General features: G+C 39.8%; 1 protein-coding gene across 6 annotated transcripts; it reads left to right on the top strand.

Annotated features, from left to right (window-relative positions):
* The first annotated feature begins 13,965 nt into the window (after nt 1-13,965).
* Nucleotides 13,966-110,916, top strand: LOC149307288 (dmX-like protein 2). Of its 6 annotated transcripts, none has more exons than XM_089538814.1 (45): nt 13,966-14,211; nt 31,813-31,935; nt 34,097-34,168; nt 35,516-35,594; nt 36,305-36,461; nt 37,915-37,981; nt 42,822-43,000; nt 43,992-44,181; nt 46,365-46,539; nt 48,459-48,686; nt 50,347-50,624; nt 52,105-52,798; nt 54,565-54,686; nt 55,387-55,476; nt 57,369-57,486; nt 58,323-58,442; nt 60,433-60,660; nt 62,546-64,222; nt 65,737-65,847; nt 66,380-66,549; nt 67,441-67,538; nt 67,718-67,883; nt 69,030-69,294; nt 69,773-70,842; nt 72,055-72,246; nt 75,096-75,172; nt 76,854-76,984; nt 77,412-77,660; nt 81,196-81,237; nt 82,549-82,730; nt 84,123-84,253; nt 85,369-85,454; nt 88,089-88,290; nt 89,210-89,327; nt 90,747-90,806; nt 91,194-91,280; nt 92,029-92,150; nt 94,057-94,198; nt 96,186-96,246; nt 96,382-96,509; nt 99,798-99,875; nt 103,468-103,559; nt 103,664-103,716; nt 108,127-108,344; nt 109,085-110,916. In XM_089538814.1, the coding sequence occupies exons 1-45, from the start codon at nt 14,125-14,127 to the stop codon at nt 109,292-109,294; spliced, it is 9,225 nt and encodes a 3,074-aa protein (XP_089394940.1). In that variant the 5' UTR covers nt 13,966-14,124; the 3' UTR covers nt 109,295-110,916. The 6 variants fall into 6 exon arrangements, with proteins under 6 accessions (XP_089394940.1, XP_089394942.1, XP_089394944.1 ...); XM_089538816.1 differs by having other exon boundaries at nt 50,359-50,624; XM_089538818.1 differs by lacking the exon at nt 90,747-90,806.
* The last annotated feature ends 1,422 nt before the right edge of the window (nt 110,917-112,338 follow it).

The raw sequence follows: 112,338 nt of genomic DNA on the forward strand, positions 1-112,338 counted from the left end.
ATAATGCTAATAAAGCAGCAATGAGGCTGAATTTGGCACTATCACTTCATTCCAAGATGGGAAGCAGAACCATTCTATCAGCCCCATTGAAAGGCCACCTCCCTGTGCTCTTCCCTCAGAAATCACTAGTATCAGCCAACTATCAGACTTCAGCAGAGAAAGTGGAAAGCAACGTCATTCCATCAGCTTTGTTAAAAATGCCACCTCTTGTTGTTGTTCTTGTTAACTGTCCTCGAATCAGCCTTGACTCATGGCATCCCTGTGGATGAGACATCTCCAAGACTCCCTGGCTTCTGTTTTGCAGACTCATGCCTGTGACCTCTTTAATGCTATCTAGTGTGTGGTCTTCCTTTCTTTCTTCTACCCTCAACCTTGCCCAGCATTATTGTCTTTTCTAATGAGTCATGCCTTCTCGTGATGTGGGCAAAATACAACAGCTTCCTGGTGTGAACCAATGTTTTATACAGATATGCTGGACCTTGATTGCTGGGAATAAACATTTTGAGATCTGTGCAAAATGTTAAATATGGTTTCAGTGGCATCACAAGGGGCGTGGTGTGTGTGCATCTCACGGGGTGACACCAAAATGACTGTCTAAAACAGAAGGGTGACAAGTCGCATGCCCAGAAGCCATCTATGCATCTGTCAGGATCGGAGGACCCAGATCCCTATAACCAAGACAAGCACCTTAGTGTAGTAGAAACTAGAGATTCATTCTGGATATCAAGACAGAAAGATCCCCGTCCCAGGTTCAGTGTCAGAACTGAAAAATTTCCCCCCTCAGACCATCACAAATACATTCCCATCCTCCAGCTCCCCTTTCCAACTCCAATTGTTACTCTTTGATCCATATCAAAAGTTGCTTCATGTTTCCCTCCTTCTCCTCCTGTGTTATCATTTCATCTCCCTTCAGAAAGAAGATCATCCCTGTTTCAAAGTTCAGATCCATGGGAGGAAGATTGGGGTCATAAAACTGCAACTCCTTTCCACCATTGGCCATTTGTCCCTCGTGTTTGTTTCCCAGGCTTGGATTTAACATAATTGATATCCCCTTCTCAATAGCCAACATACTATACAGCATTAAATTCCATATCACCATGCCCTCATATCTTCATCCCCTAATATCATCATATCATCATGCCAACCTGACAGAACCATGCATATGGATTCTGACAGCCTCCCTCTGTTCAGACACCATCAAGAGCCTTCCTATTCTGCAGCCTGAAAGAGAAAAAAGACCAGCATGATCCCACTCCTATCCAGTGCATTGGATAATGTAGCTGAATTGAAAGATTGCAGCATGACTGTCAGAACCAGTGCTTCCCTGCTTTGGGGCAAATGAGCAGGGAGGAGGCGGTCCATGAGGGTGACACCATGAGTTACCATTCTGGGTGACACCATTGTATGGTTTGGCTGCAAAAGGAATGGTTGCAATTCTTTGTTGCTTGTTGTTAACCATCTTCAAGTCAATCCCAACACATGGTGACCCTGCGAATGAGACTCCCTATTGTTACCATGGCCGGTTACAGACCGGCACTTTAGTGCGTGACGAGCACGCACTAGGGTTACAAAAGGGCGGTGCTTCCGCACCGCCCTAACCCTAGTGCATGCTCGTCACGCACTAAACGGCGGCGGCCCTTCCATACGGCCGCCGCCGTGAGGACGTCACGGCCGCGCCACCTCTAGACGGGGCGGCGCGGACGTGACGTCCTTGCTCCGCGCCAGGGCGCTTAGTGCGCCCTGAACACGGAGCAGGAAGGAGCTCCGTTTCGGAGCTCCTTCCTGGTTTAGTCTGCTGGGCGCAGCCTTCAGACAGCTGCGCCCAGCGGACTAAAAGAGAAAGGGGCCAAGCGGCCCCTTTCTCTTCTCCCCACCGCCGCGGGGTGTCCTTGGGGCTTGAAGCCCCAAGGACACCCCTTTTCAGGCTGCGGGGAAGCGGCGTTTTGCTGCTTCCCCTCAGCCTGAAAAGCAGTGGATCGGGGCCGATACTCCGGGGAAAGGGGCGGGTCCAGACCGCCCCAAATGGGCGGTCTATAACCCGCCCAAGACTATACTTACCATGCCTCAGTGCCACCTGTTTAATATCAGGAAATAGGGCGAGATTCACTCCTCCATAACCCTAAATGTATCCGCCATGGATTCCTAGCAAGGGGGTCACGTCAGGTAGCTTGGGAGTCACCAGGGGGCTGTGACTCACCTACACACCTCAGGGAAGGTAACAAGAATCCCATCAAGGAACAATAAACAATTCCCTGTGCAATGTTTGTTCCTGTCTATCAGATCCTGCGGACTATCCAAAGCAGAAATATGTTTATTTGCATCCCATTTCTCTCCTTGGAAGTCCCCACCCCTGAGAGTTACCTCATATAATTCGGATTAATTGGTCATGAGACCCCGGTCAACACTTTACCTATTGAAACCCCAACTTTCCATTGTTCAGTGGACTATCTGGTTTGTGGGCAGCCACTCTGTCGCTCACCTCTCCGTTAATCCTGACTCATTGCTTGCCACCCCAAGTGCTCTGGGAGCAATTGAGTCCCACTACCCATCAGGAGCCCTGGTGCCGCAGTGGTTAATGCTTGTACTGCAGCCACTTAGGGAGTGCTTAAGTGCACTGATAAGCGGCATAGAAACGTTATTGCTATTGCTACTGTCCAAGCAGCATCGACAGGAGCATCATTGTTACTGGTAAATATCTCCATTCGTGAATCCTCAATTCTATTCCAGTCTAACTCCTTTGATTCTCAGCTTCTTGTATGCTTGTGTGCGAGTGTGCGACTTCCATATGTGTGCTTAAATCCCTTAATAAAACATAATTCTTGAGAATTGCTCCTCTACAGTTCTTTGCCTCCCTCTTCCATAAACATGTAGATAAGATCCCAAGGTTGTTGTTACTCAGTAATTATTTTAAATTCCCCTTAGAGTTCTTGGCTACTCTATCTTCTGCTGCTCTTCTTAGGTCCTGTAACTTCATGCGCATGACTTCCTTAATACAATCCATCCATCTAGCATGCGGTCTTCCTCTCTTTCTACATCCGTCCACATCCTTTCCTAGCATTATTGTCTTTTCCAGTGAGTCATGGCTTCTCATGACATGGCCTAAGTACAGCAACCTCTACTCTATTTTCTTGGCTTCCAGGGAGATTCCAGGGTTAATCTGTTCTACTACCCATTTTTTGTCTTTTTAGCTGACTACAGTGTCCTTAGCACTCTGCTCCAGACCCATTCCTAGACCTCTTCTGATCTCTTGACTTCAGTCCCCGTTCTGATCAATATTTGATCCAAGGTATAGGAACTCTTTTACTATTTCAATTTCTTCATTGTCTAGGTTGAATTTATGTAGATTTTCTATGGTCATTATTTTTGTTTTCTTTCTGTTTAGCTAAAACCCTGCCTTTACACTTTCTTCTTTGATCTTTCTTGTTCCAGGTCAGTGATATTTTCTGCTAGTAGTACAGCCTTGTCTGCATATCTTAGATTGTTGGTATTTCTTCTTGCTATATTCATTCCTCCTTCTTCTGTGTCCAAGCCTGCGCTTTGTATATTTTCTGCATACAAGTTGAACAGATGGAGTGAAAGGATACAGCCTTGTCTGACCCCTTTGCCTTTTGGGAACCATTCTGTTTCTCCATATTCCATTCTAACAGTAGTAGCCTCTTGTCCTAAATGCACATTTCTCATCAAAACTTCCAATTGTGGTGCAGTGGTATCAGTTGCAATTCTACATATAGAGAAATGCTATCCAGCTTTCCAATTAGTACATCTAGTCAGATTCATAAGAACAGATAACCATATTGCTTGAGTTCAGATAGAGAAGGAAAAAGGTTCCCAAATGTATGATCAGAAATTAAGAAAATAAATAATTCATATGCCGCTTAAATACTAAGGATCTGATGTTTGCATGGCAAATTATTTACTCTGGTTGTTTCTCCCCTTCATCCATGTTTGGATCATTTAAAATTTTAAAAATGAAGATCAGTTTTCTCAGTTCACAGCTTGCAAACTGGGTCATGTGGGGGAAGTGCACACTATCAGAGATTTGGTTGATGGAGGAAAACCTAAACAATTTGTATTTTAATGTCAGGACGTGTTTAAATGTATTTTGAGGTATATAATTTATTGTGCGTCTCTCACACTCCACAGGAGTTACTTTTAATAATGTTGGATCTCAGCTCTGAAAGAAAGGCAGGATGCATATGCCTAATAAATATTATTCCTTTTGTTTTATTGGCAGGAATGACAAGATACTTCATAAAGAACTTGTCACCTTAAGGCTCATAGGTGACACCAGGTCTACAGACAAGGATGGTGGAACACTAAGTGTGGTCTCAGAGTCCAAGCTTAGTCAGACAAAATTTGATTAATAGCATTGCTGAAGATAAAGGCATAAGAACTGTGAAAGGAGACAATTCTCGCTGGTTTGGTTTCTGTTTATTATGTTTGCAAAGACAGCAGGATACTTGGTACACTAACAACTCATATACTTTTTTGGAAAATGCACTTAGTTGGGGAAATGGTTACCTTGGCTTTCAGAGGGTAAAGTAACTATGGTGCTATACAGACCACCCAAAAAGGGCGGTCTGCTGGCATCTTGCTTTGCTGCGTGAGGGAGCCACAGTGGACAAACCACGCGGCTCCCTCGCGTAGCAAAAGGGACCCACAAAAAGCGGGTCCTTTTCCTATGCCATAAAGATGTTGCAGTGCCCCAATGGTGCACTTGTGACATCCTTATGACACCGGGACGTGCGGAGGCTAAGCGTCCATCGTGTCAAAATGGCTGCGCCCATGTAGACAGGGTGCCACCCTTTTGCCACCGCCAGTACATACTAGGCTAACTCTAGTACGTACTAGGGTTAGGGAGCGTCTGAATGGTGTGAGCTCCTTAACCCTACTGCTGCCGCCGCCATGCTACATTTTGTATCCCACCTATGTCCCAATATGCAGATTGTTTAGTAATATAGATTGTTTTTAGGCACAATTCAAAGTGCTGGTAATGACCTGTAAAGCCCTATATGCTTAGGTCCAAGCTATTTGGCAGACCAAATCCATGTACGAACTGGCCCAGGTGAAAGGTAAGAACCCATCCCAGGATAATATAAAAGAAACACAAATCCCCTTTACTGTCTTTGGGGAAATGTCAAAGAGCTGCTACTGGTGCAAGAAAAAGTGCTGTTGGTTTGGTCTATTTTGCACACATATATTCAGATTCACATTCATATAAATATGTGAACAACAACCATGAATGTGATTCTTGGCTGATCTCGTCTTCAAAGGAAACAACATGTCATTTTAGCATTTCCCCCCATCTGCAAGACAAATCTTTGAATGGGACAATTTCTGAAGACTATTTGCAGTTCAAATCTTATTCATTACAAGATAGGCATGTGGTTTTCATGTACAGAAAAGAACATTTCAGCACAGGAAACAGCATTTTCTGTGCAGAAGATAATATGCTCTCTTCAGAAAACTATGCAATCCAAGACAAAACATGCACAGAGAACCATAATTTTTTGCACAAAAATAGCATGTCCTGTGCAGAAAGTGCTATTTGCTATGCAAATATATCTCTATGTGCACACACAAATTGTATGCAGAAAAAAGCCCTGAACTGTAAAGATTCTCATCACTCCATAATTCTCCTTATCAGAGTTTCCTGACATTTGAAACACCTACCCCCTTTTTTGGCCATTTTTCAAATATGTTTGAATATTTTTTTTCATCTCTAATAAAGATAGTTCACAGCAGTGATAGCAATACTTCCTCCTATTCCTTTCTCACAACAACAATAAGAAGCAGATCATAGGTAATGACTGGCACCATAGAAAGCATTGCAGATGAATGCCCCTTTTGAAACCTAGGTCTCTCTAACCTCTCCATTACCAAATTCCACAGCAGGAGAGGCAAGCTATACGCGCCTGATTAGATAAAAGTGAGAAATCTGTCTTTTCCTCGTTGACAGCAACTAATAAATCCCATTTTCTTCCCTGTAAAACATTCTTGGATTTTAAAAAGTAACCAATTACATGGATACGTATAAGCATTCACAGCTGCATAAAGAGGGCCATGTTCTGATATTTTCTTTTAGTATTATAAATCTGCTAGAGTCTATAATAGGATTACTCCACAATGATATGGATATAAGGGAAGGAACATCTAATTCCATAGCAGGTTTGAAGTTGTAAGGACCTGCTGTGAAGGTTGCTGTTGTCATTGTTTTGGAGAGAAACAGGAGAGAGAGGAAAACGAGGTCAAAATGTTAGCTTTGCTTTAAAAAGAGAGAGATTGAGAGAGAGGGGTAAATTTAGCAGGGCAAAAAAAGCCTGTCTGTAATGCAAGCGCTCTAACAGCTGTGCACTGGGAGCAGCTGCACAGCAACATACAAAAACAGCTTGAATAAGGAAATTACTTGCAAAACTATAAGCTTCAGAGTTATGTCATCAGAAACTGACAGCAGGAAATGTCACTTGGTCTCTTCACTTTCCTGGAGGACAGCGGAGCTATAAATACACCTTTGCAACAGCATTCTTTTATATCCTTAATTTTTTTTTAGCTATCCTTCAAAACAAATCTCCAGCATAGGGCCCACACAGACAGGCCCAAACAAATCTGCTTCAGGTCACTTTGGAGGTATACTGTTTAAAACTTTAAATGATGCATGCATCCTAAGGGTATGGAAGCTGCACCAAAGCCACACTCCAGTCCTTAGGTCTAGAGCATGGCTTTGGCGTGGCTTCCGGACTCTTTAGGACGCATGCATCATTTAAATAGTATACCTCTAAAGTGACCCGAAGTAGCTTTATTTTGGCCTGTCTGTATGGGGCCATAGTCTACAAAAAGGAGGTGAGGGGGACAATTAAAGCTGCTAGAACCACATGTTAAAGTGTCCAGGTTTTCCTGCATTTTGAAGCAAACCAGTCTCATTTACACTTTTCAGATTAATATCTGGATTAGAATACAAATGTTCAGCAAATCTGTTTCACTCAATTCAGAACTGGGGGGGGGGGGGGGATGCCTATGACTGTGAGAGCCCAGGGTTCGAATCCATGCTCAAGGTATGGAAACCCACTGGGCGAGTCACAATCTCTCATCCTCAGAGGAAGGCAAACAGAAATACCCGCTGAACAAGTCTTGCAACAACAAAAAACGTTATAAAACACCTTAAGAGTCTACATAAGTTGGAAATAACTTGAAGATACACAACAACAATAAAAACAACAAAAATGTGGGACTCGGATAATCCTTCAGTGAACAAGACCACTGTAGGTTCTGTAAAAAAAAACTGCATGTGAACATGTGTACTGTAAAGTTGTATACATATAAAACATATATTGGGGGAATATATGCATCTTCATGAAAAGTAGAGAACCTCAAAGGGGTCCTCTTCTGGCCTATAATTTAGCGTTCTGCTAGCTATCAACCATCTCCTACCTTGTCTGTTGCTTGTGCTGTAAGGGGGTAATTTTTCAGAACAATCAGACTCACTAAGCAATATTCTTTAAGAGTCCCCATTCATAACTCCAAGTGTCTTCTGTCTAACAGATTCTGGCTTTGTGCCTAGTTCTGTGCTCAATGATGCCATGACTTTCAAGTCTAAATGGTTCCACTTCTATGTCCAGCTCCAGGCTACAGTTCAGGAGATGGATTGTGACTGCTGAGATGACTCTGTATTTTACCTTAAGCGCTGTACAGACCGATGCTTTGCGCCAGCCTGCATGCGTACTAGGGTCGCCTCGGGGCGTCCTTTCCAGACACCCTGCAACCCTAGTACGTTGTAATGGTGGCGCCCATTCTACATGGGCGCCACCATTACGATGTCACGGCCATGCCGCCTCCAAATGAGGTGGCACGGACATGACGTCTTGGCACCGCGGAAGGGCACCTGTGGCGTCTCCATTTTGGAGCTCCTTCCTGGGTTTGTGTCACTGGCACAGCCTTTACACGGCTGCGCCAGCAACACAAAAGAGAAAGGGGCTGAGTGGCCCCTTTCTCACTTTCCCTGCCACTGTTGGGGTGTCCTTGGGGCATGAAGCCCCAAGGACACTCCTTTCCAGGCCGCGGGGAAGCAGCCTTTTGCCGCTTCCCCACGGCCTGTAAAAGCAGCAGATCAGGGCCTCAGGGCTGCCGCTGTGGCAGCTGAGGACCTGATCCATCGGGCAAAGAGGCGGGTGCAGGCCGCCCCAAAGGGGCAATCTGTACACCGCCATAGTTAGCTAAAAATTGTTGGCTTACCATTTTTGAACAAAGATATAGCCGTATTAGTCTGTAGAGAGATCTTGTAGCACCTTTGAGACTAACTGAAAGAAAGGAAAAAAAGTCTACGAAAGCTCATGCTGCCAATTTCTTTCTTTCAGTTAGTCTCAAAGATGCTACAAGATCTCTCTATGTACCATTTTTGAACAAGTTACATTTTGTACTACAGCCCCCAGGACCCCCCAGTCAGCCTATGTGGGGGATCCTTGAAGTTGTGGTACAAAAAGTATCTTCCTCAAGCTTTGATGGACTCCTGCCTGAAAAACAAAGTTTTCAGAGAGTTCTTTTCACAGAGAGTTTGCCAACTCCACAAGTTGTGATGATGGTCTTCAACTTAACACAAGAATGATATTTACTGGTGACTTCAAGCATAATCTAGTAATAGAAGACTGGGCTCGATACCAAGGTCTTTACTGTACACAGTATACAAGAAAATGTGACTAAATCCTTGGGTACTCTCACTAATGGAAAGCTTCTGTGCCAAAAATAAGAAAACAATCCAGTTCAATATTAAGAAAACGTTTTGCTAACTATGTAGAAAACTGTGTTTTTCTTTAGGTGACATGTTTGCATATTATTTATATTTTGCTCCATCTATTCAAACTCCTAGCCCTAAAGGAACACAGTCCTTCAGACTGTGATGACTCTCTTGTCTGTTCTCAAAAGCATCTCAAGTACACAAGAAGGTTCAGATGAACTTGGCTCCCCTTTCAAGCCTGACAAAAACTACCTTTTGAACAGTACTGTAATTCCAAGAATCCCCCAGTCAGTATTGTCACACACAGAATATGCTCAACAATCGCAGAATGCTGACTAAAGAGAGGCAAAAACCATAATCAGGGAGAGAAAATGGAATGGAGTTGCTGGCATTCTGAATAGGGACCTTCCATACGGCAAAATTCTGTTGCAGACCCCACACATAGCATCTAAAGAAGGGATGCAGAATACGTCGTCTCTCAGAGTAGCTGGACTGCAACTTTTGCCATCCTTCACAATTGAGTATGTTGGCTATGACTGATGGGAACTGTGATCCAACAATATTTTGACTTTAACATCTTCCTTCCTTCTGATATGAGGCCTGAACCCCACATGCATGTCTTCTTTCTTGACAATGCTCACTTGGATGTTTGAATTGTCTCTTGTTAGACTGTACTGCAGTTTAGGTAATTCTCTCTCTGGTAGCTCATCATAGCATTTGGAAAATTTACTTTTTGGACTACAACTCACATCATTCTGGTACAACTCTCACTGCCCGTGCTTTATAGGGGCTCCAGGGTCAACTCAGCCAGGCATATATACTAGCAGTACTATACCAGTCTGCCACCCAACGTTGGTGCACAGACCAAGGAAGCTCTGGATCTACTCCATGAATAAATCCTTCAGAGGTTACCAAAATGAGTACCCAGCTCATTGGGGGCAATTAGCTTACATGTTGTAAACTGCTTAAAGACTGCTTAGTTCAGTACGAAGCAGTATAGAAATGTAGCTGCTTTAGGGGATTTGTAGTCCAAAAGGTAACTTTCCCAAGTTCTGAATAGTTAGCATAATTAAACACAAACTCATTAGGGGCCCAAACCTACATGGCAGTACTAATCTAGAAAACCTGTTAGAAGCCCAGTGTCCAGCATCAGTCTGCCACCCAGCCTTGGTGCACAGACCAAGGAAGCTCTGGACCTACTCCATGAATACTCTGTTCAGGATTTGCTGTAGGTGTTTTAAGATTTTGCAGTTGTTCTGTGGCAGGTTGGTGCCAAATTGGGAGTGTTAGTTCTCTCCTGCAAGGTAGGAAAGGCTGCTATCGATTTCCAGACTGTGCAGAGATACCATATATACTCGACTATACATCGACCTCATATATAAATCGAGGGCGAGTTTTGGGGCCAAAATTATGGATTTTGATATTACCCATGGATAAGTCAAGTTTAAAACTTGACTTGTAATGAAAGGTGTAAAGCACGAAGTAAAGGAACTTACAAAATTCCAGCAGTCATAACTATTTGTGTACATACTAAAGGCTAGATGGCTGAGAGAGTAGAATGGAAGCAGTGCTTCCAGGGCAAATTAACTCTTGCCTTTCACCAGATATACATACATATATATGCATTAAAATACAGTACTTACATTGACCCATGGATAAACCAACTCAGGTTTTTTGTGTCAATTTTTTAACCTAAATTTCTAGACTTATATATGAGTATATACAGTAAAGCCACCGTTTATTATTATTATTATTATTATTATTATTATTATTATTATTATTATTATCATCTTCCATGTCCTGGATGTGCAGGTAAATGGGTTTACATACGTATGGAGAAGGAGCAGCCCATTTTCCAGAGCTTCCATGTCACTTTTTAAGCTGCTTAGCTTGTTTCTGCTAAGCAGTCTAACCCATGCATATGGCCAAATCATACGTTAGGTACAACGTGTGGTTTAAGATCTGAGCAGGAGGACATTTCTGAATGTCAGTAGGATTTTTGTTTTGTTTTTAATATTCTGACTAAAATGTCTTTCCAATATAGAGCGCAGTGCTAGGTACACATAACCCAATCATTCTAGTTGTCAATTCAGAATATTAAAGAACAAATCCGTCTGACTTTCAGAAATAGTCACTTCTAAACAGAATGAAGAAATCAATTATTTTGCAGGAAAGCACCTCCAGGACTCTTTGAAGGCATTATACTGGAAAGACAGCCCTGGAGTTTAGGAACATTGGCAACATCACACTTAGGAGAACAGTATTTTGGAACTCAGATTATGCATTTCCTACTGCAATCAGGAACACAACTCCCAAGGTTTTGTTGTTGTTGTTGTTTCTTTATTCTGTTTTTTAAAGCACACACTGTATTGGAAAGCCATTTTCCAGTCAGGCACCCTCCTTGTTGACTCAACCTTATCTGATGTTCATCCTGATGGCTTTATTATTTGCTGTGGTTGTTAAACTATGGAGGTCACCAAAGGTCCTCTGATATTTTAAATCCCTTTATAAACAAGCTGACTCTTTGTTTTGTCTTTTAATGGTTAACTTAGGCCCTGTACAAATCGGCCCTTTAGCACGTATTGGCGACATGGTAGGGTTGCCTCGGGGTGCCATTTCCAGATGCCCTGCAACCCCAGCATGTCACCGGGATGTCATAGCTGTGCAGTACTGTATACATGGCGCACACAGCTGTGACTTCACTGCTGTGCACTGTCCAGATGGGCGTGCGTGGGAGCGATGTGCTCGCGCCACTGCAGGCAGTTTGTGGCAGTGCTAAAAGGAGCCATTTTAGCGCTCCTTTTCTTTCCACGTAGCCGTGGCGCGCAATTTGGTTGCTGCGGCGCCGTTACGCAGAATAGAGAGGTGGCGCCCGGCCGCCTCTTTTTGGTGGTGTGTATCCCGCCTTAACATCTGATATTCAAAAGTCTTTCAGATCGCTTCACTGACTTTCTTGCTTCATCAAGGCGTCAGAAGAAAACAAATAGCCTTCGGTCTTCTAATACAATCACAGAGACAAAAGTGGCAAAGAGGTCTACATCTCTAAAGTGTCCGCTGCCAGCCAGCAATAGGACTGCAACATCTCCTCACTATTAAAACGTGTAATCCAGGTCAAGAAAAATATGAGTCAAGAGTCCACATCCGCCAGCACAATCCAGACTTTAAATTCTACATCATAACCTAGAAAAACCAAGTCACACACTAGGAAATCCTCCCATCCAGAGCTGGGGAATCCAGACCGCCAAATATTCTGGACTTCAACTTCCCTTTAGCTGTGATGGGTGGGCCAAAGATTCCCTATACCTTCTTCAAACAATAGTTGTGTTAGGGGCATTATGATGCTCTTATGGTAGTATAAGAGTATGCTGTGGTGTTTATCACACAGGGACCTATGTGCTTGCACCCTGTGTTGGCATCCCAGAAAAGTATTCGCTATCGATTATCACACACAGAGCACAGCGATGCGTTAAAAGTGCATTACTTATGTGAGAAAGTGAGTAGAAAGTGCATTTAGTTTTCATGCAGATGCGGACAAATCCCAGTGATCGTTTGGTAATAACGTTTTTGGGCATGCACACAGAAGCAATAGTGACACTCAAAACTTTCATTTCCAAGCACATACATACACACATGCTCCAGAGAGGGAAGGGAAATGGGGGAGTACTCCTTTGTCCCCATCCAGCTCAACTGGGACAAGGAGGAGAAGCGTGACCCTTTGCCCTCCTCTTTCCCCTCCCCTTGGACTGCAAGTCCCATCATCCCTTTGACTCTGGAGGAGGGCAGGCGCTGCAACTCCAGCCTCAACCGGACCTACATCGTCTCCTCCTCCCTTGCCACCATCACTACACCAGGATCTACTGGATCACCCAGGTCCAGATCCGACGACGGATTGCCTTCTTAGAGAGGGCTGCCTTGCACACCCAAAGCAGTTCCACTCTATTCTGCTCTGGTCAGCCCCCCCCCCTGGAATATTGTGTCCAGTTCTGGGCACAATTCAAAAAGGATGTGGAGAAACTGGAGCGTGTCCAAAGGAGGGCGACTAAAATGGAGAAAGGTCTGGAAACCATAAAGCCCTATGAGGAACAACTTAGGGAGCTGGGGACGTTTAGCCTGGAGAAGAGAAGAGGTGATATGATAGCCCTGTTTAAATATTTGAAGGGATGTCATATTGAGGAGGGAGGAAGCTTGTTTTCTGCTGCTCCAGAGAATAGGACCTGGAGCAATGGATGCAAGCTTCAGGAAAAGAGATTTCACTTCAACATTAGGAGGAACTTCCTGACAGTAAGGGCTGTTTGACAGTGGACCACACTCCTTCCTCGGAGTGTAGTGGAGTCTCGCTCCTTGGAGGTCTTTAAGCGGAGGCTGGATGGCCATCTGTCGGTGATGCTTTGATTGAGATTTCCTGCATGGCAGAATAGGGTTGAACTGGATGCCCTTGGGGTCTCTTCCAACTCTACGATTCTATGAAACGGTGCTTGGCTTCCTCCCCTCCTCTCCATCATACCCAGCACTGCTGCTCCCAATATCCCCCATCGTCCTCCTCCTCCTCCTCTTCTTTCTGGAGGGAGGCTTCTCAGTAGGCAAAACGTTTAGGAAAGCGTCCCTGCTTCTCCTCATCAACTAATGGGAAAGGCTTAAGGAGGGAACCAAGGAAGCCGTTTCTTTGTGTGCGTCTGTGTTGCCTCTCTCTCGGCACAACAAAGGAACCCTGGGAATCCCGCAAGACGACAATTGTGCAAAGACTGTGAATCCGTGAATGAAATGGAAACGAAAAGACAGCATCTGTCTGAAAATGGCTATTCTCCATGTCGCTTTCTGTTCCCATTCTGAGCGGATTGTGTGCAGCGTCATCTGAAAACCAATGGCGGATTTGTGGCTAATACTAGACAGAATAGCCCCAGGTTCTATGCAGTTTAAGCTTTCCCTGGGATAAACCCTTAGGCCACTCTATCCTTCTCTACCAGGATTCTTCTAATCCTAGTCTAAACTAAGGCTATCACAACACAAATCCCCCTTTTGGTCCAGTCTGGATAATCTGAATGCGTCACTTCCGGAGCTTCCATCCTTTTCCTTCTTGGCCCCGCCCCCTTCCGCGCTCACGAAGGTCTTCTCCTCCTTCACAACCGGAAGCAGCGCTTGAGGCGCGCGCATGCGCGGAGCACCTCTTCTCTCCTTCACCTTCCCTCCCTCCCTCCTCACTCCGCGCATGCGCACACCTGCTTTCCCTCGGCCTTCTTCCAATTGCGGCTGCAGTGGCGGCGGCTGGAGCCCTTCAGGAGAGGCTTCTTCCAGTTCTTCGAGGGAAGCCACCCGGGTCTCGTCTCTCGGCGGAGAAGCGGGGCCCAGGCCTGCCTTCTGGGCGGGAGGCAGGGAAGCAAGGAAGGAGGGAGGCCGCCATGCATCTGCACCAGGTGCTCACGGGCGCCGTCAACCCGGGCGACAACTGCTACTCGGTGGGCAGCGTCGAGGAGACCCCCTTCACGGTGAGCAGCAGCAGTGGTCGGGGTGCTGCAGCCACACTGGAGGGATAACCCGCTTTGGCGCCGCTTTAACTGCCTCCCTGGCTCAAGGCTATGGGATTCTGGGAGTTGGAGTTGGTTGTGGGGCCCAGAGTTCCCAGAATTCCATAGCCTTCGACAAGAAAATTAGTTAAAGCGGTGCCAAGCCGGGTTATTTCTCCAGTGGGTTTGGAGACCAAGGTTTTAAAGGGGGTGGGATATCTATTTATCTGTCTGGCTGTTTGTCTGTCTATCTGTTTATTTATCTACCTATCTATTTATCTATCTATGTATCTATTTATCTATTTATTTATTTATCTATTTATCTATCTATGTATTTATCTATCTATTTATCCATCTATCTATTTATCTATCTATTTATTTATCTATCTATGTATCTATTTATCTATCTATTTATTTATCTATTTATTTATCTATTTATTTATCCATCTATCTGTCTATCTGTCTATTTATTTATCTATCTTTATTTATTTATTTATCTATTTATTTATCCATCTATCTATCTATTTATCTATCTATCAATGTATCTATTAATTTATCTATTTATTTATCTATTTATTTATCCATCTATCTATGTATCTATCTGTCTATTTATTTAAGAGGCTGGGGTAGGGCAGTTAAAAATGTTTGGAAGCCATATGTGTACGAAAGCAATGCTGTCACGTTTTATATGTATTATTATTGTTGTTGTGATTATTATTGTTATATAACCTGCACAGAAAAGCTCATCCATGGTGGTTTGTGACATACGTTTTATACGCACAGGTATGTATTTTTATTATTATTATTATTATTATTATTATTAAATTTATGTATATCCCACTCTTTTCCCAGGACTGGGACTCAGAGCAGCATCACAGCATTAAAACAGTACAATTAAAAACGCAATAAAACAATTATTGTCATCGTTATTGGGTGTCTTCAGGTCGTTTCCAAACTGGTGGAGGCCGCCACCTGAAGGCAAAGGTGTTAGTTGGCTGGTTTTCTTGGCAAGGTTTGTGTCGGAGGGGCTTTTTTGCCATGGATTTCCCATGGAGGCTGAGAGAGTGTGACTCAGCCAAGGTCACCCAGTGGGTTTCTATGGCCGAGCCAGGGTTTGGCCAACACTCGAGCCGCTACGTCACACTGGCTCTGCATGCTGTTGTTGTGTCTCACCGAGTCATTTGTTACTTAACGGCAACCCTAAGGTGTGCCAGAGTGGCGTAGTGGTTTGCATGTTGGGCTATACTGTATTCTGCTTTGGTCAGGCCCCACCTGGAATATTGTGTCCAATTCTGGGCACCACAATTGAAAAAGGATATTGAGAAACTAGAGCGTGTCCAGAGGACAGTGACCAAAATGGTGAAGGGTCTGGAAACCATAAAGCCCTATGAGGAACGACTTAGGAAGCTGGGGACGTTTAGCCTGGAGAAGAGAAGGTTAAGAGGTGATATGATAGCCCTGTTTAAATATTTGAAGGGATGTTACTTTGAGGATGGAGCAAGCTTGTTTTCTGCTGCTCCGGAGACTAGGACCTGGAGCTATGGATGCAAGCTCCAGGAAAAGAGATTCCAGCTCAACATTAGGAGGAACTTCCTGATAGTAAGGGCTGTTTGACAGTGGAACACACTTCTTTGAAGAGTGGAGGAGTCTCCTTCCTTGGAGGTCTTTAAACAGAGGCTGGATAGCCATCTGTTGGGGATGCTTTGATTGAGATTTCCTGCATGGCAGAATGGGGTTGGACTGGATAGCCCTTGTGGTCTCTTCCAACTCTATGATTCTGTGATTCTGTGACTCTGGATAACAGGGTTCGATTTCCAGCTCAGCCATGAAACCTATTGGGTGACCATGGGCAAGTCACACTCTCCCAGCCTCAAGGGAAGGCAATAGCAGAGCCCCCTCTGAAGAAACCTGCCAAGAATCCCCCATGATAGAGGTCACCTAAGGGGTCGACATATGTCAAGACTGACTTGAAGGCACACAAAAACAACAAACCCTAAGGCTTGTTCATGAAGTTTTCTTGGAAAGTTTCTTCAGAGAGGGTTTGCCATTGCCTTCCTCTGAGGCTGAGAGAGTGTGACTTGCCCAAGGTCATGGCCGAACTGGGAATCGAACCCTGATCTCCAGAGTCTAGGTCCAGCGCTCAAACCACTACACCACACTGGCTTTCATGGCTCTATATTTATAAATGCAGTTAATTTGGTTGCTTCAGCAGTAACGACTAGAAATGGTTTCTGGGGGACAATAAGAGTAGACAGTGCTATTTAGGCATGTCATCTTGCTGCTTTTGGTGTGTGTGATTGGGGATATGTATATGCAGACATATAGTTACATATAGAATGCTACCTATGTTGGTGTCAGGCTACATATTAGATCCCAAATTTAAGGTATTTTGGGAATGTGTCTATTTATGCTTTGTGTCTTTCTGTATAAAATCCCATCTGTGCTTGCCTTTTTTCTGTCTCATTCAGTAGCTGAGGAACTGGTTCAGCGTTAAAGATTCCTATTTATGTGGTTAATTTGGGCAAGTCACATGCTCTCAGCCTCGGGGGATTGCAATAACAAACCTCTGAACAAATCTTGTCAAGATAAGCCTATGATAGGGTCGTCTTAAATCAGAAATGACTTCAAGGTGCACAACAACAACAGCAAGCCAGTGGAGAAGGGATTTTTGCCTCAGGGTGTCCCAGAAGTGATCCTGCAGGGCATCTTAAGAAAGCGTAGGCGTATGTAGTTGTGGGGAGGTTGGCACTAGGGCTGCCAGTTGGCCACATATGCACACATACAGACACACACAGCCTGGGCTCTTTTTGTGCCTTTAAGTCAGATCTTACAGAAATCAGCTAGCAAAGCTTTTTGATACATGGAGCTAAAAGTGATGGTCAAATGCATGGCTGAAAGGTTGGTAATCCTACCTGGGTGGGAGATTGGGTTTGGCCTGGTGTTGCCGATTACCATTTCTTCTTCTTAGACTCTCCCAGTGGTGAAGAAAACCTATCTTTAGGTAGGGAAAAGGCAATTATTCATGAAGACAGAGAGCATGCTGGGCTTTCCTTGTTAGGTGATTATTTATAGATGGGGATGTAGGGATTCTGGCTTTAAGGTGTGTTAGTAAAGGCGTGTTGAAATAGGGAGGCAAAAGTAGTTAGGTTAGGTTGGGTTGGATAGTTCCTGAGATGAGATGTCAGCTCAACTCTGGCCTTTCCTCCTAAACTGCATCCACACTGCAGAAAAAAATCCAGTTTGGACCCATTTTAACTGCCATGGTTCAGTACTAGGGGATTCTGGAAAGTATAGTTTCTTGAGGCATCAGCGCCTCAGCAAATTGTAATTCCCAGAATTCCATAGCAGTTAAAATGGTGGTCAAACCGGGTTGTTTCTGCAGTGTGGATGCAGTGCTATTGTGTTTCCTCTGTATAGTAAGGTGTACTTTTTGTTCTTGTAGTACCGTAATGAATTTAGGCACGAAGTAAAGGTTTGGGATGCTTTTCTTACCCAGAAATATTTCTGCTTCCCACAGAACTTTGAGAAATATGTGTTTCTAATTTCTTGAGGTGACATTAAGGCTTTCTTGATATACAGATATTTTGATATTCTTCCCAATGAGATATAATGTCAATTGGTCTGTGTTCTAATGAAAAGAGAGTTTTGGTTGCAGCCGTCTTCTATTTCTAGTCATTGATGAGCTTTGTCATTGAGTGCCATTGAATGGAATATAAATATTTCTTTGCTAAATATAAAATGAAAGGGGGGGGGGGGAAGATGCAACAGCTTGCAGAAAGCTTGCCCCTTGGCTGTTTATTATCTTATTCATAGCTATACCTATAAAATAATGGTTTTTATAGTTTGGGAAAGTATGCAGGATGTGCTAACCTATCTGACAGTTATACAAACCTCTGATAATTTTTGCTATATTATACTGAATTATGCCTAAAATAACTTTGGGACATGCTGACAAACCTTTATATGCAGAAGTTATCTTATGGCTAACTACATTTTTAATTATTAGTTTAAACAGTATAATACAAAAGAATGGGTTGTGGAGTATTTCTCTTTTCTGCTACTATGCCGCTTTACTGATGTCTAAGGGATTGATTTCATGACCATTGCTACTTATGACATTTGTAAAAAACATAGTATTTCTTTCAACACAGAGATCCAAGTTCATTCAATAATTTGCTATCTATATTATATGACAATTTTTGCTGGATTACTTTCTCCAAATTGTGATCATATGCACTGTTTTGTGGATCTACTAGATTTTTTTAAATATTCTACTTTGCTAGGAGTACCAAAGCTGGCCTGAAAACCAGGAGTTGAGAGAAGCATTAAACAGATTCTGTTTCATAGAACATTATTGGCTCTAATGTGCTTCATGTATGAACACTGTGGATAAGAAAGTGTCTGCCTTAAAATCATGATTAAAGAAATAGCAAGCATTTTAATGCTCCAATAATCTACCTCAGCCCAAGACGTAAATGGCAGTATACCTTAGGACGATCTTTCATTGCTGTGATGTTTCCTTCAGCAACAATATGATCTTTTTAATTGCCCATTTTCACTTGCACTCTGGATTTTATTGTTGTTTAATGTCAAGTACTTACAGAAAGGATAAATACACTGATGATTTGACTTATTAGAATAAATCCGCATGATTGAAGGATTATCTGTTTTCATTATACAGTAATCACAAATTAAAGTAGCAGAACAATATTCTATCCTTTTCCTAACATGAGATGCAGCTCTGCTTCCATGCTGTTGAAAATAATTCCTATGGCTTCATCACTACTGAAATAGTTTAATATTTTCCCCAAATTCTTTCCCTCCAGGATGGACATTTTTAAACAAAAATGTGTTCATTCGTGTAGACTGCTTTATGTATTTGCTGCCTATTAAGTCTGGATAGTACTTGCTGGGTGTCTAGTGTAAGGTAAAGATTGTCTAGTCGTACGTGGCTGTAGTGGGCAGTGCTCATCTCCATTACTAAGCTAAAGAGCCAGCATTGTTCAAAGACGTATCCAGTGGAAATGTGGCCAGCATGACTGCACTGAACACTGTTACCTTCCCACTGAAATGGTACCTATTTTATCTACTTCCTCTTCCTTGCAAGAGGAAAGGCTGGTTCTCTGTGGCCATTTTGGTTGGGTGAGTTCTTAAACTTTTTGAACTGTGAGCTACTTCTGTGGGTCACTGGAGCGGGGCAGAGCTAGAAGCATAATACTATATAGCTGCTCTCAGAGGCACCTAACAGTGCACATTCTTTTCCCCAGTTAAACAGTGTGGACAAGATGATGTTTGGTAATTTGGGGCTGTTAATTTCTGGGTGAACGTTGCAAATGATCCAAGGTGGGCTGGAGTTCCCAGTCCTGTCATTCACCAGTTGCTTGACAATTGTGATTGTGCAAATTTTGTACCATCAATTTTGCAGAACAGGTTTTAACATCTAGTCATGCGCTATGACAAAGTCCTTAACAGACACCATTCTTATACAGTACTCTATAATATGGGCAGAAGTGAGACTGGTCAAATTTTAATGTAATGATCCGAATATGATGAAAATAAAGGGCTTATGAAACATTGGAAGTTGACTTAATGTCATGCCAGGCCATTGGTTCATCTAGCTGTTTCGTCCCCCAGATGTTTTGGGCTTTACCTCCTGGGCTGCAAGGACAGTAACCAATGATTGGAGGGGTGGGGTTAAAGTGAAAAAATAGTTAGTAGTCCTCTAGGACCTCACTTAGAAATCTTTCTTTGTCTTATAACAATGCTATTAATGCTTATAATAATGTCTTATAATAAACCTGAAAGGTTTAGTGTGGAAAGCATGTGTTCTATCACTGAACTATGATATTTTCCTGTGTGGTTGAAAATAGTGCAAAACAAACAATAGCATGTGTAAAACTGGTGGTCATTTCTAAATTAGAGCTCATTAGTCTGGCTTTTAACTACTTGATTTGTGCTAACTGTATTTCAGTGTTCTACTGAATATTGTAGACAAATAGCTTAGGACTACATTATTATACACAGAATACAGGAACTGTTGTACTCTGAGAACATCTTATTCAATCTCTTGCCAACTGTAGTTCATCACCTACATAAGCAACAGGTGTTTTCTGTAGCATTTCATCAAAAGGTTCAAACACCACAGATTCAGGCATTGCCAACGAGGTGTCATTCAAAACCTAAAGTGTTCAGGAAGTGCCGACACCAGTTAATTTTATTGGAAACTGGTGATGGACTTTCAAATTCTATTATCCCGAGTTATGTAGCACTCAGCCTCTTGGCTCATGGATTACCAGATCCTACTGGGATGTCAAAATAGCTAAGTCAGTGGCAACCAGAGAAACAGGCATCTTTGTCTGAAAATTAGTAAGACCATTTTGCATGCTGTTACATGATGAATGCCTTCTGTTCATAATCCATTTGGCTTCTGTAAATATTTTGCATGCATGCACACACAAGACACTACACACCATTCCCAAGAGCACATTCAGACGCTTTACACTGTAGTGTAGATCATTGCTACTTGGCCTCTCTTTGAATCAGAAGCAGGTACACACACTGTGAGCCTTCTGTTTGTGGCTAGTTCATCATAGCATGTACATCAAGAACTCTCTTTTGTCTCATCCTCGACAAGCCAAAGCAATAAACTATGATTTTTCTTTATGATGCTGAAATGCTGTGAAAAGGACAAGCCAGTGTTCCTAGTTTTGTACATCATGATAAACAAAACCTGCGCAGAAGCCTGGTTTAACATTATGTGTGAACCAGGTCCATGTATTTTTGTCATGAAATTGTTATCTTTTTGAATAAATAAGGCATTTATTTATCTTTTTTAAGAGGAAAACTTTGTTGCCATATACTTGCCAATAACACTGTATGGGATAACAACTTATCTACATTATTGGGGGGGGAGAGGTCTTGCATTTGAACAACTGCAGCGCTGAAGATTATCTGAGAAAATTGGGTTAATGGCAAAGAAAGAAGATTAATTGAGAGGTGGTATTGTGAATTGCACTGGAGGTTTGTTATCTTGTTGGATGATGGGCTAGTGGTAAGTTACGTTGTTATATGTAATTTTAGTAATACAATGTTCTGTTGGATAGAATTAAAAAAAACAAGCGGGACATCATACCTAAATTGTTCAAAAATATTTCTTTAGGTCAATTCAATTTGTAATTAGTCTGATAGGATTCTTTCAGAGTACTTTTTAAAGTTCTGAGCATGGCCCTTTTTTAGTCTCAGGAGAGTTTAAGGAATATATAGACAGAGGGCCAAAACACACTGCAGAAACAATTCAGTTTGACACCACTTTAACTACCCTGGCTCAATACTAGGGAATTTTAGGAACTGTAGACACTTTACAGACCGCCCAAAAAGGGCGGTCTGCCAGCACCTCTGTTTCCACCGCGGGGAAGCCTCAGCCTCCAAACGGCGAGGCTTCCCAGTGGCGGAAAAAGAAGCCGCAAAAAGCGGCTTCTTTTTGCGGCGTGCTTATGACTCCCCATGTGTATAGGGCGCCGCCATTTTGTACATGCTCGGCACGTACTAGGGTTAGGACGTCTAGAAGGGACGCCCTTTTCTAACCCTAGTACGTGCCGAGCACATACTTTTTTCCCATGGGGAATGGGCTGTAGTTTTGTGACACATTTAGCCTTTTCTGTCAGAGAGCTCTGGTGCCACAAGAAACTACAGTTCCCAGAAGCCCATGAAAAAAAATTGGGCACAACTTATTCAGGCAGTCAAAGCCAACAACTCAGCTTTATTTTTGCCATATTACATCAAGTTCCCAAAGAAATGCAGCAGCTACATTGGATTGTAACATCCCCCCAGGGATCTGGGAGGAACACTTCCAAGCACTTTTTAAGGACACTCATGTTGAAAGTGGATCTGCAAGCTGAAATATAGAGAATCTCCCAAAGTGGGCACCGGTAACTGAGTCAGAGATCAAAAAACTTGTAGCTCAGCTGTGAATGGGGAAGGCTCCAGGGGAAGATTTAATACCTTCTTCAGAGGCCATTAAATAATTTGGAGTTCTGGGCCCCTATTCTGACACCTCTTTTCACTTGCATTGACAACTGTGGTTGAGCACCTGAGGGCTGGGGGCTTGCTATCATCATCCCCATATTTTAAAAAGGAAAGAACAATGATCTTGGCAACTACAGACCAATTAGCCTCCTCAATACAATCGGCAAGCTATATGCAAGATGCTTACAATGGAAACTTGAGGACTGGCTGGAACAAGAAAACATATAATGTTGCCAGATTCTGTGCAGTTGCGATTAAAATCTGTCAGGCAGTGACCTCTACAGTAGGCTAATACCATTCTTGCCCTGCCACACTGGATTTTAAAAGGATATTTTGAATACTGTTTTTAACCTGTGTTTTTACCTTGCTTTTAGCTTCTTTTATTCTGTATCTCCTTTTTACCTGTGCTGGTCTATGAGTGTAATAAAGATGAGCTGAACTGAACTGCATCAACTAAAAACATGTCTGTCTTTTAAAGTTTTTGGGGCCTAACTGATATTCTCCTAAATATTTGTACAGTTGCCCCTCTGTTTTCGTGGGGGATGTATTCTGGCTCCCTCCTCCCCACAAAAACAAAATCACTGATATTGGAGTCCCTATTGACTCCAATGATGGTGCACTCTGGCGCACGCCCAATTATGCCACCCTCCATTTGCCTCTCACGTATTTTCAGGGACATGGACTCCAAGTCGACAAAAACACAGGAGCGGCTGTACACATATTTTAAAACTGTTTTAACTCTTATGAATGTTATTAAACAAGTAAACATATCAAAATGTTTCAGTGTGTTTACATTTATTTGCATTGCTTTGAATTTAATCTGATTTATTTGATTTTACTTGAACACTGTCCTGAGATCTCACTGTGATTCTGTGATATAGGACGGGATATAATTATTAGAGCCATTGTGGGGTGATAGTTTCCTGGATTCTAGAGACTAGGGCTCAAACCCAACTTGGACACGGAAACCCAATGGGTGACCTTGAGTAAGTCACCCTCTTGGAATAAGAGGAGGGCAGTAGCAACTGCCCATGAACAAATCTTGTCAAGAAAACCTTGTGATAGGGTTGCCTTCGGGTCACCATGAGTCAGAAATAACTTAAAACTACGAAACACATAATTATTTAAATCAGTCAGTCATGTTTTGGAGAGTTCCTATTGTGAATGAACCATGCACAACCCATTTGTGCGTTCAATGGTCTTCTCCAGTAGCATGAATACTAAACAAACAAAATTGGAACCAGGGAGTCCTAGCTTGTTGCTTTGAAAACTCTGGCTTGTGATGCTGGTTTGTAAAAAAAAGAAAGCAACAGGCCAGGAACCTCAACTATTCTCCAGAATATTGATTGCAAATGTGGTCATGAAATATAACTTGTTCTTAATTTCCCCCCAACTCATTTTCCAAATGAGAGACGTGCCACTGCTACCTTTTTACAATCAAGGTGGATGTGGGAGACAGTGACAGTAGTAGATTTTTTAAGTCAGTCTGCCACACAGAAGACAGTCATATGAAGACAGTGGCAGTAGTCCATTGTAATACTGACCTGGAGGCTATGCATATTGCATTCTTGACAGCTGGTGGGACTGTGGCTATGGCTTGCAAGGAGATAGCTGTCCATGTGCATACACCTCTGGAACATAGACCAATTTGTCACTTGTGGATTTACCAGAAGGGAGTTCCAACCTGTTTCTGGCAAATGGAAAAATACATGTTCATATGCTACTTCAGATGCAAAACTTCTGGACTTCTATATTTATTGAAAGATTCTCTCACTGCTTGCACTTATTTGATGCTGACTACTTAATGCAACTAGATCTTCATCATTGAGTGGAATAGAGCTGAGAGGGTTGGCTTTTAATGCAAGCTTTTGTAAAATGAAATTTATCTCACATTTGAGGATTCTGCAAGTCATTCTGACTCCTCTGGCAGCTTGCAAACTCCATCTAGCTTTCTCTTGCAGGTAGCAAGCAATGTGATTAAAAGCCAAGCAGACTTTTTGTGTGGGTGGTACTTATGCTTGCTTCGTGCTTCTGTCAAGCTATTTAATCTGCAGAGCTTGCACACTACTATCATAACTGCTTCAAGAGACAGCTTAGCTTAGTATTTCCGTGTTTTGGGAATTCTCCCAAATGCCCTTCTTTTCTTCCCCTCTCCAGCTACTCCAAAATACCGTATATACTCGACTATAAGTTGACCTCATGTATAAGTAGAGGGCAGATTTTGGGGTCAAAATTATGGGTTTTGATATGACCCATGGATAAGTCAAGGTGCTCACTGTTTTCCATTTCTTATACATGTTCTGTTTAAAACTTTGCTCAGTTGAAAGTTCATTAGTCGTCCATCCTGATTTCTTGAGACATCTCCCATTTTTCTTCCTCATTGGGATTATTTTAAATTGTGCCTTCAGTATCTCCCTTTTAAGAAACTACCATCCATCCTGAACTCCCTTCTCTTTTACTATTCCTGAGCACAGGCTCACCACCAATATTTCGCTATGTTTAGTGAAATCAGCTCTCCTAAAGTCCAGAATGCGTGTCTGAATATGCCTGGCTTCTCCTTTCCACTGTATAACAAACTCCAAGAGAACATGATCACTCCCACCTATGGATCCCACCACTTTCACCCCATTAACCAGATCATCCCTGTTAGTTAGGATCATATCTAAAATAGTTGGTCCTCTTGTTGCCTCTTCCACCTTTTGAACAATGAAATTGTCTTTGAGGCAAGTGAGGAATTTGCTAGACCTTTGGAAGAGTTTGATTCCAGCAAATATCAGGTTAGTTGAAGTCATCCATCACTACTACATCTCTCCTTTCTGAATGTGTGGTCTTCTGTTCTAGAAAGGCATCATCCAATTCTTCCATCTGACTTGGAGGTCTGTAGTAGACTCCCATAATAACATCCCTGTTGTTTCCCTCCCCTTTAATTTTTACCCAGATGCTCTCCACCTGGTTTCCAGGATTGATGTCCTGGATCTCTTCAATGGTGTAAATATCCCTGATGTATAATGCTGTACCTCCTCTTTTCCTGTTTGGCCTATTTCTCTTTAAAAGTTTATACCCCTTTATTACTACAATGATGAGATTCATCCAACTAGGCTTCAGTGATGCCTATTATATTATATTTCCGTTGTCGTGTTAGGAATTAGGAATGTAAGTTCATCTTGCCTATTTCCCCTGCTCTGGGTATTAGTGTAGAGACATCTAAGACCATGTGTTCCCCCCTACTTGCTGTCTGTACAATTCTTTTTGCCTCCCATTGTTGGGTCCTTACATTGTTTGCCTTATATAGAGCCTTAGTGGTGCAGTGGTTAAATGCCTGTACTGCAGCCACTCACTCAAAACCATAAGGTTGCGAGTTCAATACCAGCAAAGGGCTCAAGCTCGACTCAGGCTTGCATCCTTCCGAGGTTGCTCAAATGAGTACCCAGATTGTTGGGGGCAATTAGCTTACACTTTGTAAACCGCTTAGGGAGTGCTTAAGTGCACTCATAAGTGGTATATAAATGTACTTGCCATTGCTATTGTTCTCTCTTTGACAGTTTGACTATTTTCTCCAGCTCTTTTGCAGTCCAGAATACTGTCTCTCTCCCCCACACAGAACTCAGTTTAAAAGCCTCAGGATCAAATTTTTGAGACTATTGGCAAACATATTTCTGCCAACTGGTGTGAGATGTTACCCATCTCTTGTCAGAAGTCTACTCTCTTGCAACCACAGCCCATGAACCAAGAATCCAAATTATTCTTGGTGGCACCATATGCAGATCCAGTTGTTTATGTCTGCTATTTTCTTCTCCCTTCCTGGACTGTGCCCTTCAACTGGGAGAAGAGATGAGATGACAACTTGTGCATCCGGCTCTTTCAGCTTCCTACCCAAAGCCTCATAATCCCTTCTGATATTCTGAAGGCTATGCCTTGCAGTATCATTGGTGCCCACATGGACCAAAAGGAAGAGGTAATGGTCAGTAGGCTTGACCAGATCAGACAGATATTTTGTATTGGTCACAGGTGGTCAGGCTTCATCTCCTGTTGTGTTATCTGTTGGAGTTCCACAGGGCTCTATTAGAGTCGCCTATTGCTCTCTCTTTATACACTGTCCTTAGGCAAGCTCATTTGTTCTTTTGGCTTTTCTTATCACCTGTACGCCGACGATACTCAGCTGTATCTTTCCATCCTGATCTTTCTCTATGTCTCGAACAGAAGTTTAATCTTGTCTTACAGTTGTTTCTCAGTGGATGCAGCACCGGCGTTTGAAGCTTAATATGTCCGAAACCGACCTTGTTTTTCCACTGAAGCCTACTGTGCAATATTCCTGTAATATTCTTGTTGATGATATCTGTGTTTGACCTGTGCAGGAAGCCTGCAGTCTTGGTTTCATTTTTGATCTTTCCTTATCCCCCAGATTCATATCATAGCCAAGGCATGTAGATTCTTTATAATATTGCTAAAATCCAACTGTTTCTTTCGGCCTCTATTGCCAAAATTCTGGTCTGTGCCCTTGTGGCCTCGTGACTGGATTGTTGTAACCTCCTTATGCTGGGGCTTCCTCTTTTTAATCTTTGTCCTTTAATTTCTGTCTAGCATTCAGCTGTGCACGCATTATCATGTCTGCTCACCACTTTGATCACATTTCTCCTTTATTATCTTCCCTCCATTGACTCCCCCTCCCTTTCCATATTCATTTAAAACTTCTGTTGATTACTTTTAAAGCCCTACATGTGCTGGCCCTTACTTATTTATCAGAGCTTCTTTCTCTTTACCTTCCCACTTGTACCCTCCATTCTGGTAGTCAAGGACTGCTGTCCCACCCAAGGATTTTCATTGCTCCATCTTGGATCCGTCCCTTTTCATTTGCTGCCCCTCACTCCTGGAACCTCCTTCCCCCACAAGATACCAAACGACGTCCGAATAGAATAAGCCACAAGCCTGTCCAAAGTTCAGGATTACAGAGAGCAATACTGCCAGTCCAGTCCGAGGTCAGTGAGTCCGGTCTGAGGTCAAGGATTCAAAAGCAGTCAAAGGTCTAGGAAGCAAGGAGTCAGATCTAGCAGCGTTCACTAAGGAGAGAGACAAAGAGACTGACAAAAGAGCTCAGTGTCTGCCAGGTGTCTTATATCTAGCTTCCTTATCACAGCTGCTGAGTGGCTAATGAGCATTTCTCACCAAGCCTCTTGGAATGCCAAAGGCACACCCTTTCTGATTTCCTCTGGTTGAAGGTAGGAACTTCAATGCCCTGCTGCTCTATGTCTCCCAAGTCAGGCACTTCTTGAGCCCCAGGATCCACTGAAGAAGATCCCACAGAGCTAGGTTGTGGCTGAGCCAAATCCACTGGGGCTGGGAGAGCAGAGCTGGGACCTGGCAGGGCAGAACTGGGGCATGGCACAGCCTCAGGTTCCTCCTGTACCTGAGGAGCCGAGTCCTCCTCATCCTCCAAGTCCTCCTCATGGCAGGCCATGACATCCCTAACCCTAGTGAATATGGAAGAACAAGTGTATTATGTTTAATTATTTTCGTAGAATGTACGCCATAGACAGGTTTATTTTATCAATTTTAATTGATTGTATGTACAGCATTGTGTAAATTTACAGAGCTTTATAAATAAAGCTTAATAATAATAATAATAATAATACGTCTTGTCATCCTGACTGTCATATCATGTTTTTTGCCCTAGGGAGACAACACTTCTCCTGAGATAACTTGTCAGGCCCACAAACCACTGTACCCTTCAGCAAGGAGTCCACCACCACCCGCCTCCTCCAAGGCTTAGCAGTGGCTGTTCCCTTTGGTGCCCTGCACTATCCCTGAAGTCTGTCCCTGCTGCTCTTCCCCATCATCCCTGATAAGTGAAAGAACTGCAAATCGATTTTGTAGCTACAGGCTCCCACAATGATCTCTGGTTTCTCTACTTCTGTGTGTGACATTCATCCAACCATCTACCTCCTGTGTCTGTGCAGTGACCTCCTCCCCAGCAACTTCCTCTGTGTTTCTCATCCAAGACCGTCCGGTCCATTCTGTCCATGAAAACCTCTTTCTCCCTAAGATGAAGTGTAGATACTTGGGCCTCCAGCTGCTGGACCTTCTCTTCCAACAGGGCTACCAACTTGCACTTGGTGCAGGTGAAGTTCTCCACATCCAATAGGCAAGAAGACAAACATTCCACAAGTGTTGCAGGTGACTACAGCAGGTCCCTCAGTCTCCATACTAAGAAGTCTTAAGGAGGCGTTGCAACTAGAGAGGTTTATAGCAGCTAGCAGTGTTTTTTAACTTCTAAACTGGCTCATTAATGTAGTTGAGGTTCACAAGCTGTACGCAGCGATAACCTGCTGCGACTCCATTACATCCTGGAAGTCTCAAAAACAGTGTTAATGAGGTTCTCATGTTAATCAGGTCATGGCACAGTTGGGTCTTCATGTCAAATGTCTTTCTAGAAAGTTTGATGTTGTGGTGAAGGTCATATCTGATGCAAATTGTTGATGTACTCTAGGAAAAGAAACCATATTTCAGTAAATGATGTTTTTCCAATTTATCCTTTTGACTTTCTTGTATTATCTGTGAAGTTTCTCAATCAGCCATATGTCCCAGGTCTTCCTCCACCTATTTTTTATTAAAAGTTCACCTGCTTTCCATTTCTTCGCTGTTTCCAATCTAGCTATTGCTATAAGGAAGATGATCAATAATGTGTTAAGTGTATTACCATCCTGAGACCGCTTATGTGAGTGTGTTAGCATAGTAAGTTTACTCATCAGAGATGTTCTTTTGGCTTCTCTTATTTTCTTCTACTTTTCTCCCTCCTGATTAAAGAGGTCCCTCAGAACAGGTTTTAGTATATCCCAAAGTAAGGCTTCAGAGGTGTCGGAAGTTTCTGAAGGGTTGTTTTAAAAGGTTCATTTAACAGTAAGTGGGGTTAAATTGCCATATTGTGGAGGGCAGCATGCCTTTATCTAGGGTCCAGTCTACAATCTGGGGGGGGGGGGGGAGTAGTCAGAGCAGAGTATGGGCTTTATGGCCATGTCTTTCATTTGGGGGAAAGTGTCTTACTTGATGAAAAAGTGATCAATTCTTGATTAGGAGTTATGCATGGATGAGTAAAATGTGTAGTCTCTGTCTCTGGGGTGGAAGATTCTCCAAGGGTCTACTAGCCCCACCTTGTTAATGTGTTTTAAAATTAACCCCTGCCCACTCTCTTATTTTACTCTTGGGTACCAAAGATACATGTTCAAATATGTGGTCATCTGTATTTCTAAAGAGAAAAACAAATTATAATGTTAAAGATAATGACTTGAGAAAGGACATAATACTGTAATGGCAATAGAAAAAAAAGTTTTCATGTTCTAAAAGGGTCCTTGTTATAGTTTAATATGATTGAGATGGTATCCCAGCATATTTTATTAACTTCCATAGAATAATTCTACTTCTATGTCATTACATTTTGATACATTTTGATACATTTGACATTTTCATCTGTTCCACTGAGTTACAGAATATCAGTTTGTTTTGAAATTTTCCAGCCCATTCTTCATCTGACAGCTCACATCACTGCATATTTCCTGTAGGTAGTACACACCCACAACTCATGTTTTCATGCTCCCTAAATACCCTAAAAGCAGATCCGTTCCGATCTTGGAAGCTAAGCAGAGTCAGCCCTGCTTAGTACTTGGATGAAAGACTGCCAACAAATACCAGGTGCTGTGGGCTATATTTCAGAGGAAGGAACTGGCAAAGCTATCTCTTGAATATTCTTTGCCTAAGAAAACACTATCAAATTAATGAGGCCACCATAAATCGACAGGCAACTTGAAAGCACATATAGACACACAGGTGAACTGTGGAGCAAAGGGAAAAAATCTGTTCTAATGTTATTATTAGCAGTGCCAGGACAGCAGCCTCAGTCAGGATTTGTCTGTGTGGAGTGAGTGAATGAGTGAGTGAGCCAGAGAAAGTAATAAAAACTTCCCCAGGCTTCTATTCATTTATTAAAATATTTATATCCTGCCTTATATCCAAAGATCTCAGGGTGGCTCACAATTAAAAAAAATGTAAAACAATGAATACCTGTAATAATAATCTAAAAGGCATACATATATAGATATAGATAGATAGAATCATTTATAACTTTAAGACCAGGCAATTTAAAACCAGTTTAAAGGTGTGCCAACCATAGCACATGTGAAACTTGGATACAATCAATTAGGTCTGAAGTCTTTAATAAAAAGCTAAGTTTTGACTTGGAACCCAAATGATACCAAAATTGCCGCCAGTTGGACGTCCAAGGGGAGGGTATTCCATAACTGGGATGCCAGTGCAGAGAAGACCCTCTCTAGTGATAACAGTTGCTCTGATCTGTATTCCTTCACACAAAGTTCTCTCAGACCCTGATGATCCATCTTCTAAGGTCATTATTTCATATTTTTCAGTGTTCCCAATTTTCCAGGGATCATCTCATGGAATTCAGCTTATTACTGGCTTACTTTTCAACATGGGAGAATCCCAGATCAAGTAATCAAATGCAAAGTGTTGCCTGTGGAGGGGAAACCTGTACTTTTGAGAAGAGGCTGAGTTTCAGTTCTGCTTACTTTCTCATTCCCTCCTTTCTTGGGCTCAGATGTTCAGAAGCTTTTACTCTAGGAGCCATGAGATGCTAAAGGTGGGCATGAGGAGAAAAAGAAGGGGGAAGCATTGAATTGGTTCAGTGGGAAGAAGAGAAAAAGAACAGTACATGATAACCACTGTGAAGAATCAATGAGAAGACACGAAAGAGCAGTAGAATGAGCTTGAACCAAACTGTGCCCTAAAACTGTGCATGTAGTTTTATAACAGGACTGAAAACTCTGTAAAATATTTCTCCTCTGCTAGTTCTCAGAATTGATTGTGGGAGATTCTACAAACATATGTGTGGTCTTGTTGCACTGTTAGATGCACTTTTCATGTTGGTTTACTGATCTCCTGTATTAGTTTGACAGGAGGAAGAGTGATACCTTCATGGGAAAACTGATGACTCTATTCTTAATTTTAACAACATTCAAAATAATTTTCTAACAGTAGGTGTTTAGGTTTGTAGTTTGCTTAGTGAAGAGGTTTACTAATACACAGAGAGGGAAAGGGCTGATTTCTTGTACACACAGAGAAGTGGCTTTTAGGTGGGCAGAGCAACCTTCAGTTGCAAGGCAGAGGGTGACATTCAAAGCTGCAGCTAGCCTTTTCCTGAAGCTCATATCCAAAGCTAGCTCTGTTTTATTCTGTGATTCATTTAAAAAACAAACACCATAGTCTTTTACAACTCTAGTGGGCATGGTATTTTTGGCATTGCTGCTACCTCTGGGTATGTATATGTAGTGTTATTGTTATGTTTTAAATGATTTTACATTTTTAAAAATTTCATGCCAAAATTTCATAACTTGTTTAATTGTGTTTTAACTTTTTATTATTAGGTATTTAGCTTTTCCCTGTTAAAGCATTGTAAGCTGCATTGAGTTCTATGCTGCCAGGATGTAACACAAAGAAATAAAATAAAATTCTTTCCTAAAAACAATTATCATGAAATGTTGGTTTTTTTTTTAGGCGTATGGCTCTGGATGTGATATTGTTATCCTGGCAAACGACTTTGAATGTGTGCAAATTATTCCTGGTGCTAAGCATGGAAACATCCAAGTCAGCTGTGTAGAGTGCTCACAACAAGGAAGGGTAAGGAATTTAAAGCCTTTAAAGGAATTATTGTACTCCTGCTCAGATAATGAGCCACCCTTACTGAAGGCTTCCTTATTGATGGGAAGCAGATATATGTGTGTATGATATCTACCTGCACATAAAATGAGATAACTGTGCTCTCTGGGTATTTTGTGCATGATTTGGATCAACAGTGTTGTTCTGGATTAGATTAACAGTTAACTAATTCAATTAAGTCTTAAAAAGAAAAGAATTTGACCTTTGATTGAATGCTACATGGAAATTATGTGTGTCAGAAATAGCTTCTTTTTTCTATTTTGCAATATCTTCTCTTAATAACCAAAGCGTATGGTTTGTGCACACTTTGAAATCTAGCATGTGGTAGCACAGTTGAATGATCTTTGTTTAAATTTACTTTCTTCTTCATGGTCTTAGTGACCTATACACATGGGGTATAATGCGCCTGCTCGGAATTTTCAAGGTACTTCTAGAAGAGTTTATTCCTGACATTTTGCCAGCATCTGTGGCTGGCATCTTCAGAGAATGCTGGTATGGAAGTGAGTGGGGTGTACTGTGTGACTCTAGGTTGAGAGGAGTGGTTTGCATGTTAATATGTTGTGTTGTTGAATGGCAAGGCTTCAGGGTGGAAGGATATGCAAGGAGGATTTGTGTCTGTTTAATTAGTGATCCATTGTCTTCTGGGAAAAACCTATAGAAGTAGCATCAGTAAGAGCTTTCAGAGTATTTTCTTCCCTTGGATTTTGGTGTTTTTGGCTAAATCCTTGGAGTTCGTATGGCATCCACATCCTTCAAGCAATGTGTTGAGTGCAGGGGTAAGACCCCTGAAAAAGATGGCCATTCCGAGTGCCTCTTTTGTTTGGGAGAAGCCCATAACAGAGGCTTATGCCACCATTGCCAGGGCTTCATGCAACCGCACTGCTAGGCTTAAAGCACTCCTTTGGGAACAAGTTCTCCGTGCCCTGACTCCGTGGACTGAGCACGTGGCTTGAGCAATGACTCTGCCAGAGATCACTATTGGGCAAAGGCCTCTCAGGTCCTCCGTTCGACTTGCCCATCGACAGTTGACTGTGGATTTCCCTTCAACCTCATCTCTTGCTCAACCGACCTTAGTATTGCTACTAGGCCCCTCACATGAAAAGCAGCCTTTTTTGTGTCAATAACCTCAGCCGGGTGGGTCAGTGAACTCTGTGCCCTCCGTTCTGACTCTTCTTTGATCAGGTTCGATAAGGACAAGGCCATCCTTTGCCCCAATTATTAACTTCCTAAATAAGGTGGTCTTGGACTTCCACCTCAGCCAAGACATTATCCTCCCTGCCTTCATGCAAGAACTGTCATCTGGACTTGAGAGGTCACTTCACTCCCTGGACATTTGCAGGGCATTAGCCTTCCATGTCGATCCAGAATCTCTTTGTGTGTTATCTTGCTTGGGCCATATCTCGCTTCTGTCAACAAGTCACCCCTCAAGTGGGTGATGACTGCCATTCATCTGGCTCACATGCTGGTGGGCAGTTCCCCCCACCATCTCCATGTCCAATGCCTTCCTCTCAGGCATTCCCCTCCAAGATATTTGCTGTGCGGTGATGTGGTCTCAATGATCCACCTTTATATCACACTACAGGATTGATAACAGCTCTCAGAGAAGAGATCTTGGGAAGATCTGTCCTTTTCACTTATATTGTGTGACATTCCCTCATTCATTGAGGTAAGACAGCTTGCTAAACTCCCATGTGTGTAAGCCAAAGAGACCATGAAGAAGAACAGGTTGCTTACCTGTAACCGTGTTTCTTTAAGTGATTATCTGTGAATTTGCACAATCCGCCCTTCCTGCCCTCAGTTGTCACTTCACTCCTTTTATTGTCCTGCTGCTGTGGACTCCAAACTAGGGCATGGACCCCAAAGGGGGCTTATATAGGGAGATGTGAAGATCTACCCCAAAAACACCCACTGCTTTGAAAGTTCAGAACAGTTCTGCATAGGTGCATTATAGCCCATGTGTGTAAGTTCACAGATGACCACTCACAGAAACACAGTTACAGGTAAGCAACATGTCCTTCTCTCAGAATCTATACAATACTCTGTAGGAGAGGAATAAACAGAAATAGAAAAAATATTTCACTTACTTTCTCAGACAGCTTTTTGTTCACTTGCTTTGCTCTAGATTGCAGCCTCGTATGGAAACGCTGTGTGTATTTTTGAACCCCTTGGGGTAAATTCTCACAAGAGAAATTGTGTAAGTATTGTATTTCCCTACTCCCTTGGATTTGTAACAGTATTGCTAGTATTAATTTCTTTCAATTGTCAGTATTAAATCATCACATTCCATAGCCAACTAGTTCACTCAGTTTGCACTGTTTCTCTTCTGCAAAGTAATGCCCTAGGAGGTGATTTGCAGGGAAGAAATGGCAGAGATAAGAAGGGCGCTTCATTCTTCCTCCTGCAATTTTCTTCTGGTAATTTCTTCTTTTATAACTTCCCCAGTAATGTAAGTTTGCCATCAGAGGCATTACCAGCTTCGGAAATGGTTACTAGGGAAAAGCCTTGGGCATAAACATTCCCTCTCCTACCAACCACTTTTCACCCTGCCATTACATAGCTTTGCAGTGGAGCAGTTCAGCTTCTGAGGTAGTGTTAAGTGAATTCTCCTGCAACTATAGCATAGCAACGCTTGGAGATGATAGTACAGGTGTGCATCTTGCAGTTGGCACCATATGGTTGCTGAATAGATGAGTGTTCTGACATGCTATCTGTTCAACAGCCTTGTGCTTTCTACTGCTTCCTTCTGGCACAAGTAGGTAAGCCTTGCTGAATCTTTGCACTGCATCACTACACTGTCCCATAGTCAGTGTTTCCTGATGAACCATGCTCTTTCTGCCACTGCACTGGCCAAGCAGTGGCATGTGCTATCCATTGTCGGTTTGCTGTGACAGATAGAGTTCTCTTGAAGAGTTTTTTAATTGAAAATTTTATTTGTTTTATAACAATAATATAAAGCAACAATACAAAAATAATAAAAGGCCTTGAAGAGTCATATAAAAGCTTTGCAGAATAACAATGTGAGTAGAGGTAGCATCAGGAACCAAAAGATCCTAAAATTGTCACTCAAGATTTTTGAATTTTTCAGACACTTTACTTAAAAAGACAGGTCTGAGCAGGAGAAGGATTTTTCAGTCAGAGTTCTTTGAATAAATAATTTTTAAAAAGGATCCTGTTTTCTATGGAAATCTTTGATGTTTTCCCCCAAAGAACTAATGGAAAATAAACTAATTTCCCCCACCTGTTTCATGATGTAGAGAAAATAGCTACTCATGAAGAACAGCAGGAGTGCAAGCACGCTTTTGGGTTGTGTTCATTCTAGAGCCGTGACTATGTTCTAGGTGGTTACTTTGACTATGTTATTGGCTTTAATTATTGTCACTGAAGAATTCTGTTTGACAGCAGTATACTTGCTTACTCTTGTTGAAAGAAGTCATAGAAAATAATAAAATCTGAAGTGCAAGTTTGTAACTTTGTGTAAAAATAAACATTTTACCTCTCTAGTTGTTGTCTCCTAAAATAATTCTTAATATTTACATTACAGCAACTAAAGTGTCAGTGGCTGAAAACAGGACAGTTTTTCCTCAGTTCTATGACCTTCAACTTAGCATGGGATCCTCAAGGTAATTTGATGTGAAGTCAGTTCTCAGTATTTATATTTATGCAGCCTGCTACAGTGCAAATCTCCATCATGGGATAACTTTTTATTCTAACAATCTGAACAAGGTGCAGCTGGAAAATATTTAGTAATTTTGTCCAGCACTCTAGCATGAATATATCTTAGCATTTTTAGGATAATTATGAGAATAAGCAAGGATAAAATGTTGTGACATCCCAAATGGCTTTGAATATAATTATATGACAAAAAACTATTTGTGTTAACTGTAATTTTATTTTTTTACATATTTAAGTAAATACACTTTCCCAATATAATAATAATAATAATAATAATAATAATAGTAATAATAATAATTTATTTATAGCCCGCCCAATCACAAGGAATCCAGGCGGGTTACAACAGTAAAAATAAAGATAATAAAATAAAATACAATAAATAAATAAAATACAATAAAATAGTGTTATTTGAAAGTGTTATCAGATGAGCATATAGTTGTGAATAATATGAAGATATATTTAAAAATTCTCTGTCCTTCACTGTTTCACTTATGCAAAGAAATCATGTAGTACCTTTGAGACTGAGTGAAAAAAGTTATGCTTCAACATTATTCACTCAGGCTCAAGGGTGCTACAAGATTCCTTTGCATACTGATATTCCACACTAATACAGCTATGTCTCTAAATTGTATTTCACTTAAATATTCTTTGTTTTCAGGTAACCGGTTGTTGACAGCAACAGATTATTTGCAGTTGTGGGCCCCTCCATCTAATGATATCCTGGAAGAGGAGGAAGAAGATGATCCTGACACAGTGGTCAAAGAGGATAAAGTCCATCCTGTTCTAAATGACTGGAAATGTGTCTGGCAGTGCAAGTATGTTGTCTATTTGGGGAAGAGAAAAAATAGCAACATTTTGCATTTCCCTCAGTAATAGTTTTAAAGAATTTTAATTCATTTAGTATGTGGCATTCAGTATAAATTCCTATAACTTACCATTGCATTCCAGTTACATTACTGGAAAACATAGTTAGAAAAATGTAAGTACAGTGGGACCTTGGTATCTGTAAACTTGGGGTTACTGTGATGCCTATTTCTTTTGAATATAACTCTCTCTGTATGTATGTATGTATGTATGAGAGATAAAGTATGTAATTTATCCCTGTTGAATATAACAAAACTCTGGCTGGTTCAGACAACTGAGAGTTGGAAATGGCTTATAGCAATAGCAATAGCAGTAACAAGTTCATTTCTCTACCACTTAGTGAATTAACATTCCCTAAATGATTTACAATCTATAAGACAAGCTGGGTATTCATTTTACTGACCTAGAAAAGCATGGAAGGCTGAGTGGATCCCGGAGCCCTGCCTGGGATCGAACTCACAACTCTGTGGCTGCAGTACAAGCTTTTAACCACTGCAACACCAGGGCTTCCATGATCCCCCTTCTCTCTCATTGATCTGGGTTCCCTTCCATGTTCCTATTTACCGTAAGCAGAAAATAACAGTAACATATAAATTAACAGGCTATGGTTTATGCTAATCCTCCAAATCAGACATGGAACCCACTCTTTGGTATGGCTTTCAGTTTCTGGTTTGAAAGTGGAAAAGTGAAAACACAGATCTCAGTTTGCCATTGAATGTCCAATTACAACTATATCACATACTGTAGGTGGGCATTACCCTCTTGGTATTGACAAGTCCAGTGTGCAAATCACATTTGGTTTGCATACTAAATGTTAACATGAAATTCCCCTTTCCCCACAGTAACAGATACATACTCCTTTTTCCCAGCCTGAGCATCTCAGCATGGGCAATGAGATCTTTGTGTTCCTAAAGAGAGAGAAGGAGAAAAAGCACAATTTCAGCATTTTGCCAGGGTTGCCAATATAGTTAATGATGCTCCTGGATCACAAAATAACTCCTTTTAAAATTTTGTTAACATCTTGCAGCAATTAAATAATAATAATCATAATAATAATAATAATAATAATAATAATAATAAATTATTTTATTTATATACCGCCCTGTGGCGAACCAATCTGGGCAGTTTACAACATTAAAATAACATACAGCATAAAAACAATATATTTCCCTCCCCCCTTAAAAAGTTATTAAACTACATATCTAATTTAAAACCACAATAACCACAAAAATTAAGTTGTTGTATCTAGTTCTATGTGCTTTAACAAGATTGTTTGTGATAATAACCTTAGTTTACCATAGCTGATCCATCCTGATATTGTAAATGTTTTTACATTTGCACTAATCGTTACTTAAAATAGTATTATCTCCTTAAATTGAGACTTGCATTCTCTTTCTGTTTTAGGACTGCAGTGTCTGTCCATTTGATGGAATGGTCACCAGATGGTGAATATTTTGCAACAGCTGGGAAGGTAGGGATAAGCGAGAGGGAATGAATTATTCTTTGAGGTGTGTGACAAAGGCTACTGCTTTATATATATATCAACTCTGTGGCTAGTGATGTTTTCTAGAACTCCTAGAACAGAAGTAGTAATATCTGTGTGTGTGTGTGTGTGTGTGTGTGTGTGTGTGTGTGTGTGTGTGTGTGAGAGAGAGAGAGAGAGAGAGAGAGAGAGATTGACATTGAGGGTAGTGGGCTGTACTATTAATAATAAAAGTAGTAAGTAATGCTATTATTAACACAGGAAATGGAATTATTTGTGATTAACTATAAATATGACATCAGAGTGGTCTTTAGCTAGTGAAGGGACAGAAAGCCTTTGGTCCTCCATATGTTTCAGCCATTTAACATTTCTCCCTCCTTCCTTGCTTCTTTCTTTGGTATTGTTGTCTTTTTAAGAGAAGGAAGCAAGGGAAACATAGAAATACAGTTGGCCCTTCTTATATGCGGATTTTTTATACACAGATTAAAGTATCCATGGTTTGAAAATGTTCTTAAAAAGTATAAATTTCAAATATCAAACCTTGATTTTCCATTTTTTATAAGGGACAACATTTTGCTATGTCATTATATTTAATGGGACTTGAGCATCCACGGATTTTGTTATCCACAGGGGATCTTGGAACCAAACCCCATCGTATAACAAGGGTCCGCTATATTTCTTTTGCAGGTTAGATGATTCACCCATCTAACCCAGGATTACTAGCTCTGGTCTCTGATTGACGGTGGCTGTCGTGCCTTTTGGGCAAAGGCCTTTTCCATGACCTGTTACTGACTGAAATATAGTGATAATAACTGACCAACCTTTGGGAGTTGTTGTAAGGTCATGAGTGTAAAGCATTTTAAATATTCGTAGCCATGTAAATGCTAGGTTTTAAGATTCAAAGTTGTTTTAAAGCAGCTGCTTAAATTTATAGTGGTTTATATTTTTATGGCTGGTTTATTGTTATTATTTAACCGCCTTTGAGTCAATCTCAACTGATAGCATGGGCAGGGGATGAGACATCCCCAAGACTCCTTATCCTCCATTACTCAGCTTAGTTCCTGTAAATTCATACTCGTGACCTCCTTAATAGAGTCCATCCATCTAGCATACACTCTTCCTCTCTTTTCTACTCACCTCCACCTTTCCTAGCATTATTGTCTTTTCCATTGAGTTGTGCCTTCTCATGATGTGGCCAGTGGACAACAGCCTCGGTTTAATCATCTTGGCTTCTAGGGAAATTTCAGGCTTGATCTGTTACACACTGTTTTTGGTTTTTAAATATTCCTGCTCTTCATTTAAGGTGGTAATTCTAAAGATGTTAAAATCTGGAAGTGGAATATCCCTCTAAAATAATGAAGTAGTTCCAGAATTATTGGGAACAAGTTATTGTGTACTGCCCAATTGCTCTTGTTTTGTTGTTTCTGGCAGTGGAAACAGCTAAACAAATCAGAAGGGACCTTCGCCTATTACTTGTTAGCATTATGTCAAAGCCAGGATCTTTGGCTTGTTGCACTCCTAACATGCTAGACTTGAAAGCTAAGATCTAACATTTCAACTGTGACTGTTTATATCAATGTAACATATCATTATTTTCACTTATAATCTTCCCTTAATATTACATTTGACCAGAGTTATTCTTACCAGTTACTAGCCTAAAGGAAGATATTCAGAGACTCTTTTTTCATCTGTCTCCATCTGTTGTAAATGTTCATGTGTAGCACTAGAGTTCTGTGAGTAAATAACTGAAGCAGATGGTCTTAGAAGCCATTTTCTCTCTTTGGCAGGGAAGGTTTCCATTTCAGTTACTGCATGGAACTCAGTTAGGTTTACATTAGTGATTGCAATTTTAGTATGTTTGAAACTTACGTTTTTAATTGGCTTTATTTTCTTCTGCTTTATTCAGAAATTATCCTTTTCGCGCGTTTTTTTTATATATATATATTCTTCAGGATCTATTAGTTTTAGATAATACATTGAAATTGTTATAATCTCATCTAATTACAGTTGGCCCTTCTTATACACGGATTTTTTTTATACACGGATTCAAGCATCCAAGGTTTGAAAATGTTCAAAAAAAGTATAAATTTCAAATATCAAACCTTGATTTTCCATTTTTTTTAAATAAGGGACACCATTTTGCTATGTCATTATATTTAATGGGACTTGAGCATCCACAGATTTCATTATCCACGGGGGATCTTGGAATCAAACCCCAGTGTTTAACAAGGGTCCACTGTATTTTCCTAACTTCATACCCCAGTCATGTTTTCAGTATAGGCTGTGTGACCACTTCTTGGCCATTGGCTAAAATCGGGATAAGAGAATGATATTGTGGTACACTCCAAGGTATTAAAAGAGAATAGCTAAGTTTGGAAAATATACAGTACTTCCTAAGCTATCTGATATGAGGACTGACAGGATTTTTTCTTTTCATAGCATGCCAGAGGAACTGGCACCATATTTGTGCCAATTAACTACAACTGTTTCTTTCTTTTTGGAAACTTGCTGTGAACTGGCAGCCCATAGGTTGCAGACTGGCACACCACCACAGACCACCACTTTGAGTAACACTGCTATAGCAGATTCATGTCTTGCTGAGTAAAAATAATGAATGGGAAACCCAAAAAGAGAAGGAGCAGGGCAATTCTCAGTGAGGCTGAAGGAACAATCCACAGTGGGTTTATGCCTCTTGCCAACAAGATCAGGCAAGATTCTCAGAATTTCAACATATTATAGCTGTTGCTTTCAACTTCCCTGTCCTCACTTTTAATTTTCTTGCCTTGCCAGCCAGTTGGACAATGTGACATCTCTGTTGAAAATTAAAATATTAGGGCAAGAAAGGCATCAGCTTTAGGAAATGAGAGAAAGCAAAAGTAATTAGAGGGTGCCTCTGAAAGTGACAACTTACCTTCCAAGAAGCAAAGGTGTCAGACAGAAGTTATCCACTATATCCAAAATCCACTATCTTCACATCCATCTGTTAATTTCCTAGAGATGCAGTTTTAAGTGCTCCACCGACACTACATAGATTTCTCTCTTGGAGCTTAAATTGAAGACTCCTTTGAGCCTTCATGGGTATTTTATATTTAAAGTGTTTTAAGGTATTTTATATTTAAAGTGTTCTTTTTAGCGGCCACTTCATAGGAATGTTGTATTTCAAAACTGACTCTTACCTATTTATCCAAATCTATGTAGACAGGATGAGGATAAGTTGACCTTGGTTATAGTTCCAACTTTCATGCCAAAGTCATTGTTAGTAAAAGTCAGGTGGGAGTCAGGTGGTGGTTTTGCCAACATTTTATCCAGATTCAAGACATTCAGTAGAAATAAAGAGGCATTCATAGTACCGTGCACCTGCACCATAAGCGGGTGCACTATATACGGCTTCCAGCTTAGGTGGAAGCCACACAGTGGTAAAAACAATGATGTGCATGCCCATGGTGCGTGCGCCGCCGCATGAATGCGCCCCATTATTTCTAATGGGATGTGAGCATACATAGATTTCCCCTTATACGGGGGGATCCGGAACGGATCCTCCTGCGTAAGGGGAAGGCCCCACTGTATGTGAAAAGAGCTGTAAGAATCTACATGAAAAGAACAAAATGCTGATCTCTTTCTCTGCTTCCTCTTTTGTCAGCTCATGTTTCAATTGTAAGACACCTGGAGAAACAAGCCACAGTTGTGGGTTCAGTTGTGGGTTCAGACATGTTTAAAGTAAGCCAGAGTTCATAAGCCAAAAATAAATGGCTGTTTTTCATTGTGGTTTACAACTAGCTAACAAACCAAACCAGAGTTTGGACACAAGAACAAAGCAGGATTTTGTTTATTCATTCATTTGTTCATTCATTTTTTCAACAAACTGCAGTGTTGTTTACCATTATATGCAGAACCAGAGAAAATGGCTGAGGAGTTTTGCTTGTTAAATAGCAGCCACAGGAGGGACAGTGCTACTCAGGATTAGGAGTACATTAAGCATAGGTTTTACACTTCCCTCTGCCCCTCTGCGTTCCACTGCTCCTGATGCCAATAGAAGTTTTATTTTTGTAGACCACTTGTGTGGGGGGATTAATTACCCCCCCCCCCCCCATGCACCAGAGTCCCAGTCCTTATCCATCTGGCACTTCAACAAGCAAAGCAACAACACAAACCATGATGCTGACAGGTAATCATGCATTTAACTTAGTTTGACGCTGGTTTTTGCTGCCTACCAGCCATCATTCATATGTTCTGCCTTTCTGTGCAAAGAAAGAAAGAAAGGGAAGAAAACACAGACACTGTGTCTGTTGTGTTACTGTTATGCTATATGATTTAATATATACTTGTGCTCTCACTCCAGAAAATACTTAACTATTCAGTATTTTATTTTAATATGTCTGTCACATATTAGAATTACTTAATTTAATTTACCATCCAAATACATTAAATGAAACATTGAGAAACTCATTACTGTGGATGCCTTACTGGTTAAAATATATCCCACAGCTAACAATGATAGATTAATTCTCTAGCTGAGAATTCTAAGTTCTTCTTAAAACTGCAGAATCCAGGATTCCATAGGATGTTGCCATTAAAATTAAAATGGCATATAACACTATAGCAGTGTAATATGATAAGGATCTATGCCTTTTTAAAATCCTTCATAATAACATATTCCTACTGCAAGATTGAACATAAACTGATGGTGTTGTTTCATATTCATCCTCCACTTTCCTGAAAGACTCATAACTATGTTGGAGTGGATTTGGGATTTTGATTGAGACAGTAAAATTGGAAAGAAGGATTGCTCTATTTTATCTGCCAATTTGCTCTGTGTTGATTTGTCTAGGATGATTGTCTCTTAAAAGTCTGGTATCCAATGACTGGCTGGAAGTCCTCTCTTTGCCCCCAAGAGAGTGATGAACCAAGGAAAAGCTCCACACCGGTCCACTTTGCATTTGTGTATCTGGCACATCCTCGAGCAGTGACAGGATTTTCATGGCGAAAAACTAGCAAGTTTATGCCCAGGTTAGAATAATCTTGGGGGGAAAAGTTACAGCAGTAACAACAAGACTTTCAGTCTTAATTAAAAAAACACAACAACCCAGAGATGCTACAAGTTTATCCACTTCTATTAATATATGCTAGTATTTTGTGGATCCATGAAAGATTGTAAGTCCATGTTACACTGGTCACTCTGACCAACAATTCTACTTTTCATACTAAAGTCACACAAGTTTGGCATGTAGCGTAGAATTGCAGGGCTGAATCCTAAGAGCTGCTAACAGATCCTTTTCAAATTTGCTGAGAAATAAGCTTTGCTTTGCTCAGTACAGGGGTCTTATACTCACTCAATGGAAATTTGGACACCTGGCCTAGTTCCTAAATCAAAAACTTATTATGAAACTTGTTTCCACTTAAAAATAGCTTTCTGTGTGGCTTAAGTAGGCTGTTGTTTGAGAAGCAGGGGAGAGCCAGGTGATGCAATTAATTTCATGGTTCTTTCAGTGTTGGTCATAATTTATTAATGGTTGGGCTTAGCAGGTTGGGACAATGTAAAGAAGGCACGCCAAAGTGACTATTATGAACTGTCACTCTTACTAGTGAACACATCTTGTGAGTACAAACAGGATCAAAGCCAAAAGAGTGTAAATAAGAAACCAGAGGAAGTATTTGTGGGGTTGGGAACAAACCCAAGGAGTGAAATGTATTTCAGAATGAACAACATAATAGCAAGGGGGAAAGTCAAATGGGAATTTAACATGCTCAGCAGATACTGCATGTAAAGCAGCACTTGGAAATGAAAAATAGAACAAAAAGAGAATGGAATGCCCTGCTTGCAGGGACTGGATGGGTGGAACCTGAATGGAAGTGCTTCTTTCTTTAGAAAAGAGGATACTCTAACACATGGTGGCAGACTCAATTTGTTGTTACTGATAACTATAGAAATTGTTGACTCTGCTTAGGTCTGCCCCACTTCCATTAAGCTGCAAATGCTAATCCTTGTGTTTCTCTTTAGGGGATCTGTCTGCAATGTACTACTTACTTCATGCCATGATGGTATTTGCCGGCTATGGGCAGAGACATTATTACCTGAAGATACTCTTCTGGGGGAGCAAATCTGTGAAACTAGCACATCCAGCATTAGCAGCAGCAGCAGTTTTTCTCATTCTAGGAGGCACAAAGATAATATTCAGAATGCTTTAGAGGTATGATGAAATAAATAATAAGACACTGAGGCTCATTTTGATTTCTGTGCAGTTTTGGAGGGAATTTGGGAATAGTAGTCCAATTGTTTTTTTGTGGGTTTTTCAGGCTATGAGGCTGTGTTCTAGAAGAGTTTTTTCCTGAAGTTTTGCCAGCAGCTGTGGCTGTCATCTTCAGAGAACGCTGGCATGGAAGAGAGTGGGTTATATATACTATTGGTTGAGGGGAAGTGATTTGCATGTTAATCTGTGTATTGTTCTGTTGTTGAATGGCAAGGCCTCAGGGTGTCTATTTAATTAATGATACATTGTCTGCTGGGAAACCCCCCTCACCCTGGGTGGTTTTCATATGCATGGGCTGGGTCTTGATTTTGGTGGTTTTTCAGGACTGGTAGCCAAACTTTGTTTACTTTAAGGGTTTCTTCTTTCCTGTTGAAGTTGCCCAGGTGTTTATGGATTTCAATGGCTTCCCTGTGCATTCTGACCTGACAGCTGTTGGCATGGTCCAGAATTTCAGTGTTGTCAAACAGCATTTTATGCCTGAGATGGTTTACGATGTGTTCTACTACTGCTGATTTTTTTGACTGACCCAGTCTGCAGTGTCTCTCCTGTTCCTTGATTCGTGTTTGAACATTGCGTTTGGTGGTCCCTATGTAGACATGTCCACAGCTGCACAGTGTGCAGTAAACCCCTGGGACCATAAGAGGGTCTCTCCTGTCTTTTGTTGAGCGTAGCACTTGCTGGATTTTCTTGGTTGCACAATTGCAAACACACATAGGACAAACCCCCCCACTACATCAAGGACTCAGCTCACTTCATAGAAAAACTCAACAACCTCAAACTCAAACCCAGAGACATAGTAATCAGCTTTGATATTGTCTCCTTGTTCACCAAACTCCCCATAATGGACAACATGGCACTCATCAGACAAATTGTTCTGAAAGACATCACATCCCTGTTTGAACATTGCTTCACCACAAGCTACTTCCAGTGGGACAATGGATTCTACAAGCAGAGAGATGAGAGAGAGAGATTCTACAAGCAGAGGAAGCCCTCTGAGCCCCGTGATAGCAAACTTCTACACGGAACACTTCAAAATGCAAGCCCTGGAAACAGCACCAAAAAACCCACAACATGGTTCCAATATGTGGACGACACTTTCACCATCTGAAGCCACAGAAAACCTGACTGTGTTTTTGAACAATCTGAACAACATCCACCCAAACACCCAATTCACAAAGGAAAAATAAAAGGAACGAACATTGCCATTTTTGGATGTCCTGGTCATCCCTCAAACCGAGGCAACAGTTGGGCCACACAGTATACAGAAAACCTACACACACGGACAGATATTTACACAAGAACTCCAACCATCACCCAGGACAAAAAAGAAGCACAATAAAAACACTGGTAGACATCTGTGAACCCCACTTCCTGGAAGATGAATTGAAGCATCTGGATTGGGCTCTACAGACTAATGGTTATTCCAGCTCAAACATTAGAAGGGCTGTCAGACCCAGAAAAACCCAGAGGAATGAAGACAAACAACCACCCAAAGGGAAGGTATTTTTACCATACATCAAAGGAGTCACAGACAGAATAGGGAAAGTGGTGAGGAAACATAACCTGCAAATGGTCTACAAACCAACCAAGAAAATCCAGCAAATGCTGCGCTCAGCGAAGGACAAGAGAGACCCTCTCACGGCCACAGGAGTTTACTGCATACCTACAGCTGTGGGCAAGTCTACATAGGGACCACCAAATGCTTCAAACTCAAATCAAGGAATGCGAGAGACATTGCATATTGAGTCAGTCAGAAAAATCAGCAGTAGCAGAACACATTTGAAACCATCCTGGGCATAAAATGCTTTTTGAAAACACTGAAATTCTGGACCATGCCAACACAGTATCTCAGGTGAGCTCTGACCAAAGCAGAATAGAGTGGTACTATTACTTTCCTCTATCTAGACACTGTATTTTTGTTGATGCAGTCGAGGATCATATTGGCTTTTTTAGCTTCTGCATCACATTGTTGACTCATGCTCAGCTTGTGGTGTACTAAGGCTTCTAGATCCCTTTCTCGTGTACTGTTGTCAAGCCAGATTTCATCTATCCTGTATCTGAGCCTTTCAATTTATTTTCTGCCTAAAAATGTTCTCTCTCCTTCCCTCTTTCAACTGTTACAGACAATCCATCATTTAAAAAATCTGAGGAAAGGTCAGCGAAGATCTTCAGTACTTATAACACGCACAGAAGATTTGCCTAATCAGCTGGGAACACATGAAGTTCAGCGACACATTTCTCACCATGCTAATGCTCTCTGTCATTTCCATATAGCAGCAAGCATTAACCCCAATACAGGTGAGATAAACAATTTTTTCCCTCAGAACAGTTCGTCCTAAGAATGTTTAAGCAATTCTGTCTTTGTGCATTCCAATCCTAAGTGACCTGATCTGCACCATATGTATTCATGTGCAGATGAAAATAGAGTTCTTCATTTAGCTTTACACTTCTCTGAGAATTGCAGGTTCTTAGCAGAAAAAAAACACATTTATAAAGGGAATATAGAATCACACATTCTGCAAAAAGATACTTTAGAGATGTGTAGTTTGTCAGAAAATACAATTAAATTATGCATTTAAATACAAATTTTCATTGAGTGAAGTTCTTTGAAGTGTGAGACTGGTGAAGAAAAAGAACAGAACCAACTTGAAAGTGAACAGATGAGAAAGTAGCACAGACCAGAAGTAGCTGATTCCTGATTTCGATTAGCCAGGGAAAATGTATTTATTCTCCACACTCATTACTGCTTTATGACATCTGTACATGTTTAAAGGTAAAAGCTCATTCTCTGATTACTGTAGAGAATAAACTCACTTGCTTCAGGTTATCCCTTCATCACACAGAATGAGTCAGATGGTATTAACTTCTTTCTGCTGGCTCAAAATAGATTTTATAAAGCTTGTTTCATTTTATATTTTTCACATGAAAGCATTCTATATTTTTCACATGATAGTTGCTAGTCCTAGCTAGAGTACATCCAATGAATCAATAAAATTTACAAAAATTATGTACCATCCAGCAGTATATTCAGTAGATCTACTTTAGTTAGATTTGCTAATTGGATTTGGGGCCGGTTTCTAGGTCCATTTTTAAAAACAAACAGAACACTATTTGAAATGTTTAATCTATGTACATTTGGATTTCATCCCTCCATTACATATTAGAAATATTGTTCCATTTCTATGTATTTGTGCACTTAAAAAGAACTCTCTTCTCTTTCAAAATACAGGGCCAGTTCAGAATACTGTGCTTTTAAAAACAGGTGTAAGGAAAGTACAGCCCTCCAGATGCATACCCTCCAGCATTTCACAGCTGAAATGTGTGAAAAGCTGCATGGGATGCATGCAGCCAAACAATATAAGAGTGTGGTTAAGATGGTAAAAGTTACATAATAAGGAAGAACACACAAGGCTGTGCAGCAATTTGCTTTTGTCTGAGTCTGCTGGGAAGGATATGATTCCTCCCCTTCCTTTCCTCCTCTCACTGAGTTAATTTAGTGAAAACTAATTTTGCACTTTTAATTCATTTTGCAGCAATTGAAATAAACAGAAGACAGTAGGAGGTGGGAGAGAAAGTGGGACATTTTAAAAAGCAATTGAAGAAGTGGGACAACAGAGGATTAATTGGGACTTTCTGTACCATAGGAGAGTTTGGGGGTATGGAGATGTTGTTGGACTGTAATTCCCATCAGCCCTAGCCAGTATAATAACTGGTGAGGAATGCTGAGAGTTAAAATCCAGCAGTAGCCAGTGTGGTTTGAGCATTGGGCTATGACTCTGGAGACCAGGGTTTGAATCTCTGTTCAGCCAGGGAAATCCAGTGGGTGACCTTGGGTAAGTCACACTCTCTCACTTCAGAAGAAGGCAATAGGTGTAAGGTGTAAACATGCCCAGCTCCCTAAGTCTTTCTTCATAAGGCATGGTTTCCAGACCCTTCACCATTTTGGTGGCCCTCCTTTGGATATGCTCCAGTTTGTCAACATCCTTTTTGAATTGTGGTGCCCAGAACTGGGCACAGTATTCCAGGTGAGGTCTGACCAAGGCAGAATAGATGCTTCCCTTTGTTTATTATTATTACTTATTATTTATTTATTATTTATTATTCCCTTGGTTTAGACACTATACTTCTATTGATGCAGCCTAGCTATCTCTATCAGATATCTCTTAAGTATCTTATTCAAGACCAATCTTTTGGTTTTTTTATAATTTTTTTCTCAGACATTCCAGCAGCTTTGGTTAAGACAGCTTTTAATTTAGATGACGGAAATGACGGCTTTGTTGTTCATTGGCTGAATAATAAAGAATTCCATTTTACATCCTCCACTGAAATTTTTATGCAACATCTTCGAGAACTTACTGATCAACATATGGAAAAAGCAGAAGAGGATTTTGATGCAGAGAAAGAAGAAGAGAAAGAGAGAGGTTTACTCATGAAACTTGATCACGGTTAGCAATGTGTTGTTTTTTTCTTGGTGGCTGCAATTGAATATCTAGAATAGAGAAAAATGAATAATGATGATGATGATGATAAATAGTTTATATTTCCTACCTCTTCCTGTGGATCGAGGCGGGATTACATCCAATAAAAATACAATGCAAATACAATATATAAAATACCAAATTGCATAGAATCATAGCAGCATACCAGTCATAGTCAAGGAAGTGTAGCATTTCGTTTAATGAAACTTTTATACAAAGTCAGGTGGGTAAGCTCTCCAGAAGAGATCCAGCTTAAGTGCCTTCTTAAAAGCATCCAAGGTGGTAATAAGATGGATCTCTTCCAGTAGGCGGTAAAAGCTCTATGGGAAGTCATTGTTAGTTTAACCTTTTGATATTCTAATAGGTTTTTCCCAGATGTTCTGAGTGTGCAGGACGGATTATGTAGGGAGAGGCGTTCCCTCAAGTAACTCGGGCCCAAGCCATGTAGGGCTTTAAAGGTAATAACCAACACCTTATACAGTGCTCGGAAGCTGATCAGCAGGCAATGAAGAGATTTTAACACAGGTGTTATGTGGTCAAACCTTGATGTACCGGTGACCACTCTGGCTGCCGCATTTTGAACCAGTGAAGCTTCCGAACTTGGTATAAGCCCCATGTAGAGCGCATTACAGAAATCTAAACGAGAGATTACCAGTGCATGTACCACTTCTTCAAGATCCTTTTGGTCCAGGTAGGGTCGCAGTTGGCATATCAACCGAAGTTGGTACCAAGCACTCCTGGCTATCGCATCTATTTGAGATGACAGCTGTAAAGATGAATCCAAGAGTACTCCCAAGCTGAAAGCTTCATCCTTTAGGGGAAGTGTGACCCCATCTAGGACTGGTTGGCAAATCTCCTTCCCCGGACTTGGGGTACCTATCACGAGTGCCTCCGTTTTCTCTGGATTCAACTTGAGTTTGTTTTCCCTCATCCAGCCCATTACCGGCCCAAGGCAGGCATCCAGAGGAGAGATGCCATCCTTAGTCACTGCAGCAGTCGAAGACCTAAAGAAATGGATTTGGGTGTCATCAGCGTACTGATAAAACTGTGCCCCATATCTCTGGGTGATCTCTTCCAGCGGCTTCATATAAACGTTAAACAGCATGGGGGACAGAGTGGCGCCCTTGGGGACACCAGATGTCAGCTCTCTTTTAGAAGAGCAGCTGTCCCCCAGCATCACCATCTGGAATCTGCCCGAGAGGTAGGAACTGAGCCACTGTAGCGCAGTGTCTCCAATTCCCTCAGGCATTCCAAAAGGATACCATGGTCTATGGTATCGAAGGCCACTGAGATGTCCAAGAGCACCCACAGGGTCACACTTCCCCTGTCGATGCCCAGACGGACATCATCAACTAAGGCAACCATGGCAGTCTCAATTCTGTAACCCGCCCTGAAGCCGGTTTGAAATGGGTCCAAATAATCAGCTTCCTCCAAGACAGCTTGGATCTGCTTTAAATTAATTGTAATATTTATTTTAGGAGCAATATCTTTCCCCAATAAATCTGCTATTTATTATCTGCAATTAGCCATAATTATTTAAATTAATTTTATCCTAATTTTTAGCTGGAAACATAGTTGGGAAAATGCATAACTCAGTGCAACTTTTTCTTATATGTTTTAATTTTAGAATTGTCTTTAGATAGAGAATCTGAGACTGGAACAGGAACAGGTTCCTCAGAACATGAAGATGGAGAAAGAGAAGGGAGCCCTAAGATTGTTTCACCAGCTGCCTCACACATGCCACTTCCTACCGTCTTATTAGATCGGAAAATTGAATGGCTGCTTAAAGAATGGAACAAGAATCCAGACATGCTCTTCACCATTCATCCAGTGGATGGTACTTTTTTAGTGTGGCATGTGAAGTATTTGGATGAGTACAACCCAGGAATCTTTCGACAAGTTCAGGTATAGTGTATTTAAAAAGAAAAACCTGTGCCATGTTTTAAAAATGGATTTTTGTTATTGCTGTAAACAGTGCAATAAAAGTTGATGTGGGAAGGAATGGGATTCTACTCTAGGCAATTCTACTTTAGCAGTGTGTGCTTATCCACAATGAGCAAGGTAAATGTTTGACACCAGAATCACTTACTGAGCATGCGTGAAAAGCAAAACAAAGAGAAGGGGAAAACATTAGCTTACCTTGCCAGCTTACCCTGGAATGTTGAAAAAACATAGACTTCTACATTTTGCCACTAAGATGGAAATCAAAAAGCGAAGAAGGCTGTTAAAGGGGGAAAAAGACCTCATGATGCATTTTGGAAGAAGCTTTTAAGTAGTCTCTTCTAGATTTAAAACGTGATTTGTTTTCTTAGGTAAGGCTTCCCTGACATGGTTGTATAATTTGACATGTGTGTAATGTTAAGTTTTGAATAAAAAGTTTGCTGAAACACATTGAATTCCTCTTCTTTTTCGGAGAGGAAATATATCCCTATTCTTTCCGTATACTTTCTACCTCTGTTACCAGAGTTTCTCTTAAAGATGTAAAGCCCAGGAACGCATCTGCTTTGTTTACTGAGGTATATCTGTATTTATTATATATTCAGCCACCTTGAGAATCCAAAAGGTGTAGTTTAGTGGCTGCTTAAAGGAAAGCATATAAAGTAAAGAAGAGCTACTCCATTTGTTCTACAAATGTTGTTGTTACAAGATTTTTAAATATATATTTGTTTTATATCTTGCCCTCCTCCCAAACTGGGAATCTGATTTAACACAAATGTAATAATCTCATTTTCCAGCAATGGAGGTGGAAACATTAGAAAGAGCTTTTTTACTGCAAGAACTGTTTAGCAGTGGAATAGATTCTCTCAGAGGGATGGTTGACTCTGCTTCTTTGGAGGTCTTAAACTGAGGTTGTATAAGCATCTTTCAGGAGTGTTTTAGTTTTGTATACCAGCTTGGCATGGAGTTAATCTAGATCAGTGATCCCCAAACCGTGCCCTTTAAGAGATTTTGGACTTCAGTTCCCAGAAGCCCCAGCTATGCTGGCCAATAGTCTGGGGTTCTGGGAGCTGAAGTCCAAAATCACTTAAAGAGCACAGTTTGAGGACCACTGATGTAGATGATCCTTCTGGTCCTTTCCAGCTCTGTTTCTTCCTCACTCTCTTTTCCTTTCAGTCTTTCTCTTTCACTTTGTCTTTCCCTCTCTTCCCCCTTTTCTCTTGATAATCTGTCAACTCCTTTTCCTGCTCTCTGAACTGATTACTTGGATTTTGAAATTAGACTGAGAGGCACATGCAATAAGTTGCGTATCCCTATTTTAACATCAGATTCTAGTTTGGCCCTAGTAGTTTCTGATTTAAGATAAATTTTCTGTGTGTAGAGGCCTGTAAAAATAATGATACTGTTATTTCTAACATACTCTCAATATTTCCTTCCCCTCTTATAGGTTACATTTTCTTCTCAGATACCAGTTGCATTTCCATCAGGTGATGCAAGCTCACTTAGTAAAAACATCTTGATGTATGCCTGCACTACCTCTGCGAAAGAAGTCAGCAGTGCATCCCTGCAAAAGAGAAGTAGCATTTCTGATAGCATGTCTGAATGGAGACCAAGTTGTACCCAGGACATTTCCAATGTGAACATTACTGCTGCTACAGTCATGATGATTTCCAAACACATAGATGGCTCCCTAAACCAGTGGGCAGTTTCTTTTGCAGATAAATCTGCCTTTACTACTGTGCATACTGTAACTCACAAGTTTAGGTACTGTGGGCACCGATTTCACCTTAATGATCTTGCCTGCCATTCGGTGCTGCCACTCCTGTTAACATCTTCCCATCACAATGCCCTCCTAACCCCTGAATCCAACCAGCTATGGGATTCTGATGGGTTAAATAAAATGATGGATCCTATGAGAAACTTGAAAGGTTCTTCCAGACAGCAGCTTAGAAATGCAGCAACTCGTACATTCCACGATCCCAATGCAATCTACAGTGAACTGATTTTATGGCGCGTAGACCCCATTGGACCTTTGTCATACACTGGAGGAGTATCAGAACTGGCTCGCATTAATTCTCTCCATACCTCAGCTTTCTCTAATGTAGCCTGGCTCCCAACCCTTATTCCTAGCTATTGTCTTGGTGAGTGCTGTTGTACAAAATATCCTGTAAAGAAAGTAGGAACACCTTAGGTGTTCTTCCTTTGCCCTACCTCCATGAATGTTTTTACTGCTTTTTTATTTGAGATAGCTTGGGGATATTCTACCATTTTTCTGTTAGAGAGTTAAATGAAAAAGTGAATCCTTCAAGAGAAAAGTTATTTATAGATGTGCTGGAACTGAATAGGCTGAGAATAAAGACTTACTATAATTAAAAAAATAAAAATAAAGACTTGGCATATTGAGCTTCCATGCCTAACAAACTAGGGGAAAACCACGTAGGCACCAAATATAATAGGAAAAAATGAATAAAAAATAACAAGAGAACATGCAGAGAGTAACTACAAATAATATAATGAATTGAAATTGCACTAACCAAAGAATAAAATTAAAGTAACTAACAATTATATATTCATATGCAAATTTCAGTTCATTATATTATTTGTAGTTGCTCTGTACGTTCTCCAGTTATTTTTTTTCTTCATTTTTTCTATTATATTTGGTACCTACATGGCTTTCCCCTAGTTTGTTAGGCATAGTTCTCTGTTTTAGACCCTCCTGTGTTTCTGTGGTGTTAATATTGAGCTTCAAGTCATCATTAGGCACCATTTGCTGACTCTATAAGGTCATTTGGTCCTCATTCTCACTGTTTTAGATCAATTTAAAGTTTTAGAAAGCAAACAGAACAACCATAGAATACATAATGTGTTGACCACTGTTGCTGATGCTCCTCAAGTCTTACAGAAAGTCAGCACACTGACTTAGTGGAACGCTAATCTCTATGTTAAAATGTACCAATTATTAACTCTATGGCAAAAGTACATGTTTTGCATGAAATAGGTCCCCGATTCAATCCCTAATATCAACACCAGTAATAATCCTGGTGTCCTATCAATTATGATAGCAGTCATGGAGTTTTTCATGGAAAGAAGAACACTTGTACATTTCAGACTTAGCAACTTCCATCCTTCCCACTAAAACATATTGCCAAAATTGAAGAGAAGTTATTTTTTTCCTAACTATATTAACAGAATTTCCAGGATTATTTGTTGGTTGAATGCAATACTTCTATTTGAAGGATACATTACCTCCACCATTAACAAAATTATAAAAGTATTATCATAAAAGTGTAATAAGTACATTTTCCTTGTTTTCCTAAGGCTTATATAGATACGCTTTAAGTGTTTTGAATAAATTCATGAGGAAAGAAACTTTGTCATGCCCAATGTCCTGTTATTTCTTTTGTCCTCTGTACCCAAAGGGTAATAGTCTCAAGAGGACAGCTACTGCTGTCCCTGGAGACTCTCTATGCAGTTGGAAATTCTGACTTTACAGGGTTCCATATTATCTGCAGAGACTGGAGTGCTCTGGTTTTTGCCCTCTGCTTTTAGAGAGCTATAAAAATGATGATGGGGGCAGTAGGGCTTATTACTCCCCTTTTGGCATATATATGCCTGTGCCTGGCTTCCACTCCATCAAATGCATCTGAGGAAGTAGACTGAAGTCTACAAAAGCTCATGCTGCCAATGTCTTTCTTTCAGTTAGTCTCAAAGGTGCTACAAGATTTCTCTACATACGGTACTAATTCCACAGACTAACACGGCTATATCTTTGAATTCTAGCACTATAGGAATAATTTGTTGCTCGTACTGCATGGTGGTGCTTAATGACATAAGTTAATATCTTTCCAGCAATAATTATTCAAGCATATAAATTTCAAACTGGTTCTTTTTTTAAAAAAAATAATAGGTACATACTGCAATTCTGCCAGTGCTTGCTTTGTAGCATCAGATGGGAAAAATCTGAGGTTATACCAAGCAGTGGTGGACGCCCGGAAACTTTTGGATGAACTGAGTGATCCTGGATCCTCGGTAAGCCTATTATGATTTATGACTTATGAAGCATGGATACCAAAATGTTTTGAGAGAATCTCACTTAAATCAAAATATGGTCTTTATTTATGTATTTATTTATGTATTTAACATGGAAAGCAATTTATTTAAGTACAATCCTAGAGTGCTACTGAAAAATGAAATATTTCTGTTTTAAGGCAACTTTGTATTTTGCCCTATCTTGTTGAGTATCTCCTTCCAAGCATCACCAATCTGTAAGAAAACACTCACACAACAAATGGAATACATACATTATTTTCCTTATTTTGTTTTCAGTGAAACTGTTGACGTATGGTAAAATGTAGCATTGTTCTTTGGTCACAGACCTGTTTTTTGCATGATTACAGACTTGTTAATATAAATACTGGAATAAAAAGTAATTATTAAAAATATAATAATCAAATCATTAAGCAAAAAAGATAAAAATATAATAATTAAAATAAAACAATATTTAGAACACATACACATACTGAAAGTAGGATATGATACAAACAGCAAAAATATTGCAGTTGAGGGAGAGGATCGAGAACCTCAAAAAGCAGATATTTAAATGTTTTAAATAGATAAAGCATTATTTAAATAGAATCACAAGGTGCTAGAAAGTAAAGATGCCAATTGAGAAGCAGCTTTATCAGTTAACCTAAAAGACAAGTGATCTAACTTTTTCCTCCTCTTTTAGAAACTTATTGGGGAAGTCTTTAACATTGTGAGTCAGCAATCAACAGCTCGGCCAGGATGCATTATTGAACTAGATGCCATAACTGACCAGGTGTGATAGTTCATCATTATTTGGATCTGTGTATGATTTTTTGCTTTTTAGTTAATGACCCAGAGAGGAGGGACTTAGTAGTTTAATACACATGCACACACACATTCACACACTTATGATTAGTTACAAGATTATGGGCATAGGTTAGGTGTTACACTGGGACTTACTTCTAAGTAAACATGCATGGAATTCAACCTTTATGTTTGGTGGGGAAAATGTTCAAATTGGTAAGAATTATAACTAGTTCTTCCCACTTAAGTTTGTCCATACCTATATTTATCTTGACCCCTTCCTGTGTCCTTACCTTCACCCAGTGCAAGCCCTGTAACCCTTTACTGATTGAAATCTGACATCCCCAAAACATTTCATCCTTCTGTTTTAGAGTATATGTATGCATGTCCCTGGTTTTACATTGCCAAGAAATATATGCCTTTAAGTTTGGTTCTGTGCTTTGTCTACTTCAGCAGGAAGCAACTTGTGGCCCTTCATATGTTGTTGTACTGGAACTCCCATTGTCCTTCACCATTGGCTATATTGAATAGGCGGATGGAAGTCACCTTTAGCAACCTGAGCACCATTTGCTGCCTATTTCTGGTTCAGGGTCTCCATGTTTTCAAGGCACTCATGAGCTTGTGGGCTTCCCAAAGGCATCTATCTGGTTGGCCAGTCTTGCCAAGAGACTCCTAGTTTAAATATTTTTGAGGGGGTTAAACGTTTCAAACTTTTTACCCTTGAATGACTCCTTTATTTCTACTTATGGATGTCATCCCCTCCCCCCAATGTAGTATATGAATTTTTAAAAATTGTTTATTTAGTGTGCCTATTTTAATTCACACACACAGCTATATTCATATTTTGACATTTTATGAGGAAATAATTCAAGATTAGAACAGTTTTATTTAAGTAAATTCAATGTATGTGCAAATTTTACGCATAATTTTTTGGGGGAAGAGGACAAGGAGGAAGAGGGATCAGGACATCTGTCTCACACACCCTTTGAACATGCTCCACCATTTGAGAACCACTGGTCTAAACAATGTGGTTCTCCTTATGTCCTCACAATTAATATACATGACAGTGTGGGTAAGAATTATTTAGGAGTTCTTCAAGGATTTTAGTTCCAATACAGCAGGCTTACAAGTAATAGGCCTTTTTGATGTAGTGTTTTGCTCTTTTTTTAATCTGAAAATGAAATCCTTTGAAAGAAAGTCCCTTATGCATTATGTAATTCAACTGACTCCTCTGGGAGTTAGCATAATTTTGTTCCCCACTGTGGTAAATTAATCAACTGAATAGTTCCTTTGTAATTAAATTAAAGAAAACCTTGCTCACTGTCTGCTTCTGTAGCAAGCCTGTTGCATAGGGTTTAGCAATTGATTTTAAAATACACATGTTGGGTTCCCTATTGGAAATGGAAGACATTCCTTTACAGATCTTTTTCTAATGTTTAATCAAACCATGAGAAGAGTCTGGAACTATACAATCCTCCCACTGTTGTTTGATTGCAGCTGCAATCATCCTTCATGGTTGATGGGAGTTGCAGTTCAACAAGGTCTCAGAAGCCACACTTCTGTACTCCTAGTACGTCCCTTCAGGGATCAATGTTTGCTCTGGAAATAAGGAAAGGGAAGTTACATTTTTTAGTTTGCCTGATTTACATGACAACAGAACCTTATCATTGGGGCATTTTTTGTGGCTTTGGGATTGCATTTTTTTATATTTAAACTTAAAAAGCTAAGCATTCAGGAAGATTCTTGAAATACCACTGTTGGGACTTTTGATTGCAGCTGTGAATGCAGAGAATAAAAGTAATATGGAAGAATATAAAATACCTTGAATGTTATCATGTGTAACTAGAAATTTTCCTGATTTCTTTCTAATGTTATTTCTAGTGTGGGTCAAACACACAGCTGCTCCATGTCTTCCAAGAGGACTTCATTTTGGGATACAAACCACATAAGGATGATATCGAGCAAAAGGAGAGCGAGATATTTTTCCAGCCATCTAAAGGTATAGTGAAGCAGTTTATGGTTCATGAGTTCTAAATAACCAAGGATTCAGAAGCCAAGTTTAAATTATGGCTCCATTATCAAAGGTTGTTTGTTTGTTTATCATTAATCACAATTACCTAGTTAACTATGATTTATCATGGTCTCTGTGCATCACACATGTGGGTTTTGTGCCTGTGCAGAGACCCTGTTCAGAACTCTCAAAGCTGAGCAGATTGGCAGGTAGCCCCACCCACTCTCGTGTATTGAGCATGCTCGATCCCACCATTCTAGCCACACCTTCATTCTCTCTCGATTTAGAGTTCCTGAATGGCAGGGGGTTGGACTGGATGGCCCTTGTGGTCTCTTCCAACTATATGATTCTATGAATCACAGACACCACGATGAAGAACAGATTGCTTGGTGGGACGGTGTTTCTTTGAGTGGTCATCCGTGCTCTCAAACATACCCACCCTACCTACCCGGAAATTTGATCAGCTTTGAGTTTTCTGAACAGGGTCTCTGTGCAGGCACAAAACCCACATGTGTGAGGACATAGATGACCACTCGAAGAATCAAAGTTACAGAAAATCAACCTGTTCTTCCCCACTTGCACAAAGTTTAGAACAAAGTGGGAATGAAGGTGCTGGATGTATGTGCATGAGGTTTGTGTATATCATGGTATAATAAGTGAAGATTTGACCATTTGAACTAAGCTTTAGTTTGGTTTTCTACCATTAATAATTTTTAATGACTTACCATTTTTAATATGCAGCAGAATTTAGAAAGGCCTTATGTGGTTGTGTTCTTGTAGAATGCCATTAAAATTTATTTGTACTCTATTTGATTTTTGAACAGGCTACAGACCACCACCCTTCTCTGAAAAGTTTTATCTAATTGTAATTGAAAAAGGCACCAATGGCTGCTCAATACTTCACATGTGGCATCTGCATCTAAAATCTGTGCAAGCATTTTTGGGTAAGTGTAGCTTTTCCAGATGAACATATATTTTTACCATAAATATTATTTTTTATTTGTTTTCTTTATTTAAGATATTTCTAGCCTACTGTTCTAATTAAGAAATAATAATTTTTGAGAACTCCTGGAGAACAAGAGACATCCCAGCAGACTGGAAGAGGGCAAATGTTGTGAAGATCCCAACAATTCTCACCCAGTTAGTCTGACATCAGTACCAGGAAAGATTCTAGAGCAGATCATTAAACAGTCTGTGAACATTTAGAAGGGAATGCCATAATCATAAAAAGTCAACATGGGTTACTCAAAAACAAGTCATGCCAGACTAATCTGATCTCTTTTTTCGGTAAAAATTATCAGCTTGGTAGATGTAGGGAATGCGGTAGAGATAGCACATCTTGATTTCAGTAAGACCTTTGACAAGGTCCTCCATGATATTCTTGCAAACAAACTAGTAAAATGTGGGCTAGACAATACAACTGTTAGGTAGATTAATAACTACTTGACTGGCCAACCCAAAGGGTGCTCAGCAATGGCTCCTCTTCATCCTGGAGAGAATGACCAGTGGGGTGCCACAGGATTCTGTCCTGGACCCAGTTCTAATTAACATTTTTATCAATGACTTGGAAGAAAGATTAGGGGCATGCTTATCAAATTTGCAGATGACACCAAATTAGGCGGAACAGCTAATACCCCAGAGGATGGGATCAAAATTCAAAATGACCTAAATAGATTAGAAAGCTGGGCCAAAGCTAACAAAATGAATTTCAACACAGAGAAATGTAAGGTACTGCACTTAGGGCAAAAAAATGAAATGCATAGATATAGGATGAGGAATACCTGACTTAACAAGACTACATGTGAAAGAGATGTAGGACTTTTTTATAAATAGGAGCTCCCAGAATCTTGGTTGTTAAAATATATGTGTTGCCAAAGATGTTGTTTCTTTTTCAAACTGTTCCTGTTATAATCAGTGATGCTCCATTCAGAGACTGGCAGAAAGAGATCACAAACTTTATATGGGCAGGAAGAAAACCCAGAATTAAGGTATAATCATTACAGGATCACATCTCTAGAGGTGGACTTGGTTTACCAAATCTAAAAATATATATTTTATGTATGCTGCCTAGATTGGGTAAGGGACTGGTTGACATTAAAGAACAGATACTTATTAAGCTTGGAAGGAATAGGAAATATCTATGGATGACATGCATATTTATTTTATGAGAAAGTTAATGTGAACTAGAATTTTAATAACCATTTTGTGAGAAGAGTCCTGCTAAGAGAATGGGGAAAATTTAGCAACAGAATAAATAAAAAAACTCCCAGGCAATGTATCTCTGAATGAAGCATTCCATAATAGAAATGAAATGAAAAAAGGTGGAAGGCTCATCTATCATGATCTCCTAAAAATAGAGAACGATAAACAAATATTGAAAACAGTGGAGGAATTAACTAAAGAGGGGTTTAAGTGTAACTGGTTCTGATATAGACAATTAAAGGAAAAATTTATGATAGATCAAAAAATATATGGAATGACAAAAGAAGAATCAGAACTAGAAAAGATGTTATGGAAAGAAATGGGTCATGTGATTGCAAAAATATGTAAGGTGTTACTAAAAAAAGAATTTGGAAAAAGAACAAATAAAAGAGATCATGGGCCCAAGAGCTGAATAGCCCAATTCAGTTAGAAGAATGGGAAAGTATATGGATTAAAAAATTGAAATACACCTTAAATTATGGTGTGACGGGAAATTTCTAAACTCCAATTTGGATGGTATACAACAGCAGTAAAATTATCAAAAACAAAAAAAAAAAAGTAACAGGTGTTGGAAATGCAAAAAGGAGAAAGAAACATTCCTCCATATGTGGTGGACCTGTAGAGATGCATGAAAATATTGGACACAGATCCATGAGGAAATTACTGTTACTGAAAATCAAAATTTGTCCTTATTGCATACTGACACTGTTTGTTCACTGTGGTTCTTTACAGCAAAACCTACTGAAGTTCCCTCATCAGGCCACCAGCTTGGTGTACCTGGGCAACAGACTGCAGATTCATCTCCAGATATCTCACCTGGCACAGCTCCGATGCCACGTTCTTCATCCGTTGCTAATCTTCAGACAGCCAGTAAACTTATTTTGAGTTCTAAACTGGTCTATAGTTATCCCTTGGATCTTCCACTTGGTGTAGAAGTTGTTCGAGCTACTCCCTCTGCAGGTAAAACAGTACAAAAAACTTAGTTGATACTTAGAAAACATTGAGGGGACAGCTTCCATGGGCTTTGAAATGATCAACTGTTTATTTAGTTGTTTTTTTTTAAGCCCAATGCATTTCGACCTTATTCAGGGGCCATCAGAATGAATGACTGGAGTTGAAATCATTCCAAAACACAGGATTATTGGGTATGTGTTTTGGAGAGTTGTCTTCTCACCTTTTTCTGATCTTAGCTGATAGTCAGTTATTGTGTGCTCTATGATCTTATTTGCAAAACTGAGCTTTTAGATACATGAAGCATAGATTTATACAGAAGAGCCCTATATACGATGATCCAAATTGCTTTGATGCAATTCTCACATATATATTTGCAATTAGATTCGACATAAATTTGACATGGGGATATTAAATATGGCAGTATTCATGCAGATTCGTAAATAGCTGGTTTTCTGTGCCAAGTAGAGTTCGTTTTCATAAGACCATGCAGGCAAATGTTTGTAAGTTGGGAAAGATTCAGCTTATTCTTTCAGGCTGTGAAATAACCACAAATGACAATTACACACCACATTCAGACATCATGATGAGTTGAAATTCATGAGAATTCTAGTTTGTTAAGGATGAAGCAGTTACATTACAGTGGCTGGTTGGTTTGTGTTGTGCAAATCCAATGGGAGCCAGCTCCCTAGCTTGTCTGTCCCCAGTAAGTCAGGGAAAGAATCCAGGTTTTGTTTTAATGTTAGTTCTCTTGTCTGCCAGAAGAGAGATCAGAGATAGAGCCAGCTGCTTGCTGGGTTCACACATCACAGTAAAGAAGTCACTGACATTAGAAGCTACTAAACGTTAGGAGGAAGTTCCTGACAGTAACAGCTGTTGGACAGTGGAACACACTCCCTCGTAGAGTGGTGGGGTCTCCTTGTTTGGAGGTCTTTAAACAGAAGCTGGATGGCCATCTGTGATTGTGATTTCAGAGTGTTGGACTGGCTGGCCCTTATGGTCTTTTCCAACTCTATGATTCTATGACGAGAGGCCAGAATTTTCCTATAGGATCATAGAATCATAGAGTTGGAAGAGACCCCAAGGGCCATCCAGTCCAACCCCATTCTGCCATGCAGGAACTCTCACTCAAAGCATCCCCGACAGATGGCCACCCAGCCTCTGCCTCAAGACCTGCAAAGAAGGAGGCTCCACCACTCTCCGAGGAAGGAGTGTGTTCCACTGTCGAACGGCCCTTACTGCCAGGAAGTTCCTCCTAATGTTGAGCTGGGATCTCTTTGCCTGTCCCTCCAAGCGCTGTGGGTTCCCCTGTCCTCTGGAGCAATAATGGATCATTTGGGGGTCCCAAAATGGAGCCAGGGAGCCCCTTCTGGCCCTTCCCAGTGCCACCAAGGAGCCCTGGTGGCGCAGTGGTTCAATGTCTGTCCTGCAGCCACTCACTCACAAACCATAAGGCTGTGAGTTCAATCCCAGTGAAAAGGGCTCAAGCCTGACTCAGCCTGGCATCCTTCCAGAGGTCACTCAAATGAGTCTAAACTGCTTCTGTGGGAGCAGTGAGATAGCATACATTAGCATACCGCTTGTATAATAATAATGAAATAATAATAATAAAAGCTTTATTTGTATACCGCTTTTCCAACATGATCAAAGCGGTTCACATCATGTCAGGTATATCACAAGTACAAAAGGAGTAAAACATTGTTTAAAATATCATATAAACAGTCTTAAATATCTTAATCGCAGGCCAAACATGTACATGACAAGCTGAATCCTTTAGTTCCCTGGTATACTGTGATGCAAAGAGTGGGCCATTGGATGATGATGGGTTTATTTTGGAAGCTATGTTCATGCGTATGTTTCACATTGCATAATACTGTTTATTTGGTTCATTTAGGACATCTAAGCTCCTCATCAATTTACCCTGTTTGCCTTGCACCATACTTGCTGGTAACGTCCTGTTCAGATAACAAAGTGCGATTTTGGAGGTGTTCTGTAGAGGCAGTGATGAACAGCAAAGGTGAATCGAAGGAGACCTATCTTTGGAAAAAATGGCCCTTGATGAACGATGAGAGAGAAGATGATAGCAGCACAGTATGCATAGTGGGAAGACCAGTCGCTGTCAGCTGTTCCTATACAGGGCGCTTGGCTGTGGCATACAAACAGCCTATACAACACAATGGTTTTGTTTCCAAAGAATTTTCTATGCACGTGTGTATATTTGAATGTGAATCTACAGGAGGATCAGAATGGGCTTTGGAACAGACAATAAATCTAGACGATCTAGTTAAAGTTGGGAGTGTCCTTGATTCAAGAATTAGTGTGGACAGTAATTTATTTGTATACAGTAAGTCTGATATATTTTTTAACAAAGAACGATATCTTATGCCAAATATAAAACATTTGGTACACTTGGACTGGGTTTCCAAAGAAGATGGTTCACATATACTTACAGTTGGTATGGGTGCAAATATATTCATGTATGGCCGACTTTCAGGCATTGTGACTGAACAAACCAGCAGCAAAGATGGCGTAGCTGTCATTACTTTACCACTAGGTGGTAGCATAAAACAAGGTATAAAGTCCAAATGGGTGCTATTGAGATCAATAGATTTAGTGTCTTCTGTAGATGGCACCCCTTCATTACCTGTGTCGCTCTCTTGGGTTAGAGATGGAATACTGGTAGTAGGAATGGATTGTGAAATGCATGTATATGCACAGTGGAAGCATGTGATAAAATCAGGTGGCAATGGAAATAATGGGTTTCTTAGTGAAGACTCTCCCACTCAAGATCCACTTAAGACTAGTTTTCTGGCAAAAAAAACTAGCATCATTGATGGAACAGGCATTGTGGATGATGTTTTTGGAACTCCCACTGTGATCCAAGATGGTGGCCTTTTTGAAGCTGCTCATGTTCTTTCTCCTACTCTTCCACAGTATCACCCAACTCAGCTATTGGAACTGATGGATTTAGGTAAAGTTCGCAGAGCAAAAGCCATTCTTTCACACTTGGTGAAATGCATTGCAGGGGAAGTTGCTATTGTAAAAGATCCCGAAGCTGCAGATGGTGGTTCTAAGCGCCATCTTTCTCGTACTATTAGTGTAAGTGGTAGCACCGCAAAGGATGCAGTTACTACTGGGAAAGATGGCACACGGGATTACACAGAAATAGATTCTATTCCTCCACTTCCGCTGTATGCTCTGCTTGCAGCAGATCAAGATTCCACATACAAAACTGAGGAAGCAACTAAAAGGCCGCAGGGCCCAGAGGCTCATGGTAAAAGGAAAACAGAGGATCATTATTCGGACCTTTTTCAGGTTCAGCAGGTGACAACTGATGACTTCATTGATTTTGAGCCAGAAAGAAGAGAGCATAAATCCAAAGTAATCAATCTGTCTCAGTATGGTCCCACTTACTTTGGGCAAGAACATGCTAGTGTCCTTTCAAGCCATCTAATGCACTCAAGTTTACCAGGACTCACTCGCCTAGAACAGATGTTTTTGGTTGCCTTGGCAGACACTGTGGCTACAACAACCACTGAACTTGATGAAAACAGAGATAAGCATTACTCAGGTAAATAAATTACTATTACTTTTTTATCAATATGATATTAAGGGCCATTGAATCAATAGGATTTACCTGCATGTTAACTCACCATTCACCAATTGATTCAGTGTGTCTGCTCTAGTTGGGACCAAGAAACAGGATTCTAGCCTGTATGTGTTAATAAAAATAGAATGGCATTGGTAATAATTATGCAAAAAAAAAAGTTACATGTTTGTGAAACAACAAGGAACTAACAGGTTCAAAACCTCACTCAGTAGATTGTCTCTTCCCATATTGTTTGTTGTTGTGTGCCTTCAAGTCGTTTTCGACCCTAAGGTGAACTTATCATGGGATTTTCTTGACATGTTCCTTCAGAGGGGAGTTGCCATTACCATCTGAGCCTCTGCGTCTGAGAGATTGTAACTTGCCCAGGGTCACTCATTGGATTTCATGGCTCAATGAGGATTTGAAGCCTGGTCTCCAGAGTCATAATCCAACACTGAAACCATTACCCCACTGGCTATTACACCCTTTAAATAATCTAATAGTTTCATTCGAATGAATGTCTTAAAACTTAACTTTTGCATTGAGTGAAAACCAGCACTAAAGAAATAGTTCAAGATGTTTTTCAATTAGAGGTCTCATTTGACCTCTGTGATTATTACTGAAATGCTTTTAAGAAGCAAATATGTGATTTTATTCAGCCAATTCTGCCTGGGCTTAATAAGACAGGATATGAACAGGAATTTTGGACCTACATGCAACCCCTTTAAATGGGTGAGCAACAAATTAGGAGGACTTCTATTAGCTATAGTTTCCCACATCCACAAAATGGGAAATGACAGTTAAGCAGTGTCAAAAAAACCTCCAGGATATTACACCATGGTTTGAAGCTGGCTTAATACCATAGCCTGTTCAAATCTATGGCTGATAAGTGAAAACTTGATGGTATGTTTCTGCTAGTGTATTTGGTGTATGACTCTAGGCTTGCATATGTGTAGATGCGTTGTTGCTGAAAAACACTGTATACATATTCAGTGTAAAAACATGCAAGTCTGTATGAATCATACTACCCCAATTTTATTTGGAGCGTGTCCAAAAGAGGGTGACTAAAATGGTGAAGGGTCTGGAAACCATGCACTGTGAGGAACAACTTAGAGGGCTGGGGATGTTTACTCGGGAGTAGAGAAGGGTAAGAGGTGATATGATAGCCCTGTTTAAATATTTGAAGGGATGTCTTATTGAGAAGGGAGCAAGCTTGTTTTCTGCTGCTCCGGAGAACAGGACCCAGAACAATGGATTCAATCTACAGGAAAAGAGATTCCACCTCAACAGTAAGAGGAACTTCCTGACAGTAAGGGCTGTTCGACGTTGGAACACACTTCCTTGGAGTGTGGTAGAGTCTCCTTCCTTGGAGGTCTTTAAGCAGAGGCTGGATGCCCATCTGTTGGGGATGCTTTGATTGGGAATTCCTGCATATCAGAAGGTTGGACTGAATGGTTCTTGTGGTCTCTTCCAACTCTATGATTCTATTTTTATAGGGAGAGACACTTTAGATGAATGTGGCTTAAGGTACTTATTAGCTATGCGTTTACACACATGCCTTCTGACATCACTCCCACCTTTATATCGTGTGCAGCTACTCCATCAAGGTAATATATAATTTTATTTTTTTAAGCTTGAACTGTACAACTGTCCTGTGGTACCTAGCAGTTGTCTGAGATGGGCATAAACTATTTACTGTATTAGTGGAATTGGAGATGGTCTTTATTTTTATTAAATTACATTCTTAATTCCAGGGTACATATGCATATTTGTTCCAAAATTAATATAAAAATCAACTATTGTATCGTTAGGGAGCCCTGGTGGCGCAGTGGTTAAATGCCTGTACTGCAGCCAGTCACAGCCATAAATTGTGAGTTCAATCCCAGCCAGGGGCTCCAAGGTTCACTCAGCCTTGCATCTTTCCATAGGTTGCTAAAATGAGTACCCAGCTTGTTGGAAGCAATTAACTTACACTCCTCTTAGGGAGTGCTTAAGTAAACTGATAAGCGGTATAGAAATGTACTTGCTATATATTGATATTAACAAAGTATGGATTTCTGCACTCAGTTCTTTACAATCAAGTAAATATTGTTGACTTTATCAAGTAAATTGCTCATGTTCCTTCTTTTTCCCCCCTAGGTGTTTCTACTTGCCACTTTGCCTGGGCTTTTCATTCTGAGGCAGAAGAAGAGTTAATCAACATAATTCCTGCAATTCAACGAGGGGATCCCCAGTGGTCTGAACTAAGAGCTATGGGTATAGGCTGGTGGGTTAGAAATATTAACACGCTCCGAAGGTGCATGGAAAAGGTAACTTGAGCAAGTCTCCCTCTGTTTTCTTCATGAACATGTGAAACTGCCTTAACCAAATCAGACCCATCAGTCTGTATTATGAGTGTGTTGTTTTCCCTGTGTTGAACTGCAGCTCACATCATCCTTAACCAGCATAGCCACTGATGAGGGTTGATGGAAGTTGCAGTCCAGCAACATTTAATAGGCTACATATTCCTTTTTTCCAGTCTATATAAGCTAGCTGCAGTGCCCAGCATTTTGCCAGCAATGCCTGTCATATTTTAGAGACAAGAATGCACCATAAGAATGATGCAACAATATTAATAAGCACATAGTTCTTTTCCTTTCTCTAGTACTGCTCCTAAGAATAATGCTGTATGTTATAAGATCTTTGCCTTGGCACATTCTGTCTCAGTAGTGCCTCCATACTGGTGGTTGGAACATCAAGGTGTGATTGATTGATTGATTGATTGATTGCATCCAGTGGTGGAATTCTAATGTCACAACAGAACCCATTGTAAATGTGAGAAAATATCTCCCTCCCCTTTGCATCCTTCCCTTTCAGTACCCAACTCTCTTTGAATAACTGAGGTCTGGCAGCTCATAGACCTGCGGGGAGGTGGGGGAGACGGTCTGCCAGTGTAAAGTTCATGATGAACAGATAGATCAGTAAATACATATATAGATAAATAATGAACCCCAACTATTTTATGGTTCTATTTCCTTTTTGGCAATAAGACCACTCACCGCCTAGAAGCTGCAATATAGTAACACATTTTTTTTTAAATGGAATTTTTGGAATGATCTTGAAATTTGATGTGATTTCTACAGTGTAACTTTGTATCCCTCTGTGATAATACAATATTGCAGTTTTCATTTCTCTGTTTCTCTCCCTTTTAAATGTAACAGGTTGCAAAAGCAGCCTTTCAGAGAAACAATGATGCTTTGGATGCTGCCCTTTTTTACCTTGCAATGAAGAAGAAGGCAGTAGTGTGGGGTCTGTTTCGGTAAGTTTCATTAATGTTGACCTCAAGTATTGAAAGCGTTTTTAAATTCTACAGTTTGTGACACATTTCTACTCAGAAACTAGTGCCGTTATGTTCAGGGAGTCTTGATTTTAGGCTAGTAAATAGGTCTATAATCTGAATGCAGCTAAATCAGTTTCGCTTTTTTTGTTTTTGCACAGTTCTCAGCATGATGAAAAAATGACACAGTTCTTCAGCCATAATTTCAGTGAAGATAGATGGCGCAAAGCAGCTTTGAAAAATGCTTTTGCTTTGCTAGGAAAGCAACGCTTTGAACAGTCGGCTGCCTTTTTCTTATTAGCTGGATCATTAAAGGATGCTATAGAGGTATAAACTGGAAAACATAACATACTGGGTTTACATATATTTCTCCAATATAAGCATTAGGGTTTTCACAGATTACCAACCAAAGAAAATGTATGGTATATCAGAAGTCAGACTTAAACAGCCTACATTATTGTGTTTGAATATGGCCTCTTTATACTTCTGGTTTATTTTATGCCTTTATACTACTTCAGAATTATTTTTCTTTGTTTCTTCTGTGTAGGAGAAGATAAGTCTTAATACTGTGGTGCAGTGTTTGTTATGTTTATTGTCAAATGGATTTTTTAAAATGTTGATACCAGTTTTTGCAATGACTGAAACTAATTTCAAAGAGTGTACTTGGCATTTCTCCTGAAGATTTTTAAACAATAATAGCAATTAGTGCTTCACACGCAATATCTTTGTTGTTATTCTTGCAACAGCCTTGTCAAGTAGGACACTATATTTCTCTTATTGGAGACTGTGTTTGACAGAGACTTGTCTAAAGCTACCAAGGGTTGAAGAAAAATTCAGACAGAGGAGTTCTTGATCCATTCCTTTGTTAGCTGTTAAACTGCATCATCTCTTCTTGATCATTGCTTTTTATTGATTAAAGAAAAGACACTGAAAATGCAAATTGCACAAAAAAGTGAGCTTTCAAACAGTTTGGCAGACTGTCTAGCAATTTTCCCAGTTGTCCCATATGTGTCACTGTGGTCCTGCAAATGATGGTGGCTGAGTATTTTTTGTTATCACTGCTGAAGAACAGCTGCTATAATAGCAAAATGTGAAGACATGTCTGCATTTAGAGTGTTGGAAAATCAGACCAAAATTGCATCTGTAACAAATGCTGGCATATTTATGCAGCCATTGCCAAATGTGGTTATCAGTTCACATTCCGCTCTCAGTGTTCCAAAGGATTTCTGAGATAGATTTCCCCCCCCCCCCTTTAATTTTTCCAGTCTAAATCAGATAATGAAGAACCAGTTTAACTGTACTGGCTCTGAGATAATTTCTTGCAGAATTGGGGGACATTTGGGGTCAGATATTCTTGGTTTTGCATGCATGTATTAAATCATTATTATTTTTGCACACATGTATTAAAAACATTTCTGTCTTTCATCCTTAATTAAACTGTATTATTAAGCCTGTGGCCATGTTGTTTCATAGGTGTGTCTTGAGAAAATGGAAGATATCCAATTAGCAATGATTATTGCTCGCTTATATGAATCGGAGTTTGAAATATCCTCCACCTATACAGCCATCCTTTATGAAAAGATTTTAGGTTGTGAGAAAGATGGAACAGGATTCAGCTGTACTAAACTGCACCCAGATCCTTTCCTGAGAAGCCTTGCCTACTGGGTCATGAAAGAGTACACTAGAGCACTTGACACTTTACTGGAACAAACACCAAAGGAAGATGATGAAAACCCAGGTAAAGAAATAGCATATTGTTCTACAAATTCCCCTCTTGGAAGGGCTAGTACTTATTTAATTTATTTATTCAAAGCATCTACATCATTGCTTTGAAATTTTAAAATCTCCTCAGGTGATTTTTAAAAGAAATAGCCCAAAACCACTCTAAAAACCCAATATCAATATGGGTATAAACTATAGGTCCAAAATAATGAATGATCCAGATAGAGACAAAAATTCTCCCATCTGTTAGACTATACTCAGGGTCATTTTCTCTGTATGTTCTTTCTGAGCCTCTTACTTTTTATGCACTCTTCACTGTCATCTTTTGTAAAATAACAAGTTCTGATTTTATGAAACATTGCTTATTTATTTCTGTATTTCCTCTCCATATGTTTTAATTACTTGCTCTTCAACCCTGAATGGTTCTCAGAACAATTAAATTAGTCATTATGATTTTTTATGTATCTTAGTAAATATATTTCTGATTTCCCTAGTCATTGTCAAATCCTGTAATCCTGTGGTGTTCAGTTTCTACAACTACCTTCGTACCCACCCCTTGCTCATCCGAAGGAATTTTTGCTCACCCGATGGGACTTTAGCTACTTTAGGGCTGCAAACAGAGAAAAGCTTTGTGGACCAAATCAATCTCATTGAGAGAAAGCTGTTTTTCACTACTGCAAATGCTCATTTTAAAGTGGGGTGTCCTGTTTTAGCTCTTGAAGTTCTGTCCAAACTTCCCAAAATAAGTAGCAAATCCAGTATTTTTATCAAGAAAGAGGAAGCAAGCCCAAGTCCTACTATGCAAAATGGTGTGAAATTGGAGCCAAAGACATCAGGTGATCTAGACTGGTCACAGCCAATAACAATTACATCAGATTTGCTAAGTTATACAGATTCCTCTTCCCTGATTGATTGGAGCAAGCCAGCCATAACATTTGAGGATGAGCCTCTTAAACTTGATTGGGAGGATGACAAAAGTGGTTCACAGGAAGATGAAGATGGTTTGCAAATGAAAGATTCAATGTTGGAACCAGACAGTAAAAAACAAGATGAAAAAAGCTCTGACATCAGTCAGAGTGAGGTTGTGGAGACGGGTGAAACTGAAGTTGATGTGATTGCCGAACAGCTAAAATTCAGAGCATGTCTGAAAATCCTCATGACAGAACTGAGAACTTTGGCTACCGGTTATGAAGTTGATGGTGGGAAACTCCGCTTTGAGCTTTACAACTGGCTGGAAAAAGAAATTGCTGCTTTGCATGAAATATGCAACCATGAAGCACGTGGCAAAGACTATTGTAAAACTGATGTCAAAATAAATGGGGACTTGATTGATCATGAAGAAGTGATGGATAAGACAGAAATTGGCTCATATGAGCGGCATCAAATTGAACGACGCAGATTGCAAGCTAAGCGTGAACATGCTGAACGACGCAAGTGGTGGCTACAGAAGAATCAAGCACTTTTAAGGGTTTTCCTGAGCTATTGTAGCCTTCATGGAGCTCAAGGTGGTGGTCTTGCATCTGTGAGAATGGAGTTGAAGTTCCTGTTGCAAGAGTCACAGCAAGTAAGTGTTCTTAACAGAGTCTTTTACTTTACAGATTGAATATCTTATCCAGAAAGCCAAAATCCAAAACTGTCCATATGGGTGGCTGAGATAGTGACACCTTTCTGATGGTTCACTGTACACAAACATTTCATGCATAAAATTATTTTAAAATGTTGTGTATAAAATTACCTTCAGGCTATGTGTATAAGGTGTGTATGAATTTCGTGTTTGGACTTGAGTCCCATTATATATTAAGTATATGCAAATATTCCAAAATCCAAAAATATCCACTTTGGATAAGGGATACTCAACCTGTGGTTCATTCTTTGTGGTAGTGTTAGCAACAGGGAGCACTCACTGCTCCACCTGAATATTGCAACCTGACAATAAAAATTAGAATACTGATGGTTGTTCTTTCCTTGGCGTGTTTTAAAAAACCAATTTCATATATCTGTAACCTTAATAGTGTTTCAGAAATTGTTTAAGCTTTTTTTTTCAAGTTAGTTGAATGATTAAATGTGCGCAATTGCCCCACTAATCCCTACATCCCCTTTCTAAGCAACTTTGGTGAGGAGAAAGGAGAACCGTATATGCTGGTTCTGTAGAAAGTAAAATAAGATATTCAAGCCTGGGTAGGTAGCTAGTCAAGGAGAAGGACTGTTTGTTGTGTCCTAACTGCTGTTCTTATCTGAATAAATTGAATTATTTCACATCTTGTCCCTTGTATTTATGCCAACAGCACTTGTTACTCTTACAACAGATTTGTGAATACTATTGAGGGCTGGTATAAGGCTGCTACACCAGCTCTAGTATCAGAGGCAGTATGCCTCTGAATTCCATTTGCCAGGAAATATGAGCAGGATGGTGATCATACTGCACTTATATCCTGCTTGTAGGATTCCCATAGATTACCCACTGTGGGAGCAGAATGTGGGACTAGGTAGGACCTTGAGTTTGATCCAGCAGAGCTCTTCTTTATGTTTTATGTTTCAACATATGGATTTAGAAAAGTATGCATGAGTTAGTAATATTTTTGTAGTGTATTGTCTGAAGCTAGAATGCTCTGTTTGAAACTAGGATGCCTCAATTTCCTGACCTGTTTTGAATTTAAAGGAGTGCAGGGTGGGGGGAGGAGATAGAACTTGATGGAGTTCATACATGCTGATTCTGGGCTACAAGAACATGTTACTTCTGCTGTTTTATTGATTTTTTTTTTTTTTGTTCCACCAGGAAACTACAGTCAAGCAGCTTCAGTCACCCCTTCCATTACCCACAACTCTACCCTTACTCTCGGCAAGCATTGCTTCCACCAAGACAGTTATAGCCAATCCAGTATTGTACTTAAACAACCACATTCATGATATTCTTCATACTATCGTGCAGATGAAGACACCACCACATCCTAATATTGAAGATGTAAAGGTAACATAGATGTCAACACCTTGTGTTTGTGGGTTTTTCAAGAACTGTATAGATGCAAGGCACTGACCACTGCAGGATCCCTCAGCCTAGACCTCTTCAAATATGTTGACTACAATTCCCATACTCAGCCAGCATGGTAGCTGGGAGTTGTAGTGCCAGAAATAACTTTCCATGGTCTGATGACAAGAGGGGATACATGCCTTAAAACCAAAGCTAACTGAAGGACATTTCTGTCACTGAAGTGACACCATTGTAGGCACCAGATGATCCTCTCTTTATGAGATATTCCATAGCTCAAATTTTGGGAAAGTCACTGCTGCTCACTGTGTCAACAATAGTGGTCTGATGCAGAATAAGGCAACTTCCTATGTTCAGCATCCTATTATGTTCATCGCCTCCCCCACAACTTCCCCAAATATCTTTAGAAAAGAGTGTGAAAATCTTTCCTGGTGGGCAAATATGAAAGATAAGACAGATGTGTTTCTAATGTTCAGGCAGTCAGACCAATCTGCATTTGTCCTGATCTTTTTAAGTGACTTGTTTGTTTGTTTGTTTGTTTGTTTGTTGAATTTATACCTAGACTTGCTCTTATGTTGGGATCTAAAGCATCTTCCAGAAGTGTAAAACAAAATTAAATATTTACTTTTGCTTGCAAAAGATTTTTAAAGGAAGTAAATAACAATATTATTGAAAGGAATGTCTAAAACAGTTAAAACACATTTATAATATAATTGCTAATTAGTTCACTTACACTATTAGTATATAATTTAAAACTCAATGGCCTGCTTGAATAAACAGGTCTTCACCTGCTGGCAGGAAGACAGTAGGGACAAATAGACAAATAGGAGCCCCGGTGGTGCAGTGGTTAAATGCCTATACTGTAGCCGCTTACTCATAAACCATAAGGTTGCAAGTTCAGTACTAGCCAAGGCTCAGGCTTGACTCAGGCTTGCATCCTTCTGAGGTTGCTAAAATGAGTACCTAGATTGTTGGGGGCAGTTAGCTTACAGTTGTAAACCGCTTAAAGACTGCTTAGGCGGTATGAAGCAGTATATAAATGAAGCTGCTGTTCCTATTGCTAGACAACCAGTGAAATTGTTTCAGTCGCCTCAAGCTCCCTGAGGGCAAAATGAGGGGGAGTGTTCACCGAATGAAGTGCCCATCTGTAAGAAACAGTTTGTGGCAGCCATCACATCTAGAGCAATCAAGAGCACCTGAATAGCTGCAGCACTGGCAAGGGGAGGCATCGTTGGTTGTACTATCAAGTCCCTGACCTCAGCTGTCTTCTTTTCCTTATCTGCTTCATCTGCAGTGGAGGGACAAAGAGCTGAAACGGCATCAGCAAACATCCTTTCCTCCTTGGCGCTGATCTCCCATTCCCTGGCTCCTGGTTCTACTGTAATGGGAGGAAGAGATGCTTGCTGTTGTAAAGCGATTTGACTTGCAGTTTCACCTCTTTGCCCCAGCTGATTCTACAGCCGCAGATGAAGCAGCAAAACACACACCAGTGGATGAGGAATAGGAGTCAGCTGTGACTAGGGACTCAGTAGTATTGCTGCTGCCGCTTTCCCTCCCCCACACTGTAGCTACTCCTGTGCACTCTCCCACCCCAGGCATGATGGCAGCCATAAATTGCTGCTTGCAGGAGATGGGTGCTCCTTCTTCTGACACTAATTTTGCCCTCAGGGAGTTGTTGTCTTCTCTGTTGTGTGGCCAGATGTGCTTGGGAGAAGGGAGCACAGAAAAGAGCAGTCTGCTGCCCCCAGAGTTAGCTGAGAATACTGGATTCCCTTCCACAGAAGACATAGGTAGCATAGGCACTGGATGGGGTCCGGGATTCTTCAGTGGAAGGGGAGAGAAAGGAGAAGGGCACTGTTTTGTTTTGGGGGTTTTTTTTATGTGGGACTCTTCTGCAAGCCAAGTCTGGAGATGGCCGCCAACAGTTGCTGCTACCGCATCCCACTCTAGACCTCACTTTGGCTCGAGGCTGGTAGTGGGGGGCAGCAGCTGCAATCACTGCTGCTGCTGCTTGTACAAATGTTGGCTGCAAACTCAGCCACACCATCTCCCTCCCTCCTGCCTGAAGAATATGTGGCTGGCACTTGCAGCCCTGTCTGCTGCTGCCCTTTCATATAAAAAAAAGCTCAAAAAGATAGGGATTTTGGAGCATTTCAGATATCCATAAATCAGATAAGGGATATTTAACCTTTATTTGTAAAAGGACTCCAGAAAAACCATACTGGTACCTGAAAGGCAGAAGCATGTGGGGCCCTGAATCACTGGTGGAAGGAGCTTCTTTAACAGGGGTGCCAACACTGAGAAAGTCCTGCCACATATAGTAGCTCTATGATGCTTTCATATAAGAGAAGAATCCAAATTCCAAGCTGATGATCCAACTGCTTGGGCAGAAAGGACTTAGCAAGAGGCACATTCCTCCTCTCCTCATCACCAATCAGATTGGAGACCTACAGGAGGGCTTTGGTTTTTTTCTTAGCAGGATCATTAGACAGCCGGATCTGATTGGCTATATGAAAGCATCATTTACTTGGAACTACATTGTAATCAAGCAGCTCTTTCATGTTAAAAAAAGAAAAGGAAGACAAATATGGTGGCTGAGCAATAACAGATTGGGGAACAGTATTTGTGAACATATACAAAAATATTCAAAAAGTAGTGGAAAGTAGTCTTTCTACAGACATTTCTCCCTCCCTCCCATACAGATGCATATCCCTCCTTGTAATATACATCCCTAAAAACAATTTTCTTTTGAAAAATACTGTACAGAATTAGTCTGCAAAATCATATATTTACAGTACCTGTACCATGAAATAATTGTTTGTTTTCTTTAGGTACATACTCTCTATTCATTAGCTGCTTCCCTCTCTGCATCTATTTACCAAGCATTGTGTGACAGCCACAGCTACAGGTAATTCATTTTTCTAACATATTTCAGCTCTGTTTTGTTCTCTGTTGTGATTTAAGACATGAACAGATATACAACTACAGTTTTAAATACACACAGGGGAGTAGCTGTGTTTAAAAGTGTCCTGGTTGAGATGCTCAATTCCTGGGTTGCTAAAACTGTAGTTTATTCGTTAGGAAATAATCATGATGTTCACTCTTCCCCTTCCTTTACCTTTTTCTTCCTTATAGGATTACATTCTAGTTTAATTAACCAAAATTGGAAACTTAATGCTAGTTTACAAACTGGGATCTCCAAACACAGTCTAAATTTGGCTTAATATTTTAGTCTGTAAACTTTCATTAAACCAGAAGCATATTTTTTGGATGTAACAAAGCTAACTATGGTTTAATTAAACCAATGGGCCGAACAGGCAGCCCAGAAAAGCTGGTTTCTGGGCGGCTTGGGGTCATGGCATTTTGACGCCACAAACCCGGAAGATGCCTAGCCAACTAGACGGGGTTGACTTCAAGCTGTTCCAGGGACATGCATGCTGCACACCTGGAGCACATGGAAACTGCCCTGGGGTTGTACCAGGGCCACCTAAGGTGGCCCTTTACTGGCCCAAAAAGGAGTGGATCTTTTCTGCTCCTATTTGGGGCAGATTGGAGCCATGTGCATCTGTTTGCCATGGCTCTGGGGTGAGCAGCGCTGAGGTGGCCCCAATCTGCCCTTCTTGGGCAGTCTGTTTCGCCTCCAAGATGTTAAGCACCAAGGAAGTCAAGAAAGGAATACAAGGTCTTTTTGCTCATTTCCAGCTGCTAAAATGGTTTGGAAAGCTAGGAACTGAGCATCCAAGCCAGTTAAAGCTCCGAGTAAACGTGTCTAAGATTACAAAGTAAACTATATAAGTTAAGCATATGTATATGTCGTCGTTTGTCCCCCTAGTAAGTGTTTTTCTTTCTCTTCTACTGCTAAATGAACAGATTGTTCAGGCTGTTTTAAGTCTCATCTTGAAATCTGAAGGATCTAAGTGTGCTTAGCTTTGTTTGAACCTTGCCTTTGGTCTTTCAGTCGGTAGAACTGTGCATATAAAAAGTTATGTGTACTGTGAATTTCCATATAAGAATTCAAAGAACTATTTGCACTTTTATCTAGTGAAGAAAGCTTAATTGCTGCACTGCTATTAGTAAGTTTTATCATGAGGCATACAATAGTTTACTTTTGATCAGTAACTATTAAACTAGACCTGAGACATAAAAAGCTAAACCAGGCTTGGGTAGTTACTCTCTGAATTTCTTTGTTCAGTGTAAAAAATTGGTGTGTCCTGCCTGCCCCCCCCCCCGGCAGCTTCTGGAGGTTTCCATGATAAGCTGGTTGGTAAATACTACAGTGCCTTCCATTTTCAATGGGGAGGGGGTTGTTTCAGAATTTTTGACACTAGTGTGACCTGTAGTGAATCCTGGAGGATGATAATTGCTCCCCCTGCAGAAGTTGCTAACCCCTAGGCTAAACTGATGATAATTTAACATTGCAAGCCTAACTTTTCTCCTGCCTATGCACAATTCTACCTCCTGCACAGCAGAGCCATGAGAAGTTTGGATAATCTTGTTTCTATTTTTAACTAAGCTTGCTAGTGACATTTTCCTTCATAAATAATTTTCTATCAGCACACATTCATAAAAAAATAAATTTTGTTTTTAAGCACCCAGACAGAAACAAATCAGTTTACAGGAATGGTTTATCAGGGACTTTTGCTGAGTGACCGCCGTAGGTTGAGGACAGAAAGCATTGAAGAACATGCTACTCCAAATTCATTGCCTGCCCAGTGGCCTGGTAAGAAAAATCATATGTATTCATAATTATCTTTCAAATGTTTGTGTATAGGCTCAGTTCAGATTCTTCACTGTAGATTTATCCTTAATGAATTTCTCCAGTCTTATTTTTGAGCCAGCTAAGCACATGCTCAGCCAATTAATGTGTTCATTTCCTCTTGAAATACGTTGAGATTTAACTTTTCTTTCAATTAGATTCTACAGTTATATGAAAAATGGTGTAATATACAGTGAGATGAGCTCTCCACATGTGTTTGGACTTGTGCTTCTCCTAATCCCTCTCCCAGTCTTGCGAATGCTCAACAAAAACAGATCAGAGCTATTGTATAGTCAATAGCATTTGGAGGGTTACAGTTGCCCAGACTGATGTATATGATATACATCATCTACTGCTGTTCACAACTCTTCTTCTCTTTTGTTTTTTGCAGGTGTGAGCTCACTTATAAACCTCTTAAGTACAGCTCAGGATGAGGACCAACCAAAGCTAAACATCTTGCTGTGCGAAGCAGTCATAGCTGTCTACCTAAGTCTTTTGATACATGCTCTTGCTGCTAATTCCTGCAATGAATTGTTTCGACTTGCTGCTCATCCTCTAAACAATCGAATGTGGGCTGCTGTCTTTGGAGGAGGAGCAAAGCTTGTAATAAAACCAAGGCGACAGTCAGAAAATATTCCAGGTATTTGCATCTTTTAAGAGCCTGTATATCCAAGAAAAAAAGCATTCAGACCAAAAATATGTAATATCAGCCCTTAAATCACGTGGATAGGAAACTCTTTCCCAGTCATATAGCATATTGCTCTAGGAACCTCAGATGATTAATTGTTCATGTAAATAATAAAAAAAATATATATTTATAATCACATGCTTAAAAGTACTGTACATGTTGAATTCAGGTGTTTAGCTTTGGAGTTAGTGTTATCACATTCCAAAATATCACAGGTGAAAAAGGAATATTCTACAGGCATTTTGATAGTGTCCTGCTTGCAAAACCATATTTTTGGTAGCCAGGAAGTAGCATCTGATCAGTATTTCCTTCCTCATCGTTCCCCGGTCCCTGTAACATTGAAAGTATCTGAAGATTAAAATCACATAATGTGGATCCTGTAATATTTTGGCAATATGTAAAGCATAATAATTGGCATTGCTGCCATTCCTTTTCCATTGTAATAGTCAGAGAGAGCCAACATGGTGTTTGAGTGCGGGCTAGGATACTGGGAGACCAGGGTTCAAATCCCGACTCAGTCATGGAAAACTACTGGTGTTCCAGGTCTAACATCCTAACCACCTATATCAGTAAAATTTTCTGCTTTTTCTCATGTTCCATTGGAATAATTATCTAAGCTGTTGACGTCTTCAAATTCGTCACCTTGTTCTCTTGATCCGATTCCTTCTCGTTTCCTAGTTGCTGCTGCCTCTGCTGTACTTCCTTCTCTTCTTCATATTGGTAATCTCTCTCTCCACTGGTTTATTTCCTTCTGCGTTTAAACATGCTTTAGTTTCTCCCATCCTAAAGAAGCCTCACTCGATCCATTTTCCTTTTCAAATTATCGTCCAGTCTCATTGCTGCCTTTCCTCTCTTAAGGTTCTGGAACATGATATTTACTCTCACTGTCTTGAGTTTCTCTCTGCCAATTCTATCATGGATTCTTTTCAATCGGATTTTTGTCCTTTGTATTCTACAGAGAAGGCTCTCATGAAAATTACAGATGATCTTCTTTTGGCCAAGTCAAAAGGCCTATGTTCAGTTCTGATTCTTCCTGATCTTTCCACAGCTTTTGACACAGTCTGTCATGGTCTTTTGGTGGATTTGCTCCAGGGGCTAGGATTTGATGAATTAGTCCTTAATTGGTTTTGATCATATCTTTTAAATCAGTCATTCACTGTGGTAGCCAGAGGTCAGGTTTCTACGTCCATTTTGCTGCTGGTCAGAGTCCCCCAAGGCTCCGTCCTTGGTCCCTTATTATTCTCTTTGTACACTCTATCTTTAGGTAATCTTATCAGTCCCTATGGTTTCCAATGTAATCTCTATGCCAATGAGACCCAGTTATACTTTTTCACTTCAGAAATCTCTCCTGACACTGAACAACATATTACATCATGTCTTTCAGCTATATCAATATGGATGCTTCATCGCCTCCTCAAACATAACATGGCTAAAACAGAATCACTCATTTTCCCACCAAAACCTACTTTACATTATGCATTTTCAATTACAGTCAATAATTCCACCCTGTGAAGGAAGCATGTTGCCTTGGTTTTACTTTTGATTCCTCGTTCTCGTTTATCCCACAGATCTAGGCTACAGCCAAGGCTTACCAATTTTTTCTTTATAATATTGCTAAGATTAAACCTTTTCTTTCAGTTTCTACTGCTGACTGTGGTTTACGCCTTGGTTATCCCTCGCCTTGACTACTGCAACCTTCTTTTGACAGGACTTCCTTTGTCCCACCTTGGTCATTTGGTTTCCATCCAGCATTCTGCTACTAGGATTATCTTTTTGGCCCACCATTTTGACTATATCACCCTGCTGTTGACATCTCGCCACTGACTCTCCATTCCTTTCAGGATTTGGTATATGCCTCTTCTTTTTACCTTCACAGCTCTGCACGTTCCCCCCCTCCCCCCGGTTTGTCAACTCTTATCTCTAACTATAATTCTGTTCAAGTTCTGCAATCCACGGGCTCGGAGTTCCTGACCCAGTGATAAGTTTCTTCTTCCCTGGACTAAATTTGCCCTTTCTTGCCACACCTAGAGCTGCCTCCCCAAACACTTACTCCGCAGACACTTCCCTAGCTAATTTTAATTCCAAATTAGAGACCTTTTTGTTTATGGAAGCATTTCAGACTGCAGTTTGATCTCTCTGATATTGTCAGTTTACAGTTTTATAGTTTATAGCTATTTAATCTAAGTTTCCTATTTATTATATATTTTATATTTTGTGATTTTAGATTGTACGCCATTGGCAGGTTTTATGTTTTATGATTTTGTAAAGTGTCGTGTAAAACTTACGACGCTGTATAAATAAAAATTAATAATAAGAATAATCTGTTTGATTCAGATGAACCACAGTGCTTAACAACCAACACAGAAAATGTAGCACCTTTTAAAAATCCACAGTCATCACACCATATTATTTTATCAAATTGCAATGAAATTGCTGCTGGCTGTGACACAAAGCATCGAGGCCAGAGGGATGGTGAGGCACATTTGTGCTGATTGCTGTGTCTTTTATTTTCCATTAGAAATATGTCCAGAACTGGATATATGACATAGATTTCTTTGCTGTGTTTTTTAATGATGCTATTCTCTGTATCTTGCTTTGCCTTTTTTAAAAAATGTGGATTAGTTATAATAGAGAGAGTTTTCAATTGAGATGTCGGGTTTGCTATAATTTTTGCTTCAGTAATAGTCCCATAATTATTTCCCCACAAGAAAGAGGGAAAGTTAAATAGATAGATCAGCAGAAGTATTAAGAGAAAGATAACTTTTTTCCCTTCAAATAATATGCCCTTCACTCGTTTCTGTTCAGCATTAGTCCAATGCAAATCAAAACTTTTCATACCAGTTTTTAAATGGCACGGTCCTATTCCTGTGCTGTCAAACAGGTTTCTGAATGTTACAAAGCTTTAAATGCCTTAAAGGAAATGTACAGCCCATCAGATCTTGACAGTCTTCAGCGTCCATCATTTTAACTATTGGCTGATGCTGATTGGGAATCCAGCAGCTTATCCCCACAAGTTCTTTACCGCTGCTTGAAACAAATGATGATTTGATGATTTTCTGACACATGCTCTATGTGGGCTTCAAGTTTGCAAACTCTTAACATGATTATGGCAAGATTATGGGAAATGCTGACTTAAATAAACTGGTCAGTGAAGATGCAGTTCTGCTGATGATTGAAATGATTATTTATTGATGATCAGGGCATGGGTTTGTGTAGTCTCTTAGTTGGTGTTAACAATAGTGTTAAGTTAAGTCTATGCTGATGCTCAACAGGCTTAGGGTTTTTACTGGTGTCTAAAATGGGTTTTAGATCTCCATGCACTCTGGTTAGCATTACAGCTGACTTAAGATGACAGCATATTTAATAGTGACAAGGGAAGAGGAAAATTCTGCTTTCTTTAAACTATATTCTTAATACAGAGGGTTTCAAGATTTAATTTCTGCAATCTCTTTCCCCTTCTAATGAAGATAAATTTCTTTGAATCTAGTAGCTGATCCTGTTTCTGATGATACAAAGGACATTAATGAAGGTCTGTAAAGATGCACACTGTAGTCAGAAGCTACTAGTGTTTAGGAATGGGAAGTCAGTCAGTTTGGCTAGTCAAATGGTACCCTGTTACATCACCATGGTCAAGTATTGTCAGATATTCTATGAAACTTAGAATGGTATTTTGGAACACAACATTTTAATATTTAATTTAATTTATATCCCACCTTTCTCTCTAATGGCATTATGTAGTGCCTTTCTTCTGTAACTCCAGGCATTTCTGAGCAGGAGTGTAAAGATCCCAGTTTCCCTGTCTTTCTTCCAAAAAGAGTTAGTAGTCTACTTTATAAAAGTCCTACAAGAGACATGATTTTCATGGCACTGGTTTTGCTGCCTGTGCATCTACACTTAGAAGCTGATTTTTGTCTTTTGTAGTTGCTGTGATTATTTTCTTTCATCCCAAATCACAAGAAGCAGCAAAGCTGATCATTTTTAAATTTGTTTAACAAATGTTAACCTGGCACTACTAAAATAAAATAATAAAATAAAAAGGAAGAAAATATGGCTTCAAAACACCAAACTATTTTTCTTTTTTTCCTTTTGCAATTAGAATCAGTCTAGAATCTGTTGAGAATGAAAGCCTCCTTGCTTCTCCCCACTGCTGATACTTTTAAAAATATTTGACAATATTTGATCAATGTTAGAGAAGGTTTTTTTTAAAATCCTAGCCTTGCTTGTCTTGGATAGAAGATATGTGCTTTATATTTGAACACATTTCTTATAAAGTAAGTGTAATCTTCAATGCTGTCTAGCCAAAGACACTTTTTGGAGAGGAAATTTTCATCTTTATGTTCGTATTCTTGACATTTCGCCACTACTGAAGTGGCATCATAATATTACATACATTTTCAAAATGCTAAATTATAAGCAAGTATAATTCTACAGCTAGAAGAATTTTCTGGCTGGGTTAATTTAAACTTCATTTTAATTGTATCCATTTTGGTGCTACAACTCCTAGAATCCTTCCTAATTATTGGCTGCAGGATGACATAAATTGCAATCCAAAAAGTCATTTTGTCAAACTCTTTGATCATTGCCACTCATTGTTGTCACATAAGAAGAAGCTGTCCTATTCAAATAGGATCTATCTGAAGATTACAGTTATTTTTAAGGTATGAATTTAGATGTAGTAACAAATAGGTTAGCACTCATTTATTTTATTTTTTCAATCTAACAACTTTCATTCTTGCACTTTTAAAAAAATAAGATTGAAATTTGCACACAAGGTCCAAAGAGCTATTAAAGTGTCACCTTGTAGTTGTAATCTAACAGTTAAAACTCTTGCTGCATTCAGCTCCTCCAGTTCCTTCAGAAGAAATGGATAAGCATCGTCGTAGATTCAACATGAGGATGTTGGTGCCAGGAAGACCTGTGAAAGACAGCGTTGTCCCTCCCCCTGTGCCTGCAGAAAGACCGTCTTACAAAGAAAAATTCATCCCACCAGAGCTCAGCATGTTAGACTATTTTGTTGCAAAGGTAGATTGTTTTATATTTGTATTTCATTTGTACAAAGTCATTTGTATTTCAGATGACTATTTGAAAGGCCATATCTCCTACATGAACCTGCCAGAGCTTTAAGATCTTTAGGGAAAGGCTTTCTCTCAGTCCCACTACCATTGCAGGCTCACTTGGTGAGGACACGAGAGAGAACCTTCTCAGTGGCTTCTCCCACCCTCTGGAACACCCTTCCACAGGAGGCTAGGCTGGCCTCCTCTCTGGTTTTCTTTTGCTGACAAGCATAGACATATTTTATTTAAGAAAGCTTTTAATGGGTAAGCAAGGAAATGTATGTTTTATATGTTTTTAATTTTTGTATGATTTGCAAAGTTTTCTAATATTTTAGTGTGGGGATTTTAAATTGGTGTTAAAACTTTTTTGTTAAAATTTTAATTTGTTGTCTTGGAAATGGTCTTGAGTCTCATCCTGGGAGAAAGGCAGCATATGAATGAATAAATAAATAAGTATGTTATAGGCATGTCCAATCTTATTCTTCAAAGCAGGGATGGGGAACCAGCAGACCTTCAGTGTTGCTAGATTGGTATTTCTATTCACCCTGATCATTGTCTATGATTACTTGGGCTGATAGCAGTTGGAACATTTGGAAGGCCACAGATCTCTCCCTGCTTTCAAATAAGTCAGCATTTCAGATACATTTATGGTATATATTATTTCAAGGATATATAAATTTGAAGGGGGTGGAAGGTACAACACACACTTCATTTGGCAATTTTGATGGCTTTAGATTTAGTTTTGTAGTCACACTCTATAAAGAACTATAATTTACTCCTTTCTAGAGTATATAGTTATGAAGTACATAGTCATGAAGATTGAGCCAACTGACACCTGAACAAAACTCTTGACCTCTTCATGTCATCTCTCTGTAACAGAGATTTATTGCTCTTCTGTAAAAGTCATAATGATGGGAAAACATTGTTCATTTATATCATGGAAGATGTGTATTACAGTGGGCCCTAGGTGTACACAGGGGATCCATTCCAGGGAGCCCTGCGTATGGGAAAAAATGCAGGAAAGTCCTATTGATTTAAAGGGTGGTGCGTTCCTGCACATGCCATTTTGTCCCCCTAGGCTTACTGTCCATGTGAGCTCAAGTCCGCGTACAGCAAGCCTGCGTATGGGGTGGACGGACTGCCTTATGTATATTATATATAAGATACTGCTAATAAACTTTATTTTAAAATCCCCAAGCCAGTTACAGTTACTTCCTGCTTACTGACGACAGAAGTAACTTATAGTCAAGGGGATGCTCATAGCTTGTATGAAGGATAGAGACTTGTCTTTTAAAAGAAAGAAAAGAAAGATGATATGGAAAAGCCTATTTTGATATCGAACTTTGTCTTCTCTTTACAGCCATTCCTTCCTTTTTCAGACAGTGGTGTGATATATGATTCTGATGAAAGCATCCATAGTGAAGATGAAGATGATGATGCTTTCCTTTCTGATATGCAGATCCTGGAACACAAGGATGCCAATTCTTACAGGTAGCAGACAACAGTAATAGAGCTGAAATGACAGAGATGCAGTCTGTATCTTCAGATTCCCTGTTGATGAGAGTCTATACTATTAGTTTTACATCCTATCGTTTTTCCATCTTAGAATTCAAGGCAACATTTGTAGGATTTCAGGCAGTCTCCCATTCAGACACTGACCAGGTCTAAAGCTGTTTTTGCTTCAGCAAGATCACTGTATCCTGTTCCTTTAAGAACACTATATATACTGTCAGCTTGTTCCTGTAGTTGTATCCTCAGTCATGAGTCCCACAAAGTTTTAGGAGTGGTTACTTCCCTATAAGCTTACTTGTAAACCTCAGTACAATGAATCAGGAAGTAAGCCTGTTGAACAACAGTGGATCTTTGGGATGCTCCATAGGATCAGATGGAAAATGTTCCACAAGGTATATAACACATGATTATAGCTATGCTCTAGATCAGAAACCTATTTTATTTTGCGGTGGGTGAAAGTGGAGAAACTTGTATTTTATAATCTGACTTTCTTTCAACTGCTGAGAAGCAGCAAAGTGAAATTTCTTTGATGCTTAAACACATCTTTTAAAACTATACTAGTCTACTAATATAGGGTGCAATCCTATGCACTTTTACTAATACTGAATCCAAAGACTACTAAACAAATGGTACTTGTTAGGTGCATTAGATCATTTCTGACTTACAGTGACCCTAAGATGAATGTGTTTTCTTGACAAAATTAGTTCAGAGGAGGTTTGCCATGACCTTCCTGTGAGCTTGAGCATGTGTGATTTGTCCAAAGTCATGAAGTGGGTTTCCATGGCTGAACAGGGATTTGAATCCTGTTCTCCAGAGTTCCAGTCCAACACCCAAACAACTACACCACACTGGTGCTTGTCACTGGTACTTACCTCTGACTAAACATATGTAGGAGTAGACTTTTGGATTTTTGTTAAGAGACAGATTTTGTTAATAAACAATTTTCTCATAATCTTAACAAATTAATTTGCTTCATATATTACTATTTTAATAAATCAGCTTTAATAATGTGGTTGGACTTGTGATACTAGAAGTGAACCAGTATATAAATTTGAGTTGGTCCTGCATTGTATAAAACTTTTCTTTTTCTGCAGCTGGGCTCTTATCCATTTGGCAATGGTAAAACTTGCTCTGCACAATGTGAAGACCTTTTTCCCCATTGCTGGTTTAGAAATATCTGGTGAGCTGACCTACACTTTTTACAACTTTCTATAAGAAGGGACAGACCCTGAAAATGAGCTAAGTGCTAACATTCCAGTGCCTCAAAATAAATCCCACTGAATTAAATGGGATTTTTAAAATTTATTTAAACACAGTGATTCCCAAAGTGGGCAGTATGCCCCACCTGGGGGGGGGGGGGTGGAAGGGTCCATGGGGGGGGTGAAGTAGAAAGGGGACAGTGAGGGAAAGGGGGGTGGCAGGGGGGCCTTCAGTCAAAGTATTGGTGTGCAGGAAAGACAAGAGGAATCAGCAGTCTTTAGAACCATGGTGGGGATGAGGATTACATTAAACCTCTTTTCAGGGTCCCCAGAAAACCACCACGCAGCCTCGCTAATCATTTTGTGTGGTGGTGTTTCCAGCTCTGCCTGCCCATGTGAGTTTGCCCCCTTACTGGTGTTTTCCATTAGTAATGACAGTTGGGAAGCTTGTGCGAGGCTTGGACACAGAGCATCACATCTGTGGCTCAGAGCTGCACCATTTTGGGACAAGCGGGAGCCAAGAGTTAGAGCACATGGTGGTGGCAAAAAGGAGCTTTCAGATTTGGGGCCCTGCTTGTGAGCTTTGCTGAGACTTGGTTAGCAAGTTGGAGTTGCATTTCTGCTACTGCTACCTTTCATCAGACAGGCTGAGAGAAGAGGTAGCAGAAGAAAAATTTTTGTGTGAGATGGGACACTTAAAGTGTGTGGAGAAGACATGTCTCTGGGGAAGAAATATCTGAGCTCAATTCTTGGAAAGAGTCCTTTGTCTTGGGAGTGGCTCCTGTAGTTAAAATCTCTCCCTTTCACCAGTCTCCAGTCCAGAGCACATGGCCTCTGTAAAACTCCTACACACCTTTCTCTGCCCCAATGAAAGACTGAGAGTTCCTCTTCTCTAGGAAGCAGATTCTGCCTTGCACCTTGGGAGCTGACCAGCTCCTGAGTTGCAACCAGGAGGCCTCTTGTTCTCACTGGCCTTAGCTGTAAGGTTGGCATGGGTGGGAGGCTTCTTCATCACTGCTCAGCCAGCTGCTCACTTACTGATCCTAGGATGATTGAGTGCAAAGGGAGCAGCGACTGATCAGCCAGTCAAACAGCAACCAAGAAGCTTCTTGATCTCTGCTCAGCCAGTTGCTTGGTTGCTGCTCCCAAGGTGACTGGGTGCAAATGGAGCAGCAACTAAGATTGATTATTTTGAATTTGCAGTAGAAAAGATAAAGGTAAAGGTTTCCCTTTTGACATGATTGTCTAGTCATGTCCAACTGTAGCGGGCAGTGCTCATCTCCGTTACTAAGCCAAGTGAGCCAGTATTGTCAGAGATGATTCTGTGGCCATGTGGCCAGCATGACTACATGGAGAACAGTAGACCTAATATCAAAAAATATATGTTCAGGGGGGTGCTAGGGTTTCTGCCTAAAAGGAAAGGGGGCATTAGCCAGAAAGTTTGGGGACTACTTTAGCATGGCATCTTTATTTCATGAATGGCACTCAAGGCACCTAACAACAGATCATTATAACAGAATTAAAACAACTGCAAAGTAAAAACATCAAGCAGCAGCAGGAGAAAATTCAGCACCACAGCACTCAGTTGGCAAGTATCCCAAACTGTAACAATTATGGAATTAGTGTTGGATAAATTGGAGCTTGCCTACTAGCCAAAACAGGAACCATATAGAAAATCCAAACAAAATAACACTAAAGCCCACGTAAACAGGTTAATTTTGGTTGGGACCTTAAATAACATTTTAAAAAATGGAATTAAGTAGGTATTTCATAGAATGGAATACCCAAATTCGGTCTGCAGTTATAGAGAAGACATTTTACTCTGCAGACAAAAAGCCCCTAAGTGGTCTGTAATATTCTCTGCTGTTTGTACTCCTGTGTGCTGCAAATAATTCCAGGACATAAACATGCATGACTTTTGGTTGGCCTGCCTGGGATACTGGCCAGATTCTTGGTCTGTTTTTTCGTAACTTCTTTGTTTCAACTGAAAAAGGTCACACAGTACTTTAATGTACAGTCAGCCCTCTACATACTCAGGTTTAACATTCACAGATTTGAATATTCACAAGTTTGGTCAGGAAGGGCATATGCACACTGCTCCTCCTCCTCTATCCTGGGCTCCCTCCCCACAGGAGAAAAAGCTCAGGATCAAGCTGCTGGGAAGGGTGTGCTTGTACGCTTCTCCTCCTCTTCCATCCTGAGCTTTCCCCCCATATTCCCGTTTTTTCCACTTTCATGGCTGTCTTGTGCCACTAACCCCCACAAATTTGGAGGGGAGACTGTACATCTCCTAAAACCCCTCAGCCAGTATGGCCATAGTGGTTGGAGGATTCTGGAGATGGTGGTTTGACACAAGAACTTTTGTAAGCTTTCCAACAGCCCTGAACCTTTTCTGCATCAATAGGGTGCAACAGACAAAGTTTGTTGTAATGTTGTGCAATCCATTCTATATTCATAATGTTCCCATCCTCTACAGATGTACCATGAGCACACACAGTATATGAATGGATTCTGTAAGAATTCCATGATGCTGGGTTGCTTTGATGTAGGCAGTATTTTATTGGGAATGTATACTTTTATATGAATAGAGGCTGAACTTTATATTGCTGATTTAGATCTTCCAGTTACGTCGCCATTGGGTATTGCAGTGATAAAAAGTTTTGAAAATTGGGAACAGATCCTGCAAGAAAGAATGGACCAGTTTGAAGGACCACCACCAAATTACATCAATACTTGTTTTCCTGAATCTGGAATAGGAGCTGGAGCAGCTGCTGCCAGAATAAAAGCGATGGTTGATCCAGAAAACACGCCATTCAAGTATGAAAGGTTTTTTTAAAAAAGAAATCATATTCTGTGCTTTGATTTAAAGTGAGCAATTTTTGCAAACAGTGACCATTATTTAGATTTTTAAGAACACTGTGAATGCATAAATTGCAGTAAATTAACAATAGCTCCTTGATTGGCCTTTGTTTTTCCTGTACAGTTTTGTTGTTGTTCAAGGAATATGGCCAGTTTAAAAATTCTATTCCCAGCTGGAGTTATTCTATTTATCACTGCTTCACTTAACAGCAATTAATCCTGCTGCTAATTAATAAAACTTTACAAATGACGATGGCCCTTTTCTTAAAACTTTTTTTTTAATACGGTAATGCTGTTTTCAAATAGTGGGGGCCCATGGGGGGCAGCGGCATGAGAATTGCTCAAGGGGGTTAGGAGACTTGGAGGCTCTGATCCTTCCCCCTACTACTCCTCTTCCCAAACTTTATTTGTAAAATTTACACATGCATTGAGTTGAATAGTGAATTTACTTAAATAAAACTGTTCTAATTTGAATGATGTTATATGAAAATGCACACACTAAATAAACAAAATATACTATGCCTACATGAAGATGTAAAGCAGGGGCCCAAGGGAAAAAAGTTTGAGGACCACTGCGGTAATGGATAGTCAAATTTATGCTTCATTCGGCAATTTTGTGCTTTTTAGTTTTCTGTGGGCTGTAAGGGACTAAAACAAAGGCACTCTTTGTTCATGAGACTCTTTGTGATCCTGTTTTGGAATACCTGTTGTAATCTGCACAGCTTCTGAACTTACTATATAAACTTCAGTAATTTGTGAATATGCAACCTTTCCATGTGATATGTGTGCCTACATGTGTGTGTCTGATACATTTCTTTCATTCTCTGGTGAGGAATACTACAGTAATCCCATTTTCTCCCCATTTTCCTTTGTATAGATCAAAAGATTATTCTGCAATGCCTGCAAAGAGACTCTGGCATTTTCTAGTGAAGCAGGAGTTGCTGCAAGATACTTTTATTCGGTACACATTTACAAAGAAGAGGAAGCAAAGCGAGGTATATAAAAGGCAATATTAATTGAGTTTTCGTCCATCTTGAAGTGAGTTTTTATTTTTAGCTTTTTATTTTGAATAGTTTTTTCCTCTTTATTTTTATTTAACAATGTATTACATTATTTCCACCTTTCTCACCATGAGACCCTGCAGATATTTTGAACTTCAATACCCATCAGCCCCAAACAGCCTAACCAATTCTCAGTGGTGACAGGATTTGTATTTTAAATGTCTGGAAAGCACCAGATTGGGAAGCTGGCACTTTTTGCACACAAATGTTTATTATTTTAAAGTAAGCCATCAGTTTGGGTGCAGGGGGAGGAAGTCAGAGTCAGTTTTTGTTAGGATTTTTGTGTATTATGTTAAGGTTGTTGTTAAGGTTCTAAAAAAATAATTCATTAAAAAAATTTATTGTTAGACCTGCATAAATGGAGCTTCACAGGATATTAGCACCATTGTAAAAAATACATATCTATTGTTGGTTTCATCTTTATATAACTGGTTCAATAATTCATATAGAAGCTGCAGTATGTAAAAAGTCCCCAACACAAAACATGCATCCATACATAGAAACATATCTGCAAATTGGAAAGTTATGCCATTTGTACAAATATAAAAATGACCCTAAAATTGTAAGGCTATATAGGCATTTGATATAATTTGTCAGACCAGATCTAGTGGATCTCCCCAACATTCAGCTGTGAATCTCCTATCCATGCAGTTCTCCATCTGCCATAGCTGACAGTAGCCATCTCCATGGAGTTCAGTGTGCAGACTATTTGCTCATTTCATTTTGTGCTGACTTTCCTCGAAGCAGTGTTCCAGCTGCTTTTTCATAACTTCTTTGTTTCAACTGAAAAAAGTCACCTAGAACTTTGAAGGCTAATATATATCACCTAATGAGAGGAGGCTGTATTCTTATGAGAGTTGGCTGCAACAGAAATGACTTGTGGAGTATCATTACAACAGGGCTGTGAGAACAGTAGAGGGTTCCATGGCACGGGCTCACTGTACTTCCAAACTAGGTGGGCATAGAGAATGTTTGATACAGGTGGCCAGTGTGTGCAGCCCTCTGTTGTCAAACCACAGCTTTTAGGAAGCATTGTATCTACATCAAGTTCAACCAGCTTCCCAATCTAGTTCTTGTAGTTACTATGAATCCAACAAGCCTCGTGATTCATAACTTTAAATCTTCTGTGTGCATTTATTTTTCCTTGATTTATTTACTGTGCCATTTGTGTTTCTATTCATCCAGGAGGCATTGCTTTCATAATGAATTGATCTATTAAGAGATAGTTCATTTATCATCATTAGTTGTCATAAGAGGGTGTCCATTTAAACATTAGTTCAGCATGTCTTCATTCTTTTTTATATATTTGTTTGTGCATGTGTTTTGTGTTTGTGGCCATGTGGTGTGGTGTAGTCCATAGAAGATCGTGTGGAGCAGGTCATACAAAACAGCGTAGCAGAAGACAAAAACAAGGTAGTATCCTGTCTCCCAAATCTTTCCACACTTAAACTACTGTTGGGCTGTCTTTCCTTTCTCTCACTTGCTAAAGAAAAGATAACATGCCCTATGTAATCTTTCTGTCAAATACTTAATCTTTATATTAACACCAGATACACTATAGCTGAAGTAACATGGACACATTGGAACACTCACATGCACAGTAGTTTGTGAGTTAGGTTTTGAAATGTACAGCTGTAGACTTCAACTGAGTATGTGAAATCCCAAGAGTACTTTCTGAAAGAATGGCATACTTACTAAACCTCTTTTGCATGGCTTATTTATACAACTTTCCATTTATTCACACCACTGTACAATATTTCAATGTATACATTCAGTGAATACCATGCTAATGTTTTCTAGGTTGAAGCAGAACTTGGCTATCCTGGTGGAAGGGCAAAAATTATTCACAAGGAATCAGATATGATAATGGCATTTGCAATTAATAAGGTAAAACTCCTGTGATGTCCTAGACTTTTGTACAAATGTTGCTATGCTTATATTATTTATTTGTACTGTGCATCTTATATAAGATAAGTTATACAGTCTGGTGGGAGAGGGTGAGAAAATGGAGTGTTGGTGGTTACTAGTGACTGGCTGAGCATTTTAAGGGGATTTTTAAAAGGATGATAGAGATAGGGATTAGAGTCAGAGTTAGAGAAAAGTGGAGTGAGATGTGAGAGTGAAGGAAAGGAGTTTGCATTTTGAGTCAGCTAACAGCTAAGTTCAGCTAGAATTGTGAGGAGACAGAGAAAGAGTGAGATGTGTTATAATCAATTAGGGCTCAGATAAATTTAATAAAAAAAGCAACAAGCTTTGAAATTCTGTAATTGTAAGCATATGTATACAAACAATGTAATCTTTAATGGTACTGTATGTTTAACTTCTATTTAATAGCTTGTTCTTGTAATATACACATGTGCTGCCTTTGGGAAGCTCTAACAGTAGTGCTGTTAGAGATTTTAAGTTCAGATATAAGGTAAGTATGTATGATGGCAACCATTATTCAATGGTGGTGATGTCATAGCAGTGGGATAAATGGAGTCCACCCATGTTTAAAATTACTCCATCACGTTTAAAATTACTGCTTATCAATATATTACCATTTTGCTAGTCTAGTACCTAACATGTTAGCCTAACATTGATATTTTGCTGATCTCAACACTTTAGCTGTTGCTTTTGTCTTTGTGCTGTGCAGGCAAATATCAATGAAATAGTTTTAGCTTCTACACATGATGTTCAAGAACTGGATGTTTCTACTCTCTTGGCTGCACAGTCGTATATATGGATTGGAGAAGAGTATGACAGAGAATCTAAAAGGTCAGATGACTTTCTCTTATAAATATAATTCAAGCCTAATTGGAAAGTTACATGCAGAACAACTGAAGTGCCAACACTTACTGTTTTTTAACCTTCACCTCTTTCCTTACCATATCCAATTTATTTTTTGGCTGTTGGTTTTTTCTTCATTAAGTTGAACAGTAACAAATTATTTTCTGTTAAATAAATGCATAAATAATATTTCCTTAGGCTCAATTATTGTTTTTGCGAATAAAGGACACTCCAGCCTATTATTGGGTTTTTTAAATTAACCCTAATTAATTTATTAATGTAACTAGCTCTCCCTGGAAGTTTGCCTGAGTCGACACCTCAGCATTGTTAGTTTATTTTAGTTTGGAGAATTGTAAAATCCACCTTTTCAGGCACAACTTTGGAGTGAGTTGGAGTTGGAGTGTGTGTGTGTGTGTGTGTGTGTGTGTGTGTGTGTGTAGGATATGAAAGGGAATTCAATTATATTTCAGCACAGAGAAACTTTCTCCTGTGTAATTCAGTATTCATAATTTTAAATGGTTAGATGCCCTAAGCTTCCAAAACAAGATGGGCTATAATTTTAAAGCAAATGAATATACCATATATACTTCGAGGGAAGGTTTCAGGATAAAAATCCTGGATTTTGATATGACCCATGGATAAGTCGAGGGTAAAACATAGGGAGCTATAACGAAGGATTGAAAGGGGAAAACACCACTTCCTTCCCTCCTTATCCTTCTCTGCACCTCTCCCGACCACGTGACGCAACTTCCCTGGTACTGGAGGAGAGGCTTTAACATTGGGTTGGGGAGGAAAGGAAGTGGAGTTAAAGGGGGTGTTCCTTTGATGGGAAGAGAAGGCTTTCAAATTGGATTGGGAAGGGAAACAAGTGGTGCTAAAAGGAGTATTTCTTTGATGGGAAGAGAAGGCTTTCAAATCAGATTCAAAAACTTTCACACACACAAGCACATACACAAAAACTCCTGCCTCAGGGCATGAAGAGTGGGGAAGAGTGGGCCATCATGGGAATGCTCATTTCAGGACCTTTCTAACCAGTATTGGTGTACTGACCTGTATATAAGTTGACCAGGATTTAGGGACATACATTTCTCAAATAAGTGGAGTATATGCAGTATGAACGAAGGGCTTCATGGTTTGTGTGTGCAGATGGAGGCAGGGCAAGACCAAAGCTGAATGACCAAGGATCAGAATTTTGAAAACTTAATATTTTAAACTGCATCTCCCAAAATCCCCCACCAGCTTGAATAGTGCCCCCCCCCCACTAGAGGCTGTGGGAGTTGTACTTCAAAAAAGTAAGATTTCAGAGCTCTGTATATAACCTTAAGTATAGTTATGTAGATTCAGAAAGTGAATGAACATTGTTGCTCTCCCCCATTTCTCAAGGGTTAGGAGACTATTTTTAGTTGCCACCATTAAAACTAATTCCAAGGTATGCAGTTGCTTTTACAGTTGTCTTAACCCCAGCTTCTTACATGGTGCCCAGTTTTATTGATTTATTTTTCTTTCTTTTTCTCTCTCTGTATAATTTGAGTTCTCTTCTCTAAAAAATTTTCCTCACTCTTTCTCTTGTCTTGGAGTTTTCCTAGATCTCTATGTACATCATATCTGTCATTCTGTTCTCTACCTCCTTTGCATATACCATATATAAAACATATACATTTAAATTTTAAAAAAAAAGAAATGATGAATGGTATCCATTGTAGACTGGACCACAACCATGTTTCCAGCCCCTTCACATAAGTTTTGGATCAGTGCTTAAATATGTTCAGTTAGCTATTTTAAAAAATAGAAGTATTATTGTCACCAATACCTCATAATGGACAGACTATAGTAAGCTAATTTTTAAAATAATTGTCAGCGATTTAGAATTATAATGCTGTTTTTGCCTTTACAGTTCAGATGATATTGATTTCCGTGGTTCCACTACAACACTCACGCAGTCTAGCACAGCATCTTTTGCAGTGGCTCAAATGCAACCAACTTCATCATCAATGCCATGGTTAGGCAGTGGGCAGACTAGTACAGGAGCAGGTGTGGTACGTAATTTTGTCTTTTCTTATTGTTCTAATGCAGGTGTTGTTATTGTGTTCCTTCAAGTCATTTCTTACTTATGGTAACCCAAAGGCAAATCTATAATGGGTTTTCTTGTCAGGTTTCTTCCAAGGGGGTTTGTCATTGTTTTCCCCTGAGGCTGAGAAAGTGTGACTTGCCCAGGGTCATGCAGTGGGTTTACATGGCCAAGCTAGGATGAACCCTGGTCTCCATAGTCCAGCGTTCAAACCACAGCACCATGCTTCTTTATATAGATAATGGCTAAGGATGATAGATGTTTTAGTTGACATGCATGAAGGACACCAGACCAGAGAACGCTGCTGCAATTCATTGTAATATAATCAGACGTTTTGTATGTTCATTTATTTCTCTAAGAAAATATGAGAGGGCATAATGACCACTGGATGGCAATGAATACCAGAATTATTTGCCAGTTTTGCCCTAAGGGATCCTAATTACACCATGACTATACACAGTTTAAGTTTACTGTTAGCATGCATACTCAGCATACATTTCTATCTGGCTCTGCATATGCACACACACCTTATTTTACATCATATTCTGCATCCATTCAGGCTGAATCTCCACATGAAACAGAGTGGTACAGTAGCAGAGAACTATATCATTTGTGATTGCAGATTGCAGATAGAAGGGATCATATTTTAATGCTTTTCCTACTCTTGGAGGAAAAGGCAGGATATAAACAAAGTGACTGACTAATTAACATTCTTTAAACTCTCTGTGGGTGGAGCAAACAGTTCTTTTTGCGTGTTTTACACTTGCAGGAGAGTTGTCTATTCCTTTTCTTATTTATTCCTCATTCATCACTACCATTTGCTCTCCTTTTATGAATTACATTTCTATTTGAAGCTGGGAGAAGGCCAGCTATGTATGCCACCTAGACTTGGTCAAGAGGAAAACTTGCACAAAAGCAAGATGGGGCATGCCTGGTGGTGAATAAATGAGAACCTTGGCAAAATCAAGCATCCATCCTTTAATCTGTACTCTGATTTGGATGCAGATCTTGCTGTTTCCCTTGAGAACTGTTTCTCAAAAGACTCTCGTGGGGGACAAACCATATAAATGCTGTGGGAATTGTTTTAGTGTGAGCAGAAACCTCAGCAACCATCGAAGAATTCAAACAGGGGACAAACTAATGCTAATGGAAGCAGTTGAAGTCAAGTTCAACTTCCTGTTTTCCTCCCCAAAAATTTGCTCTGGAGTGTTGGAGTGGATGCTCTTTGAACAGTGAGAGAGATGGCACTGGGGACTGCAGAGGGAGTGGGAATTCCCACCCAGTCATCTGCAGTTTCTACCTGTAAGACCCTTTTGTTGAATCAAAAGCTTGTTGTGGATGGAAGGAGTTTGTCTAATCATAGAAGGCAAGGTTTAGATCCAACTCATAATTGACAAAATATTTCATACTGTTTTTTCTTTTTCTATAGTGTGCATATAAAACTTACTTCTAGTCATTTGTTTAACTTGCTGCTTGGAAGCTGCATGAATCCTAATTGAAGTTTTAGTTTTTCTCATTTCACAGTTATTTAAGGGTGACAAATAGGTTGATGCATGGGGCTGTATTCTCCTAGGCAAACATTTCATGTGCAACAGCTTGCTACATGGAGTGGGCAATTTTATCTACCAATGTAGATAGTACTATCCTTAGCCAAAACTTCTGTGGTAGCACAGAGAATATAGCCTTCTCTGCATGTTATGCTGTTGCACATAAAGAGAAGTCTACATGGAGACAGCTAACACAAAAAATGTTTTTGAGTATTATTAGAAGATTTGCACGCCAGATGAGAAATACTGGTATTGATACTTGCTGTTACCCAGAGGAAAGTTGCACTGAATATACTTAGGACTGTAATTTTCAATGTGGGACCCAAACATTATCTGAACCCCAGAGAATCCTTTCTTTTTGCTGTGAATGTACCAGTGATTGTAAAATTTTCTTTCATTTGCATGTAGCTCATCAAGCGGAATTTGAATAATGTGAAAAGAATGACTTCTCATCCAGTCCATCAGTATTGTAAGTAATCTGAGTTTAACAGTGGGGGAAAATATTCAGGGGTACAGTTAACTTTCCTTTCCATTTTTCTTTCACTCATTTGTTGTTTGCCAATAACATTGCCTCTCATGTGTGCACATGTGACTTTTTTTCCAGACCTTACAGGTGCTCAGGATGGTAGCGTTCGAATGTTTGAATGGACAAGACCACAGCAGTTGGTGTGCTTTCGTCAAGCAGGAAATGCAAGGGTTACTAGATTGTATTTTAATTCTCAGGGCAACAAGGTGAGTGTGCCCACTACACTTGAAAATTGATATAAATTTTGCAATCCTGTACCTTCTTAAGTGCAAGAAAAGAATTGATGGATATACAAGACACCTATGTAGTCCATCCTTCTCGTTCCATAGGCCAACCTGGTGACTATGGAAAACCAACCAGAGGTTTGTCAATGCTGATTGTTGGCAGCATGTGGGGGCGGGAATAGGCCTATAGGCCTTTTATGCTTATCTTTGGAGACTGATTAAAGTTCTTCTGGGATCCATTCCCCCCTCCTCCTCTTTTTATGCTTGCATATACCATATATAATCGACTATAAGTCAAGAAATTTATGCCCCAAAATTACCCCTAAAATTTTGGGTAGATTTATATAAGGGTCAATACATCTCCATTGAACACCAATTCATCCCCCTTCCAGTTCTTTTTGCAAGACCTTGCTTCCTGTGGAAAAACCTCTCCATTTAAATCCACTTGCTTCCTTTCTCAATCCAATGTTAAAAACCTCTCCTCAAGCACCTGGGAATCAGTTGGGAGAGGTCCAGAGAAGAAGCAGAAGGGATGGAAGTGTTATTTCTCTCTTTCCATCCCTCCTTATACCCCCCCCCAAAGTTTTACCCTCAACTTATCCACGAGCCATATCAAAATCCCAGATTTTGACCCTGAAACCTTCCCTTGACTTATACACGAGTATATATGGTATGCCCTAGCTAAGAACAATAAATGTCACTAGCCAAATCTAGAATTACAAGGTGAGGAGAGGAGGATGAGTCATATTTTATAGTGGCTTTAACACTGACAAACTCTGTTAAAGATGCTTGGCTCATGAACTACCAAAAGCTGTTGGCCAAGATTATTATTATTATTATTAACCTTTATTTATGAAGCGCTGTAAATTTACACAGCGCTGTACATACAATCTTTTAGTTAGACGATTCCCTGCCCTCGGGCTTACAATCTAAAAAGACATGACACAGAAGGAGAAGGGAGTGGTGGAGGGAAAGGGTAAGAGGTCCAGCAGTTCCTCTCTACCTCCAAGGCCTGGACCAAGGCAGATGGACTGGAGGGAGGGGGAGGCTTCATAATGGATGGTTAATCATTTTCCAGGGAAAATACATACTCACAAGTAGGATAATACATATACAGTACATAGCAATACAGGAAAGATAGCTACATTCAGGAGCAATGTACCACTGAATGCTTAGGTCACAACCTCTTTCCTGTTATGTGGGCTTTCGATTATAACAGGGTTGTGGAATGTGATCTCCCGTGTGTTGTTGGGCTACACTCCCATCAGTTCTAGCCAGCAATACCAATAATAAGAAATTGTTGAGCGTTTCCATTCAGCAATATCTGAAGATGTAGCAGCAGGGTTCTTCTTCTGTTCTTGTAATTAAGAGTGCTCTTATCTTCCTGTTGATACATATGTTTGTAATTATTTTTTTAATGTCTAGTGTTATTTTCCTAAAATGAAAACTAGTTCATGATGAATTCCATATGAACTCTGCTGGGAAGTTTTTATCTTCTCCATGCACAGTGAGGAAGAAAAAGGGGTGTGAAAAGGTTCTAATGTCCCTGTTGCAGATTAGGAAGCATGATGCTGATGAGGAACTCATGAGTGCTGCAGGGACTGGGTTACTGAAACAGGAGGTCACTTCTTAAATGCTCAGTCACTCCATCAAGGGAGAATCTGTCAAGGCAGTGTGAAGAATTGTCTATCCCCATAGTTTTTATATTTGCATAGCTTGGCTTCTGTGTTTTGTAGAAAGACACATTCTTCTATTCCATTATAAAAAGAGACACTTAATGGGTTTGTTTATAAGTGCATTTTGTTGCTGTTGTGTTTTGTACCTTCAAGTCATTTTTTACTTATGATGACCCTAAGGACACTAAAAGGGAGCCTGTCTTGGGGTTTGCTAGGCAAAATTTATTCAGAACAGGTTTTGCCTTTCCCTTCCTTTGAGGCTGAAAGAGTATGATTTGCCCAAGGTCACCCACTGGGTTTCCATGGCCAAACAGAAATTTGAACTCGGGTCCCCAAAGTTTTAGTCCAATGCTCAAACCACTACATAACACTGGCCCTCAGTAAGTTTGTTTACATGGGGGAAGGTCCCATCAATTTGATTAGAATTTAGTCCCAAGTTAGCCTGTAATGTAGAAGGTCAGTAGTACCAGTGGAGCAGCCTATGAGTGGTAGGCAGGTTTACACTCTATAGAGTATGTGATTCTGTAGGTTCCACCTCTTTAAATGGTATTATGTCTGCTTCGCTTATTTCAAAATGTAGTGATCCGTTGTGTGTGTTGGGAGAAGGGGGGTAGGGTCTCCTTTAGCCATCTGCTAGGTGAGGCCTTGGGAGTTCTCCAAAGGTCTGATGCAGTTGCTTCTCAAGGGAGGACAGCTGAACTACTGCAACAGCATAGTAGGAGCCTCTGGAATTAGTAGTCAGATTCAGTTTGGATAAGTTTTCATAGCTTTTTTGGCCATGAATGACCATTTTAACATGGAATGTGTTATGGTGCCTATAATTTCATTGATATGCTTGCATAGGGGAGGAGTGTGGGGACATTTGGCCTTTCAGACATTATTGGACTGTAACTGCCATCTTGTCTCAGTGCTGGTTATGCTGCCTAGGGCAGGCCTGTAGCCCATGTAGCTGGGCTGGGGCAATCAGGGCACCACCCCGGGACCCCCAGCCAAAGGGAGCCCCAAATGGTGGTGCACCAAGATGGCACCCGTGGTGCATGGTAGGACTTGGGAGCATGCAAACACTCGACCCTACCAAGCTCTGCTTTCCGCCCCAGCGCCCCTAAAACAAAACAGCTTCATACTGAACTAACAGTGTCTAAGCAGTTTATAACTGTAAACTAATTGCCCCCAACAATCTGGATACTAATTTTAGTGACCTCGGAAGGATTCAAGCCTGAGTCAAGCTTGAGCCTTTTCACTGGTGTTGAACTTGCAGCCTTATGGTTTTGAGTAAGTGGCTGCAGTACGGGTATTTAAGCACTGCACCACCAGGGTTATGGGCCTGGCCTAGGGATGATGTGAGCTGCAGTCCTGCAGTATCTGAAAAGCCATATATCCCTGGCTTAGAATGTTGGCTGTAGGTTCCTGAGATATTCCTCATGAAAATATCTGAAAATTAACAGTAATGTTTAAATAAAAGAGAAAAATGTGTAGCCTGGAATATCAGATAAGTTTAGCAATATAAGACATGATTATGGACAACTGCTCTTGGAGCATTTTCAATAAAATCATGACTATTGTTAAGATAATGACTGAAATGTGTCTCTTGTAGTGTGGCGTAGCTGACGGAGAGGGATTCTTAAGTATTTGGCAAGTAAACCAAACTGCATCCAATCCTAAACCCTATTTGGTAAGTAATCAGGACCATTCTTTATTTTAAAAAATTCTGAGTGTTCTCTAATTATAAACTGGAGACTGTTCAAGAGGAAATTAAAAAGAAGCCAAAACAAAACAAAACAAAAAAAACTTAGAAGAAATACACAAGAGGGGGAAAGATTTGAAAAGGACACCTAAAAATTCAAAACTACACCATGAAATAAAAATTTTACAATCTCAAATATATATGTTGATAATAAAAGAAAGGAAATTTCAATATTAAAAGTTTAGGCATTTTGAGTCTACTGATAAACCTGGAAAATGGCTGGTTTATAAATTGAGGAAAGAATGAGAGAAAATTATAATTTGCTAATTTCTAGCAGTTCTAAAATACAGAAGATTTTTTATTACTATTATTCAGATCTATTTAAAAAGAGCCAGACTTTGAAAAGAAAGAGAGAGAGAAGTATTTAGATCAGCACAATTTGTATCCTCTATCAAAAACTCAAAAGGAACAATTGAATGGGCTGATTACTTTGGAAGAAGTGTATTCTGCAATTGGCATAGTAAGGCAGGAAAAGCTCCAGACCTGGGTGGTTTTGCAGCTGTATGTTATAAGAAGTTTAAGCATCATTTGGCTCCACATTTAAAAAGAACGTTTAACTCAATTTTAATTAAAAAATAAATTCTGGATTCCTGGAAATAAGTGACAATAACCTTAATTTTGAAAGACAGAAGAGATAAACTGGGGTTGGTAATTACAGACCATTTCTTTGATGAATAATGATTATAAATTATTTACTTTGATTCTGGCTGCAGAGTAAAAGGAATATTACAAAATTATATTCATGAAGAGCAGCGTTGTTGTTTTTTACAAAAAAGACAACTGAGGCATAATTTACCGTATCTACTCAACTATAAATCGACCTCATGTATAAGTCGAGAGCAGGTTTTGGGGCCAAAATAATGGATTTTGATATGACCTGTGGATAAGTCGAAGGTAAAACTTAGGAGCTTGTACCAAAGAATGTAAAGGATGATGCAAAGGAAAATGATGCCAATGAACTTATAAAATGCTGGCAGGCATAACTGTTCATGCTCATCCTAAAGGCTAGAGGGATGACAGAGTAGAGGGGGATTCATGTTTCTTTTTTGGTGCACCCAGGATGGACTAAGCTTTCCCTTTTTACCACTGTATTTAGAGAAAGGGTTAAACATGAGTATATACAGTAATATATGTATTGGACATTATTGAAATGTTAGACAAAAAGAAAAACAGGCTGCGTTGATTTTTAATTTATTTATTCATTTGGAGGAAGAAAAGGCTTTTAGTAATTTAAATTGGGACTTTCTGCTTGTGTTATTGGAAAAGAAGGATTTTGCATATAACTTTAAAGCTTGGGTTAAGACATTGTATAATCACCAATCTGCAAGAATTTTGGAGCAGAATTGACTAAAAGCTGTGACATACAGAAGGCTGCACAAGACAAGGATGTCTTGTTTCAGCACTATTATCATTTTGACATTTGAGAATCTATTAAGTACATAAGAAAAGGGGAAAAACCAAAGGTTTGAAATTAATTCAGGACTCAATAAAATTGAGAGCATTTGCTGAAAATGATACGATAGTATTGGAAGATTCATTGAAATCAATGGTGCCTTTGTTAGAGATATTGAATCATTTTGGATCTGTCTCAGAAGTCAAAATTAACACACTAAAGACTTAAGGTTTGTCTCCACAGGCCAAATGGCCTGGCTTACTTCGGTCTTGTGTCATCGGCGCAGGTCTGAATACCCGGGAGAAGATCGTGCCTGGATCCAAAAGATCTGGTTTTGCACAGAGTTTCCTTAAGATAAATTTCTTTTTAGTGAATGAGAATGACAATTAGTATACGAAAGAAAAGAATTACAATCTGTAGATTTTATGGTAGTTAGACACAGAAGGTTTTTGACCCACTTCTTTAACCAAGACATCCAGGAATGCAATGCTGCAAGGATCATGATTACAAGAAAATTTAATAGTTGGATGTATGGTATTGATCTAGTAAAAAACCTGTGTAATATTGTTGATGTTTGTGTATATTAAGAAGATATCATCAATGTATCTTTTATAAAATAGAAGGTCAGACCTATAAGGATTGATGTTAAATTTCAGGGTTCTAATTGTGCCATAACTAAATTAGCTATGCTACCCATTGCAACCCCAGAGATCTGTAAGAATCTTTTCTAGGATAACATCAAGTATGTCCAATAAATATGAAGCAGGAGGAAAAGGTGTTTCCCAACAGTAGGAGGAAAAGGGTTCTCCCGATAGTGAAGGGCATTTTGAATAGACACATGAGCCTCTTCATGGGGAATAAAAGTGCATAAGAAATTCATATCCAGGGTAACTAAACAGAAGTCTGTAGATCAAGTTGTTCAGTCTGATAAATAAAATCAATAGTATTCCTATTGGGAGGAAAATGGGATATAAGAAAATAATAATAACAACAACAACAACAACAATATAAGCTGGAGACAGGAAAAAATCTAAAAATTGTGCCAAGTTCCAAAATAGATGAGGAGCCAGAGACAATGGGTCCACCAAGTGGAGGGAAGCCTGGTTTGTGGATTTGGGGAATAATGTAAAATAAAGGGTTTGATCGTATGTTGACAGAAGAAAATTAGCTGTGTGGGAATCAAAATACCCCAGTAACAAACTCTCTTAAACTGCTACTTTAATTATTGTTTTAATCAGATTGGTTGGGTGTATATTTCATTTTTTCTTATAATGATGTGTATCATTTAATTGTCATTATACCTCAATTTCATAATCTGTCTTACTTTGGAAAATAAGACAAATATTAAACATTTTCCTATGATGTTCAAGCTTTGCAATCCCAATTCCTCAAAAGTATCTGTATGGTGATAGTTTACGGAATCAGGACTGAGGACTGAATTTAGACTTGCATTTAAACGGATGCCTTTGATGAGTGTTCTTTATGTTACTTTGTGTTATTTGGTAAAACAAAACTGGGTGTTCTTTGTTACCTTATGTTATCTGTTAAAGCAACTATCCCATAGAACTCTGTTGTAATTATCCTGTACCTTAGCATTTGCAAAACAAAAAACACCTAGAGTCATTAATAGTGTTGATAATTTTTCATTATCTGTACTTGGCAGTTGGTTTTATTTTTCTATTTTTAATTAACAAAATCCTGCAATTCAGGTTCCAACTGTTTTACTTATGGTTATACTGAATCCAGATAAGACGGAGGTACTTGCTATAGGGACAACTAATCCAGACTAGCCTCCCCTTTACTGATATGGATAGCACCGTCTACCCCATGAAGATAGATGTTCTTGCCTCAATTTAATTTTAGCTCATTTTTGTTATTCTATATTGTGACCTATTTTATATTGTTTATAGTTTTATGATGGGGGTTAGGCTATGGGATAATTTTAATGTATATTTTATGTATACTGTATTTTACTGTTTTTTGTCTTGTAACCTGCCTTGATTCCTTCGGGATAAGGCGGAATATAAATAAATTATATTATTATTACTGTTAACTAGACATGTTGATGTTGCTGTAGGGAATTTTGTACCATGTCACTGGTAATATGGTGTCTCTTGTTCTTAATAGAGCTGGCAGTGCCACAGCAAAACCACAAGTGACTTTGCATTTATTACCTCTTCAAGTCTGGTGGCAACTTCAGGGCAGTCAAATGACAACAGGTGCGTTCAAAGGGCAAAATATTTGGGAGCACTATTGATAGTACAGTAATATAGGTTTGGTGACAAGTGCTGATCATATTTTTGTGATTTGTTTTCCTCTGCAGAAATGTGTGTTTGTGGGATACCTTGGTGTCGCCATCTAATAGCCTCATACATGGTAGGTTTATTGCAAATTATTTTATAAACAATTATTGTATGCAATTGTTGTAATTTCAGGATTTTTTTAGTTCTGTGCAAAGATGGCTGCCTCTTTTGGGTAATGCCTGTTCCGAATTACTTTTATGTTCCTGCTTCCCAAGATCACAATCTGATTATTGGCAAAGCTCATGCCATTAGGTGAGGCCAACACATATTCAGAGTGTTTGTTTTAGTTTTCAGCCACAAGTGACATAGATCCAAAACTAGACAAGTAGAATTAATTTTCTCCCCCTTGCAATACTAGACCCTGTGGACATCCAATGAGGCTGATTGTTGGGTGATTCAGGACATACAGAAGGAAGTACATCTTCACATAGGGCAAAGTGAATTCAATATATAGTTATGGTCACCAATTTGGATGGCCTTCCATGGGATTAGACAAATTAAAGGATGACTAGGCTATCATTGGCTACTAGTATGAGAAGTTAGCATGGGGATGCCTTCTGTATTAAATCTCCCTGTACAATTAATTTCGCCAGTGGAGAATTTGCTGAAAATTCGGTTCATAAAGTCAGATTAAGGATGATACAATACAATAACTTTATTACAGTCAAAGACCAGTAAATAAGGGCAATCTGGCTGCAACATCCCATTGATCACCAGGGTTGATTCAGCTCATCTGGCTGCCTAAGCTGTATTGCAACCCTCTCAAAGGGTGGAAGCAGATGACCATCCCAGATAGAAGGAGGGTACTGTTCTTCAGTCCAGAGTATACGATAGCTGCGCTCCCCTGTTAGGACCTCCAAATAAGCTCAAGGTCTATTTGTAGGGCTAGGGATGATGTACAGGGCATTCTGAGTACTGACTCCACAGGAGAAGGCATTTCCTGGGGAAAGATAATCAAAATTGCTGTGCCAGATCAGGCAAATCATTTTATCTAGTCCAGTGCTTTGTCCCCACAGTGGCCATTTGGATATCAGCGGGGTTTTTATTTCTGAGTAAATTGAATTTAGTATCTTTCTGTTAATCAGGTATCCATTTTTGCATGGACCAACAAAGGAAATTAAATAAGGTTTTAATATTGCATGGGGTGCTTTTAATGTTTTATTGGAAGGTGCTGGGGAACAGATCATTCAGACATAAAGATAATCATCAAACAAGATCCGTCACACAAACACATTTGAACACATTCTGATTTTCAATTTACAACAGCTGAAGTGCCTTAGGGGTGTAAATCCCTTTCACTGGTAGATCTGGGACACATGCCATAGTGGGGCTCCCAGTGCCAAGAATCAAGAATGCCAAGCTTTTGTTGTTTCAGTTTTAGTTTAGTTCTATTGTGTGTGGATGTATGCAAGCATGTGCGTGTGTATTATGTGTATTGTGTGGGTGTCCATTTTGTAAACTGGCTTTGTACTTCTTCATAGGCATGATAAATCCCATCATCTTCCAAAGTACATCCAAATACATTTTTAAAACTTTATTTAACACATGCAGTGCCTGCCTATCTGCCTGTCTCTTTCTTACACACATACACAAATAAACTTTTACTGTCCCTCACTAAGCAGTTTGGGATTTATAACAAGTTACATCTCATGCCCTCGGATCACTGCCTGGAACTCTGAATAGCCTCAGTGCTTTACAAACTTTGGCTGCCCCTATGCTAGACTAAACATCAGCTTATCAGGGTGATAACAGCACAAGCACTGCCAAGTATGTAATGATAGGCAATCTTCATTGTAACAGCCTGGGCTTGGCTGGAGACGAAAATGTTATAGGATGGGTATAAAATCTTCTGTGAAGATGCAAACCATAAAGTACTTGAATGCAGCAACCATAGCACTGTATGACTCTCCACTGTGTCTCCAAGGGCAGAGTTTGGAAGTGACTCATTACATAGAAATGATTACATGTAATTGATTCTTTTTTCCAGAAAAAAGGTGTAACTACAATATACTGTGCCTGTAACTTAATGAGAGATAACACTGCTCTTTTTACAATGTGACTATAATGTGTTTGTTACTTTTATAATTTCAAGGGTGTGCCTTCATTATGTAGTGGAGGAATAGCACATGGTTCAGGCACTGGCATGTGGTGCTATCTTGTGGTCTGTTTTGAGTATTGAGATGAGGAGGAGGAGATCATAGGGACGGTGTACTTTGTACCATAGTAATATTCAGATGGCTTCTTAAGAAGTATCTGTAAACTACTATTTCAATTACTTGGAGCAAAAGGAAACTAAATCTTTACCTTTAAAGGGGTAACTAATTATAAATGCCGTGGAACTTCAATTAATTACACTTAAAATAACTTCACCAGTTGTGTTTGAGAGCAAACCCTTACTGACCACCTCTCTTTAAAAATTAAGTTACTTCATACAATCATCCAAATGATGAGGTGTTACTTTAATAATACTTTAATAAAATATTATTTTATATACCACAGTCAGTTTTCTTAATTATAATTAATTAATTAATTAATGTGAGCAAGACAGCTTTGATTCAGAAGCTTAATACTGGTTGTAGCTAATATTGGGATAAATGAGGAGGGCGGGCTGTGATTGAGATAATTGATAACTGAAGATAATTGGGTAGTTGTGAAGAAGTAACTTACTTAGGGCCAGGTGTGCCCAGGGATAATGGTTTTTCTACCTTGTAGGAAGTAAATCTTCCCAAATTATTCACATCCAGATGTTTAGAGGTTTTCTAAAATAAACCTGAATGAATTGGAAGTCTGAATGAACAAACTCTGCCAAATGCAATCCATATCCTTCCAGCATTTCCCAAAGATCAGTCACAACTTCAAAACCTACCCCTGTGTTCTGTCTTAAGTACCCCAAAAAGACAAAAAGAATTAGTGAAGTGTAAACAAATTGTGAAACATTGTTGTTGTTGACTCCTATAAATCAGTTACTACTTCTGGAATATCATGCTCACACACTGTCTTCCTTGTTGCATTTTATTTGCCCACATTTTTAGTAACTCTTACTTCTGCTTTTATTTGTCGAGAACCTTCACACAGGCCATGTTATTTTATGTTTATCTGGTTCTTGGCTGTTACTTTTATTTTTATTTTTCAAAGAAACCGCCATGATACGTTCACCTTAGAGTCACCATAAATCAGAAACAACTGAAAGGCACAAAACAACAACTTTTGTTTTTCTGTCTGCTTCTGCTTGATGTTTTGTGGGGTTTTATTTACCTTTTTTGTTCTTTAAAATCTGTTCCTGTGTTTTATTAGTATTTATTGGAAGTGGGACTATTTTCATAATATAATGTTTTGAGAATGCTTGCTAAAATTTAAACATAGCCTATGCCTTTGGAATTAAATATATCAGTGACCAGTTCAGATGGCAAATGGCATTCACACAAGTGAGAGCAGCAACAAAATCTAGTGTATCCCTACTTCCTAACTATAATATTTTTTTCTTGGGGTTCCTACCAATCCCAGCTGTGCTCTTTTCCACAATACGATATCTGTGTAAACCCATTGGATAAATTGCTGAACAGTAAGCCGACACTTACCTAAATCTCATTGATTCAGTGCATCTATTGTTGTTGTTGTTGTTGTTTATTTATATAATGCTGTAGATTTGCACAGTGCTGTACAAACAAATAATAAAATTGATAAAAATGAAACCTGCCGATGGCGTACATTCTACAAAATACATATAAAACAATAGGTAATAATACAGGATAGAATTAGATAAAATAAGCAGGCAAGAATTAAAAACATCAAATCAAATCAAATATCAGATAAATAATCTGCTCTAGTTGGAACTAGCACAGTGGTTCCCAAAGTATATGATGCAGGATATTTTAATCCACCCTCCCTGTTTTTCACCTGAGCCACTCTGCTGGATGGAGGTAGAGGAGGGTATTGACTTGGCCCTTAGAGACCTTGTCAAGGTGGAGGAAGCAACAGCAGTAAAGATGAGGAGTAGCGCCCAACAGTACAATGGATAACAGAGGCTGTCACTTCCTCCTCTTCCTCCTCCTCTTCTGGGGTTCAAGATGAGATAAGAGCAGCCTAGGCCCTACTCCTAGAAGGGCTACCACACACCAATTTGGCTGCTCCCCTCACATGGAATTAGCACTAAGCAGAAGAGAACTGTAGTGCTGATGGCAACATGTTCCAGGCTGCTTCCATTTCACCTTGCACCCACAGGAGGGGAGAGGTAAGTGGGTGGGTGGGTGTGTTGGTTGGTTGGTTGGTTGGTTGGTTGGTTGGTTTTTTGCCTAGAAGAGCTATAAAAAACTGTTTGAAACACTAAGAATACTGGAGATTGAGGAAGTTTGGGAACCTCTGGACTAGCAATTGGACCCATGAGCCTGATGAGCTACAAGGATTTGAAGCACTGGGATTAACTAGTTTGCTAGCGAAGACTTGTAGTTTATAAACTCTGCATTTTTGTGTCTGTCTCCCTCAGCCTTCACTTGTCATGATCATGGTGCTACAGTGCTTCAGTATGCACCGAAGCACCAACTACTGATTTCTGGAGGCAGGAAAGGATATATTTCCATCTTTGACATCAGACAGAGGCAAGCCCTTCATACCTTCCAAGCTCATGATTCTTCAGTCAAGGCCCTTGTCCTCGACTCCTCTGAAGAATGTTTTTGTACAGGTTCTGCAGAAGGCAATGTGAAGGTAAGCTTGTTTCATGTTTCAAGCGCAAGTCCAATATGAACATCTCTGCCCCAGCCAGTGCTTTAGAATCACTGACCAAAGGGTTTTGGTGTGGGCTGTGGTAAAGAAAACACGTTTTGTCCTTACTTGTGTTTCATGGAGGTTGCCATGTTAAGACTGCAGTGGAGAAAGCGAGGCCCTCAGGCTACATGTGGCCTCCTTTGAGATCCCAAAGCCTTTGAACTCCCACTCCAAATGAGATCATTTTTAATCATTTAAGAATATGGAATGTTACTGTACTTACCTGTAGTAGTTCATTGCAGCCTTTTAAACTATTCAGTTGGCCCTTCAGATCCTCAAATTCAATCATTCGCAGATTGTCACACCCCATATTATTAAATGGTGATGATGTGAACATGGGCACGCTGAAGCATGGGCTCGCATTCATGTTGCCTCCATTTAATAATATAGGGAGCAATTATCCATGTTTTTTTTCATTTGCATTTGTGGCAACCCTTAGAGCTGAACCCTCGTGGATTCAAAGGGGTAACCATGGTTTGAATTCACAAGAAGAATAATGCTGTGGCATATCAACTGTGGATGAAGTGACATACTGCCTCCGGTGCTGCCTCTGTGGTCTATAGGAAGGGCGTTCAGTAAAATGGAGTCTGCCACCTTTTGTAGAGAGAGGGTAAGATCTGATGATTGTGGAAATGATTTTTACTGACAAAGATGCTTGTTTGCCATTATTTTTGCTGTAGGTGTGGAGATTGACAGGCTACGGTTTAATCCATTCATTTAAGCATGAACATGCCAAGCAATCTATCTTCCGAAACCTGAGCAGTGGAGTCATGCAGATTGACATGACGCAAGGCAATCGCATCTTCTCCTGTGGAGCGGATGGCACACTGAAGATGCGGGTTTTACCCAATGCTTTCAATATTCCTTCAAGCCTTTGTGACATTCTGTAGGCTTTGCTGCTGCTGTTCCTTTATAACCAGGTTTACTTTCTGGGAGAACTGTTAAGTGCTGTAATGAGCATTTAAAAAGGAATGCTACCATACTTTGCTATTAGTGTAGTTTATTACAGCACTTTAATGCTATAGTTGAGTCACAGAAAGACCACTGTTTTGACCTTTTTAAAAACAACACACACAACATTTGTATTGTTTTGAGCACTGCATCTATGGATTGATGGGATGGAAGTGCATGTTCTATATTCAGATTTCACATCCCGGCAGTGTGATAGCTGGGCCTGTGCTCTCTGACCCATGAAGCAGTTGCAGCAAATTACCTAAAGTAAGCTATTTTTATGTACTTTGGGGATATTCTTCCAATTTTTGCCACTAATGTGAAGCATGTTTGCATTTTTTTCCTCCATTTTCAAAATAATTCTCTATAATGAAGGATATTCCAAGTGAGCGTGGTTTTATGTTTATTATCATTGTTATTGTTATTATTTATTTATTGTTATTATTATTATTTTGGGTCACAACCACTATGACTTTGTGATGACCACCCAATCAGTGGACCAATGTGCAATGAGGAATGTACTGTGGGCTAATGTGTACATTATTTTGATGCTGGGATCCTTTCCCCCTCCTCCCTGGTTAGTATTAATGCACAGTCAGTGATGAAGATGCACAGAAGCACATTTCTCAGAACCTGTGGAACTTTGCTTAAAAATGCATACTGTTTGTGCTTTTAAAAAAACGTCTGTTTGAGCAGCAAGCATTTTGAAATGCATGGGGCTGCCATTGAAAATGGAAGCCTGGTGTTCTGTTCCCTCTTCTTTCAATAATATCACAACTTACTCCTATCCGGATATCCTCACTTGGTGCATTTCTTCTCCCTCTCCATATTTAATCAAGACATGTAATGACATTGTGATAACTAAACATTATAGAAGGAAGGAGAGGATCAAACCAGGACTTTCATTTTCATCAGTGGCTCCATGTCTTTCATAATAACAAATTCCACTCTTTGAACCCCCCCCCTTTTAATTTGACTCCTGCTTTTGCATTAGGAATGTGTCATTTGTAGTGAACACAAACCTATTTTATTCGTCCTTTGAGGAGTTTTTAATTTTTGTTTTATTTAGAGAAAACAGAACAGTCACTAAAGCTATAGAAGAAGCTACTGATAGACCCATACAATGGCACATTTCAGATGAATGTCAGGCTTACATGTGGCCAGCTAGTAATTAGTTGACAAAACTGGTAATCTAAACTGTTTCCGCAGCATATTGTATAAACTATGCAGAGGTCAGTATTGTTTGCTTGTAATATACCAGCTATCGTTCGTCATCTTTAGATGTATTTTTCCCTGTTGTAAACAGGAAGACCCACTCAGTAAGATAACAGAGCTGATGTCTGTGTATTTAAATGTTAACAAATTGTATTTTTCTTTTTCCTTCAGTGAGAATATTGATGTTGTATTGTAAAAGGGGAGGAGGAAATGCTGAGATAAAATGCACCTTTGTCCAAAGGCAATGTTTAATTGCAAGCTATGAAGTATGTGTATGAGGAGAAAGCAAATGTCATTTGTTAGTTTTACCTTTGTAACTTAAATAAATTGCTTTTATTTCCCTGAATACCCCAAAGTCTCTATCTTTCACATGTCAAAGCAATAGCAGGAGGCTTTACAGTGCTGAATAGCTGTTATGATGTAGTGCTTCCTTTCTGGATTTGTGATTTATTGATTTCTAAAGAGAGGACATTCTGAGATGCCTTATGAAGAAAAGACAACGGAATACTACTATTGCCCACATGGGAGAGCTCTATGCGTTCATATTGCGTGCATCCCATGGAATTTCATGTAGAGCCCAGATGGGAAACACCTTCTTGAGGGGACTGGACTCTCATCATCCTTAAGAAATGCTTATGGTGATTGGGTTGATGAAAAGTGGTTTGTAATCCAGTCACCCCAGAACATCAAGCATCCCTAAGAAACTGAGTCCATGTGACCACTGGTGGTCCCTAAGGAGGTGACAGACCTGTTGTTAAAAAGTGGTACAGCGGGGACAAGGGGCTTCAATGATCCAATTTTCAGCCCTGAGGGCCTGCTGCAGATTGTGCCAGTCCTGGAAAAGCACAAAAAATGGAATTGGAAGTTCCCTTCTGGTGTGGAGGTGGTGGTGATGATAGCGTCTGTGGTGTTTTGAGCATTACATATGTTTTTTTCACCAAAAAAATACTAATGGTGCTCATGGTGATGAAAGAAACCCATAGGCCATAGAAACAGTATTGGGGACCACATGTGGCCCACAGGCCATACTTGGCTCAGGTGTGCACTACAGGGCATAATGTGGTTAAAGAAATCTGAAGAGTGCCACCCAATTTCCACTTGAAAAATACCAACCTTTGGCACGTGAAGAACTTTCTTGCTGTGGTTTTCTGAGTGCAAAGGCCTACTTTGGTCAATTTACATTGCATTTCATGGATAAAATTGCTTTGTGTTACTAAAATGCTTTTTCAAAGCAAAAGCAAAAAATTGACAGTGCAATATATAAGTGAAACAATACCATCTCATTTTTAAAAATGCATGTTTTCTGCTGCTTTAGAGGGTAGGACCTGAGGCATTGGCTTCCTGTTTCATGGAAGGAGATCCCAACTAAACACAAAAAGGAACGTTGTGATTATAAGAGATGTTGGCAGTAAAAGAGACTGTAGCCTAGAAGCCATGGACTCTCCTTGGCTGGAGGGTCTGAAAACAGAAGTTGGTTGACCATCCCTTGGGTAGACTATGGATAGCTGGACTAGCAGGGGGCTGGACTAGATGGCCATCTTCCAACTATTTCATCGTCCAACTGTACAATCTTTTCTTCACCCTCCCCAAACAGCATAGTCATTGTAATCCATGCCTGGAAGGCACCATTGTTGGATTTGGTTTTTCATCTGTTTATTCTCTAGTCTGCCATTATTAAAGCCTACCACAATTTATTTTCTTCTGTCCTACTTTACAAACAACTCTGTATGCTAATCATAATCAGAGCAAGATGTGTATTGGTGCCATC

Source organism: Sceloporus occidentalis, unplaced genomic scaffold, assembly GCF_023333645.1.
Source record: "Sceloporus occidentalis isolate IW3139 unplaced genomic scaffold, rSceOcc1.0.p SCAF_9, whole genome shotgun sequence".
In the NCBI taxonomy this organism is placed as follows: domain Eukaryota; kingdom Metazoa; phylum Chordata; class Lepidosauria; order Squamata; family Phrynosomatidae; genus Sceloporus; species Sceloporus occidentalis.

Excerpts from the sequence above, each read along its gene's own strand:
- LOC149307288 (XM_089538814.1), top strand. The coding sequence starts at position 14,125 with ATGCATCTGCACCAGGTGCTCACGGGCGCCGTCAACCCGGGCGACAAC. Across the intron at positions 90,807-91,193 it reads TAGCAGAAGACAAAAACAAG|GTTGAAGCAGAACTTGGCTA; the intron begins GTAGTATCCTGT and ends AATGTTTTCTAG. Across the intron at positions 94,199-96,185 it reads CTAGTACAGGAGCAGGTGTG|CTCATCAAGCGGAATTTGAA; the intron begins GTACGTAATTTT and ends ATTTGCATGTAG.